Raw genomic sequence first — 144179 nt, forward strand, 5'->3', positions numbered from 1 at the left:
CCACCCTAGTTCTCCGATTAGTTTCACTGTCCCCCTGATGAATTCTACTGATATTTTACTGGTAGTATGCTTCGTTGTCATCTTCCCCTCGGCTAACAATGTACCAATCTGATGAAGGGTCTCGACCCGAAACGTTACCCATTCCTATTCTCCAGAGATGCTGCCTGTCCCGCTGTTACTCCAGCGTTTTCTCTATTTACCATTCTTAATTTCTTTGATCATGGTCTGCTTTTGATCTGTCGTTTTCATATCTCTTCCATTATTCCATATCTCTAGTCTCCCCTTCCCCTGACTTAGTCTGAAGAAGGGTCTCGACCCAAAACGTCACCCATTCCTACTCTCCGGAGATGTCTCCCGCTGAATTACACCAGCATTTTGTGTCTATTGTCGGTGTAAACCAACATCTGCAGTTCTTTCCTACACATTTCCCACGAGAGACTCCATCTGGAAATATTTTCTTGATTTCTCAACCCCGTGAACGAATGAAGCAAAGGAATGCTTTTAAGTGTTTAGGAAGCAACTGTAGATGCTGCTTTACACCGAAGATAGACACAAAATGCTGGAGTAACCCTGCAGGGCAGGCAGCATCTCTGGAGAGAAGGAATGGGTGACGTTTCGGGTCCAGCAACAGTACGTGAACACTTATACTGGAGTTTGCCAGGAAATTAATTCAGTTTGCAAATACCTATTTCACTTGCAAATGTTGTGACTTCATTCTGTGCCTCTTTCTTTCCTCGAACTTGCTTGGAAATTCTTCTATCCACACAAGTCTCCAAATATCTTTTCCAAAATGTCATTCTTGCTTTCAACATCTGAACCATGACTCGGTTTGCTAGTCAACAATGATATTACTCAGCCCATTGCCAAACCATATTCATGTGTGCACATTTATAAGTAGCGCCCATTGGGTAGTGATCAGGAATTTGAATTCTGTTCAATTTATCAGCTGCATTTAACCAGCAAATTTAAGTAGCAAATTTCTTGCTACTGCTAACCTAAGCAAAGTCAAGGTCAATATGTGAGCGGCACAACTGTGTGCCTTACAACATAGTCGAAAATAACATTCACTTGAACAACAATCAGTTAAAAAAAAAAACCCAGCGCAGATCTAAATACTGTATTTAGTTTGAGGCCAGTTTAAGAATAAGGGGTAGGCTATTTAGAACGGAGATGAGGAAGAACTTTTTCAGTCAGAGAGTGGTGAAGGTGTGGAATTCTCTGCCTCAGAAGGCAGTGGAGGCCAGTTCGTTGGATGCTTTCAAGAGAGAGCTGGATAGAGCTCTTAAGGATAGCGGAGTGAGGGGGTACGGGGAGAAGGCAGGAACGGGGTACTGATTGAGAGTGATCAGCCATGATCGCATTGAATGGCGGTGCTGGCTCGAAGGGCTGAATGGCCTACTCCTGCACCTATTGTCTATTGTCTATTGAAATATCTGTATAGGGTAAAGCAACGAAAGAGATGGTGGGATAGACTGAGATGTCATCAGTGTGCATATGAAAGTTGTGTGTTTGGATAGTGTTGTCAAGGAGCAGGGTAAAAACTACACTTAGGGGAACTTTAGCGGTTTCACTGATGGTGAAAGAAAAATTGGATTTTTCACTCGCATTTACGACTCATTTTTTTAAGAATGGAGTCACATATTAATTGGCCACAAAATTTACATGAAGTCAAGTCAGATAAATAAAAGTATGATATTTGCAATAGGTTGCTTCTGATTTAAAAAAAAAATTCAAACCCTGATAATCCTTGGCCCCTAAACCCCTTTTTAAAGCTGCCAATGAACACATAAGGTCTATCTCACCACTGCATCACTATACCATTAGAATTGTTTTTCAACATTCAGCACTGCATTAAAGACAACTGCCTCTGCCTAGATATTAAGAAACCATTGTTCGAACACAACAAAATATCAAACCTTTCTGCTTTGCCATCTGTTTCAATCAGAGCCACAGAAGGTTCACAACCTAGGTGTTACATTTGTCTCTGATACATTGTCTGTCTCTGCCGTCTCAACTAATATTCTATTGAAGCCCTTAACCATGGCTTTATTACCCCCAGATTATTTCAACAAAATTCTAGCCAATTCCCTTGCTCTATTCAGTTACCCAAAGCTCTGCCGCTAGTTAAGTAACACCTTTATTTTAAATGATTGCCCTTGTTTTCAAACCACTCCTTACTCTCCTACATTCTGTCAGATGTACCAATTCCAATTCTGGAATTTGCATTATTTCTAATTGCACCCCCATCAATTCCTGAACCTATCCCAATTCCCCAACACCCGCCTACATCAGAGGGTAATTTACAACAGCCAAATAACCAACATGTCTGAGATATGGGGGGCCGCTAAAGACCTTTAGAACGTCTATATGGTCCCAGGAGGGATGTCTAAATTCCACATCATTGAGGGCACCAAAAGTCAGGGTTGAACCTGGGTTTCTGGAGCTCTGGCACGGCAGCAGCCTGTTGCACAAGTATGTCACCTTGAACACTGCCCCTTAAATCTTTGAGTAGAAAGGACCTGCAGATGCTGGTATACACTGAAGATAGACACAAAGTGGGTGTTTGTGAAACTAAATTTGCCCATGAATGTTAATTCACCTTAATCATACTTATTAAGGTATTTGTAAGGTGGATTATCAAAGCTTGGTCAACAAAGTCGATTTAAGGGGTTAGACACAAAGTGCTGGAGTAACTCAGTGGGTCAGGCAGCCTCTCTGGAAAAAAAGGATGGGCGATGCTTCACTGAAAACGCCCCCCCCCCCCCCCGTCCCTTTTCTCCAGCCTTTTTCTTCCCTTTAAATCTACTTATTTGACCAAGCTTTGATAATCCACCTTACAAATACCATAAGTAATTAAGGTAGATTAACATTCATTGTTTCATCGCACTCCTATATGTTAAAGATGCCATATAAATAAATGTTGTTGTTATCTTCTTCTTGCGTTTGAGGCAGCAGAAATTATGTAACGCCCTCCAGGCACTGTAGCCAGTGCTGTTGTCAAGGGCCGTGAGGTTTACCCCTCCACCAGGGGGACGGAGGACAGTGCAGTCAAAAATGACGTGCTGCGCTGTTTGCTGATCTGCTCCACACATGCAGGCTGCTGATGAATGCAACCCCCAACGATGCATGTTGGCATTGAACCTACCAACCTCTGTGCGGAGCCGGCTCAGGGCGACCCACTCTTTGTGGGGCATGTCCGAGCCGGGTGGGGCTGTGGTGTTCGGTGCGACAGTAAATTGAGGAGGTCACGATTTCTGTTCCCAGCTGGTTCTCCATGCTCCAAGTATGTTGAAACCGGAGCCACAGAGGGTCGCTACATGACGGGAGAAAGGGTGACGAGATGACAGGCGTTGAGGTTCCAGTTGCTGTGAAACGTGGGCGAGGTGGTGCAAAGGATGTTTGGCGTCTGATGGGGCCTTGCACACCGGCCTGAGTGAAGAACTCTGCGAAGCTTGGCAGGTGCGATACCTGCGAGCACCGGCAGGAGATCCGTCGGATTAGGGCTTAGGCAGCCAGTGATGATCCGCATGGTGTCATTGATGGTGGCATTTAGCTTGCTGGTATGAGCGCTGCGGCACCATGCTGGGGCGGCGTACTCAGCGGCGCTGTAGACGAGTGCAAGAGCACTGGTTCGAAGAGTAGATGTCCTGGCACCCCATGACGATCCGGCCAACTTTAGCACGGAGAGCTTCAGGGTGTTGCTTGTAGGTCTAGTTTCACCCTGAGATATGTAGGAGATGGGTTGTAAGGTAGGGATGACCCATTGAGGGTGATGGTTAGCTGGCGTTGAGCTTCCTTGTTGCTCAGGTGAAAGGCCGTTGTGGTGGTTTTGCCATACTCAATTTTAGTCTCCAGGTCTTAAGGTAGCCCGCGACAAGTTCCATATCCGCCGAGAGCACATCCTCCACATTTGACCAACTCTTGTCCAAGTGCAGTAGGGCCAAGTCATCTGCGTATCCATGCTGGCGCAAGGTCGTGCGTGGTAGATCGCTGATATAGAGATTGAAGAGCATGGGGGCCAGTACCGAGCCTTGGGGGACACCATTTCTTAGGCATCGCAGTCGGCTTGATTGTCCGTCGCTGGTCTTGAGTACAAAACTGTGGTTGGCAAGGAATGACAGTCAGGGATGGTTTGGAGGAGATTCAAGATCAAGCCCTGGTGCCACACAGTATCATAAGCGCCGGTGAGGTCCACCAGTGTGATGCCCGCCTTGTGACCCTTTTCAAAACTGTCTTCGATGTCATTGGTGAGCCTGACTATTTGGTGGGTGGTGCAGCGTCCAGACCGAAATCCGGCTTGTTCAGCGGGTAGTTGAGGGTTAACGATTGGATCGAGCCGGGCCAGGAGAAGCTGTTCGAGGTTGTTGTTATTATTAATAGTGTTATAATCATTTGTATAATTAAACTCTGGTTTTAGTTCAACACTTTAACTGTGTGACCTCCTTGCTTCTGTTGGTAAGTTGATGAATGCATATTTTTGCTCTCATCCAATCCAATCTTTCTTTCCAACTCTATAACTGCACCACATTTGACTAATTCACACAATCTAATTCACCTAGATTTTCAGTTCTATTTTTTTATAAACTATAAACCTGTAATAGGAAAGGATTTGCAGTTATTTATAGTGCAAAAGATGTAGTCCAAACTGTGGATACATTTATAATACACTACAAAGGATTTTGAATAAGATTCAATGCAATATTTTTTGCAATTTAGATGGGTAACAAGTAAACAAAATAATTAAGCTCATTGGGTCTCTGACACTTTAAGAGGCCAAACTAGCACTGAGGCAGAGTGGCTTTTTTCTGTGTTAAGATTCCATGGCTACCTACATTGTACGGAATATGCTCCTTGGAAAGTAAAGCTGTCAAAGATATGCAATATCCAATACATTTGCAATTAACTGCAATTCACAAGGACTCCCAATATACATTTGGACATTACTTATTTTGATTTAATCATCTTCCTGCCATCGGGAAGAAGATGCAGGAGCCTGAAAACTGTAATGTCCAGGTTGAGGTACAGCTTCTTCCCTACAGCTGTTAGGCTTAAACACTGCAACCTCCAAATAAGCTCTGAACAACATTGACTTGGGGGCATTTGTCTTTTGGCACTATTATTGTTTTAATGCAAATACACACACACACACACACGTATGAACAGAACAATGAAATTCATACTTGCAGCAGCACCACATATCTAAATATAGTACTCTATAAACCATATGATAAATGAGAAAAAAAAGTTCAGTGTGTGTATATATATATCTCCATGGATTGTCACCTTGTCGTGGTGGAGAAGCTTGTGTGGAACTGAGATCCTGAGAGTGATGCCGTCTGGAGCTATGCTCCTGGTAGGGTCACCCATGGCAGTAAGGTCGAGGGGGAGGTCCCTGACAAAGAGCAATCCAACCAAGACCTCAACGGTGAAACAGGCGGAGGATAATGGCTGACTTTAGTGGAGCGTCACAACGGCTGGGAAGGCGGATGAAGGCTGCAGTGGGCAGGTGCTATAGACGGGAAGGTAGATGCTCCCGCCCCCACAAGTCTCGGGCAGATGAGGCTCATCAGCCTGGGAAGGCAGTCCATCTTGGAGAGGGAAAACTCTGATCTAAAACCTCCACTGCCTTGTGGCCATATCCAGTCATGGAAAAGGCTCCAGGAGTAAACCTCAAGAAAAATCCAGAGTCAGAGTCCCTAAGGCAGTTAGTTCGTCGTTGTCTACAACCTCGTTCTGGCAGCTTCTGCGACAGTGCTGGTGCTAAACTGCAATGGCTCTGCTGTTCCTTTGGATCGATCAGCGACGTGGAGAGGGGGGACGTGCTGCATGGGCAACAGCCTGTCCTTCATATGACATCACCCAGGCTTGCATCTGACCACACATCGACGCTGCTCTAGCCAAGGTTTGGAGCAAGCAGCCAACAACCTGGATGCATCACCCATGGTCAGCCATGACCAAGGCCTTAGCCTATATATATATATATATATATACACATACATACACTTTTTATTCTAATTTATTATACGGTTTACAGAGTACTATATTTAGCTATGTGGTGCTGCTGCAAGTTTGAATTTCATTGTTCTATCTAGGAAATATGACAATGAAACACTTGACTGTCCCTTTGAGTCAACAGCTCCCTTCTCTTCCTCTGCATGGCACTTCATCTGCAAAGCACTCCACCTAGTGACAATTTCAAAAACAGCAAGAATTTTGAAGTTAAATTCAAACATATACTGACCCTATAATTCTTAGCATAGCATTAGTTTGAAAAGATGTACTATTTGTATCATCGTTCCTGATTGATAACTAGCTGCTGTGCAAATAAATTTAAGATGGAGAAGATCTAGAAGTGGGGATTTTGGTTGCAGATAAGATAACAGATCAAAGCCATTATATTCACCTAAATTCGTCAGCGGGGAATTTAAAAGTCTGAATGGTCTCGACTTGAAACTTCGCCCATCCCTTCTCTCCAGAGATGCTGCCTGTCCCGCTGAGTTATTCCAGTGTCTTGTGTCAATCTTCAGTTTAAAAGAAGAGTCAGGTAACTTGATTGGAACATTCAAGATCATAAGGAGCTGTTGACAGGATGGATTCTGTAATTGTCATCCAGGATTAATTTGTTTATTTATTGCGCAACTGGTGTTTACTTTATCTTGCACATTGCTTTAAGCCAATGAATAAAATATTGTACCCCAAACTGAGATGTTAAATTTCTATTATTTAACATCTGGAGCAACGAGACCTTGCTGTCATTGTACATCAGTCACTGAAAGTAAGCATGCAGTACAGCAGGCAGTGAAGAAAGCAAATGGCATGTTGGCCTTCATAGCGAGAGGATTTAAGTATAGGAGCAAGAAGGTCCTACTGCAGTTGTACAGGGCCCTGGTGAGACTGCACCTGGAGTATCGTGCAGTTTTGGTCTCCTAGTTTGAGGAAGGACATTCTTGCTATTGTGTGAGTGCAGCTGGAGATGAGGGATTCCAAGTTAATTCCCGGGATGGCAGGACTGTCATATAATGAAAGAATGGATCAACTGGGCTTATATTCACTGGAATTTAGGATGAGAGGGGATCTTATAGAAACATGTAAAATTCTTAAGGGATTGGACAGGCTAGATGCAGGAAGAATTTTCCCGGTGTTGGGGCAGTCCAGAACCAGGGGGTCACAGTTTAAGAAAAAGGGATAGGCCATTTAGGACTGAGATGAGGAAAAACCTTTTCACCCAGAGAGTTGTGAATCTGTGGAATTATCTAGCACAGAAGGCAGTAGAGGCCAATTCACTGGATGTTTTCAAGAGTTAGATATAGCTCTTAGGGCTAATAGGATCAAGGGATATGGGGAGAAAGCAGGAACAAGGTACTGGTTTTGAATGATCAGCCATGATCACATTGTGTAGGAAAATAACTGCAGATGCTGGTACAAATCACATTGAATGACGGTGCTGGCTTGAAGGGCCTACTCCTGCACCTAGTTTCTATGTTTCTATTATGATCCATTTTATGTGATTGGAATTTTTTTTGAGCAATGTTAGATCAACGGTAGTCTGTGCTGTGGGCACACATCCATTCAAAATTTGATAACAACTTGTGGAAATTCAGGTGTGAATTGGATTCAAATTGTAGATCCGATTTCATAAGTAACAGGCAATTGTTTTTTTTTTGCACAACATTAACATTCCCTACCCTATTTACTTTTGAATCTTTTGACCATTTTGGGATAGCTAATGATATACCAGATGCTGATTTACTTGAATATAATTTGAATCGGCAATGGGAACGGAGATGAGGCATGAGACATTTGAATAATGAATTCAGAAATTGTAGGTTGGGAAGAAGTTACAGTGATCAAATTGAGGAAGGCCACGAGACAATTAAAACATAGTAATGATTCTTGAATTTGAGGCTTTAGGAACTAGAAACCATTACAAATCAAAAATAAAAGATATATTGAGCAAGGATGACTGTTGGAAAGACAGGGGCCACCAAGTTTGAGCTGTTACATGTATTGGAGTTTTGTCCATTTAGCTCTTTCAAAGACTTTCATTCCCATTATGCTTGGCTTCTCACCAACCAATGAAAATATCAGTCGCTGTACATAGTTCATTAATATCTTCATTTAGAGATCAGCAAAGATTTTATTAGAAAAGTTAATCCAGTGACCACCATGAAAAATGTGTTTGTTCCAAATAAATTACTGTGTTCTGGTGCTGAACAATGGATAGTTGAAGTAAAATTAACAAGGATATGGAAAGTCACCCATTCCCACTGCTGCATTAGTATCAAGTTCTAGCAAAGACAACTGCAATCATTTAGTTTTGTAGCCAACATTTCTTCAATTACAACATCTGTGTAAAAAAAATGATAGCACTATTATTCTTTAAACACTTGTGTTTTGACAAATAATTTCACACAAAAGTTATTATCTTTTCTTGAAGTTTGACTTTATTCGAGTTTTATTGTCCAGTTTCATCTAAACAATACACTTTCATTGATTGAAAGATTGAAAAGACAATATACTTTTTCTATTAAAATTATACCATAATTCATACTTAATTTCAAAAATCCTGAAGGCATTAAATATCTAGGAATGTAAATTTAAAGAATGTGCTTATACAGCAACATTGAAGTTTTATTGCACGTGCCAATGAGATTTAAAAATTTAAAACCATTATCATCTTCTGATCATAGGATCAAGTTCTGTATTATTTCAAGTATTCAATCCTTTGTGCTCAATCTGGAGTTTAAACTTTATTCAACTGGCAAAAGCCCAGACAGCATACAATTTAGCTAATGGAGAATTACCTTCTGATCCTTTCATATACAGCCCTGAAACATAAATTTGAAGTGAAATGTTTATACTGACCTTCTAATATAATTACGTTTGCACAATACTGGACATAGTCACAAAATCTATTTTCTGTTCTAATCTAATTAGCAAATGTTAACACTTGTTACAAAACATAAACACAGTACAAACATTAATAAGATGAATGTAGTAATGTATTGTGCTGTGTCAGTTGATGGACAGGTTTACATTAGTATGATAGTTATTTTAGAAATAGACTACATAAATGCAGACAGCACAAACTGTTGTCTCTTTAAAACCGCATTATTTGAAACAAATTTCAATCGGAATTAATTTAGATTAGTATTTTTAGATCATTAAATAAGCTTTCTGAAAAAAACTATGTAAAAGTACAAATGAGTTAAGACAAAAAACACAGTTTTTAAGTTCTGTCACATTGAACTCACTACAAACTGGATCGCTTGGTGTTTTTCTATAATTATCTTGTGCTTTTACAATCCTTTGTTGAAGTAAACATATTCCACTCCAGGACTGGTCTTTCGAACTTTACTCTGAATATCATGTTCAAGACGGCTCACAGACATGGAGCTATAAGAAATTAAATAAAATACATCACAGTTAAATATATATAATTCCCGTAAATTGTCTAACTATCAATGAAAATCCAGGTATGTAATTTTCTTTCAACATTATCGATCATCCTACTCCAATTCCATTCCTTCATTGTTCGGTTACTAGAACAACACACCCGATTCTTTTCTTATTTATCCAGCCATAATCAGGAAATCACCTGAAATGCTTTATACATCCCACCCCAACTGCACCTTCCATGCTACTATGCCAGTCTTATCTGAAGAAACTACCTTTGGGTTTTTTCCTTTCTTATTTACCTTCAGCATTTATCTTCAGCAATTTCAATTTTAAAAATCATGTCTACTTCCACTTGTATGAAGTACATGCTATTTTATGATCACCACCAACTATCTCAATATCTACACTATCTCCAATTATCAGACTGCTTGTCCAATAACTAACAGGCTTGTGTTTCCATGCTGTATTGCGATGACACTGGATAAGCAGAAATTTCTTCTCTCCAAACACTGACAAGACCAAATTCAATTTCTTTTGTCCTCATCACAAACTCCAATTTGTAACAGCTTTTATACCTCTCCATGGTAACTGAGAAACTGAAAACACAGTTTATAGACTTTGTGTTGAAAATGATCTTGGGATGACTTCACAATCACTTAATGATACCATCTCAAGATGCACATCCAGCCCCATATCATCCAATCTCACCCAACTTTCTCACTGAATCCCTCAGCCATAGTTTTGTTACTTCTGAAAATAATTATTCCAATGTACTGCTGGTAGGTCTTTCATCCCAGTCTTCATAAAGTTGAAAATATCCACAATTTTGCAGCTTGTAATCATGTATATATAGTCTTTTCGCTAACTGGACAGCAGGCAACAAAAAGCTTTTCACTGTACATGTGACAATAATGAACTAAAATATAAATGACCAAAGTTCCATTTCCATGATTCCTATAAATATTGGGTTATTTACGAGATTTATTATCATACAGCAGATTTCCCAACATTTGATTTTACAAATTCATAATTTTGATTTCCAAAATTCAGAATTTTACATCAAAATTCATAATATGGCGCGTAATGCAACTTTTCAGCAAAAAAAGTATGCACGCCAAATGCGCATACGCGTTGCACTACATTCATGTGTGAAAAACAACTATTATTTCCAACAGTCTGTAGTTCTAAGACTACAAGTACAATGTCAGGCCTATCATGAGTAGATTCTGCTATTTATAGAAAAGTTATTAAACAGAGATCATTTTTGCAATACAAAGAAAACATTGTTTTGTTTTATTTTTTCTATTTTGCTTTTTCCTTACACATCCCAATTTTCTTGGTATTGAATAAAACAACAATGGTCATAAAATGTATGACTAAGTTATGAAGAAAGAGTTGATATATGCGACTTGACTAAACATACGGAAGTACTTGTTGAAGTAAATTCGAACATTAATTGATAATCAGACCAAAAAGGTGGTAATTGGCTTTTCTGCTGTGTGTTATATATTTAACCCCGTCTTAATTAATTAATATAGTTATATAATCTTGCACTTACATTTAATATTTACTCATTACAGTTCCACTACTGATTTTCTGACACTCTTGGTTCCAGAGCTTTGCTGGTTTATCCAGCTGGCCAAGGAAGTCGGCTATGGGGATATATGTGCTGGCTCCAGCTGGGCTGGAATTCCAGAGCCCCGGCCGCAGGTTGCAAATTCAACCCAACTGAAGTCCTGATGAGGTCGAGATTGGCTGTTTTGCCCAGCCTTGGTGCCACATTTTCAGGGAGACTTCCAGGGCGGGGGGATTTCTCACGGAACCTCTAGCGACCGAATTGACAAGTTGCAATTACCGACTGTTTTGTGGAAAAATGTGACGCAAAATCGGAATGGCAGAAATGAAATAAGAAAGCGGAAACTTTCCGCCAAATTCAGAAGGGTTGGGAGGGGTGAAACAGGTAAACCACTGATTTTCCGGCACCCTTTGTTCGTGAGACTTTCTGTATTATCCGTTTGTCAGACCAACAGAGGTCACATAATAATCATCTATATATATTACTAAAACTTTCTGTTTGTTTGTTATTCTATGGGTTGATGTATGTTATTCTGACTGTATGTTATTCACCATAATTTTGTGCCCCTGAGACACGATAGTGCGACAAATTTAGGAAAACCTTAATCACCATTGTCCTGGGGACTCTTTCATCCAAGTTGCATTCAAATTGGACTTATACTTTTAAAGTTAGAGAAATTTTAAAGTTTAAAAATTCCCTTATAAAACCGATATCTTGCCATGTTCAGCATGTGACGTAACAATGGGACCCGCCTGAGTGACGGCCAATGGGGGGGGGGGGGGGGCTCACTTCCCACATGGCGAGAGCACCACCCATTTAAAAAATAAATTATATTACATTTTCCTTCCATCCAAATCGACGCCCAATTAGTCCAGGTCCCACGTGGGGGGAGCGCCGCCCATTTTTACAAAAAGGCCTTCGATCTAGCTCGACTGGTCCGGGTCCCACGTGGGGGGGAGGGGGGGAAGGTGCGCACAAACCCCGCTCTTCCCACTGAAATAAACTGCCTTCTCCTTCGTGCTGAATAAGGCGGCCGCTGCCGTTCGCCGTCGTTCCCCACCACTCGCCGCTGATCAGTGCTGCACGCACGGAGCACAGGTAAGTGGCTTTCTCCGCTAATTGGTCCACAGAGCGGTTGGGTTGCTGCGCCCGGCACGATCCTGGGAGAAACTCCCCACCGACCACCGGCTCCCACCCACAGCCACGGGGGATGCTCCCCGCCTGCCAACGGGTGCACGGATCGGTAGGGTTGCTGGACCCAGAATAGCCCCAGGGGAGTGGGGGGAAGGGGAGTAGGTGTGGCGGGGGGGTGGGGGGAGAGTGGAGGGGGAGTGGAAGGGGGAATGGAAGGGGGAGGAGAGTGGGGGGAGGGGGGAGTGGGGGGGGGGTAGTGGGGGTGGGAGTGGGGAGGGTGCTACACCGATGCAGGAGAGGCTTTGGGTCCATGGCTCGCTCTGGCTGCAGCGCTGGCGGCACAGGGCCGAGGTGAGTGGCACCCTCTCCCCTTCCCTGTCCCCCCTCTCCCGCCCACGGCCCCAGGAGACACTCCCTGCCCGGCAACGGGCTTCATCAGTTGGAGAGGGTTGCCAGGCCTGCAGGATCGTCAGTTGAGGGGGGTGGGGTGTTGCCCCAGGAGAGGCCTGCGGGAGAGATTTGGACCCAACGGGTCCACCTCAGTCTAGTTTATAATAATAATAATAATGTGGGTCATTGTCCCCGATCGACATGTTGATTTATCCAGACAACAAGAAGGGAGAAGAGGGGAGACGCGGGAGCATAGTCACTGGCACATAGCTTAACATGAAAGTGCACAGCAAACTGAGCTCAGCTCAGGGACTGTTTTGCTGTGCTCACTGTCTGTTCCTGAGCTGGGCCTACTCACTTGATCTCGAATCGAGCAACTCTCAGCCAATCAGATTTTCTTTTAATGTAAAAAAGGATTCCTCAGGTCGCAACAGATACATCCTCTTCCTAGTTCCTCAGCTTCGTACCGCCATGACAGCGTCAAACCATGAGTTAAGCTTCCGACCGTGCGCTGGTCGAATGACTGCATGCGGGTTGGGTGGCACGGCTGTGCATGTGCACTACCTATCGATTGGCTTCCGAGCCGCTCAGCTGTTCCAACAGGTAAAGGTGAGATTAAAATAAAGACGGGAAAGATGGGGGTGCTCACAAATACTGCAACTGTGAAGAATCGTTTCCGTATCGTAGTTTTGTCAGTGGTGTACCTGTACTGTGTAGCAAGATTGTAGGGAATTAATTGAATCATAATTAATCGTACAGAAATTCAGCCGGTGTGGCACCAAAGACCTTATCGTACCAGATTATTGAAGTTTTACTGCAGTAGAATCTTTGCGGCATTAATGGGAATGCGAGGAGAGAAAATTATGCCATTTGTGCAAATGAATGCATCACATTCGGCATGGACTTAGTGGGCTGAATAGCTTATTTCAGCACTGCATAACTAACTTTGGTTAACTATTCTTAATATTCTAAAGAATATGAAAATTGCAAAAAGATTTTAAGATGTAAAATCTTACCAAGCACGATAAACATGAACTGGTTTCTTACCTTTTCTGTGGAAACAATGCACAACAAAGAGGTGTTGCAAATACCAAGCTGTAATAAGAAAAATTACCAAAATTAAAGTGGATAAAAAAGCAACACATTTTCCAAGTAAACCTGTAGCGGCCAGCTTCTCGTCTATCAATTAGCTCCCAAGCTGCCACTTGCATAGACCGGATGAGCGATAAGCGCAATGACTCGAACAAATAATAACAGAGATCCTCCTCGACATTTGATAGTTAGTCTTCTTTATTTGAAGGTGCAATAAACACATTGGCATATCTCTTGTCATCGACTGGTTATTAATTGGCTAGGTAAAATTCCATATCTTACCACAGCCTATGCGATCGATACGAATTGCCAGATATAACTTTGTGGTTTGTATTAATCTTGGCTAATAAGTCTTTTGGCGGAGCCTCTGGCTGACCCTGTCAGCACCTCCTTGGCTCACACCCCTCTCTTCTCAGCATGTACCCAACTGCCCGTACTCTAGCTCCACACAGCCCCTACGTAAGCATTGCATTAACTTTATAGTGTCCAAACTACAGCAGGATACAAGGTAATGATATTAATAAGCAAAAATAACTAATAACTGCAAAATGGCTCCTACAAAATCTTTTGCACAATGTATCGGAAATATCCAAATATAAATGACAAAGGAGAGAAATTTAAAATTTGATTAAGAGTTTTGATCACAATACTTTAAAGCTTAAAAATATGTTTGAACCAATATTGTGTTCAATTATGGGTACTAATTTAGGAAGGATGCAGAAGTGCTTTATCAGAATTGCACCAGCGTGAGGAATTTCTGATGTATAGGACAGATTGAAGAAGCTAGTGGTCTCTTTACATCAGAGACGGTTAGGATAAAGATTTGAAAGAGGTATTCAAATTCATTAAATATTTTCGTAGGAACGGAGAGATAGTTTCCAGTGAGAGATGGGTTGGTATGCAGGACTGACTTAAGGTGATGAGCAAAGGAACCAGAAGCATAGTGAAGAAAAACCTTATGCAGTAAATTGGCTTTTGAACTTCATTAACTGAAAGGGCAATATAATTTGTTTCTGCAATAACGTGGAAAATTAAATTTTGATAAACACTTGAAGGTAAGAAAAACAATAAGGATATTGGAAAACAGTAGCCGAATTGGTTATTTCCAACAAAAGTGATTGTCCTTCTTTTACACTGCATTACTCCATAATATTATTATATTTTTGTTATAAAATCATGAAAGCTTGTTTTGTTTCTCTTATGCTATTCATAAGAAAACCACAGAAAAGGAAAGAAAATATGGCTTTGGAGCAATAATTAATTTACCAGACTGGTAACATATAGTTTAGGATTAAGCATACCACGGTTGGTATGGTATTCATAACTCTAGAGCTGTACAATATGCTCTACTCTTAAATGCCCTCTGAAATAGCCTAGCAAGCCATTCAACTGGACTGTCAAGTTCAAGAAAATGGATAACCACCACCTTCTCAAGGTCAATTAGAGATGACAACAAATACCAATGAAACACACATCCCCCCAAAATGGCTTATGCCTGGTATCACTACTGGCTATTCATCCATGTCACCATTTACCTGAGATGGATGGAAAGGGGCTATCTTGACAACTCTGCAGCTAGAGGAACTAAAGGCTGCAGCTTTGTCAGATGTATAAGTTGGCATTGATTTTTAATAACTTTTTTTGTCTCGGACATCTGGAGGCATAAATACTATTAAAATATCAAAAAAATAATACATTAAAAAATAAAAATAACATAAAACATACAAATTGAAACAATAGACTGAAGAAACTACAATGCCATAAAAAATAATAGGATCTCAGACATAGAATCCAAGAGGATTTGGCTGAGAAATCCAAGCAAACAAGGCAGTGGAGCAAACTGAAAGGTTCTTTTCAAACTGATGTAACACTGAACATTTTATTTCAAAGTTTTTTTATTTTTTAGGTTGGTAATGAATCCATGTAAAATGGAAACTTTCCATTAAAAAGTAATTTTAAAAACTAATCTTTACAACTACTACAGCCAAATATACCAAAATAGAGAGTTTAAATTTTTTTTCCACTTACCAGATTCCCACCAACCCCACTTGAATTGGTGCACTCATCCATGGGAATCGCTATAAAAATGGAAAGAACAACAATCTTGTAAATATCAGAGCTACCAAAGTATTTAACGACCTATAAAAGAACATGAACAAGGTTGCTAACTTCTGCCTGGTAGACATAGAATTGGACAGGAACAAACATTAAATTATTAACAATAAGATAATTTTTGAATGTACTGGTCAATTAAAACATTGTAAATATACCATTGCAGTCCAAGGTAAAACATTGTCTCTGAAATATTATTCAATCTTTTTCTGAATAATGTTTTCCTGTACCACTCTGAAGCTCGTTTCCTTCTTCAAGTAGTCTCTATTTCATTCAATTCCTTATCATTCGTAGTACATATGAAAATTTTAACACAAATGAGGCAGACTAATAAAATCTGTTTCAAATGATACATCGCGGAAATTATTTTTTTTACAAAAAAAAAATGGAATACAGTGACCTGGAATTTATCTTTGAGTAAATAAAATGCTGCTCATATGCAAGCCAAGGAAACCATGATCCTTTTGGCCTTGAATATCATCACTGCACAAACGTTCATCACCATCACGCTGGTAAAGCATATTTCTCTGCACTTTTTAGGAACAGTATTTATGTGCTTCTGACTCAATAACCTTTAATACAATGTCCCAACAATTTAAGTTTCCCCTGGTCATGGTTCCACTCACATTCAACAGACTGTTGCCAATTTATGAAGCCTTTAAATTTTTTAGTTCACTATGAAATATTTCATGCATTTTAAGAATCGTAGTTATACAACACGGAAAAAGGCCTTTCAGACCTACTTGTCCATATTGACCAGCTGCCTACCCGAGCGAGTCCCTTTTACCTGCAGTTGATCCATTTCCCTCTAATCCTTTTATATCCATGGAGCTGTCTCAATGTCTTCTACATGTTGTGATTTTACTTGGCTCTAGTAATAATAATATATTCCTTTATTCGTCCCACACTGGGGAAATTTACAGTGTTACAGCAGCAAAGTGGATAGCAAGAGAGCAAGAGACCATTCATTATAAATAAATAAAAGATACCTAAATTGTCATCAGTTTTCTGTGTGTTCTTAGCTGTTATTGTTGACTCGTCTGCTGGGAGCAGTGCTGGTTATGCAGTCTCACAGCAGCGGAAAGGAAGGACCTTCTCTATCTCTCCTTCATGCTCTTGGGGTGAAGGAGTCTGTCACTGAAGGAGCTACTCAGTGCAGTAACAGTGTCCTGCATGGGGTGGGAGTCGTTGTCTAGCAGCACTGTTAGCTTTGCCATCATCATCCTCTCTCCCACCACCTGCACTGAGCCGAGGGGGCAACCCAGGACAGAGCTGGCCTTCCTGACCAGCTCGTCGAGTCTCTTCCCTTCCAGCTCCAGCAGACCACTCCATAGAAAATGACCGATGCGATCTACCACTTCCTTTCACAGCTCGTTCCATATACTCACCGCCCTAGCTGGTAAAAAAGATGCCTTCAGGTCCTCACTAAATTTTTCCCCTCTCACCTTAAAACTATACCCTCTAGTATTAGACTCTTTTACCCTGGGGAAAAAAGGCTGCGACCATTAATCTTATGTATGCCCCTCATGATTTTATATTCCTCTCCATTACTGCTCTCCGATTCCTTCCGCAAAGCCAATTTATTTACCCAAATAGTTAACTTACCTCACCTGTGGCTGACAATGGTACAAATATTTCTGCCTGGCCCCCAGCAATCTCTTACCTAGATTCCCACATCCTGGGATCCCCTTGCTTATGCCCTAGAAATTATCCATCTTTATGAGCTTTAAGTCCGCCAATACTTCCTCTTTTGTAATGAGGATATGTTTCAAGATTATCCTCTGTAAATTCTCAGTTACCAGGTCTTTTTCCATGTGATTATTTAATTAATACTCGCACATAGATGACCCCATTGTTCTTTAAGCCTTAAAGAACAATGAGGTCATCTATGTGCGAGTATTAATTAAATGCTTAAAGTTTAAGGGAACACACTCCCTCCCTAGTTACCCTTTTGCTTTTAATGTATTTGCAGAATCACTTAGGATTCTCCTTCACCTTACTTGCCAAAGCTATCTCATGTCCTCTTTTTACCCTGTCAAATTCCCTCTTAAGTGTGTGGACTCGTACATCGTTTATACTCAAGGGATTTTCTTGCTCTCAGCACTCTATACCTGACATATGCCTCCTTTTTTCAGACTAGAGCATCAATACCCCTCATCAAGCAGGCCTTCCTAATCCTGCCAACCTTGCCCTTTACTCTGACAGGAATAGGCTGACCTCTCCCTAACACACGTTTAGAAGCCTCTCACTTGCCAGATATTCCTTTATCTGCAAACAGCCTCTCCCAATTAACCTTTGAATAAACAGTCCTCAGTGTATTGAATAAATAACTTTGTTGACGTTTCGTTCAAAGTAACGGCAAAATGAATATTGCTGAAAACTGTAGAATGATGAATAATTTAAGAGACAACCACAAAAAACTTACTTTTAAAAAGGCTTTCCTTTCCAATGCATTCATTATAAATGGAGGAATAGCTAAAAAAAAACAAAAAAACATTTTCTATGTTATTCACAATTGAAACAAAAAGAACATTACATTTTTGGAACAATAGAATAATCATATTTTGGATTTTAGGTCAATGAAATTGACTGCAAATAAAAATACAATTGAATTTACAACTAATATCTGGGCATGCTAAAAGTAAAAACACGATTTTGCAGAATTCTCCAGCCTTCAGTTTAAAACTTTATGAAACATGATGATATGGTCAAGAAAACATTTGTTTTCCAGTTTTCACTTGCCAGCTGGAGTCATTTGTAAACTTACTATCCAACCATCAAAATCACAAGCTCGCCAAACTATGATAAGATGGGTATTTTATTCATACTGTACTTCAAGATTGTGAATGGTAACATATCTAATCCTGACAATGAGTCAATTAAAAACATTGTGGGTTATGTCATTTTCTTCGTTGCCCTGCCCCCTCCAATCATCCTTCTGAGGCTGTTCAAGTGTGGTAAATTTCCTAAAAAATATGGTAATTTTGTCCTTTTATTCTTATCTGAATCTAATGTACGTCTTATCCCCTCTGTTTAAATAGTCTACGAGATTTGACTGCAGATCTAGTGGTCAATATAGTGCAATAGGAAAATAACTTTTCAGATTAGGGTTAAAGCTCAGGAAAGAAACACATGGTAGATGACGGGAGGAAAGCGAACAAGTATTTCTTGGTGGCTGAGCTATGGTTGACTCAATAGTCCCTATCAATGCTGATCCAATAACACTGGCGGCCTTTTTCAGACGTAAGTTTTGTGATGACCGATAAATTATCCTTTTCCTGCTTTTACTTTTTAACTGGTGGAGTTACAGTTTAACTTTCATTGGTATGCCAAGGGCATCCTTGCTGTCCCTCTAAAATTCCATAATTTATCAGATTGACATCTTGTAATGGATGAGTAGGCATCTCCTCCAGCTAAACACTGGAAGACCAAAGCCATTGTTTAATTACTTCACCACACGTTATTCCATAAAAAGCAAATTATTTTCTCTCCTTGGCAACTGTCCAGGCTGGACCAAATCACTTGCAAAGTTGCTGTCACATGACCCTGACATGAACTTCAGACCTCAAATCTGTGCCATGATGAACATATTTCCATTTCCATAATTGCTGAACTCTGCTTCTACTTCTTTCTCATTTGCTGTTAAAATCTCCATCCATGTTATTGGTTTCCCTCGATTTAACTACACTAATATATTCCAAATTGGCTTGCCATTTTCTCCCCTATGTACATTTGTGATTATTCAAAACTCTGTTCTTAATTCTGTATCAATTATTGTGAATCCATCACTGATGTGCATTGGCTCCTGATCAATGCCTTAATTTAAAATTCTCAACCACGTTTTCAATGCCTCATCCCCATTATTCTCACTCAATAATCTCCTTTAATCTTACTATGTGCTCCTCTAACACTGGTTTCAGATTAGGTTTATTATTGTCACATGTGCCAAGGTACAATGAAAAGCTGCTTTGCATGCTATCCAGAGATCAGAAATACCATACCTATGTATACAATCAATTCAAACTCAAGTATAATAGATGGAGCAAAGGGGCAGATACAAAATACAGAATATAGTTCTCAGCATTGTAGCTGATCAGTTCCTTGGACAAAGTCCAATGTCCTCAATGGAGTAGAGGTGAATTGAACAGTACCCTAGTTTATGGGTTTCACAAGTCGTCTGAATACTCAGCTTCAACTGCATAGCATAAACATGAGAATTCTCCTCCCAACATTTGCCTGTGCATCCACCCACCCTTTGCCCATCTATCTTCCTTCTTTAAAGATACATCCTTTGGCTCCAATTGTATAGTGTCCACATGATGTTTGATAATGCTCCAGTGATGTACCTTGTTATTTTGTTATTTTCTGAATGTATTACAAAAGTATTAGTACGTTATTTTATTGGTAAAGAACCTACTGCAATTTTTTTCTTTTCTTCTGCAAGATTAGGTTTCTAAAAACAAGATCAGTAGGGTATACCCATGGAAGCTACTCGAGTTTGAATGGCACCTTAAGCTTGACATCCTGAGTCACCACTCATTAGTTTTTTAAAAGCCATTAATAAATATTAAATCTGTGAAAAACTGTTAAAAATAACAGAAAACCAACATCTCTGAATGCAAAATATAGACACACAAACAAGAATAAAAAAAACTGTTAAAAAGCCGCTGCAGTCAAATTTGAAGTAAATCATCCAATTAGATTCCATATCGTGACATGATGCATATTTATCATCATGATGTTTACTCACAGTAAAAGTGAAGAATTTGTTTCAAATATGAAAGAATAACACTTTAGTCTCATATAAATGCACGTCCTTGTGATCACAACACAATGTATAAATAATCAACAGAAATAAAGAGCAAAAAATATGCTAACCAGAGTGACCCACGTAATGATATTGTTAAAACTATTTACTTGTAGTACTACTGACCCATTCCAGGAGCAGCCATGAGAATCCGAGAGATTATTACTTGTACGATAGCTTGTTGAGCAGCTTTTGTTGATTCTCCGAGTCGCTTGCCATTCTCATCTGTTATTGGGATTCCATGTTTCAATTCCCTTTGGAATAAAAAACAGATTATTGCTATTTCCAGAATGTTTAACAGATTTAATATTTGCTCATGGCTGTAAAAATACTACAATGAATTACAATCCAGGGAATTATGCTTTGGGTGCCTTTCTAAATTTTAAAAATAGCACTTTACTCCTTCCAAAAGCAGTATTTATTTTGTTTTACAGCCTGGTCAACAACCTTCCTGTCTTTTATGTTATTTTTAGCGTGTTTTAAAAAGTATGTGTTAATGTTCTCTGTTTTTTTTAAATGTGGGAGGTGGGGGAGGGGGTCGGGGGAAACTTACCTTGCCAGAGATGCGATTGTTTTCCGGATCGTATCTCCGTTCGCAGTGCGCCTAACATCATGGAGCTGGCGGCCTTGCTCGAGACTGACTGAGCCCCACCGCAGGGCCATGGACTTACCATCGGAGCCTGTGATCCCTTGCCTGGGACCGACCTTCCAACCGCAGCCTGCGGATTTCAACGTCGATGAGCTCGCAGTCTCGGATAGAGACTGATGTCTGGAGGCTCCAAAGTCGCAGGAGGTTCGACCCACCCCGATCCGGGGTCCAATCGCCAGGAGCGGGGGAGCTGAGATCCCCCTGATACAGGAGCTTAATCACCCCGACGCGGAGGGCTCAACCGCCGGTTGCGGTAGCCAAGATCACCCTGACAACGGAAGGTTTGGGTGCCCCGACCGCGGGAGAACAAAGAAGGGAAGAAGATTGAACTTTTTTTGCCTTCCATCACAGTGAGGAATGTGGGGGAGTCGCTGTGGTGGATGTTCATGTTAAAAAAATATTTGGGTGTCTTGTTGCTCTTTATTGGTATGACTGTATGGCAAATCAAATTCCTCGTATGTTTCAAAACATTCTTGGCTAATAAAGTACTATTATACTATTATGATTCAACCAGATTATTATTTATATTTATGAGCCTAAAATGCAAATATTATAATTTTTAGAAGAATGCTTTTACTGTGTTCTCTCAAGATATTACTTGTATCCTTTTTTACTGTAAACACCATAAACCTATATAAACTTCCATAACTTTCCCAAAAAAATATTGCTCATTACTATACTCACATCCTTGTTTCAGAAATACACCATGTTCAGTATGTGGCCAAGATAGGTTTTGGTATTGACCAATGCTAGATGGTGCTGAATAGTGCCTTTAGTAATTTAAGTCATATTCTTCTGAGAAACATTTTATTCATGTTGTAAGGTAAATAAAACTACACAATAGATATCATGCTTGTTTCTTTTAAAACGGAAAAGGGAAATGATAGGATTAAAATTGTCAGCACTCCATTCACATGGCAAATGATGGGAGATTTAAAAAGCGCAAACATTACTTAAAAATGTCTTTAATCAAAAGGTCTCTATGCACATGTTTCCTCCTAGTAAATAGATCCATTCTAAACAGAGGGGTGGTTTATTTACAAAATACAAATGCTGGTTTGAGAGTTTTTGTTGCATTTGGATTAATTTACAGTATCAAGGGTATCTTTGTTATTTCTAATCAAATTCTGTTTTTTCTTGTTTCTCCAATCATGAAATTTTATGGAAAAAGTCAACAGGACTGCTCCTATTATTCTGCTATATTCTTCTAAAGGCATAGAAATGCTCCACAATGATTTTATTGAAATGCAACATCTGTGCTAAATATCTCCCAGTGCAGCAAGACCAAGACTGAAAACCATAATGATGCGACCCATAGGATTAGTTTATTTTTTAAATGCGTGCTTGACAATTTTGAAAACCTTACCTCTGCCTCATTAAAGGAATATTTATACAGTTGGCAGCAGCTACTGCAGCAAATGGAACAAAGCGTCCTATTAGAGGTGTAACATGCTGCATAGAATAAAAGGATCTTTAATTATTTCCTTGACAAGAAATCTACAGAGGTAGTATCATTTCAAATCATTATTATTATTACTACATATAAATAAGTTACCAAATAACTAAATCATCAACTTCTGAATAATTTCCCATGCACATAGAAGTGTCTCACCAAACATAAAATATTAATTATTAAATAAATCAGATCCAGAGCCCTAAGCAATGTGGAGTCATTTCCTTTTTGTTTATTTTCATAAATGGTAGTGAACAACATTATTTATCTTGCTACACAGTGGAACACAAAATTCTAATGTCCAAATTGTACTGTTTTTTTGTATTTATTTAGGTTATCTTAAACTGTGAAATTACAATTGACTTTTGTAACCTGTCATTAATTTCAATAGACCCAGATCAGAAATACTTAAATTACATAATAGATTTAAAAAACAATTCAATGAGCTAAAGGTATTGAACAGATTTTACTTTAATTTTTTTTTTTCTTGAGGCTCATGTGTTTCAGATTTAAATATCCCATGAAAGCAGTTTTCTTCTATTATTCATTCCACGATGAACTTCATTAACAACATCGCATATATTTATTGATCAATCAAGAATTAGTCAAAATAGCAATGGCGCATTGCTTCTTTAAATTGTTGAAAACTGGAATTAGGCAATCTTTAAACTTCCCACAAGGCAGACTAGTGTGCAACTTGGAAGGTGACTTCCACTGCACTTACTCCCTCTTTCCATCTGGCTGGCAATAGGTTATGCTGATGAAGAGTTAATGCAGTGTATTTGTAATATGATATTATTGCAGCTACAGAATCCTGGTGGCGGAGCGAGTGAATGTTTAAGATGATGCTTTTAATATTTAGAGCAGAGGGATTATAAACCAATAAAGCAGACTGCTTTTATTAGATTGGTTCAGACTTCTACAGTGCTGTTGCAATGCCTCTAATCCAAGCAAGTGGAGAGTAATTCCATAATGCGTCAGAATTCCATCTGAAAAGGCTTTTGAGTCAGTCATCATACAGTAACCAGCCTTGAATATGCATTTGCAGCCATAACATTTATGTGGCTCATCCGGTTTTGTTTTGGTTGTAACCACAAAAATAGCAGAATTCAGCAATAGCAATGTCTTTGAAAGTTGTGAGGAGAACCTGGACTCCATTTTGGTGGATCTTAGCAGGTACTTGCATGTCACTTAATAATTCCAGCCGGCTTCTAAATTTTATAGCATGCAGGCACAAAATGATTTATTTTACGAGGTGTGAATGAATCTGAACAATGCAGGTCATTAATGAATCCCCTCTTCCTGGCTTGGATAAGATAGTAATGTTAAAGATAGTAGTTTTCAAGTTAAGTATTTATTGTCCTATGCACAAGTACAGTGAAGTACAGGCCCAACAAAATTATTACTTGCAGCAGCATCACAGGCACGGACTCAGACAACACACAAAAACATAAATTATCCAAGACAGTAAAAAGAAAAACGCTGTGCAAGAAAAAGACATTCGTGCAAAAACACAATGAGAAAATAAGTTCATGGCAGTATAAGAGTTTGCCTGGAGTGTTCATTGCTGAGGTTAGATTAGTACTGTGCAGGTCAGTTCAAGAACTTGCTGGTTGTAGGAAAGTAGCTAGTCCTGAACCAGGTGATGTGGGATTTCAGGCTTCTGAACCTCTTGCCCAACAGAGACAGTGAGGGCATGACACTGAATGCGAGCATCCTTGATGACAGACACCTCTTTCATAAGGCTGTACTTCATGCAGATGCTTTCATTGGTGGGGAAGGCGGTGTTGTTTCCTGCTGGAATTGCCGGACTACCTATGATGCAACCAGTATGGGCACTTCTTATAGTGTATCTGCAGAAGATTGTCAGAGCACTTAATATGCCAAATCTCTCTAAACTTCGAAGAAAGTAGTGGTATGTCGGCAAATATAGGATGGCATTGGTGCTGTGGCCTAGCCACAAAGTATAAGCATAAAGTGCGGGGGGAGGGGGCTAAACATACAGCACAGAGGTGCTCCTGTGCTGATGGTCAATGAGATGTTGTGACCAATCCGCATTGATTGAGGGCTATTGATGAGGAACATAGATCTAATTGCAAAAGGAGGTATAGACACCCAGGTTTTACGGCTTGGTGATGAGTTTGGAGGGAATTAATGTGTAGATCACCAAGCAATAATCGATGAACCGCAGCCTGATGTATGTGTTCACCTTACCTCTTGAAATTAGCTGATGGGGGAGGGGATGGTGAAGGGCAGAGGCCAAAATGGGTAGATTAGGTTTGCACTTTTGTGGAAGGAACCTATCCAAATTATTTTTCATATTGTTGGACACCTCCTACCGCCTGGTTAACAGAGCAACCAATTGTAGAATACACACCTTCACTACAACTGGGATGTTTTCAGTGCCCATTACTTTTGTTGCTTTTTGTACACTCAACTGTTTCGATATCTTTCTAGGGTGAATGAAATATACTGTCTGTTTCCTGTGACTGGAGAAGACTAAAATGGATCCACTTGTTATTTCAATCTAAAGATTGTTTCAAATGCTTCGACACTGTAAACTGCAGTCATGTCATTGAGAATGGAGATACACAGGAAGCTGACATCCTCTAATGGCTGTTTAATTAGATGGGACCGTTCACAAACCTCTGTGGCAAGCTTTCAGAAATGTAATCTGATCCGTTAATTTCTCCATAACTATACTGGCCATTGAAGTCAAATTCACAACTTTACAATTAGGACACTGTACTTCATATACTTCATTAGCTTCCCACTGGAGTGAAACTATTCTGCAGGACAAATGGGAAAATTTTCAACCGATGTCATTTCCAATCAAAATCACCCCAACTTCAGCCATCAAGTTCACAAGTGGGAGGCTTTTAAAATTGAGACAGTATAAGTTTTAAAGGTTCTTGTTAAAATGAAGGGCAAGGCTGGCAGGAGTAGGAAACCCTAGGTGACAAGAGGTATTGAAGTATGAACCAGTTAAAAGCAGCAGGGATGAAATCAATTCTTAAAGGAGTATAGGGGATGTAGTCTTATACCCAAGAAGGAAATCAGGAGGGCAAACAGGGAATATGAGAAAAGCACTTTAGCAGAGAAGGTTAAAGAGATGCCAGAGATTTAAAGTATATTAAGGGACAGGTTCAGATCAGGTTTCCTCAAAGACCAGAGTGGACATCTATGCATGGAGCCACAAGAGATGGGCGAGGTCCAAAATGAATATTTCTTCTGTTTTTACCTTGGAGAAAGACATGAAGCTTGTAAAATGGGGATATCTTGAGGATAGTCTGCATTACAGCAGAGGAGGTGGTGGAAGTCTTAAAATGTATGAAAGTAGATAAATCAACTTTCAGACAATCCAAGAACATTGAGGGAAGATAGAGGAGAAATGGCAGAAGCCCTGGCTGAGATATATGTGTCATTGTTAGCCGCAGAAAGACTATAAAAACAAATTTGGGAACTATAAACCAGTAAGCCAAAATCTGCACATGGATGAATTACTTATAGATTACCTATGGAAGGGTTCTCAGAACACTGAGCACTCTTTATGTGGCAACTCTTTGCATTCCTTGGATATGCAAAACAATAAAGCATTATTGTGAAATTAAAAGATTCATTCATTCAACGCTGTTCCCACAAAATCTTTCTAATCCTCGTTTAGAAACTTGGGCAGTCCCTCAGGATCAACTTCAGTCGTGTGTTTTGAGATTACTTAAATGTCCAATGCGTGAGCTGCAGATTTTGGCCCAGATGGGCCAGGTAGTGGATAAATTGGGAAATGCTGCACTCCTTTTACATTGAACCTCTGTGCTACTCCTGACACTTTGACTTGAGATTTTCAACATGATCCTGAATGTTCCTTCTCCGCATTGAGTTTCACGAGCCAGTGATTCCTGTGATTCTTAAGAATCAGGAATATTGCAATGTTTACAAATAGAATGAGAACTTTTTTGAATGGTTTTCCCCTGTCAACCTGGTAATCTCTTCACTCAGAATAGTGTTTCTGTTTCTGGTGTCTGATGCAAATGATGTTGCTTGTTAAACAAAACTGACTGAATGTTTATTATGGGTCAGTGGTGGAAAAGTTCACTGGGAGAGGATGCTGATGTTGCTCTGTATATCTTGCCATTGGATTCAAAAGATTGTGTAGAGGCATTGTTGACTTCTCTCTCGTACTTTGAGATGTCCACTGTAAGAACTCCCAAGTTTCAGAAACATATGGGAGAGCAAAGGCCACTGCTGCTTCGTAGACAATGAACTTTGTGTTGGGTTTGAAATCTAGCTTTGTTAAACACCTTTTTCTCAATTGACCTAGGCTGTGGTGGCGTACTGGAGGTCATCTTTCGAGTTAGTCTTTGAAGAGAAATCGTTTTTAAGATATAGAAAATAATCCTTACTTTTCAGAGTCTTAATACAGACCATTGTTATTGGAAGATGGTGTTGTACAGCAGAGGCAAGTTGTTAGAAGATCTTGAATCCATGAGTTAGGACCACAAGCCCAGTGTAAAATGTAAGGAGGACATCACCTCGTAAACTACCGATGTGCCAGTCTAAACAAGCATCCCCTACCACATCTATCGCAAATTCTACAGATCCACATTGCTCTCATCATTTGCCTCAGAATCCTGAGAGAAAAACTGTGGCATAGTCATCTACCAGTCTCTTTATTATATAGTGGGCTTCAATGGACAGGCTGCACCGATTGTATACCAAACATCAGAATCACAAAACTGACACACTGTTCTGATCTCTGCCATAGCAAATTATTAGCAGAGATTAGAGAGATAACATTTCAATCATCTCAAAGCCTCTTTGGAAAATTGTAACATTTCAGTGACTTGTGGGAATTCCTGGTCCATGACTGTTCAAACTGGAAAAGTAATATTCAGGAAGGCAGTGAGAACCTGAAGTCCTTTCACTGGACAAATATAAAAGTCCAGCAATGATAGTGGAAAGAATGCATAACATCACAAACTGTCTAGTACCCAGTCGGCCCATCATGCACCTCCTACCACAACTCTGACAGAATCTGTGGTTCCACTTTGCTCTTATCAGCTACTTTATTAAACTGTATTGGAAGCAAGTTATCCTTGATCCGTTAGGGACTCCTTCACAAAAGACGGTCAAGTGAACAAATTATTAGATTCATATTAGAAATCATATTAGATCTGATCAGCTAGCCACTGTTTTCATATCCTGAACAAGAGATCTATACCTATAAAATATGTTAACATTTTGAATATTAGTGTTAAATCTCTTAATTATTAACATAATATTTTCTTGATGATACCATAAATGATTATACAATTTAGGTCAAGTCATTTGTAGTTTCATCATCACAAAATGTAGCAGCTACAGCTTCAATATGCAATAATGGATAAGACATGCATGTATCCAAGTTAGTGATACCTTAGTTAGTGAATTAAGGCCAAGAGCTGTCACTACTGCACCTGTTGTAGCGGAGACATACGCTGTACCAAGCTGGCTGTAATTTAAACAAAAAATAAGATAAGAACTAACTTTAAATTAAAAAATGATAAAACATAAGTACTGTTAGCCATGATCAAAGCACAATTTTAACATTAGCAATGGTTTATTAATTCTGTTTCTTACATTAAAAATTAATAGAGGGATAGAGTCATACCGCACAGATACAGGCCCTTGTGTGCAACTCATCCATGCTGACCAAGATGCCCTATACAAGTTGGTCCCTTTTGCCCATATCCATCATAACCTTTCCTATCTATCTACCTGTCCAAATGTTTAAAAAAATCTTTTTATTGTACCAGCTTCAACTACTTCCTCCAGCAGTTTGTTCAAATTACATACCACCTTTTGTGAAAAGGTTGCCCTTCAGGTTCCTATTATATAAATCTTTCCCCTCTCATCTTAAACCTATGCCTTCGAGTTCTTGATATCCCTACCCTTGGAAAAATACACTGTCTATTCACCCTGTGTATTCCCCTCATGATTTTATGCACATCTATAAGAATATCCTCAGCCTAAGGTCTGTCTTACTAATCATGCCTTGTACAGTGTCATTCAATTCATTGATTATCGATGACAAACAGCAAAAAAGTGTGTTAAAAACATTCTAGCAACACCCTCTGCTTCCTACCATGAAGCTAATTTCATCCGGTTACCCTCTCCCTGGATCCCATGTGGTCTAACCTTCCAGAACAGCCTACTATGCAGACTCTTATCAATGACATTGCTGGAGTCCATATAGACAATTTCCCCAGCCCTGGACTCATTAACATTCTTGGTTGCTTCTTCAAAAACCTCATTCAAATTTGTGAGACACGATTTCCCACATGAAAAAGCATGCTGACTATCTCTAAACAAACCCTGATCTGTCCAAATGCATTTATAACCTTTCCCTCAGAATTCTCTCCGGTAACTTTACTACTGCAGATGTTTGGCTCATTGGTCCATAATTCCTAGATTTTTCCTTGCAGCCTTCGTAAATGGAGGAACAACATTAGACAACCTCCGATCATCCTGGACTTCATCTGTGTCTAATGATGATTCATACATCTCAACCAGGGTCACCTGAATTTCTTCTCTAGGTTGGCCAGTATCCTTGGTATCTGATCAGACCTGGGAGATTTATCATGTAGGAAGGAACTGCAGATGCTGGTTTAAACCAAAGATAGACACAAAATGCTGGAGCAACTCAGCGGGACAGGCAGCATCTCTGGAGAGAAGGAATGGGCGACATTTCGGGTCGAGACCCTTCTTCAGACTGATGTAATGGGAGAGGGAGATAAATAGATAAGGAAGTGTAAGGTGTGGAAATAGGACATATGGAATGGAGATTAAGGAAAATGTAGAATAGATCATTGTTAGATGGAAGTTAGCTGTTTTTTTATCAGTTCAAAGCAAACAAAGAAGGGAGAGAGATGGAGAGAGAGGGAAAGAAGGGGGAGGGATGGAGAGAGAGGGAAAGCAAGGGTCACTTGAAGTTAGAGAAGTCAATATTCATACCACTGGGGTGTAAGCTGCCCAAACAAAATGTATGGGGCTGTTCCTCCAATTTCCGCTGGGCCTCACTCTGACAATTTAGGAGGCCCAGGACAGAAAGGTCAGTGTGGGAATGGGAGGGGGAGTTAATGTGTTTAGCAACCGGGAGATCAAGCAGGTTAAGGCAGACTGAGCGGAGGTGTTCAGCAAAACAATCGCCAAGCCTGCGATTGGTTTCGCCAATATACAGGAGTCCACACCTGGAACAGCGAATACAGTAGATGAGGTTGGAGGAGGTGTAAGTGAATCTCTGCCTCACCTGAAAAGAATGTCGGGGTCCTTGGATGGAGCCAAAGGGGGAGGTACAGGGACAGGTGTTGCATCTCCTGTGGTTGCAGGGGAAAGTACCTGGGGAGGGTGTGGTTTGGGTGGGAAGGGACGAGTTGACCAGGGAGTTGCAGAGAAAACGGTCTCTGCGGAAAGCTGAAAGGGGTGGAGATGGAAAGATATGGCGAGTGGTGGGATCCCATTGGAGGTGGCAAAAATGTTGGAGGATTATGTACTGTATGCGATTATCTATCTTCACAAGTCTCAAGGTGTCCTGCAACTCCTCCATTTCAATCCAGACTTTTCTCAAGGCTTTAACTAAATTCCCTAGTCCTCACGTCTTTCTCTGCGGTTTAAAAGGAGAAATATTCAAGAGGACCGTGCCGATTTCCTGTGGCTCCATAGGTAAATGACTACTTTTATTTCTGATGGGTGTTATACAGTAAACCCTTATTTTAATGGATCCCTTTATAACAGATTTTGCTTATAGCAGACGGACCTGCCAACTCCACTCCAGCATCGCACCGCCTCCCTGGCCACTTACAGCTCTCGCTTTCCAATGCCACCCTGGTTCGCTCGGTGCACTTCTTCACCCACCGCATGGTGAGGAGGCTGATGAGGCTGTTGTTGCAGCTCATGTTATAGTAGCGGGCTGGAAAAAGCTTTGTGCCCAGGGGTTATAATATAGCCCCTGGGCACAAAGCTTTTTCCAGCCCGCTGCTACTGACAAGACACGCTTGGTCACCATGGAGCTCCCTCCCCTCTCGCCAGCTGCCGCTTCCTCTTGTTGGCTATCACTTTGTCTGCTTCCCACTGCCTCCTCCTCCTTCACCCATCACTCTGTCCACTGACCCTCTCCCCCCACCCACTCATCCACCACCACCACCTCCTCCTCCCCTGGAGTCACCGACATACTTCACCTTGCAACATGTCAGTGACTGCGGGGGAGAAAGAGGAGGAGATGCCGGTGGAACGGGGAGTGGACAAAACGACAGGAAGAAGCGGCAACTGGTGACAGGGGAGTGAGCCCCACGGTGATCAAGCATGTCTTGTTGTTGGCAGCGGCCTAAAGAATGAGCTGACGGCCAGGGGCTACAACATGAGCCGCAACAGCAGCTGCTACAACCGGATCTTGCAGTAACTGGTGAAGCAGCTGGTGAACTGGTGAAGGACTCGTTGGTGCAGACCAGTGGTATCACCGCCTATTGTTTAGGTGAAATGACACAAAGTGCAGAGTGCATCAGTCTGAAGCAGAGTCCCAACATCATATCATATCCATGTTCTCCAGAGATGCTGCCTGACCAGCTGAATTACTCAAGCACCTTGTGACCTTTTGTGTTTTAACCATCATCTACAGTTCTTTGTTTTAACTACATACAATGATGATACTTTACTTGGTTAAAGCAGACAATCGGCAATAACAGACCATTATAACGGTCTAATAATGGTCCAATATACCAAGGGTTTACTGTACTTACAAAATCTCTTTGTATTCTCCTTAATTTCAACTATCAGCTATCTCATGCCCCCTTTTCTCCCTTTTTAGGAATCAATCGCATTTCTCCAGGGATGCACTTGATCCCAGCTGCCAATGCCTGATCTGTGCCTTCTGCTTTTTCCTGTCCAGAGCCTCAACTTCTCCTTACAAATATGTGAAAGGCTTGTTTTTCTTTCCTTAAAAACTTTCCCCAGCCAAAGCAATTATTTGAAATATAGTTGTATATTGAAACTTATGACAATGTCTTAAGTAAATTTGAATGTAACTATCACTTACCTTCCAGTTATTGGTGCATCTCCACTTCTGTTGGTATAGTTCACTATAGCATTGAAGGACTGATTAATCCACTGCCAGAAAACAACTGCTGGAGTGGTCCTAAAATCAAATCAGTAGAAAATGTTTCATTACTATAGTTGGTAAATGTAACCACAACAGTTTCAAAAATTTATAATGCACGGATTTTTCAATATTACATAACATTACAGTATTTTCTGCACCATTCATGTTTAGTGAAGGTAAAGTATTGAAGCAAGCTTGGCTTACAAAGTGAATAGCCAAAGCCTTTAATTCTGAGAGTCATCGGGAACAAATACAAGAGAAATCAGATGGGATATTTTAAACTCTGAAAACTACAAGAGAGAAAACATGGTTATTTTGTAGCTTCCAGTTTAACTGTACCTAGGCTTCCACTGATGGTCTTCTGAGATGGTCCTCGCCTGTCTATTCTTACCTCCGTGGAGTTCTCCTACCATTATCCCTGGTCCACTGTAATCTCTTTGGCATGTGTATAGTCATTCCTGCCATTGCAAAGTTTCTTTATTATCATAGACAATAGACAATAGGTGCAGGAGGAGGCCATTCAGCCCTTCGAGCCAGCACCGCCATTCAATGTGATCATGGCTGATCATTCTCAATCAGTACCCCGTTCCTGCCTTCTCCCCATACCCCCTGACTCCGCTATCCTTAAGAGCTCTATCCAGCTCTCTCTTGAATGCATTCAGAGAATTGGCCTCCACTGCCTTCTGAGGCAGAGAATTCCACAAATTCACAACATTGGGAACATGTTTCCTGCCTCTAACGTGTCCAACCCCTTAATAATCTTATACGTTTCGATAAGATCTCCTCGCATCCTTCTAAATTCCAGTGTATACAAGCCTAGTCGCTCCAGTCTTTCAACATATGATAGTCCCGCCATTCCGGAACATCATGACATTGTATTGTCTAGTCTTACACCATAGACTCACAGTTTCAGGTGTTCTCCTAAACCTCCCTGGTCCTGCTTACCATTACAGTAGGACTTGCTTTGTCCTGCTTGTTTGGCCATTTCATTTAAAAGAAGGCAAAGGAAGCAAGGTAGGAAAAGGAATGTCAGAACCACAGATGCAAGATGGATGACGCAAAGTTCCAAATTTAGTTTTGAGCTAAAACATTAACTCTATTTGTATCACCCACAAATGTGGTCTGATCTGGATCTGCACTTTTGCACTCATGGTAGTCAGATTTCAGATTTCTCAAGTTGTTTTGCTACTGTCACTTAGCTCTACAATCAAATTTGCCCTCCGCTCAAAAGAACAGAGCAGGGAGAATGCAAAATCCAACAAAAAGCAGAGGAACACCCCTCGAGAAACATATACAGAAGAACCATGAGTGCAAAAAATTTTTTTTTTTAAACAATACAATGCCACACAAACTATTTCCAAATTAAGATGATCACAGGGATTACAATAGTATTTAGAATACTAACCCAAGGGTTCCGCAAGCCATGATTTTCCAGTAAAATATAGACTTTATCCAAAATTGCCAAGAAATGTAAAATTACATTTCTTTCCAAAAACCTTCATGTAATAATAATCCAAATTTACATCTTAATACACAAGTATTATCTAGTCTGTTCCTTCAATTAATTTTTTATTGCCACAATTTATAATTTTCCAAAATATTCTGGCTTATTTTAGGGAAAGGCATTGTCTAAAATCTCACCAACTGCTGCAAGAAATATTTCCAAATGGCATAGATTTTGAGGTTGTATTTGCATCCTTATGATTATTTGAACTATTTTATTTAGGAAAATATCTAATTGAATGCTACTAATAGGGGTTATGATATAAAGTCATAGAGTGATAGTGTTGAAACAGGCCTTTCAGCCTTACTTGCCCACACCAGCCAAAAATGTCCCAGCTACACTGGTCCCACTTGCCTGTGCTTGGTCCATATCCCTCTAAACCTGTCCTATCTATGTACCTGTCTAACTGTTTCTTAAACGATGGGATAGTCCCAGCCTCAACTACTTCCTCTGGCAGCTTGTTCCATACACCCACCACCCTTTGTGCGAAAAAGTTACCCCTCAGATTCCTATTAAATCTTTTCCCCTTCACCTCGATTCCCCTACTCTGGGCAAGAGACTCTGTGCATCTACCCGATCTATTCCTCTCATGATTTTGTACACCTCTATAAGATCTTACAAGATATAATGTGTGTTGTAAAGAAATCAGTTGAAAAACTGATTCAAGGTCCATCACGTTTTCACATACTGTCCCCAAAATCGTATTTTGTTAAAATAGCAAGACTATAGAGAAGTGCAACTTTCCTAGATGCAAACTGGTGAAATTAAGTAATAGTAGCAGCTGCGGGAAAACAAAACAAATCTCTTCAATGTAAAATGCCATTACTCACTTATAGAAGGTCATCATACATCCGGTAATTGTCATGTTCATTGGTACTTGAGCTGACATTCGGCCAATAAGAATCATCTTATCCCCTGTATCTGGATGAAATGCAGAATCGTAGATATACTTTGCTTTCCAAAGATCATCTTCTGTAAGCCCATCAGCTATGATACCTAGTCTGGGATATAACTCAATTAATATACCTAATAATCAATGAAATCTACTTAAAGAACCGAAAATAAAGTCTCAAAACATTAAAAACAAATAGCAAATTAACAAAATTACAACAACATGTTAACAAGATCCAGATGCCATATGAAGCATAGATTTTGTTTTGTTTCCAAGAGCGTAAATATAGTGACCATAGTTCAAATGTTTTAGTTAACTTTTGACATTTTTAGGTATCCTGAAGGTGCAATGTAATTCCAAGTTTATTTTACTTCACATGAACAATATTTTGAACAAATTACAAAGTTTGCTTATTTAATGCACCACAACTTAATATCAAAATAATGTTAAAAAATAGATTTTGCTGCAATTATATTTACAGATAATTTTCTTTATGATCCAAGACTTTAGATAGTTTTAGGTTACAACTTCCAAGGCATTGAGGTATTTATTATGTATTTATTATGGTTTCAAATTCAAAGTGTGATCAGGTTGATCGATAATAATGTTCCTGTGCAAAAAAATGTATTGTCTCCATTTCTATAAGGTGCTAAGGAAGAAAAGGCTCCTCAATGCCTTAAGGAAATGTTTTTTTTGTTTGTTTACTAAATTAACACCAGGCACAGGTGTTTTAAATCATGTGCTGCAAAACAGAGAAGCTGTGTTAGTCTACTTTCTCAGAGAAATTAGAGAATGAGAGATATCCAAAAATATGAAAAAAAATTGATGAAGGAGAAATTGTTTCTCTTTGCTTATTTCACAGACCACATTAAGTGGTTTGCTACATAATTTTTCTTTTGCTTTTGTATTATTCAGAATAACAGGCACTTCTTAAATCAATTTAAAATTCCTTAATCAACCTACTCCCGTCCAGCAGAAGGTACAGATGCTTGAAAGCACGCAGCACTAGATTCAGGAACAGCTTCTTCCCCTCTCTTATCAGGCTTCTGAACGATCCTTCTATAAACTAGGGTATTGTCTGATTCACCTCTACCCCGTTGTGAACATTGGACTTATGAAACTGATGCACTACAATGCTGAGAACTATATTCTGCACTCTGTATCCTCCCCATTGCTCAATCTATTCTACTTGAGTTTGACTTTATTGCATTTATGTATGGTATCTGATCTGTTTGCATAGCATGCAAAATAAAGCTTGTCACTGGACTCAGTACATGTGACAATAGTAAAAAGCTGGACTTTAAAAAAAACTCTGCCTGCAATAAAATTACACCCTAGTTTAATTTTTAAATAAATTTAAATCTATGTGGTAAAATTTTATCAGGAAAATATCAAGAAGCAGAAATAATCTGACACACATACCTATAGTCATGAATTATCTTTCTAGCATTCTCCAACTGGGTATTTGATAGAAGAATGTTCCTGGGGTCAGTAACCGTGAAGAAGTGCTTTGCTCTCCCAATAAAAGTACCCTGATTCCATCGTGGTTCTTTGATATCAATGTTTAATGACAGTTCTCCAGTCATTTTATAACCTTTACAAGGGAAACAACAAAGTTACCAACTGAATAATTAAATTTTCCTCAAACCAACCATAATTCAATTCAATGACAAACATATGAAAGAGCATTTTCATTGGAAGTTATTTACAACAGGTGATACGTGACAATTTATACTCAATTGCTGCTTCCCATTGTTAAATATTGTAATTATATAGTTAAATTAAAACCATTTTAATGCAGCTAAACTGTCAGGAATTTCCTCGCAGTGAGAAATGCTGTAGGTTATACATAATAACACATGGCAACATCACTCACAGTATTGGTTAAGGAAGAGTCTGAGGTTTAAGTACCTTTCAAACTTCTTAAACTTTTAAAATTTTAATACATGTCTGCCATTCAAACATTTAAAATTATTAAATTATCACATAATTGAAAAATTTGAATAGCTAATACAAATTCTTCAAAAGTATCAGCAACACGGTGGCACTCTAGGGCTTTACGTTGAAACTTACATATCAACTGAAACACACAAAGATACGATAGAACTTTATTTATCCCAGGAGGGAAATTGATCTGCCAAGTCATAAAAACACAAAAAACATGAATCATGAAATTAAAGTGACGAGTGGATGTGCAAAGATGGGGAGGGGGGGGGGGGGGTGGGGGGGGGAGTCAGTCTACCCCATGACAGAAGAGGGAGGAGATGTAGTTTGATAGTCACAGGGAAGAAGGATCCCCTACGGCGTTCTGTCCTGCATCTTGGTGAAACCAGTCTGTTGCTGAAGGTACTCACTCCTCAGGTTGACCAGTGTGTCATGGAGGGGTTGAGCTGCATTGCCCAGGATGCTCCGCAATTTGAGGAGCATCCTCCCCTCCAAGACCACCTCCCATGAATCCAACTCTGCCCATAGGATGGAGCCAGCCTTCCTGATGAGTTTGTTAATCCTATTGGCGTCCGCGGCCTTTGCCCTGCTGCCCCAGCACACGGCAGCGAAGAAGATGGCACAGGGTGCCACCGATTGGTCAAACATCTGCAGCATCTTACTGCAGACATTGAAGGAGCAGAGCCTTCTCAAAAAGTACAGCCGGCTCTGTCCCTTCTTGTACGGGGCCTCGGCATTCCTGGACCACTCCAGTTTACTGTCCAGGTACACTCCAAGGTATTTGTACTCCCTAGTAAACGGCACATCCACACCATTGATGGAGACAGGGGACATGGGTGTAACATCAAGATATTAAGGACAAATTTAATGTAGGTAGAAGGAAAATTTATGGCACAAATTATTAGAAAATATGTGTTGATCCTCTTCCATATTTTTTTTTCTTCTTAATCTTGACAGTAAGAAGGATATTCCAACCAAATAAATTATAAATAGAAAAACAGTTAATATTGAATGATGGTGAACTAGTCTCGTTGCATTGAAGAAGTAATTTAACATGGACAGCATCACACCTTGCAGCTGGTCTCAAAGCAACATTTGTGTGGCAACTCCCCAAACCAAATATTCTATCTGATTGTCAAGTTTTTGCTTCATTTTAGTAATGAATGTGATTGGATAAGACTGATTAAAACAATTCACTGCTCATTATTATACTGGATTTATATTCATGTCACTGAAAAGGTCACAAGGTATTGGCAGAGAAAGTCAAGCAGGGAGTCTGAACTATTCTCTGGAACAGAACTCTTCGTAACCAGGGTAGTTACTGTAATATCAGCAGCTTTCTATATGTTGCAACTGATTCACAATTAAAAGAAACATTTCAATTAGAAAAATTAAGATTGCACTAATAACGAACAATAATTGTGAAATTCCCTTTTAGGCGTGACTGAGGTTCATACATGTTGATGCTTAGCTGTCTGCTCAGGAGTAGTACTTGAAGTAGCGAGAACATAATTAAAATAACTATCTCTTACATAAAGTGTGCAATGCATTTTATTGACATTATGATCATATTAGATAGAGGGTGGAATACCAATTGCAAGACAACATCAAGTCAATTTGTTTTAAGAAAGGGACAAACCATCTGAAGCAATTGAGTTGCAAAGCCAGGCTGAAAATAACTTGGAGAGATAAGTATTTTCGCACTAACTATACCATCAGAAGAAACAGTTGACAACCATTTAACTTTCAGTAGAAATAAAATGCACTGTCAAAAGATTGCTGTTGAACTCAGAAGTCAATAATCAATATTATGAAAAATGTCAGAAGCAAAATATCACTCTATTTATCCCAGCAAGGTAAATGGCTGTCTACCTCAATACCCTGGCGTTAGGTTGAATTGTGCCCACTAACAAAAATGGGGATCATAATAATCATAATCACACTTTATTAGCCAAGTATGTTTTGCAACATATGAGGAATTTGGTTCACCATACAGTCATACCAATAAAAAACAACGAAACACACAAAATACATTTTAACATAACATCCACCACAGTAATTCATCCAAATTCCTCACTGTGATGGAAGGCAAAAAAAAAGTTCAATCTCTTCCCTTCTTTGTTCTCCCGCGGTCGGGGGCCTTGAGCCTTCCGTTGACGGGACGATCTTGGCTCCCATAGCCGGGCCCTCTGCGTCGGGGAGATCAAACTCCCTTATCGGGGGAATCTCAGCTCCCCGCGCTGGGCGATCGGACCCCGGGTCAGGGCTAGTCACATTCATCGCTTCAGTTTAAAACAGTAGGCAGTTTGTAGTGCCTTCTAATTTACATGTTTGGTGCATGCCTACCATTCTTACATAAGAACGAGTGGTTGTGTATTCCTCATAGAGAATGTCTGGTATCATTTAAAGCTAGGCTTTAAAGCATTGTGCCCATAGCAGGTAATTATTTTAAAAGTCAAGCATGGCTCGACCTGGAAAGTAATAAAGCAATATAAGAAAACATATGCCCCAAGGACTGCAGATGATGCTGGAGGTGGGAGAAAGGAAAAAGAGTGATTTGCTTAGTTTACCGAAAACCAAGGGACTCTTGAGACCATGTCCTAATAGAAGTCAGATGATTCCCCACCCCCTCCCCGAAAAAAATTGAATGCAGTACATAAGAACTTAAAGGTGAGGACAATATCAGTGAACGTCCTCAAATGCCATATCCCAACACAACCACACAACCACTATTAACTTTGGTCACTGCTGAAACATTTACATCATTACTCACTTCTCAATAATTTCCATGAGGACAAATATCTATATTTTGTGGGTTCACCTTACATTTAACACAAATGCAAGTCTTTACCACATTTCTTCATTGCGTTTAACATTCAATCTTGCCAAGCACATCGCGCAATACTCAACAAAATAATTCCATTCTCTTACAAAAGGCAGCTGCCTCTAATCGGCAAGGAATTGGCACAATCACATGATTTCAGCCAAGAAGGAGATACAACTGGACCTGCCTTTGCCCAGGTGTCATCAGAGGAACTGAAACGATCAGCAGAGCTAACCTCAAACCTATTTTTCTGTATGTATCACTTTGGCTGGGTCCACAATTTCTTCAAGTTGACAAGCAGCAGGTGCTGTAAATATGCCCTTCTTAATTTCCACCACCAACAAGCACTGGTGAGCTACCTCTTAGGGAGAGACAATGGCTTTATGAAGCTTGTGCTTTTTGTCCTCTCTAAGGATGGCAATATGGTTTCCATCGGTGTCATTTCACCATTACTTTGGTTGCTGACTACCAACTAGCCAACCTGAAATTCTTCTACCAATGCAGAGTTTTGCAGTCTAGACTTTCTAGGCCATAACTATTCAAAATCAACTTCCAAGGCACCTGCAAAATCCTCCACAGAAAGCCAGCTTTCCACCAAACATTCAACAATTGTTGAGGGAGGAACAGAGAAATAAATACACAAGACAGAGACCTGGGAATGCACAGGGCTAACAATCAATATTTCAAGGCAATAATTCATGACTTGATTTATATATTTAGTTTGGTATATTTATTTGGTGATGGCTTTTAACTTTCAACTCAGGTCAAGTGATGCGAAAATGGTGAGAAGGAACGTCATGGCGAATAGGGAACGGGGAATTAATATTCCTGCCCACACGACAAAATAATTGTTTCATGCCGCAGGTTGTTCAATATCTTGTACGGTAGCAATGTTTTTGTTATTTCCATTGTGCCTGTACAGGTCATGTTCAAATGGTGCCAAAACAAGAATTTTGGACAGCTCTTGGCATCCAGCATACTACCACTGAATGATAACTTTGTTGCTGCCAAAATAGCAGGCACTGGAATACATGATATACTGCTTACTCATACACAAACGGGATGCCAAGTGTGCTTTGTTTACTCTGAATCTTAAAAGTTGACATATGGCACACAAAAGGTAATGTGAATGGTGCTGACAGTTTTCTAGCTATGGATAAACTTTATAAAATGCATGTGCTCCCTTCACTCTCTGCTCTCTGGCAAGCAGGTTGTCTCCCTTATGCATCAATGGATGGCAAAACAGCTCTAGTCTAGAAGGAGCCCGTCACGCAAAAGTTCTTGGCTATGGTCATCTTGACGCCAACTGGCAGTACAGTCCTTGCTCTGGTTTGTGTATGGAGTTGGAATAAGTGGAAGATTTCAGTGAGGACATTCTTATGAATCTTTCGCTCTAAAGTTCATACATTAAACATTCCACTGTTCAATGGCAGTTCAGGGGTGAGAATTAATCTTTAAACACTCCGAGCAGATATGGCCTTTATGCTGATAATCCTGTGTCTGTCCTATATTCTATCCGCCTTTCCTGGTCTGCATATCTTCCGCACATTTACTAATCACACACTATTCCTAGGGAGTGCCTAACAATGTAACTTTGTTCAAGTACAGAATCCTTGAAGTCAGGAGATTGTCCTTCAGCATTGGTATATAGTAAACCCCTGTTATTATGGACCTCTAGGTGACAGATTTTGGTTATAGCGGACTGTCTCTTTAAAAACACATGCTGCTAGTTACACTATGCAGACCTCCCAACATTTGATTTTACAATTTCATAATTTTGATGTCCAAAATTCAGAATTTTACATCAAAATTCATAATATGGCACTTAATGCCACTGTTCAGCAAAAAAAAGTATGCACGCCAAATGCGCATACGCTACATTCATGTGTGAAAAACGACTATTATTTCCAACAGTCTGTAGTTCTTGGACTACATGTACAATGTCAGGCCTATCATGAGTATATTCTGCTATTTATAGAAAGGTTATTGAACAGAGATACTTTTTGCAACACAAAGAAAAAATTGATTTGTTTTGGTTTTTCTATTTTGCTTTTTCCGTACACATCCCAATTCTCTTGGTATTGAAAAAAAGAACAATGGTCATAAAATGTATGACTAAGTTATGAAGAAAGAGTTGATATATGCAACTCGACTAAGCATACGGAAGGATTTCATAGCGCGAGTCTGTGACCGTGCTAACAAGGATCGCAATACAACGCATCGATATTGACTATCCGAAAACAGTCGGTAATTTTGATCACTCGTTTGATCAGGCACAGCGTTTCTCAACCTTTTTACCCATGCAGAACCCATGAAATAATTTTCATATCTCAGGGAACCCCTACGTAAAAATTTGTCACGTACAGCTCCTGTCCACTGACCACTAAAGGCCGTTTCACACTGGGGCCATATAGACGTCGCTAAATATATTCCCTAATATTATTATACTTTTCAGGTATGTGAGTGAGGTAAAAAAAAGAGAGAAAAAGAGCCGAGCACTTTCGTGAGGAGTACAGCGGGGTCAAAAAATTGGAAATTGTTTGAAAATGTACACACAAAATTACCAGTTTCAAGCCTCTTTTAGTGCATTTCAAAGTAAAAACGGACATTACAAAATAATGTGAATATGTCATTGTATACTAATAACATCTTTATTATTTTAATTAATTTAGTTATATAATCTTGCACTTAAATTTAATATTTACTCATTACAGTTCCACCATTGATTTTCTGGCACTATTGGTTCCAGAGCTTTGCTGGTTTATCCAGCCGGCCAAGGAAGTCGGCTATGGGGATAGATGTGCTGGCTCTAGCTGGGCTGGAGTTCCAGAGCCCCGGCCGCAGGTTGCAAATTCTCCCACCGTTCAGCCATGGAAGATCCGATGAGGTCGAGATTAACTGCCTTGTCCAGCCTAGGTGCCACATTTTCGGGGAGACTTCCAGGGTGTGGGGATATCTCGCGGAACCCCTAGCGACCTCTATTGGCCGAATTGACAAATTGCAATTACCGACTGTTTTGCGGAAAAATGTGAGGCAAAATCGGAATGGCAGAAATGAAATAAGAAAGCGGAAACTTTCCTCCTAATTCGGAAGGGTTGGGAGGGGTGCACTATGGAGGCCATCGAAACTGACAAGGCATTGAAATTGACAAGGCATTAAAAATTGACAAGCAATTGCTTCGATCAGTACTTAATTCTTAAGCAATGTAACAAACAGCCTTTAGTATTTTTAGCTTGCAGTGACAAAAATAAATTTTTAGTTGTTAAGAACTTTGTACACTCAGAGTTAATAGATTCAAATGCTTGGGCGCTAAATTCTCGAATGACCTATCTTGGGCTCAGCATAGAGACCCAATCATGAAGAGGATACACCAATATTTATTTGAAGGAGAGTTGGTATATCTTTGAATACTCTAACAAACCTTCACACATGTACTGTATAAGGAATCCTGACTGGTTGCATCATGGCCTGTTATGGGAATTTGAACACAAGATGCCACAGAGAGTGGGCACAACCCTCCCCTCTATCGAATGCATCTATCCTCAAGGATCCTCACCATCCGGATCAACTCTATTCTCACTGCCAAAAACAGATGAATCAATAATAGTGGAATTGACCCAGAGTATGGATGAGAAAACAACACAAAATCATTTCAATAATTTCTTGTGAAACAAGCTTGGAACCATTTTGAAAGAAAATCCCAGAATGTGCATATTCCAATTTCTGAATACTTATCAAGTTTGTGACAAATAGTGAAAGTGATTATAATGTTGATGAGTAAACAAGCACCATACTCTCTGAAATAATCAGAGTCCACTGAGCATTTGAAAATGCTCCCCCCCCCCTCCATTTTTGAAGAGAGCTTTAGTTTTTCTTCCATTTGACAGTCACCAAAATAATTAGCATGGTGTTTGACAAGAGCAAATAATACATTTTGGTGCTACTTAACTAGCTGCAATTTTTCTCATAATCCCTGTGCAGGTGTTGGGATTAAATTATACCAGTAATCTATAACATTGGACTCTATGTAGTATAAGGAACAATAAAAATGTACTTATCTGATAATCAGCAAAAATCTTTTTTTTTCCATGTCAGAAATGAGAAAGAGGAAGTGAATTTTTAGATAATTATTTTTGCGACTGAGATTTAACAAATAAACACTATTTGCAGAAGTTTATGGATTTAGTTTTTCCTTGATTCCAAAAAAATCCTATTACATAAACCAGTTGAACTTTGCACAGCTGGCCAAAAACAAGCTTTTTTATTAAAGTTTACAGTAGCTACCTGCTGCTAATAAAGTAACAAGAAACCAAAGTGCATAAAGAAAATGTTTTATACAATCAGCGAGTTATAATAAAATCAGCACTATATGTGTAAATTTGAACATGAAAGAATGCAATTACTTCATTTTCCATTTCATTATACCATTTCTATGCTACCTGACCTGCCATGTTTTTCCTCGCTGTATTTGTTACCTGACCTACTGAATATTTTTGTTTTTACTTTCCAGTGCCTGCTTTTTTTTGGCTTTAATTAAATATCTAATTTATCTGCTATTAGTGACATTGGTTGAGGGAAAAAATGTCAACCTTAGCTTGAAGGAACTTAGCACAGCTTCAGAATGGACCCATGGAATCTGTTACATTACATCAAACAAACAGAGGGTGATTAATTCAGACTGTGGACGCCTCAGACTCTGCCGTGGGCGGCGTGCTCGAGCAGTTGCTTGATGGGTGCTGGCGGTCTCTAGTCTTTTTCAGCCGGCAACTCACCTCAGCAGAGAGGAATTAGTGCTTTCGACCGGGAGCTCCTCGCCTTAAACCTGGCAGTGGGACACTGAAATGGCCTCTACGCACCATTGGGAAGGTCGCCGCTGGCAATGGGCCATTGATAAAAAGGCTTATCTGCAACAGGTAGGTGGTTTCACTGAGAGGAACAGGTCGCAAGAGACTTTTACCAGCGTTTAGATTTAGATTTTTTAGATTTAGAGATACAGCGCAGAAACAGGCCCTTCGGCTCACCGGGTCCGTGCCGCCCAGCGATCCCCGCACATTAAAACTATCGTACACCCACTAGGGACAATTTTTACATTTGCCCAGCCAATTAACCTACAAACCTGTACGTCTTTGGAGTGTGGGAGGAAACCGAAGATCTCAGAGAAAACCCACGCAGGTCACGGGGAGAACGTACAAACTCCGTACAGTACAGCACCCGTAGTCAGGATCGAACCCGAGTCTCCGGTGCTGCATTCGCTGTAAGGCAGCAACTCTACCGCTGCGCCACCGTGGCGCGTTCATCCAACAGGCATCTTGCCCTCTACCTGGAAAGCCAATGCGTCGGGTCAGGATCCTTCTTCAAACTGATTCAGACAGTCAGCCTGAAGAAAGACCACGACCCGAAACTTCACCTATCCATGCGCTGATCCCCCAGCACTCTGTTTCTTATTCGGTAAACCAGCATCTCCATTTCCTCGAGTCCACTTGTCCTCTCCTTACTAACTAATATTTATCATGAAGATGCTGAGAAACTATATTCTGCTGTCTCATATCTTTCTCGTGGATCTGGTTTGGCCTGATCCATTCTAATTTAACTGAAACAACAGAGGCAGAGCGGCAGAGAGGCACAGCGGCAAATAAATTAACGTGGAATAATAAAATAACGTGACTTTACCTGAGCCCGTGCTCGCGGTCCGGTAACCCTGACAGTGAGTTTAAGAAATTCTCCCTTGAATTTTATTCAAAGGAACGCGGTGTCATTAATACATGGTCAAAACACAATTACATTTACTGAGGAATGTGGATCGATGTATTGATGACACATTGTATAACTGCTGGCTGTTAACAAGTGCTAACAGTGGCAGTTAACAAATCATTTTCGTCTGAGTTGAATAAAATGATAAACAACTCGAATCTTTCTGCAGTACTCATTAAACCCGAGCTGGAAATTGAAAACTAGGGGTACGCCTTCCCCCTTCATACCCCCGCATTTCCATCACTGGTTATGGAGTGGGAAGTTGTAGGAATGTGAGGAAAATACAATTGGTTAGGGTAGGATTTGTGTAAAAATTAGTTTTAAAAAGTTAGTGCTTGATGGTTAACAGACTCGGTGGGCCAAAAGGCCCATTTCCTTGTTATATCTCTGCATGACTCCAATAGATTTAGTTTTTTGAGAAGTAACTCTGAAAAAACACCCGAGAAAGTTTAGGTACTTCAGATATTAGTAATCCTACACTTTTCATTCCAAATATACCTTATATCTATTGATTAATCATGATTTAAAATATAATATTTAATGTCAATACATCAATATGGGGATCACTTCAAATGTAGATGGAGCCTGAATTCCAAAAAAGCACGATTCACGTAATTCAAATTCACAAATGGCGATTTTCTTTTTATCCATTTGTCTGCAGTGTCTCAATTTCAGTGATACGTAAAAGTCATTTCAAAGTAATTCCTTGCTTTTAGAGCGCCAGGCCATTAAAAAAATTAATTAATTTTATTTGTGCCAGACTGCAAGAACCTCATATTTAAATATTACATTTGAAATCAAAATATTAAGAATATATGATTAACAATTGTCAGTAAGAGATCTACAAATGCATGTTTGATATGTTTAAATGCTAAAAAGATTGACTTCACGGTGTGTGATGAAGAATACCTTCATCACACACTGCTCTATAATCCAACATGTCAGTATATGGCCTAAAGCAACATAATCTTTGACTGACATTCAGGATTCAGAGTCACCATTTGCATGGGGAGGGGAGGGTGCTGCACCAATGCAGGAGAGGTCTAGTACTTGGTCTAGGACTAACTAACTAGTACTTTAGTACTAACTAACTAGTACTTTAGTACTAACTAAATCTATTTGCATGGGGATATTGCGCATGGAAGTAATGGTCGATGCAAATTGGGACGGTTCATCTATTGACTCGGTAACTGCTGCAAATGTTTCCATTTACAATTGCCTTACTAAGAATGAAGACAAAATTAAAACTGAGATTGTCGCAATAATTCCACATTTTAGCTTTTGGGACACCTCAGCACTAATGCTCGAAATAAATACACTGTGGCAGTACCCGGGGATTAGGCTAGTCCCTGGATCATCCCCCTCGGCATGGGTTGGACAGGGCTGGGGAAGGGACTAGTGCTACGGGGTTTGCCTGAAGGGGCTAGAGAGATAACTCGTGCTTGAGACTGAAGAGAGTGTGGATGTTCTGTTGCTGGATTAAATTACTGTTAATACCTACCTGGCGTCTTGCCCGATTCCTACCGCGTCCAGACCCACTACACTGGTGACCCTCGACATTTCCTCGCAAGTCACGATGGACCAGAACGTTCCTCAACACGCACTACCTGGTCAACTGCCCCTGGACCCTGCTGGTCAACTACCCCTGGGCCCTGCCGGTCAGCCACCTCTGGACCCTGCAGGACCACACCCCTTGGACCCTGCCGACCGCACCGCTCTCCACACCGTGGTATTGAAGCTGCCTCCCCTTTGGATCAATGACCCTGATTTCTGGTTTGATCAGGCCGAGGCGCAGTTTGCACTGCGGGGCTTGACAGCTGACGCCACCAAGTACTTTTATGTTATCGGTGCCCTTGAGACCTTTCGTCTGCGCCTCCCCAGCGGCTAATAAGTATGAGGGCTCAAGGCCTTTCTCCTACGGAAGTTCAGCCTCAGCGAGGCCGAGCAGGCGACCCAAATCCTACGGATGACTGGCCTGGGTGAACGCCGCCCGTCGGTACTACTGGGCGATATGCTGGCCCTGATGGGCAACCACGAGCCCTCGTTCCTGGGAAACGCAGGGGCCGGCCAGATTTATCGCGTTTTTGCACTTCCCAGGGCTCGTTTCCTTGTGGTCACAGGGGCTGAGGTGAGCGTTCTTCAACGTGGCCCCCTCCTCGCCGCGGCAAACGGGACACCAATCCGCTCATATAGAGTGCGCAATCTCTCCTTCAACTTCGGCGATGGCTGCTTCTCCTGGCCATTCGTCATTGCGGATGTGTCCCAGCCGTTGCTGGGCGCGGACTTTCTACAGGCACATACCCTGCTCGTGGATTTCAAGCGGCAGCGATTGGTGCATTCCGTCACCTTGCAACCTGTTTCCCTCCGCGTGGGTGACCCGGTCATGCTGCCTGATGGGCCCCTCTCGTCTGTGGACGGTACGTTCTCACGCATTCTGGCCGAGTTCCCCGAAATCCTCGATTCCCAGTTCTGCTCCTCCACCCCGAAGCACGGGGTGGAGCATCACATTCCCACCATTGGCCCGCCCCTACACGCCCGGGCACGGAGCCTCCCACCGGACAAACATAGAAAATAGGTGCAGGAGTAGGCCATTCGGCCCTTCGAGCCTGCACCGCCATTCAATATGATCATGGCTGATCATCCAGCTCAGTAACCTGTACCTGCCTTCTCTCCATACCCCCTGATCCCTTTAGCCACAATGGCCACATCTAACTCCCTCTTAAATATAGCCAATGAACTGGCCTCAACTACCTTCTGTGGCAGAGAATTCCACAGACTCACCACTCTCTGTGTGAAGAAATGTTTTCTCATCTCGGTCCTAAAAGACTTCCCCCTTATCCTTAAGCTGTGACCCCTGGTTCTGGACTTCCCCAACATCGGGAACAATCTTCCCGCATCTAGCCTCTCCAACCCCGTAAGAATTTTATATGTTTCAATAAGATCCCCCCTCAGTCTTCTAAATTCCAGCGAGTATAGTCAAGTCAAGTCAAGTCAATTTATTTGTATAGCACATTTAAAAACAACCCACGTTGACCAAAGTGCTGCACATCTGACTAGGAAAAAAAAAGAAACATACAGTGGCAGGCAGCCAAACACAACGGCGCGGCCATCTTGAACAAAATGTTAATTCAATCACCCACAGTCCAACAACAAAAGCATTAAATAAGCATCAAAATTACACCCCCAAAAAACCCCCAAAAACACAGTCCAACAATAAAAGCACTAAACAGGCACCCAAATTACCCAACCCCAAAAACCCCCAAAAACACAGTCCAACAATAAAAGCATTAAATAGGCATTCAAATCACACAACCCCAAAACCCCAAAACCCCCAAAAACACAGTCCAACAATAAAAGCGCTAAACCGGCATTCAAATTACACAACCCCAAAAAAACCCCAAAAACACAGTCCAACAATAAAAGCATCAAACAGGCACTCAAACCACCCAACCCCAAAAACACACAAAAAAAGAAACATCCATCAAAGAAACATCCATCACAGTGAGTCTCCTCCAGTCCTCTCCTCACTGTGATGGAAGGCCACAATGTCTTTCCCTTCTCCCGCTGTCCTCGCCCGCAGTCAGGTTGTTGTGGTTGCAGGCCGCACCGGACGGTCCACAGCGGGCCAAGCCCAAGGTGCGTCGCGTCGCAGCCGCTCCCGCAGCCTCCGAAGACGGCCGGCTCCGCCGATGATAAGTCCGATCCGGGGCGGGCGAACACGCTGCTGCCGCTGTTGCTGCACGTCGGGGCGTTCGTGGCTCCCGACATTGAAGCCCCCGCCCAGCAGAGAAATATCCCGCGGCATATCTTAGGCCGCGCCGGACGGTGAAATGTCCGCGACCCAAGCCCCGCGATCCGGGGCGGGCGAACCCGCTGCCGCTGCCGGAGCTCCCGATGTCGGCATCCACGCGGCCCGAGCCTAAGGCGAGTCGCAGCCGCTCCCGCAGCCTCCGAAGACGGCCGGCTCCGGTGGTGGTAAGTCCGATCCGCGGGCTCTGCGAACCAGAGCCCTGGAGGCCGCCAGCTCCAGGAGTTGGGCCGATGGTAGGCCGCAGCAGGAACGGAGACAACACCCAGAAAACAAAGGTCGGGTCTCCGTTCGGAAGGGACACATATTTACAATGTTACAGTTTCCCCCTCCCCCCCACATACACACATAGTACACAAACACAAAAACACCACATCACAACTACAATTAAGACAAAAAAAACAACAAAAACACAAAAACAAATGGACCGCAGGTGAGCCGCAGCTGCTAGGGCAGTGCCGCCATTTTGTATAAGCCTAGTCTATCCAGTCTTTCTTCATATGGAAGTCCTGCCATCCCAGGGATCAATCTGGTGAACCTTCTCTGTACTCACTCTAAGGCTAGAATGTCTTTCCTCAGATTAGGAGACCAAATCTGTACACAATACTCCAGGTGCGGTCTCACCAAGGCCCTGTACAACTGCAGCAGAACCTCCCTGCTCCTATACTCAAATCCTCTTGCTATGAATGCTAACATACCATTTGCTTTCTTCACTGCCTGCTGCACCTGAACGCTTGCTTTCAATGACTGGTGCACCATGACACCCAGGTCACGTTGCATCTCCCCTTTTCCTAATTGGCCACCATTCAGGTAATACTCTGCTTTCCTGTTCTTGCCACCAAAGTGGATAACCTCACATTTATCCACATTATATTGCATCTGCCATACATTTGCCCACTCTCCCAATCTACTCTGCAAGTCACTCTGCAGCCTCCTAGCATCCTCCTCGCAGCTAACACTGCCACCCAGCTTTGTGTCATCCGCAAACTTAGAGATGTTGCATTCAATTCCCTCGTCCAAATCATTAATATATATTGTAAATAACTGGGGTCCCAACACTGAGCCTTGCGGTACCCCACTAGTCACTGTCTGCCATTCCGAAAAGGACCCGTTTATTCCTACTCTTTGCTTCCTGTCCACCAACCAATTCTCTATCCACCTCAACACTGAACCCCCAATACCGTGTGCTTTAAGTTTGTACCCCAATCTCCTATGTGGGACGTTGTCGAAGGCCTTCTGAAAGTCCAGATATAACACATCGACTGGTTCTCCCTTATCCACTCTACTAGTTATATCCTCGAAAAATTCTATAAGATTCGTCAGGCATGATTTGCCTTTCATAAATCCATGCTGACTTTGTCCGATGATTTCACCACTTTCCAAATGTGATGCTATCACATCTTTAATAACTGACTCTAGCATTTTCCCCACTACCGATGTTATCATATCATATATCTACAGCCGGAAACAGGCCTTTTCGGCCCTCCAAGTCCGTGCCGCCCAGTGATCCCCGTACATTAACACTATCCTACACCCACTAGGGACAATTTTTACATTTACCCAGCCAATTAACCTACATACCTGTACGTCTTTGGAGTGTGGGAGGAAACCGAAGATCTCGGAGAAAACCCACGCAGGTCACGGGGAGAACGTACAAACTCCTTACAGTGCGTTAGGCTAACTGGTCTATAATTCCCCGTTTTCTCTCTCCCTCCCTTTTTAAAAAGTGGGGTTACATTAGCTACCCTCCAATTCTCAGGAACTACTCCAGAATCTAAAGAGTTTTGAAACATTATCACTAATGCATCCACTATTTCTGAGGCTACTTCCTTAAGCACTCTGGGATGCAGCCTATCTGGCCCTGGGGATTTATCGGCCTTTAATCCATTTAATTTACCTAACACCACTTCCCGACTAACCTGGATTACCCTCAGTTCCTCCATCTCGTTAGACCCCCGGTCCCCTGCTATTTCCGGCAGATTGTTTATGTCTTCCCTAGTGAAGACAGAACCAAAGTAGTTGTTCAATTGGTCTGCCATCCCCTTGTTCCCTATGAACAATTCACCTGTTTCCGACTGCAAGGGACCTACATTTGTCTTTTCACATATCTCTTCACATATCTATCAAAGCTTCTGTAGTTAGTTTTTATGTTCCCTGACAGTTTTCTCTCATGACAGTTTTCCCTTTCCTAATTAAGCCCTTTGTCCTCCTCTGCTGGACTCTGAATTTCTCCCAGTCCTCTGGTATGATACTTTTTCTGGCTAATTTATATGCTTTATCTTTTGTTTTAATACTATCCTTGATTTCCCTTGTTAGCCACGGATGCACTACATTTTCCTGGTTTTGTTCTTTTGCCAAACTGGGATGAACAATTGTTGTAGTTCATCCATGCAATCTTTAAATGCCTTCCATTGCATGTCCACCGTCAACCCTTTAAGTATAAATTGCCAGTTCACGTCTTGGACAATTCACGTCTCATACCCTCAAAGTTACCTTTCTTTAAGTTCAGAACACTTGTTTCTGAATTGACTTTGTCACTCAACATCCTAATGAAGAACTCCACCATATTATGGTCACTTTTGCCCAAGGGGCCTCGCACAACAAAACTGCTAACTAACCCTTCCTCATTACTCAATACCCAGTCTAGAATGGCCTGCTCTCTCGTTGGTTCCTCGACATGTTGGTTTAGAAAACCATCTCGCAAACATTCCAAGAAATCCTCTTCCTCAGCACCCCTGCCGATTTGGTTCACCCAATCTATATGTAGATTGAAGTCACCCATTATAACTGCTGCACCTTTAGGGCACGCATTTCTAATTTCCTGTTTGATGCCACCCCCAACCTCACTACTGCTGTTAGGTGGCCTGCACACAACTCCCACTAGCGTTTTCTGCCCCTTAGTGTTTCGCAGCTCTACCCATATCGATTTCACATCCTCCGAGCTAATGTCCTTCCTTTCCACTGCTTTAATCTCCTCTCTAACCAGCAACGCTACCCCACCTCCTTTACCTTTCTGTCGACCCTGCCTGAATATAGAATATCCCTGGATGTTGAGCTCCCAGCCTTGGTCACCCTGGAGCCATGTCTCCGTAATCCTCCGTTATATCATAATCATTAATAACTATCTCCACATTTAATTCATCCACCTTATTACGTATACTCCTTGCATTGAGACACAAAGCCTTCAGGCTTGTTTTTATAACACTCTTGCCCCTTATATAATTATGTTGCAAAGTGGTCCTTTTTGATTTTTGCCCTGGATTTGTCTGCCTGCCACTTTTACTTTTCACCTTGTTACCTATTGTTTCTACCCTCATTTTATACCCCTCTGTCTCTCTGCTCTTGTTCCCATCCCCCTGCCATATTAGTTTAAATCCTCCCCGACAGCGCTAGCAAACACTCCCCCAAGGACATTGGTTCCATTCCAGCTCAGGTGCAGACCGTCCTGCTTGTAACGGTCCCACCTCCCCCAGAACTGGTTCCAATGTCCCAGAATTTCGAATCCCTCCCCCAAGCTCCGTCTCGCTCGGTAGGAGTTCTGCCCTATGGAGTCGCTGGGTATTGTGCGCCGTACAGACAGCCCGTGGGCGTCCCCGCTCCACAAGGTCCCCAAGGCAGACGGTGGCTGGCGCCCTTGCGGAGACTACTGTCGGCTTAACGATGCCACCATCGCGGACAGGCATTCAGGACATTAACGCACATCTGGCTGGGGCCACGGTGTTTTCCAAGGTCAATCTGGTGCGCGGCTACAATCAAATTCCCGTCCACCCAGACGACGGCCCCAAGACAGCCATCGTGACGCCATTTGACCTTTTCTAATTTCTCCGTATGTCGTTCGGACTTAAGAACGCGGCGCAAGCCTTTCAGCGGCTTATGGACTGCGTGTGCCGTGGCATTGACTTTGTTTATGTTTACCACGATGACATTTTGGTGGCAAGCCGCTCGAGACAGGAGCATGCTACCCATCTCCGCTAGCTATGCCAGCACCTCAGCAATCATGGGCTGGCCATCAACGTAGCCAAATGCCGTTTCGGGGTGATGTCTATCAACTTCCTCGAGGGGCGGACCTTCACCGCGTACACTGACCACAAGCCCCTCACCTTTGCGTTCGTCAAGGTGTCCGACCCGTGGTCAGATCGCCAGCAGCGGCAGTTGGTTTTCGTCTCGGAGTACACTACCTCCATCCATTTCATCGGGGGCAAAGACAACAGAGTGTCCGTCGCCTTGTCTCGACCCGCGGTCCACGCCGTCCTGCAAGTGGCCAATGGCATCGACCTCTCAGCCTTGGCGGCGGCCCAGCTGTCGGACAATGAGATGTCCGCCTATCGTACCGCCGTTTCGGGCCTGCGGTTGTAGGACGTTCCCTGTGGCACTGGGGTTGCAACGCTGCTGTGCGACATATCCACCGGGCAGCCGCGGTCCATCGTTACCGTTGCCTTGCGGCGCAGAGTGTTCACGGTGTTCCACGGGCTGGCCCACCCTTCCATTCGGGCGATGACGGCCCTCTTGGCTTCCCGTTTCGTGTGGAACGGGTTACGTAAACAGGTTGGGCATTGGGCGCGCACCTGCATCCCATGCCAAACTGCCAAAGTACAGCGGCATGTGCGAGAGCCGCTCCAGGAGTTCATCATCCCTTGCCAGCGGTTCGACCACATCCACGTGGACATTGTGGGGCCGCTGCCGCCTTCACGGGGTTTCACCCACCTCCTGACCGTGGTGGACCGTTTCACGCGGTGGCCGGAAGCAATTCCACTGTCAGACACATCTGCCGTTACTTGTGCCCGTGCCTTGGCGGCGCACTGGATTGCCAGATTTGGGGTGCTGCTCGACATTACGTCTGACCGGGGGCCGCAATTCACCTCCGAACCATGGTCGGCCATGGCTCACCTACTTGGGGTTAACCTGCACCGCACCACGGCGTACCATCCGCAGGCGAACGGCCTGGTGGAGTGCTTCCCCCGCCAGCTCAAGGCTGCTCTGAAGGCTCGGTTCGTTGACCCGGACTGGGTCGACGCGTTGCCTTGGGTTGTACTGGGCGTCCGCACTGCGCCCAAAGAGGACTTGGTCACCTCCTCAGCTGAATTGGTGTACGGCGCCCCGCTGACAGTGACCGGTGAGTTTATTCCATCAGCACAGGGTCAGGCGGAACTACCATCGGCCGCCCTGCAGCGCCTTCGGGAGACGGTGGGCAAGCTTGCACCGATGCCGACGTCTCACCACGTTTCGGCCGCACTTCCCTTCCGCTCTGCAGGACTGTCCATTTGTTTTCCAACGTCGGGATGCACAACGGACGCCCCTTCAGCGTCCGTATGAAGGACCATTCAGGGTGCTCGCGCGTGGCTCTGCCACTTTCGTTTTGGACATGGGGGGGTCGTCCTGAGACGGTCTCTATTGCGCAGCTGAAGCGGTTCTACTGGCGTGGCCTCGTCCTCGTGGTCGTCCTGCGTCCCGGCCCTTACCCCCAGCGTCCCAGCGGCCTCCTTTGCCTGGCATTGTGGTTCCGGTTCCTGAGACCGCCGTGGTGCGCACACGGGCTGGTCGTCTCATACGTCTCCCTGTCCGTTTCGTGCCTCCAGTTCTTGGGGGGGGGGGCCTGTGGCGGTACCCGGGGATTAGGCCACTCCCTGGATCATCCCCCTCGGCACGGGTTGTACAGGGCTGGGGAAGGGACTAGTGCTACGGGGTTTGTCTGAAGGGGCTAGAGAGATAACTCATGCTTAAGACTGAAGAGAGTGGGGATGTTCTGTTGCTGGATTAAATTGCTGTTAATACCTGGCATCCTGCCCGATTCCTACCGCGTCCAGACCCACTACAACACAAATTAAAACAATGAATCAAATATTAACAGACCAATTGTGAAGGTAGAAATAAGAAGATAGGGCAGATCGATGAGTGGCTTAGGAATTGGTGCAGGGGCAGGAATTCCGATTTTCAGACCAATGGGATCTCCTCGAAGGCAGAGGTGACCTGTAGAAAATGGACAGGTTGCATCGAAACTGGAAGGGGGCCTGTAACCTTGCAGGGAGGTCCGCTTTTGCGACACGGGAGGGTTTAAACTAGAGATTAAACTAGGGTTTAAACTTTCCCAATATTGACTGGGGCATGCTCAGTGCCAAAGGTTTGTCCGGGGCAGAATTTGTGAGGTGTATCCAAGAAGGTTTCTGAAAACAGTATGTGGATAGTCCAACTCAAGAAGGGAACCTATTGGACTTAGTGTTGGGAAATGAGCATTTCAGTGGAAGAGCATTTTGGGGATAGTGATCACAAATCCATTAATTTTAAGATAGTTTTGAATAGGGAGAAGATTGGTCCTTGAAGGAAGGTGCTTAACAAGAGTAAGGCAAACTATAATGTTACTTGGCAGAGCTTGGGAGGGCACACTGGGAGCAATTGCTATTGGGTAAATCCACATCTGACATGTAGGAGTTGTTTAAAAGTCATTTGATTGATGGTGAAGACCAGTCCAGTAAGGAGCAGGGATGTGGAGAGATGAAGAACAATGAATGAAAAAAATGCAAAAAAATAACGATGATAAAGGAAGTAAGCTGTTTGTGGGGTGAAAATGAGAAGCTAATGCGACTTGGGTGGTTGCAGGGAGACCTGATAGAAGTATATAAAATTATGAGAGGCCCAGATAGGGTAGACAGGCAGAATCTTCATCCCAGGATGGCAAAACCAAATTGAAGAGGGCATACCTTTAAGGAGAGAGGGGCAAAGTTTGAAAGGAAATGTTTTATGTTCACAGAGGGTGGTGAGCGCTTGGTGGTGATGGTGGTTGAAGCAGACACGTTAGTGGCGTTTAAAAAACTATTGGATGGCCATACAGATATGCAGGACATGGAGGGATATGGATTGTGTTCAGGTAGATAGCATCATGTGCCTGACAAACATTTGTAAGATTTGAGAAGTTTTCCCTCATTTGGAAAGCAACACCAAACCAAAGAGCTGCAGTTTGGACATTTTAAATGGGAGACTGGGGCTGATAGCGGAGAAAGGCTGCGGTCAGATTACCAAAGGATGTCACAATCCGTGGGTCCTAAAATGGCCGCAGGACCTCGTGACCAGCCACAAAAAGTAAAAACCTTACAACCCAGTCTTTAGGTTTCTGCAAAGCCACGGCCAGAACAATGGATGGGTATTGGCCATGCAGAAGCTTGCGAAACCAGGTCGAAGTCCAGACACTGGGGCGCTGACATCAGCATACTCACAATGCCCCAAGCCGACCTAAACAGTTCATCTCGTTAAGGGGGCACAATAGCCCATAGAAAACTACCTGGTAGGTGATGGGAAACCAGTTAAACCCATCACCTCGCAACGAAATACCAATTAACACCGTCTGGCCATCCCCGGTATCCCCGGACATAAGCGCAGATCAGAAAAGAACTCATACATATCTTTTTGAACAAAGAGATTCCAAGATCTGGCGGGAGATAGGACGGGTCAGAAATAGTATAACTGGCCACTACTTTTGGGTTTAAAAAACTCAAGTCAAGAAGCGCGGAGAAAACCGGGTTCCAAGAAACGGACGCAAGAAGGAAGTCAAACGAATGCAGGAGGAAGAAACGACAGGCAAGAAGAACGGATGCAAGAGAGAGGAACAGGCACGCAACTCGAGGAGAAATACTGAAAAACGAACAGCCAGTAACCCCAGTAATAGCCCCATGGTGAGCTTGCACCCCGATCTTGCATATCCTGGACATAGTTTAGTGTAGAGGGGAGGGTGGTTTGAATAAACGTTGGGTGTGTAAAGAAATATGTGTTGGTCAATGTTGCGATGTGTCGTACGTTTCCCATCTTACAGTCGTGTATATGTCTTGTAGAACTGTGTGTTTAAGAATTCATCGAAAAAGGTATTCGTGTATATGTCTTGTAGAACTGTGTGTTTAAGAATTCAGCGAAAAAGGTATTCGTGTATATGTCTTGTAGAACTGTGCGTTTTGTGATTCATAAGTCAAAGGTATTCATGTGATTCAATATGTGTTTAATAGATATGTCATATAGCAATGTATAAATATTCATGGACAATAGTCCCAAGCGCTAAATAAAAGCCTTTTCATTTAAACCCTGGTTTTCAAATCTGGTCTGGTGGAATTTTTCTGCACTATAAAAGCTCCTGCATCTAAGTCCAGTGTCTAGAACCGTAGGGGGTGAGTGGGTCGAACCACTCTCGGGGAACCAGTGTGCACGGCCTGGTCAAGGGATCAGCGCAAGGCACGGGGACCTTAGGTCGGGCGAAAGCTCGGCGCAGAAACCCCTTACAGATAATGGCGACCACGAAGGGACACTGGCAGCAGGATGATAGTGTGCCGGAAAAAGATTTGAAAATTAGGGACGTAATGGACGAGCGCATTGCGGACTATGTGTTTAGCAAGGTGAATATCACCAAACAATGGATGTGTGTTTTATTAGATGACAAGCGCCCACTGGATGCAGCGATCCGGTGGACGGCCAGTAAAGCCCACAAGAAAGCTGTGGAAAAGGCGGTCTGGCTGACCTGCTATAAAAGGCAGGTCCAGCTTTTGGACCGCGTGGTTGTGGCACAGGCAGCCCAGATCAGGGACCTTCAGGAGGAGGTAGAGGAGAAGGCTGCGGGTGGGAACCAGTTGATCGAGGCTCTGGACTCTTTAAACAAGGAGCGCCGGGTCGTGACCAACCGCCACGAACACAGGGTAGAGCTGATGGAGTGTCAGATCACTGAGGCTATGCTCAGTGAGGGCAGGCTCCGGGAGCAGTGCGCTTCTCTGAGCCACCAGCTGGAGACCCAGGAAGAGAACCTCAAGGGGGTTAGGGCAGCCTACAAAATGGTTTTAGAGGACAGGGCGGAAGGGGCTGACCACGGGGCCTGCCTGCAGGAGATAGAGGGTCTGCGGAGTGCTTTAAATAAAGCAAGCTGGCTGGTTTGTTTGATGAACCCCCCCCCGCGGGCCAGTCACTAGCGGGTGCGAAGGTCCCGGTCCAGGTCCCCAGAAAGACCGTGGTGGCTTCAGCCCCCAAACTCCGCGACCCCCCAGCTACGAGGCATCCTGGGAAAGGGGTAGTGTAGGGGAGAGATAGAGAGAGGAACTCCCGGTAGAGGACTCGGCACCGGCGCCCATGTGCCCGGCCCTGGAAACCAGACGGGGACCCACCATGCAGAATGGGGACGCCGGACCCATTCAGAGCGAGATCGTGGTGCCCCACAACTCCCAGCAGTTAAGAGCTATGATCGGGCATGTAACAAAATTGTCCGGATCAGGGGACTCTTCGCTGCATTTCAGGGAGATAGAACAAACCGCCGCAATCAACGGTTGCGACGAGGGAGAACGGGCAAAATTGTTGTTGTTCTCCCTGGACAGCTCGATCCTCCAATGCCTCTCAGATGAGAGTAAAAGAGGGACCAGGACCTACGATCTCCTGCGGGACGAAGTCCTGGAAGTCTTGGGGGTGGGCGATGAGGGTCCATTTGCCCGATTAGGGAAGACCCTCAAGATGGAGGGAGAACCCCCAAGGGTTTTTGCAGCGCGACTGTGGACAGTATACCAGAGCAGTTGCCCGCACGTCCCCACGCGGGATGACCTGGTCGGGAATGGGAGAGCCCAGTGGCTCCGATGCTTGGTGTCAAACAGCCTGGTAGCCGTCAGGGAGCAGGCGAAAGCCTGGTTTGATCCCACAAATAGCACGGAGGAGGCAGTTTTAGACCGTCTCACGGTAGGGTACAGAAACACCCGGAGTACGACCACCCGGCTAGTAAAAGGGAAGGTGCACGTAGCAGAGGCTACTGCACCGGCCCAAAAGGGGTGGCGACAGGAGGGTAACCCTACCACACAGTCCAAGTGTTTTAAGTGCGGTAAGGTGGGGCACTGGCGGAAAGATTGCAGGGTCCACATCAAGGAAGATAGGGTTGGCACCACCCAGCGCGCCGATGTCCCAGTTAAGCCCGAGATCATCGAAACGATGATCGAGGTGATGCGGTCCCTCATGACAGCGCAGGGGAAGGTGGCAGTTGCTACCGGCTCCCCGGGTACGGGGAGGACACTGGACATTCCCCAATGACATCAGCCCGCACAGCCCGCCTATCTGTGTCCTCTCCGCTACGATGCGTGGAAGAGGCCGCTTGTGGAGATGGTACTGGAGAGGCAAAGGGGCAATTATCTGTTAGACACGGGGGCTTCATGCACCGTGGTCCACACAGAGGAACCCTTTGACTCTCCCCTGTCCACAGGGGTCCCTTTCGCACTGGCGGGGTTCACGGGGAAGGAACAGGCTGGCGCACGTTCCATCCCGCTGTCCGTTCATTTGGGGACACTCCATACCACATGGGACAGTATCCTAATGAAGTGGACAGAAGGGGGTGGGAAGGGGATCATTGGATCCGATTTTTTAGTAAGCCATGGGATCCTCATGGACTTACGGAACCACTGCCTTTGGGTGGACAAGGGCGGTAAGGGTGAGATAATGGTGATTAGGGGAAAGGAGGGGAAAGGGACTCTGTGCACCATGAAGCCGCCCGAGGGTTACGATCTCGAGTGCATGGTGGCGGAGGTCCCGGCCGAACTACAAGAGTGTGTGTGGAGCAACCTGAACGCGTTTGCGACCCACATACACGATTGTGGTAGGGTAGTGGGGTTCGAGGTCAGCATAGACGGGGACCCCATGATCAGACCCCAGAGGCAGTACAATTTCCCCAAGGAGGCAGAACCCGATTTGGAGATAGCCATATCTTCACTGGTGCAGCAGGGCGTGCTGAGGCCGATAGCCACACACGTGAACTCTCCATTGTGGCCGGTTAGGAAACCGGATAACTCATGGAGGGCCACGGTGGACTACCGGGTCCTCAACAGTAATATCCCCGCCTGCGCACCCACGGTGGCAGCAATTGCCGACCTCATCGGAAGTATCCCAGCATCCGCGACCACGTTCACGGTGCTGGATATTTCAAATGGGTTTTGGTCCATTCCGCTGCGGCGGGAGGACCAGTACAAGTTTGCCTTTACTTTTAAAGGGCAACAGTATACCTGGAACTGCTTACCACAGGGTTTCCACAACAGCCCCAGCATTTTTCACCAGTGTATGACGGATAGCCTGAGGGAGTTTAGCCAGCGCCACCAGGTCGTGCAGTATGTGGACGACCTCCTTTTGTTCACAGACACAAGGGAGGAGCACGGTCCACTGCTGACCGAGTTGCTAGAGCTGCTGGCTAGAAAGGGTTTTAAAATAAATCCGAAAAGGGCACGGATCGGTCTGCCAGAAGTAAAATTCTTGGGTCTGACCATCCGCGCTGGGGAAAGGGCCATAGATCAGGCTAGGAGGGAGTCAGTGCAGGAGTTGCCGATTCCCTATACAATAACGGGTGTGAGGTCTTTCCTGGGACTGACCGGGTATTGCAGAGACTTCATCGAGGACTACGCGGCCACCGCAGCCCCGCTACTCCGACTCCTACACAAGGGAGTGGAGTGGGCTTGGGATGAGGGTTGCCAGGCCGCGTTCGAGAAGTTGAAAGGGGATCTGCAAACCGCACCAGCCTTAGGAGCCATAGATGGGGAGAAAGGGTTTTCTCTGGAGGTGGCAGCCAGTGGGGACAGCCTGAGTGCCGTGCTTTTGCAGGAACGGCACGGTAGGCTGCGACCAGTGATGTACTCCTCCAGAGTGCTCACCGATGTGGAGAGGAGTTTCTCCAATTGCGAGAGGCACCTTTTAGCCACGCATTGGGCTGTGAAGAGGGCTTTAATCTTCACTGGTACCTCTCCAATCACTCTCCTCACCCATCACACACCCACCCAGATGCTTCTGGATGGAAGGATCAAGGATGGGACTGTCAGCAGCGCCCGCATCGCGCGCATCGCGCGCTGGACCCTCCTCCTTTCACAGATGAATCTAAAGATTGAAGGTCTGTGCGAGCCAAAGCTCGCGGCAAATTTAATATATCCCGGAACGGCCCATCGGTGTTCCGTGGAGGGGGTCTGGGACGTCGACATAGGTCTACGGGCTGGGATCCATCCCACAAGCCGGGAGATCTATGTGGACGGCTCCAGTACGGTGTCAGCTGGCGAACGACTCACGGGATGTGGAGTTTATGACCCCAAGGCAGGCATTGCCTTGGCAATTAAGCTCCCCAGTCTCATGAGCGCGCTGCAGGCCGAGCTGTCCGCAATGGCGTACGTTATCACCCACCCAGAGAGGTTCCCAACCCCGTACACGATCTGCTCGGACAGTATGTTCACCTGCAATTCGTGTACGGAGTACCTGGCCATCTGGTCCCGTCGCGGATACACTTCCTCAGACGGGAGGCCTTTAACCGTTAAACCCCTGCTAGAGCAGATTTTGGCCGCAGTAGGGGAGAAAGGGGAGGTTTTTATCCATAAGGTGAAGGCTCATTCCGCTACAGAGCCCCCATGGGAGGGCAACAATCAGGCGGACGCCCTGGCCTAAGGAGGGCGCCCACAGTGGCATTTTTTGGGACCCCTATGGGCACAGGCAGATAGCAGCGATCCAGGGTAACGAGGGTAACGTCGGGACCCCAAAGGTCACATTGCCTCTGGACCTGAGGACCGTCCAAGCTCAGGATCCTGTTTTAAAAGCCGTCCTCAGCGCAGTTAGCGAGTGCGAGCAGGTAGGGGGTCTCTACGGTAAGGCGACCCTCTCCGTAAAAGAAGGCATGCTCGTCCATGCCGAACAGTGGGTTGTGCCACAGCAGCACAGGAGGGAGTTCCTCCAGCTGGCACATGAGGGTCCAGGGGCAGGGCACCCCGGACCGGAGGTTACGTGGCAGCGGGTAGAGCAGGCGGGATGGTGGCCGGGGCTTAGGGACGAGGTCCGTGAGCTCTGTGCCAGCTGCCTCGTCTGTGCTGCCAATAACCCAGACCCCCAGAAAAGGAAATCGCCCATGGGACACGTCAGGAGGGTGGAGGGACCATGGCAGTCGATCCAGATCGACTACATCGGGCCCTTGCCCACCACCCAAGGAGGCTATAAGTACTGCCTCGTCCTCATTGACGTGTTCACAAAGTGGGTGGAGGCTTTCCCCTGCAAGGCAGCTACGGCACTGGGTACTGCTAAGATCCTGGTCCGGGAGGTGTTCACACGGTGGGGGCTCCCTCGTTTCGTGGAGTCCGACCAAGGGAGTCATTTCACCGGGCAGGTAATGCAGAACACCCTCATGCTCCTGGGCATTGAGGGGAAGTGGCAAGTAGCCCACAATCCCCAGTCATCAGGGATTGTGGAGCGCATGAACAGGACCCTGAAAGAAAGGCTGAGGAAGGAGGCTACGGGCTCGCCCCAAAAATGGGCGGAGGTCCTGCCCCTAGTCCTCATGGGGATCAGGGCCAGCCAGTCAAAAAGCACGGGATATTCCCCGTACGAGCTGATGACTGGCAGGGTTATGCGCACTCCCACCCATGTTCTGGCCCCGGTGCTCACGGAGGGTCAGCTCGAAGAGGTTAAGAGGGACAGGTTTGTCCAGAACCTCTTCGAGCATCTAAAGCAGGTCCACGGGCAGGCGGCTGGGAACATGGGAAGGCAGCACCTGGGTAACAAGCTGTTGCTGGAGCCGCACAAGCTGCAGGAGTGGGAGGTAGGAGAACTAGTAATGGTTCGGAACTACGCTAGGGTAGGTAGTTTCGAACCACTCTACACGGGGCCCTACAGCATTGTAGATAAAGCCAGCCCCATGGTCTACGCCGTGAAGATGCCCCGGCGGATTAAGTGGTTCCATGTCAATCAATGTAAATTGTACAGGCCGGGGGCACAGGGGTCAACCACAGGGGCCAGCCCTGTGAGTGGGGACTCAGAGCCAAGAATGAGGCAGGCCACGCAGACAGGTAACGTTGCCTGCGTGAGGGGGGAGGACATTCTCCAGGAATGGAGAGTCTCGCGTTTTGGGTGGGATTCGGATGAGGAAGAGCCTGATCAGCTCGACCAGGGGCTGGATCCCATTACGGAGGAAGAGGAGTCGGAGGGGGATGACAGTAACGTCCCCGACTCAAGCACCAGGAAGGCGGGGGTAGCGAGCGAAGGCTCACCACCTGTAGATACAGGCAGAGTGAGGCCGGATGCCGCCGGTATACCCAGCACCAAGGGGGCAGAGCTGGATGAGGCGGGGCCAGGGTCGGCAGCTGCGGGGGGTACCCGAGCTGCGGCACGGCAGGAACCGGTCCTCAGCCAGGCTGTCCAGGGGGCAGTGTCTAAGGTGATCCTCCGTAGGTCCAGCAGGAAACCCCAACGTAGAAAGTTTTGGCCAGAGGTCAATCACGCCCCGAGGTACGGGAGCCAAGTAAGGAGGAGGGAGCTTACGTCTCGGAGGGGGCCTAGCCCCCGCCAGGCAGCGACAGGCTGCGGAGGATCAAAGGTGGGAGACAGCGTGGTGCAGCCGCAGGAGACGACCCGCTGCAGCCCTGACAGGGATTAGCTGAGCCGCCCTGGGAAGGCGGCGCTGTATTATATTTTAGGTAATATAGATAAGGATAGGTATATAGATAAGGATAAGTATTTTAGATAAGTTTAAGTATTTTAGATAAGTTTTGTGGGGATAGTTTAGTTGTAAATAAAGTTGATGCGTCCAGGATGTGTGGGTGTGGGGTGCAGGCTGGGGGTCAAGAGACCCGCCCGCAGAGGCGTTAACAAAGCCAAGCGCTCCCCAAGAGGCTGGCTATACCATTCTTCTTTATCTGTTTTCTGGAGTGGAAGGAGGCACTCGTATGGTGGATCGTTGCCACGGCGATCGGATGTGGGTGGGCCTATCGGGGCCGCACCAAGGACATCATCGTCTACGGCTGCTCCGGGGACACGGCTCCCATCGCGACCGATGGGACTGGAAGGAGAGAAGCGGAGGAGACCGCAGTTCACTTCCATGAAGGCCGGTGGCCGGGGTGGCTGGGATCGAACTCTTCAGAGTATTCCAGCTCCCCAGGTTTTGCTTATCGGGACACTTCATTATTGTGCCCGAGAGTCAAGATCATCGCCCAAAAGATCAGCGCCACCGTTGGCAAAAGGATCTGCCTGGTATGCACGGGGAAGGTCCCCGCGAGCAGGCGGTGGTGGCTGAGGAAAACGAGCAGGACAATGGCCAACTCCACTGTTGAGTGGGAGAGACTTGACAACGACACTCACAGGACTATTTCTGGGACTAAAGAACAGTTGAGTGTGTGTTGGGACAAATGGTGGGAACCGGATGAGGGGATTTATATGTGTATGTGGGGTTTGAGGTATCGCTGCCCCACGGGCAACAGCATACTTTTCCAGAGACAGTGGCAGGATGACGGTAAGGGGATGAGGTGGGATGTTAGCTCGCGGGCTTGTGGGGTCCCCCTTTCCCCGATCCCGGTAAACGCCACTGAACTCATCACACGACCACGCATAACACCTCCCACAGTTCCACTGGCAGTAGCACAGGAGGGTGAGTGCCCAAAAACCACTAAGGGGCCCGGGAATGGCCTGGTACTGATACCGACTGACCAGGTATTGTACCAGGGGGTGCACTACGCGGTAGCCTCGGCGATCTTAAACCTCACCGAGGTGCGGTTACCGGGGTGGTGCCCCAGGGAAACTGAAAGACTGTACCAGGTGCTACTGACCAACATGTTCCGGCAATTTTACGAGTTCGACCTTGCCAGTGTGGACAAGGAGAGCTTGTGTAGCCAAGAGCCGGAGGACTGGGGTCAGACGGGGAGGCATAGGAGGGGTGTAGTAAATGATGTATTTACAGGCTTTAACACCGGGACATCTGTGGTCAACGCTCTAGATACCATGGAGCTGCAGACCCAGATTAACAGGTTAAAGGCACAGTTAAAAGGCATCCTCACGGATGAGAACAAGGTCGTCGGGTCCGAGCTGCATGAGGACCAGGCAATGACACTACACCTGCGCGAGATAATTGCCGAGCTGGAAAGGCATGCCGGCACGGTGAACGCACTGATTAGGGAAGATCGGAACGCGTCCGATCAGGCAGCGCAAAATGAGGTGTGCATACTGTACGGGGCATGGTTGCTGGGCGAGGGCCGCAGCAACCTCGAGGACCTAAAGGGAGGATTGGTCCCGTCCTGGATCAGTAACAAACACCTACAGGCGCTGCTACCCTTTCAGAATGCGCTCACCCCGTGCCAGCTCAGGTTAGCGTCGGAGGCATACCCTGTTCCCGTAGATTGTGGCCAGTCAAACCACACAGTCATGGGAATAGTGGTGCGGATGCCAGTGTTGGGCAAGACGACAAGGCCCGCACCAGTGTACAGGGTGGAGAACATTGGAGTCATTCAGGGGGGAGCCCATATTCGCTATGCAGCGGTCCCATCGCACGTCATCCGCTGGGAGCAGTCGATGACGGGTACTGACCTCTCGGGGTGTCGGAGCCAGGGAGCACATATCATATTGTGTCCTCAGCACTTGAATGCCTTTTCGGAACAGCAATGCGGGTTCAGGACTGCTGGCGCGAAGCCTATGAATTGTACCACGGAGGCAATGGCACAGAGCCATGTGCCCCCACAGGTGGCATACATAGGGGGTGGTACCTATTGTGTTACCACTGCAGCGCAGTAATATCGACACGGACAGCACGGTTCGTGTCCGGTAAGAGACAGCAGCTTCTGTTTTAAACCCAGGGCAGAGGTTCAAGTGGCACAGCAGCGAATTGTCCCCATTCCTGAACCCTCCACGGTTCACCTAACTGTACAGGAAAACTTCACCGACCTGCAGCGATTTGTAGCGCATTTCGGGTATGCCATTCCCCCTCTCCCCGAACATCTCACAACCCTGTTAAAGGCAGTCGCCGTGTCGCAAAGACACTTTTACACCCTGGAGCAAAAGACCGTAGAGATAGGGTCCGAAATATTAGACATCGTGATCCCACCATGGTGGGACCTGTTCACCAATATCGAGGTCCCGTCTTGGGTTAGGATAGCGTCACACGCATTAGTTGTGATACAAGCAGGGATAGTATTATATTTATTATGTGTAAAATGTAAAAGAGGGCAGCACCTCAATAACCGAGTACATCAAGGGGAATGGAGAGACCGTTACGTGCGGGTGGGCGAGCAGGACCCAGCCGCAAGCTGCTAGGAGGACGTGCCCCCTCCGCACCGAGTAGACTGTGTTTTTATATTGTCCTCTTCGAATTTGTATAAACTGTGTTTTTGTATTTTCCTCTTCGAATTTGTACCAAGAGTGATTGTGAAGGAATGTACAAAATGTATCGTTTTGCTGTTGTGTTGTTTTCATGTCCTATATTAAAGCTGACACCAGTAGGAGGATGGCGGAGGCATCGGCCTGGGATGAGGTGTAGGTGTATATGTCTGACATGAAAATGTACATACTTGTAATATAGTTTTGCCCGGGACACGGGCAGTAAAGGTCAGCCTAAAAGATGGGGACTGTACGTTCGCAATGAAACACTAGTTTAGTTAAAACCTCAGGGGTCTGGATATGGAGAATCGGGAAAACATTGCTCAACCACATTATTTAATTGATTCGATAAGCTGGGGTTATGCAAATCAACAGGAGGGACTGTAAGATTTGAGAAGTTTTCCCTCATTTGGAAAGCAACACCAAACCAAAGAGCTGCAGTTTGTACATTTTAAACGGGAGACTGGGGCTGATAGCGGAGAAAGGCTGCGGTCAGATTACCAAAGGATGTCACAATCCGTGGGTCCTAAAATGGCCGCAGGACCTCATGACCAGCCACAAAAAGTAAAAACCTTACAACCCAGTCTTTAGGTTTCTGCAAAGCCACGGCCAGAACAATGGATGGGTATTGGCCATGCAGAAGCTTACGAAACCAGGTCGAAGTCCAGACACTGGGGCGCTGACATCAGCATACTCACAATGCCCCAAGCCGACCTAAACAGTTCATCTCATTAAGGGGGCACAATAGCCCATAGAAAACTACCTGGTAGGTGATGGGAAACCAGTTAAACCCATCACCTCGCAACGAAATACCAATTAACACCGTCTGGCCATCCCCGGTATCCCCGGACATAAGCGCAGATCAGAAAAGAACTCATACATAACTTTTTGAACAAAGAGATTCCAAGATCTGGCGGGAGATAGGACGGGTCAGAAATAGTATAACTGGCCACTACTTTTGGGTTTAAAAAACTCAAGTCAAGAAGCGCGGAGAAAACCGGGTTCCAAGAAACGGACGCAAGAAGGAAGTCAAACGAATGCAGGAGGAAGAAACGACAGGCAAGAAGAACGGATGCAAGAGAGAGGAACAGGCACGCAACTCGAGGAGAAATACTGAAAAACGAACAGCCAGTAACCCCAGTAATAGCCCCATGGTGAGCTTGCACCCCGATCTTGCATATCCTGGACATAGTTTAGTGTAGAGGGGAGGGTGGTTTGAATAAACGTTGGGTGTGTAAAGAAATATGTGTTGGTCAATGTTGCGATGTGTCGTACGTTCCCCATCTTACAGTCGTGTATATGTCTTGTAGAACTGTGTGTTTAAGAATTCATCGAAAAAGGTATTCGTGTATATGTCTTGTAGAACTGTGTGTTTAAGAATTCAGCGAAAAAGGTATTCGTGTATATGTCTTGTAGAACTGTGCGTTTTGTGATTCATAAGTCAAAGGTATTCATGTGATTCAATATGTGTTTAATAGATATGTCATATAGCAATGTATAAATATTCATGGACAATAGTCCCAAGCGCTAAATAAAAGCCTTTTCATTTAAACCCTGGTTTTCAAATCTGGTCTGGTGGAATTTTTCTGCACTATAAAAGCTCCTGCATCTAAGTCCAGTGTCTAGAACCATAGGGGGTGAGTGGGTCGAACCACTCTCGGGGAACCAGTGTGCACGGCCTGGTCAAGGGATCAGAGCAAGGCACGGGGACCTTAGGTCGGGCGAAAGCTCGGCGCAGAAACCCCTTACACATTCTGGGATGAAGGGCTTATTTTTTTTGCTATATTTTACAAACCCCTCCTCACTAGCCTGGATGTTTTTGTATGAAAAACTGCAATAATCCAGCAATGTGCTGAGTTTTTAAAAAAAACCCATAGCAACAGAAATATTAACTTCTGGAGATTGAAAAATTTGTAATTGAAAAGAAGACCATGAAAATCAACCAGATGCAAGATAAATAAGTGTGGAACTCAGTGCTGGAAAACAGAGATAATAATGTTAGTAGAGCAGCTGACAGCCTGTAGCAATAAAACGCTTAAAGATTTCACAGGTGATTTCTGTTTCAATGCAGTTTGGGATAAATGGTAAACAAATGCTGCATCCTCTTTTGCAACATTAGCAATAAAACCAATGTTTATTCCATCCTTTCTAGACTTTACTTCTTCAGTTTTGACATTGACAGCATTAACACATAAAATACACTGATGCAAAACTCTACAAGTTTAGTAAACATAACTAATTTGCCCGTGAGAACGTGGTGTTGAACGAGATTTTTTCTTCCGAAAAAAAATCTCAGACATGATTGGGTTCATGTATGATGAGCGTGTGATGGCTCTGGGCCTGTAATCGCTGGAGTTTAGAAGGATGAGGGGGGGACCTCATTCAAACTTACAGAACAGTAAAAGGCGTGGAGAGAGTGGATGTTTCCACTAGTGGCAAAGTCTAGGACCAGAGGGCACAGCCTCAAAATAAAAGGGTGTACCTTTAGAAAGGAGATGAAGAGGACTTTCGTTAGGCACGGGGTGATGGACCTGTGGAATTCATTGCCAGACGGCTGTGTAGGCCAAGGCATTGGTTATTTAAAGCAGAGCTCGACAGGTTCTTGATTAGTAAGGGTGTCAAAGGTTACGACGAGAAGGCAAGAGAATTGGGTTGGGTGGGAAAGATAGAACAGCCATGATAGATAGAACTCGATGGGCTGAGTGGCCTAATTCTGCTCCTGTGACCTATGAACTTATGAAGATGGGGAAATGTCTTTGACAATGGTGACTGCTTTCCTGCGGCAGCATGAAGTGTAGATGGAGTCATTGGTGGGGAATCTGGTCTGCATGATAGAGTGGGCTGTATCCACAACTCTTGGCAATTTCTTGCAGTCTTGGGCCGAGCTGTTCCCAAACCAAACTGTGATACATCCTGACAATATGCTTTCTATGGTGCATCTGTAGATGTTTATAAAGATGATTGGAGGCACGCTGGATCCGACTTCATCAAGGAGCTTCTTTCTATAAGAGTTAATAGCACAGTTGGTGGGTAGGCAAGTGGCAAATGCAGGTAGCTCACTGCCACCAGGAAATTATTGGCCTATATACCCAGCTCAAGGAACCACACTATTGAAAGAATGTGAAAGTTCCATGGGCGCAGAAAAGATTAACTAGTACCAGGAATTAATAACTTCAGTCATGTGAAATTGTCCACTTTAGAACTGAAATGACTGAGCGGAAATTTGTTAAAAGTGTTCATTTTTTAAAATTTATACAAAATAAACCAAAAGAAAAATCAATGGAAGAGCCAAGCACCCAAATATTACAGGATATGATAAATAGCAAAAGAACCAAAGGAACAAATCTTTACGCTCTGAGTCTTTATGACTTAGAATGCAATGCCGACAACATTAGAACAATGAGATATAATTGTGGTTTTCAAAAGGAAACTGGGTAAGTTTCCCTCTATATCAAATTACTTAACGAGGTAATTAACTTTCCTAAAATAATGAATTTTCCTCAATACTGGAGGATATCATGAAGAGATCTGTAGAGAGACTGGATAGAACATGAATAATGGGATAAAAGTATTTCCATGCCCTGTGTTCTTGAATCTCAAGGTAGTGTGTGGGAATTTGTCACCTGCTTTTTATGGGCTTTTTAACCTGTATTTATTAAATTCAATGAGCACACGTGCATAATTTATGTTTCATAATTACTGGGACAGCAGTGGAGAGAGGGGTGCTGGCCATCCCTTTGTAAAAATAGTTTATTCTAGATGTAAACATTATAGTCCATTCCTCTTAACACAAACTTACTTCATTCAGACTACTTCTTGACCAATAATTTTTCACTTTACAGCCATTGGTATTTTCTATTCAACCACCAAAACAATATTGAATTGGTTACAAATAGTCCAAGAACATAAGAAACAAGAGGTCAATTGGCTCAATGAGCCTATTCCACCATTCAATAATATCACAGATAATCCAACCTGGCCTCAACATTTCCTTTCTGCCAATACTTCTTCAGTCCCTTGAAGTTCAAATGTCTGTCATCCTTCACCTTGAATATTTAATTATTCCGCCTCCATAGTTCTGGCGTAGAAAATTCCAAAATGTCAATATCTTTAGAGAAGAGATTCCTCTACATTTGTCCTTCCATTAGCGCTAGGGTACTGTCTAATTACCACCATCACATTGCGAACATTGGACTTTATCTCTGGAACTGGTGCACTGTATCTTTCCCGTTGGTTTACGCATTGCACTCGAGTTTGGCTTGATTGTACTTATGTTTTATATTATCCGACTTGATTGGATAGCATGCAAAACAAAGCTTTGCACCGTATCTCAGTACACGTGACAAAAATAAAACCAAACTTAAATGGATGATGCCTTATCCTGAAACTATGTCCTATGGTTCAATCTACTTTACTTCTAGGTATTCTCTCTGTATCCATCTTACTTGTTTCAGTAAGAGCACCTCTCAACCTTGTATACGTCAATGTATATAGTCCCACCCTGCTCAACTGCTAACCATATAACTCTATCATCCCAATAATCAACCAAGTGAAACTTCTCTGCACTGCTTCCAATAAAGTATATTACATTTTAAAAAGCAGACCAAAACAATCTACTGTACTGTTCACTTTGCCATGATTTAATTAGTCTTCCTTATTACTTGCTGTACCTGCATGCCAGCACTGTGCTTCATGCACTAGGTTTCCTAATTGCATTCATGTAGAACACTTTACGATCTTCATTTTTTTGTCATTCTTCCTTCCAAAGTGGAAGGAATGTGGAATGTGGATTTTCCCACATCATATTCCATCTGCAAATTCTCACCCCCACACTTAACCGAAGTAAAGATAGACACAAAATGCTGGAGTACCTCAGCGAGAAAGGCAGCATCTCTGGAGAGAAGGAATGGGTGACGTTTTGGGTCGAGACCCTTCTTCAGACTATTTCAACCAGCCAATTTCCCTCTACTAACACTCTCCTCTGCAGCGGAGTTGGTCCTCACCCGTATCAACTTCTCCTTCAACTCCTCCCATTTCCAGTCTGAAAAAGGGTCTCCACCTAAATAATGGATCTCAGCACTTTCCCAAAGAGAGATGTCAGGCTAATTGTTCTGTTCTCTGACGTTCTTATAGTAATGTTACATTACAATTTGCTAATCTTTCCGGATCCCTCCAGAATCTAAGGACTGTTGGTAGATTACAACTGTTGCATTCAGCCACAGCCTTCATGTCCTGAGGGTCCAAATCCCGGAGACTCCAGAACACAAAGTACTGGAGTAACCCGGTTTTAGTTTGTAAACAAACACAATTTAATAATAAACATGTGGAACAACGCAAGCTAAGATAATACGAGTTACTTGTTAATGTTTAATATGGCATTGACCATGGATGAGACAAATACGAATAGTCAGTAATTTACTCGACAGCGTACAATATATACCTACAGGGTGTTCGGAAACCCTTTTTATCTTCAACTATAAACAAAAATACATTTAGAATACAATCTGTACGACCGGAGGTAAACTCTGGAAATAAAGTCAACAAAATTAAACCAATTATTGGAAACACAGTTTGCTGGATTCATTTCATTTTCATGTAAAATGCTTTCCCGATAGATTACGAACTTCCGGGCTTCATTTTCTCCAAATTTGATGCAATTCAAGAAATCGTTGCATCAGAAACGCTGAAGCCTGTGCATTATTATATCGTGGTTGGAGCTCCAATGGGCTAAAATATGTAGTCAGCAAAAATTTCTGCGACACGTAAGCAACGTGCACGCGATTTCAAATCGACAATACAAAGTTAAATTGCCTGTGCGGTTTCTGCGACAATGCACCCAATCAAAACCGGTTATTGTGGGAAAAATCTAACTGCAAAGGAAAAAAAAGGACCGAAACCATCGGTTTAATCTTTACTGTAAAACACACACACACACACACACACACACACACACACACACACACACACACACACGAGAGGCATATATTCTGCGGCAATTGCAAGTGAACAATCAACTACAAGTGAGCGGGAGACCCTTACAACGGGGAGGCCGGCCGGCTCCTGTGATTTACTGGGGGCTCAGCTCTCACGGTGGTTACCGAGACAGCCTCTCTTGCTAAGATGAATGCACTGTGAATGAGAATACAAGCTGCTGCTAGCGACCCCGGATCACCCTCCAACGCTGACGGGGATGAGAGGGAGCGGGATCCCCGCGGTGTGGGCTGCCCCTGCCGCTGCCGCTTCGACTTCGCCCCGGCTCAGCTCGTTTAGAGCTCCACGGGGAAATCCATCCATCCTATCCCGGCGTCACCCGCCCGCTCTTCACGACGGGGAATGTAACCCGTACTGCAACAGGGACGTTGACTCACCGGTTAGTTGTTACTGCTGCTGCTGCTACTGCTTACTGCTTGCTGCTTGCTGCTGCTGCTGCTGCTGTCACCACCGCCGCCGTCAGTCAGTCCCCGCACGCCGCCGGCGCTGCAGCTTCGGTGAGGAGCTTCACCCGGAAGTGCTGTTGACAGCGCGCGAGCCAAACTGAACGGACACGTGCATGAGGGGGCGCGTGGTGGGGGATGGTGATGCGAGGATGCGAGGACGCTCCGGCACGGGGGAGGGGGGCGCGCTCGTCTCAGCGCACGTGACCCAGGCGGCAGCGGCGGCCCCCGGAGCGGACGGAGCTTACAGCGCGCGAGCCCAACTGAACGGACACGTGCATGTGGGTGGGGGCTGGTGGTGATGCGAGTTTTGCCGGGGTCTCCGCCCGCCACCTAACCCGCGCACGGGAGGATGCGGAGAGAAGGGGGCGCGCGCCCCGCGTCCCAGCGGCAGGCAGCGCTCGTCACCCAGGCGGCGGCTGCCCCCGGAGCCGAGAGCGCTGACAAGAGCAGGACGACAGGAGACGAAAGAAAGGACTGCGGATGCAGGGAACCCGAGGGCGAAGAGGTCCGAGCTCTGGACCAGCGTCATTATTTCAGAAAAACAAGGAGCCAGAGGTCGTCTGGCCCTTCCAAATCTGCCCCGCCATTCACTACTCAAATCAATTCTCTGCCTCAGAAGGCAGTGGAGGTCAATTCTCTGAATGTATTCAAGAGAGAGCAAGATAGAGCTTTTAAGGATAGCGGAGTCAGGGGGTATGGGGAGAAGGCAGTATCGGGGTACTGATTGAGAATGATCAGCCATGATAACATTGAATGGTGGTGCTGGCTCGAAGGGCCTCCTGCACCTATTGTCTATTGTCCATCATGGCTCATCTTCTGCCTGCACTGCCCACATCAACGATTGACCCTTCTGGACAGAGCAACGATTCACCGCTCTCAGAACGAAGAAATCAATCCTGACTTTGCCACAATGTCCTTTATTCTGGGTATGTGATCCCTGGTTTCACTGTCCTTAGTGAAGCATCCTGCTCACCATTTATACCATGGAGCCCTGTCATCATGTCTGAAGAAGGGTCTCGACCCGAAGTGTCACCCATTCCTTCTCTTCAGAGATGCTACCTTTCCCGCTGAGTTACTCCAGCATTTTGTGTCTATCGTTGGTTTAAACCAGCATCTGCAATTCCTTCATACACAGCCCGTCATAATGTTGAATGGCGAAGTAAAATCAGCCAGCACAGTAGCGGAGCGGTGGAGCGGTGGAGCGGCTGCCTCACAGCGCCAGGGACCTGTGTTTGATCCAGACCTTGAATGCTTGCTGTTTGTGTGGGGTTTGCCTGTTTTCCCGTGACCACGTGGGTTTCCTACTACATCCCAAAGACGTGTTGGTTTGTAGATTAATTGGCCTTTGTAAATTGCCTCCTAGTGTGCAGGCAGCGAATGAGTAAGTGGGATAACATGGAACTAGTGTGAACTGGTGATCAATAATCGGCATGGACTCGATGTGCCAAAGGGCTTGTTTCCATGCTGTGTCTCTAAACTAAATCATCTAGAGTAGAAGAAGCTTGTATTCTCATTCACAGTGCATTCATCTTAGCAAGAGAGGCTGTCTCGGCCATCAAACCATTCCAAGTGAATCTTTGCTGCACTCCCTCTATGTCAAGTACAGGCGGAACAGTACAGTAATGGAAATTCATCCTTACAGAATTAACATATCATTGTCCAGAAATTTGAGGTGGAATAAAATTTGTGCTTGCAGAATTTATGCGAGAAAAGTAAATAAACACCAAATCATTTTTTCAGCTCGTGTTTCCTAATGCATGCGTAGATAACATAGCTATGCGTTACCAGAAATTGTGACATGGATAGTTTTCTGGGAACGCTAATGCTGGGAAGAGGAGGCTGGGGTCATTTGTATGTTCTTTTATGGGTAAGGAGATAAAACTATAATAATAATAATCTAACTGGGCTCACCAAGACATTATAAGATACTTCTACTCTACTCAAATTCTCTTCTAATTTCATAAAATCATACATCCTAAAGTGTGTGGCTTTTCACTTTTGATTATTAGTTCCTCGTGCACATTTCTGAGTAAATTGAATTTTTTTTTTGACCGCTATGACGAGTATGAACACTGGTACAACTGTACACAACCACTCCACATCCCCATAAATTGCTTCACAGTCAATTAATTAGGTTTGAAGTCCAGCTGCTACATAAGCAAGGGAGCAGACAATTTGCTGAGCAAGGTCCCTCAAAACAGCAAACAAGATAAATAATCATTTATTTTTGTTTAATTATCAATGATATTTTCCACACTGCATGGATCATACATATAGATCATATAGAAAGGCATGCCGTAAATCCAGAACATTGGGAAAATGAAGGACTAACATTCAGACTGTAATGGGTTGTGATGCTCATTAAAACAATCAGGTGGACTTTGTCTACATTGTAAAATTGAGATTTATGGCCCCTGACTGCCAATAACCAACCAACTATTGTATAGATTTGGAAATGCAATTGCCTTTGGTTTTTGGTTACCTTCAATGTAATGTGATTTTAGATTTAAAGATACAGCGCGGAAACAGGCCCTTCGGCCCACCGAGTCCGCGCCGCCCAGCGATCCCCGCACATTAACACTATCCTACACACACTAGGGACAATTTTTTTAAAATTTACATTTTACCCAGTCAATTAACATACATACCTGCACGTCTTTGGAGTGTGGGAGGAAACCGAAGATCTCGGAGAAAACGCACGCAGGTCACGGGGAGAACGTACAAACTCCGTACAGACGACGCCCGTAGTCAGGATCGAATCCGAGTCTCAGGCGCTGCATTCGCTGTAAGGCAGCAACTCTACCGCTGCGCCACCGTGATGCCAGAATTAAAGAAATAAAACATATAAATTGAACATTTTGAATGACCAAGCATAGATTTTTCTATGAGATGCAGTGGGGAAATAGTGAAGGCTCTGTTTTTTTTATTATTAGTGCAGAGGATTTGGAGATGCTTAGTGTTATTTTTTTTAATGATAAATGATTAGATGGTTTATTCACAGCTGGTGAGCCTAACATTGGGAGGAGAGGAAGTATTAGAAAAATCTCTGAGCGGAGCAAAGGGTAGTAACCATAGGGTGCAAACCCCAAACCGATAAGGGAACTCAGTGAGTCAAGCAGCATCTGTGGAGGGAAATGGACAGACATTGTTTTGGGTTGGGACTCTTCTTCATCTGTCTGAACAAGGATCACGACAGGGCAAAGTAGCTCATAGCCCAATCAACTTTGCAAAGTCCTATTCACATATCTGGGGACCTGCATATGGGAGAGTTCTCCCTTAAAGTAATCAAGCAATAACCTAAATTAGGCATATCTTTCAGACAATGTACCAGATTTTTCCCTTACGTTTGCTGGGTACACCCTATCCCTTCAATATTAAATCTATGCCTGTGAATTCTTATGTCATTAGGCAATAAAACATCCTCTTGATAATTATCTGCTGTCCTCTTCAACAGATGATTCAGTGCCCTTTTATGTTGAACAATAGTTGAAAGAAGCACCAAAAATAGTAAAGGTGCAGAATGAATCCTCGATGGGGGGACTTCCATGATTACCACTTATTGATGGCTCAGTGGCACCACTTCCTGTGGACATATATACTTCATTGGGATTGCAGCAGGTAGTGGCTGAACCAAAATGAGCCATAACCCAGCATGGCACACTCATTTATGTACCTGTGGCAGATGCACTGTTACATTAACATTGGCAAAAATGACCACTGCAAGACAAAGTCCTTTCTTCACACTGAGGACACCCTCCATTGTATTGCTAAATTGTATTGACTCGGAGTAGATCTCTGGCGGCTCCAAATTCGGATCTGAAAGGTACGGTCAATAATCAGCAGCAGCAGACATGCACACCGCTACCTCATGGCCTGGCATCCCTCTCGCATGACAAACAAGTCAAGGGATTAACCACCCAGGTCATAATGGAAGAGCACCAGGCTTATCTAAAAATGAAATGCCAAACTTTGAAGGTGAAACAAAAGACTACATGAATGTTAAACAACAAAACCTGCATGCAAGAGTTAAGTGATCTCACAACCAAACAGGTCTGAAGAAGGGTCTTGACTCGAAGCGTCATCTATTCTTTTTCTCCAGAAATGCTGTTTGACTCGCTAAATTACTCCAGTTTTTTGAGTCTATCTGCAGTTTAAACCAGCATCTTCAGTTCCTTCCTACAGATGAGATGAAAGCTCTGCAGTGCTATTTAACGGACAATTAAACAGTTGATGCGAAGAGTAAGCTCCAAGAATATGCTATCCACCTCTTATGGACTCATTGATTATCAGTTTTGTTTTTCTGACTTTCACTCTGGTGAACAGATCTGCAGGTGTGCTGAGATTCTGGAGGAAAAGAGAGGTCTGGTGACTTTCAGCTACTAAAACGCCATTGGCTATTGCTATGGGTCTTGCCTAAGAAGCACTTGTTTTCTGTTAATTTTGGAGCATTTTAAACACAGTGGGCTAAATGTCTATCACTCTGCGTGATATTACGGCTCTAGAAACATCTGATAGCACATGTTGTCAAAGAGGACATTCCAATGGAATTCTACCAGTTTATATCGGCAATTAGTATTCTGGTAAGGAATTCAGTCAAATAACTTGTTTGGGCTGACGGTTAGATTGGATGAACAAAAGATCAACAGTGTAGATTGAGTTTATTGAATGGCAATAGGATAAATTTTGGATTTACATCAATTTAAATGAGCTTAGCCATTCTCCATTCAGTAAAGAAGGCTAAGGAAGATAATGCAATCATATAAAGAAGGAAGGCTAATTAATAAAGTGGATATAGTTCACGGACAAAGAGAAAATTATACCAAACCATAAAACAAGTATGCAGCCAATAATTTGGGTCCAAATTTTCTGTGGATGAACTTTGAGTATTTGGAAATATGCTCATATCTAATCTGATTAAAGCAATAAAAATAACATTTTAAAAAAGAGATCAGCTTTTTTCTTGGATCGTTCTAAATGAATCATCTTATTAAAGGGATATTAGGGTGGGGGCAGGACAAAGCCTGACAAGTGATAAGTGGATGCAGTTGAAAGGGGGTGATTGACCAATGGAATAAGTGACAAGGTGAAAAGAGGACAAAAGGGTGTCAGATAAGGAGAGGAAGTTGAAATGTAAAGCTGGAGGAAAGGATATATGTGGAAGTGGAAAGGGAGGAGGAAAAGAGGGGGAATTAGAGGGAAATGGAAGACTTGGGGATAGACGGTAAGTGTGGGAAGTAAAGGAAGGGAGCAGATGACTCGTAGGAGGTGGGAGATGAGGGAGAAATGTGTGTTAACTGGGATGGGAAGGGTCATGGGATAGACTGGGCAGGGGCCAATACCTGAAATCACAGAAACTGGGGGAGAAGGGGTATGGGCGTTGGGGGAACTAATCGACTAAATTGTTATTTCCTAATATCTTACATATCCATTAAAGTAACCTAATTATATAATTTATTATTTGCAAGTACTGGATATTTTTAGTAGATTGAGCATATTCCTTTGATATGTAAATATATTGATTAGATTGTAAGTTTATAAATTGTTATTCATTTTCACCTTGTATTGCCTTCTGGGTTGCTATGACAGTATACACCAAAAACGTGCAGAATTTAATGAATTCTAAATGTCCAATAAATAAAAGGTTATCATCTTTTCCTTTTATTCTGCCACCTTCTCCCTAGTATTGCTATGTGTGATTTTTGTTTTTGTTTTTATTTTAATTCTTTCATTAATTAAATCAATGTTCAATTAAAGCAATTAATTGTGATTATTAAAAAATCTTAAGTCTGTTAGATGCAAAAAATGTTAGTCAAACAGAATAACAATAATTACACACTCAATTTTATATTGGGACATAAATTTTATTTAATTCAACTCAAGTCGAGTTTATTATTGTCTACACAAATATGGTGACATACAGGTACAATGAAATCATTGGATTGCCCTGTTATCTTATTCATATAAAATGACTTATTTAAAATATAACCTATTTTAATAAAATGCATTATGGTTAAAGTGCACATATTCACACTTAAAATGAAGTTTCAGTAAAATCAAATTAATAAATCATGGCATACATATATGCAGATATGCCCTTTCTGTCCTGTCATTGATAGCACAAATCTGAGTGAAGAAATCACGTTTAAAAAGGCTGCAGGCTCTGCTGACAACATCAAAAACTATTATTTTTTTCTGGCCATTGTGCATGCTGTCCTTTCCAGAATACTAATATTCGAACATCGGATATGGAGGGCCTAGAGTGAGAATACATTTGAAGATTCAATTGTAATTTTCAAAGGTTCAGGAAAATTGCTTCTTACAGGGAAGGTCAATAACATCCACATCAACTTAAAATGAATCTTTGTCCTGAATTGGCAATACCTTACTAAGTCGCACAATGTTGCCTCCAAACTTGCAAATAACGAATGAGAAATAGGTTAAAAGATGCATCAGTTGAAAATCTAGCAAAATCCAGGTTTCAGACCCCCAAAGCACAAAAATATTCTTCAGATTGTTGTTGAAATGCAATTTTTAATTCTCATTTCAAGTACAGTGTTTAGTCGATGAACAAGCGAGCTTCGCTTCCTAGGGCTTTGATTGACTGTGTCAAAAGGATTGAAGGTCACTGTCACTGTCAAACTAATAGATTTAATAAAAAAATCAGAATGGATCAATGCATGTACGTGGCAGATTTATCATAGACAATAGACAATAGGTGCAGGAGTAGGCCATTCAGCCCTTCGAGCCAGCACCGCCATTCAATGCGATCATGGCTGATCACTCTCAATCAGTACCCCGTTCCTGCCTTCTCCCCATACCCCCTCACTCCGCTATCCTTAAGAGCTCTATCCAGCTCTCTCTTGAAAGCATCCAACGAACTGGCCTCCACTGCCTTCTGAGGCAGAGAATTCCACACCTTTACCACTCTCTGACTGAAAAAGTTCTTCCTCATCTCCGTTCTAAATGGCCTACCCCTTATTCTTAAACTGTGGCCCCTTGTTCTGGACTCCCCCAACATTGGGAACATGTTTCCTGCCTCTAATGTGTCCAATCCCCTAATTATCTTATATGTTTCAATAAGATCCCCCCTCATCCTTCTAAATTCCAGTGTGGAGGTGGAGCTCTTTTGCAAAACTACTAATTTTCACCATTCAAGTCAAGTCAAGTCAAGTCAATTTTATTTGTATAGCACATTTAAAAACAACCCACGTGGACCAAAGTGCTGTACATCTGATTAGGTTCCAATGGGGAAAAAAAAGAAACATACAGTAGCACGCAAACAGTTCACAGCGCCTCCTCAATGAGCCTCAAACGCTAGGGAGTAGAAATAGGTTTTGAGCCTGGACTTAAAGGAGTCGATGGAGGGGGCAGTTCTGATGGGGAGAGGGATGCTGTTCCACAGTCTAGGAGCTGCAACCGCAAAAGCGCGGTCACCCCTGAGTTTAAGCCTAGACCGCGGGATAGTGAGTAGCCCCAAGTCGGCCGACCTGAGGGACCTGGAGTTAGAGAGGGGGGTTAGAAGATTTTTGATGTAGGGGGGGGGAGTGTCCATTTAGGGCTTTATACGTGAATAGGAGGAGCTTGAAGTTGATTCTGTACCGTACAGGGAGCCAGTGGAGAGAGGCCAGAATCGGGGTGATGTGGTCCCTTTTACGGGTACCCGTCAGGAGTCTCACTGCGGCGTTTTGGACCAGTTGCAGGCGGGACAGGGAAGATTGGCTGATCCCAGTGTATAGGGAGTTGCAGTAGTCTAGGCGGGAGGAAATGAAAGCGTGAATGATTTATTCTGTGTCGTCGAATTGGAGGAAAGGTTTGATTTTAGCTATGGTTCGAAGTTGGAAGAAGCTGGCTTTTACCACAGCGTTGACTTGCTTATCAAATTTTAATGCAGAGTCAAATATCATGCCGAGGTTTTTGACATGCGGTTTGACTAGGCAGGATAGACTTCCAAGACTGCCTGTTATCAATTTGATGGAGTCGGGGGGGGCCGAATAGGATGACCTCAGACTTGCTCTCATTTAATTGGAGGAAGTTCTGTGCCATCCAACATTTTATGTCCTCAAGGCAGTGTGAGAGGCTGTTTAAATTTGACTGGTTGTTGGGTTTCAGGGGGAGGTAAAGCTGAGTGTCATCGGCATAGCAGTGGAAAGAAATGCCGTGCCTTTGAATGATTTGGCCAAGGGGGAGCATGTATAGAGAGAAGAGAATGGGGCCCAGGATGGAGCCTTGTGGAACTCCGCAGGAGAGGCTAGCTGGAGCAGAGGAATAACTGCCTATGTTGATGGCGAAACTCCTATCTTTGAGGTATGAAGCGAACCAGCTCAGGGCAGTGCCATCAATGCCAACCGCGTACCGGAGACGGTCAATAAGGATGGTGTGGTCCACTGTATCGAACGCTGCGCTGAGGTCGAGAAGGAGCAGGATTGCACAGTCGCCGGTGTCGATGGCGAGAAGCAGGTCGTTGTGTACCTTCAACAAGGCAGATTCTGTGCTGTGGTGGGCTCTGAAACCTGACTGGAAACTTTCCAGGATGGTGTTTTATCATATCATCATATATATACAGCCGGAAACAGGCCTTTTCGGCCCTCCAAGTCCGTGCCGCCCAGCGATCCCCGCACATTAACACTATCCTACACCCACTAGGGACAATTTTTTACATTTACCCAGCCAATTAACCTACATACCTGTACGTCTTTGGAGTGTGGGAGGAAACCGAAGATCTCGGAGAAAACCCACGCAGGTCACGGGGAGAACGTACAAACTCCTTACAGTGCAGCACCCGTAGTCAGGATTGAACCTGAGTCTCCGGCGCTGCATTCGCTGTAAAGCAGCAACTCTACCGCTGCGCTACCGTGCTGGTGCAGGTAGGGCACTAATTGGTTTAGAATTGCCTTTTCAAGGACTTTTGACAGGAATGGCAGTTTGGAAATGGGTCTGTAGTTGCTAGGCAAGGTGGGGTCTAGGTTAGGTTTTTTCAGTAGGGGCTGGACCACCGCGTGCTTGAAACTGGTTGGAACAGTGCCAGTGGCCAGAGAACTGTTGATAATAGAGAGGATGCTGGGACCGGCTATTGCAATGACATCCTTCAGAAGGGCAGTGGGGGCAGGATCAAGGGGGCAGGTTGCAGGTTTCATAGCGGAGACAAGCTTTGCAAGGGAGGATAGAGTGACGGGTTGGAAGCAGTCCAATTTAGACGAACAGACTAGTGAGACAGCTAGGTCACGGGTGGGAGGGGAAATGTTCATTCTAATGCTCTCAACTTTGTTGGTGAAAAATTTAGCGAATTCTTCGCACTTAGCAGGGGACCCAACTAAGCTGGTACTGGGGGCGGGACATATGACAGAGGTAATTGTTCTAAAAAGGACCTTGGAGTTATGAGAGTTTTTGGAAATAAGGTCGGAGAAGTATTGTGCTCTAGCAGACTTTACTGCTTCCTGGTATTTGAGAAGATTGTTTCTCAGAATTTCGAAGGAAATTTGAAGCTTGTCACATTTCCACCTCCTTTCTGATTTTCTGCACTCCCTTCTTAGGGCTTTGGTGGAGTCATTGAGCCACGGCCGACCTTTGGGCTTAGGCTTTTTCATTTTAAGGGGAGCGATAGAATCCAGGATGGAAGAGCAAGTGATATTAAATAAAGAGGCGAGATCCTCAGTGCTGAGATGGGGGGGAGAGGCCTCAATAGTGCAGATGTTGGGGGCAGCTGTGAGAGCCTCGGAGAATTTACTGGTAGTCAATGAATTTATGTCGCGGGAGTAGCGAACAGGGAGATGAGATTTTGCGGGAGATAAAGGCAGAGATGCGTCAAAAATGATAGCGCTGTGGTCCGATAGTTTCAGTAGTTTCAATGTTGTTGATTGGGAATCCGGACAGTGAACATTTTGTTTGAGTTGTGTAATCCTTTTCCTCATGCTTTCTTTTCATTTTAGGTGCAAATTCTGTTGGTGGCTCTGTACTGTTCTGGAAGTTAACATTGCAATGTTTACCTTTTTGGTGCTCTTAAATCTGGCATGTGCATTTACAGGACAAAAGATGTATCAACTCTGCAGGAAAAAAAACCTGCAGATTCTGGTTTCAATCCTGAGATGCTGCGTGATCCGCTGAGTTATCCAGCATTTTGTGTCTATCTTCGATTTAAACCAGCATCTGCAGTTTTTTTTCCTACACATCTTGCCGCTGCACTGCGAATTCTCCTCAAGGTATGTCTACTTTGAAGAATTTCTCCTCCTCTCTTTGACGAGAGTTTAGCAACATGCTCTCTCCCTGCTCCCCCTCTGTGATTCCTCCTGCCCATCAGTTTGAAGAAGGGTCTCGACCCGAAACGTCACCCTTTCCTTCTCTACCCGAGATGCTGCCTGACCCGCTGAGTTGCTCCAGTATTTTGTGTCTATCAACTCTGCAGTATTTGCAATTTAGTTTCGTTTTTATCTTCCTTACTTCTTCAGCTAACTCTTCATTTTCTTCCATTTGTTTGCAGATTCTAGCTTCACTATTATTTGTACATTTTCTCTTTAGCACACCAAAGACCAGCCCAACCCATGGCCAATTGAAATGGTCAGCGGTCTATACATGCATTTTGAAAGCCACCTGTACCATTTTAAAAGAGATGATAAATTCTGCATGGTTACAATTTATTGCTTGCATGAAATTTTAATACAACAAAAAGGAAAATTATTTTCCCAAGTAACCATTCAGGGTGCATTTTATATTTTTATTGGTTAAAAGCAGCAAATCCAAGCCTTATTTTTTAATTATTGATTTTTATGATTTCATTCTGTTACCAGGGCAAATTCCCTTCAACTATGAAATGTTGGCCGAACCCTGTCCTTGCTGAATACTCTATGGCTTTCAGAAACAAATCGGGATTTATTGCTTTAGGGTGACACTTCTCCAAATTCTCATTGTAGGAGCCATTTACGCTTAAATTAGTTACTGGCATTATATTATGGTCATGTTTAATATTTCTAGTTTTTGTCTTTTTTGTATGCTTGTGGGTGTGATTTGATATGTAATGAGGAGTGTCTACATCTGAGGAGGCTAGCGTAGCCACAAAGATTGGCGGTCAGTTTAATCTCGGAGGATGGAGAGAAAACAGTTTTTACCACGACCACATGTTAACGACCACATGGTAACGACTGTGTTGTTTGAAGAAGAAACAGTTGATAAGAATGAAAAGTTATGAATTACTCTTTTGATTTGTGCTACTTTAATAAAGACCAATTAATCAAGAAACAGCGTTTGGAAGATTCGTTTTTGCTATCTTAAGAGTGCGCAAGCTATATCTCCACCCCATCCCCGAGCAGTAATGGCTATCAAAGTTGGACTTTGAGAAAGTATAGAAACTGCCATTACACTCATGAATGCTTTATCTAGTTCCATCAGTTGGACACTACAATTCATTGAGGTTGTTTTTCTTGGCAGATTCAAATAAGTCCATCACTTATATTTTCCCAAGTTGATTTTAGCAATATGAAGTAAAATGACTGTCTGAACTTTGACTACATTCCAAATGCATCTCAATGCATTCGTCCATGATTGTAGATTTTCCATGACTCATCAGGAAGGCTGGCTCCGTGCTGGGGGTGGAGTTGGATTCTTGGGTGGTGGTCTTGGAGGGGAGGATGCTCCTCAAACTGTGGAGCATCCTGGACAATACAGCTCACCCCCTCCATGACATACTGGTCAACCTGAGGAGTATCTTCATCAACAGACTGGTTCTGTCAAGATGCAGGACAGAACGCCACAGATAATCCTTCTTCCCTGTCAAACTATCAAACTTTACAACTCCTCCCCCTTCTGTCGTGTAGTAGACTGAGACTGATACCCCCCCCCCCCTCCCCCCTTGCCACCTCCTCAATCTTTGCACATCCCCAAAGTCTTACCACTCATCACTTTATTGTCATGTTTCATGTATTTTGTGTTATTTATGACTGTTGGTAAATTAATTTCCCTCCCGGGATAAGTAAAGTTCTATCGTATCATATCGTAAAACATTTTGGTTTCTTAATTCTACTCTCTATGTTCCAGGCTATGCACAGTTGTTTTGCCTTGGAATTTCTTACAAACTCTTTGTTCTTATTTTTATGGACTTTCCCCCTTCCTTTTTCATTCAGTAATCCAATATCCTTCGTCTGTATGAATTAGTGACTTTCAATGAGGAACTCGGTCTGTAAATGATAGATTAAGGTTAAATTGCACATTAAAGGTTGCTCACTGATGCTTCATGCAGACTTCTATTTTTTGAATACATGTCTATCTTTTGCTTGAACTGTTAAGCCAAATATCTACCATAAATTGGGTATTTCTTGGTGAATATATAGATATACTCAGCTGCAAACCACCATTCGTCATTACTCAGTATTGGGGATGTTGGCAAGCTATTCTTCAAATAATATAGCTCCCCTCAGTTACTACACTGACCTCTGCTGGAATGTTGCAGAATGAGTGCCAGATGCTTCAGTTATCCCAGTTACGGGACCTCGTGTGGCTTAAATGTGAAAGACAAACTAAATAGTTAAAATTCGCTCTGCATTAAAAATTCATTCCGTGATGACTTGATGTTTTCTTGATTAGATGATTAAGGCTTTTTGTATAATTAGTCAGCTGCTGATTATTTGTACCATGATAGCGATTATGGTCTCACTTTTGTAAGAAAATAACTGCAGATGCTGGCACAAATCGAAGGTATTTATTTCACAAAATGCTGGAGTAACTCAGCAGGTCAGGCAGCATCTCAGGAGAGAAGGAATGGGTGACGTTTCGGGTCGAGAACCTTCTTCAGACTTTTAATCACTTTTAATCACACCGAGTTAAAAAAAATGATAGAGCAATACATAATGCGATGAAATGAAATTAAATTTACTGATTTGCATGGTTGATCATTTTAATGCCTCAAAAACATTTCTGCATATTCAAAGCATTTTAAGCTCCTTCACGAGAATAATTTATTCTTCCTCTTTGACTGGGTAACTTGCTTATATTTTTAACTGGTTTTAACTGATTATTTTTCCAAAATGCTTTTATACAGTGTCATGTTTAGAGCAAAAGAAAGAACACTTCCTGACTGTATCGAAGGTTTGTTTTCAGTGAGGGAGAGCAGGTATCCACTCAGGGGAAATTATATATTTGAAAAAAAGAGGGTAAGGACAAATGTGAAAAATAGATGTGTGACTGTTAAAGGGGTCAATTTATGGAATAGTTGCAACAATTAATTAAAAGAGTAGTAATATGTGTAAATTCAAGAAAATGTTCAAAAAATATTATATTTGAAAGATACAAAATATGTGATCAGCACTGAGAAATGACTGACATGACAGAAATGACAGTTCTTGACTATATTTGTGTTTCTTTCTATGTTTTGTTTATCTACTTCTGACTTATGATGTTGTGCTTTTTAAAATTATATTTTGTTAAGTATTAAGGGTAAGCACAATAAGCTTTTGGCATCTGCCTACACCTTTTCTTTTGGTCAGAAAATATTATGTGTGATTATATTGTTTTATTTTTGATACAATGATTTCGCACTATTTAACTTTCACAACTGTATGGTCAATCTGTTGTATTGTATTGACCGGAAAATAAATAAATAGATAAATAAATAAATAAATTGGGAGAAATGGAAATATAGCAGTAAATCACATATACTGTCTATACAGGAAGGATCTTGGTTTCATTGTTAAAACTTATTCAGGTAACATTTTATTCATTTTAAAATCAATTTCCCTAGATACAATTGTTTGTTTATGTGAAAGGAAATGTTTGATGCACAATTTGTGGCTGGTTAGGATAGAGTTCATTAACAATGCAGGATAGAATTCATTAACAATGCAAACACTAATTGAGCATACTGACAGAGGAATGCCGAACAAGGGATTGGAAGGAAGGAAATTCAGACATCATGACAGTCCTTACAGAGAAGCATCCAGCTAAATGTAATTGGTTGCATATGGAGCCACAAATAGATTCCAATAGGCAAAAATAGAAAAGCTGCGTTGATTTCTGAATGGAAAAAGCATGGGTGAAAAGATGGGTGAAAATTAGATGAAACTTTAAATCTACCCATTTGACCATGACTATTGCAGTGAGAGCTTCAAATACTGGATTGGGCTCACTGGAAAAAAAGGACAGATGGGAAGTTTCAAACGAATGGATGTGCTTTCCTGTGTGCCATTCTTATATTGCTCTAGAAACAATGTTAAGCAGGAACATTATTTAAGAAGACAAATGCTTCCTATATATTCTCCATAAGAAGGAAGGAGAGGTCAGGAATGGAAAATAATTCTCTCCAAAAGTAAACGTTGAACAAATACTGACACATATATTCTGAATTAGTCAGATATCTATTGTTATTATTGTTCCCTGAGCTGGAGTGAAATTATATTTGCCCAAGAGCCCTTTTCTGCTGATGGCTGCTGTAATGTTTCAATTAGTTAGTCTTGATAATCTTGAAAATTTATGAGAGTCAAAAGTAACTGAACATGATCTACTCAAGGTAGGTGTCTGAAAAGAGATAGATCCTTTAATGGTACCAATTCATACCTGGAACTGATTTGTGGCTACTGTTACCCCCACTTACATTTAAAAACTGGAAAGCAGAGCACGAGTTAATACAAAATATTTTTGTCACATTTTGAGATTGATCTTCAAGACATATGATTAGTCCTACTGGTCACATTTTATCTTCAGAGAAAGTATTTGGTATGGGTAAATCTAAAGCAAGAAACCTTTGATGCATAATTTGTGGCTGCTTAGAATACAGTTCATTAACAATGCAGGATAGAGTTCATTAACAATGCAAACACTAATTGAGCATACTGACAGAGGAATGTCGAACAAGGGATTGGAAGCAGAGTTTTAGCACACCGCTGAGGGATCATGTAACAAGAATAGACGGTGGAAACACAAGAGATAGCAGATGCTGGATCTTGAGCGATAAACAGAGTGTTGGGGGATCTCAGCTGGCCAGGTAGCATCCATGGAGAGAAATGGACAGATGTCTGGAACATGATTGATGGACTAGAGGGGGCTCCCAGCTATCTCGCCTCCACTCGTCCAGTCTGAAGAAGGGTCCCAGCATGAAACATCACAAATGTTTCCCGACCTTCTGAGTTCCTCCAGCACTTTGTTTTGTGCTAAAGAATAGACAATGCTTGCTTGTAATAAGGTCATAAGGAACAGTAGAAGAATTAGGCCATTTGGCCCATCAGGTCTACTCCGCCATTCAATCATGGCTGATCTATCTATCCCTCCTCACCCCATTCTCCTGACTCCTCCCATAACTTCTGACACCTGTACTAATCAAGAATCTATCTCTGCCTTAAAAATATCCACTGACTTCTGTGGCAAAGAATTCCACAGATTCACCACCCTTTGACTAAAGAATTTTCTCCTCATCTTTCTAAAAGAACATCCTTTAATTCTGAGGCTATGGCCTCTAGTTCTAGACTCTCCCACTAATGGAAACATCCTCTCCACATCCACTCTATCCAAGCCTTTCACTATTCTGTATGTTTTATTGACGTCCCCCCTCATTCTTCTAAATTCCAGCAAGTACAGGCCCAGTGCCGACAAACGTTCATCATAGGTTAACCTACTAATTCCTGGGATCATTCTTGTAAACCTCCTCTGGACCCTCTCCAGAGCCAGCATATCCTTTCTCAGATACGGTGCCCAAAATTGTTCACAAAATTCCAAATACGGCCTTACCAGTGCCTTATAGAGCCTCAACATTACATCCCTGTTTTTGTATAACACCCCTCTTGAAATAAATGGTAGTATTGAGTTTGCTTTCTTTACTAGTGATTTGACTTGCAGATTAACTTTTTGGAATCCTGCACCAGCATTCCCAAGTCCCTTTGCACCTCCGATTTCTGCATTCTCACCCCATTTAGAAAATAGTCTAAGTCTTTATTCCTACTACCAATATGCACGACTCCACACTTTGCTACACTATATTCCATCTGTCACTTCTCTGCCCACTCTCCCAACCTGACCAAGACCTTCTGCAGAGTCCCTGTTTTCTCAGCACTACAGCCCCTCCACCTATTTTCGTATCATCCGCAAACGTTGCCACAAAGCCTTCAATCCCCTCATCCAAATCATCAATATTCAAGCGGCCCCAGCACCGACCCTTGCGGAATTCCACTAGTCATTGGCAGCCAACCAGAAAAAGCCCTCTTTATTGCCACTCTTTGTCTTCTGCCATCCAGCTAACCTGCTATCCATGTTAGTATTTGCCCTTTGATATCGCGGGCTCTCATCTTCCTAAGCAGCCTAACGTGTGGCACCTTATCAAAGGCTTTCAGAAAATCTAAGTAAATAACATCTACTGCCTCTCTCCTTTGTCTATCATGCTATTTACTTCTTCAGCGAAATCCAGCAAATTAGTAAAGCAAGACCTCCCCTTCACAAAGCTATGCTGACTTTGGCCTATTTTATCGTGAACTTCTAAGTACACCGTAACCTCATCCTTTATAATGGACTCTAAAATCTTACCAACCACCGAAGTCAGACTAACTGGCCTATAGATCCCACTATTCTGCCTTGCTCCCTTTTTGTGTAGTGGGGTAATATTGGCAATTTTCCAATCATCTGGGACCACTCCTGACTCTAGTGATTCCTGAAATGTCACTATGAATGCTTCCACAATCTCTAAGGCCACCTCTTTCAGAACCCAAGGGTACAGTCTATCCAGCCCTTTCAGCTTCCCAAGCAGAGGGAGGAGCCAGTGCTGCCGTCGCAGCTGCGGCTTGCCTGCAGTCCGTCTGTCTTTTGTGTTTTTTGTTGGTTTTGTATGAATTGTAGTTTTAATATGGTGTAGTGTTTGTATGTTATGTATGTGTGGGTGGGGGTGGGGGTGGGGGGGGACAGGAACTGTAAAATTCTCTCCCGAACGGAGACGCGACCTTTGTTTCTGTGTCGTGTCTCCGTTCCCGCTGCGGCCTACCATCGGCCATGCACCTGGGACCACCTGGGGCTCTGGTTTGCAGAGCCCGCGGCCCGGACTCACCACCTGCGGCGCTGGCTGCTTGCGGATGCTGCGGGAGCGGCTGCGACTCATCCCTGGATGGGGGCCGACATCGGGAGCAGCGGCAGCGGCAGAGGCAGCGTGTTCGCCCGTCCCGAATCGCGGGGCTTGGGTCGGCCCGCCGTGGACCTTTCACCGTCCGGCGCGGCCTGGAATAGGCCGCGGGATTTTCACCGCCCAGCGGGGGCTTCAATGTCGGGAGCCCCGACCGCCCCGACGTGGCAACGACAACAGCCTGACCGCGGGAGAAGACGGCAGGGGAAGAGAAAAGACATTGTGGCCTTCCATCACAGTGAGGAGGGACTGGAGGAGACTCACTGTGATGGATGTTTCTTTTTGTTTGGTGTTAGTTTGTGATTGTATGTGTTATTGCATTTTTATTGATTATTCTTATTGGTCTTATTGTTCAACTGCGGGTAATGTTTCATTTCACTACACATTTATGTGTATGTGACAAATAAACGACTATTGACTATTGACTATTGACCTTCTTCCTAGTAATAGCCACTCCACTAACTTCCACCCCTGACTCTCTTGAATTTCTGGCACATTGCTGGTGTCTTCCACTGTGAAGAAGTTATTCAACTCCTCTGCCATTTCTTTATTCCCCATTATCATTTTTCCTGCATCATTTTCCAGCGGGCCAATGTCCACTTTTGCCTCTTTCTTGCTCTTTATATAGCTGAAGAAACTCTTGCTATCCTCTTTTATATTATTGGCAAGCTTACCTTCGTATTTCATCTTTTCTCCCCGTATTTTATTTTTAGTTCCCCTCTGTTGTTCTTTAAAAGCTTCTCAATCCTCTGGCTTCCCACTAATCTTTGCTATGTTATACGCCTTCTCTTTTAGTTTTCTACTGTCCTTGACTTCCCTTGTCAGCCACGGTCGCCTCTTTCTCCCCCTAGAATCTTTCTTCCTCTTTGGAATGAAAAGATCCTGCATCTTCCGGATTATTCCCAGAAATTCCTGCCATTGCTGTTCCACTGTAATCCCCGTGCCTCTGTAGTCCCAGCTGCACAACCGACACATCCAATTTCATCTTCTCCCTCTCAAATTGCAGATTTAAATTAATCATGTTGTGCTCGCTACCCCCTAATGGTTCCTTTACCTTGAGTTCTCTTAGCAAAGTTGGTTCATTACATAATCATTGGCTATTTAGTAAACACAGAATTAAATTGAGACTAATAGATGTTAGAAATAATAAATGCAATTACTTGCATTTAGCACAATAAAATCCCATCTACCTAAACTTGTATTTTTTGTTGTTGTAATAATCCATGGGATTTTATTGTGCTAAATGCAAGTAATTACATTTATAATTTGGTGGATTTGTTAGAATTGTTAAGGCATTGCCATAGTGACCTGTCTGCCCTTGGTCTTCTCCACTGACAGTGAGGCCAAACCAAAACAAGAAGAACTGCATCCCATATTCCACCTAGTTAGTCTACAACTATGAATACTGAATTTTCCAATTTCAATTCACTTGCATTGTGTGTTCTTTTCACTCCTATTTCACTCAGGTTTTCTCAGCTGCTTCTTTCCAACACCCCACACCCCTTCCTTCTATCAGCCCCAAGTTACCTAGTTTATTTCCCTTCCCCGCCTGGTTCTCTTTGCCAATCACCCATGCACTTAGCCCCTGGGTCCCCTAACCTCTTTTGCGTTGGTTCTATCTGTCACCATCTTTCCTTTTATCACCTTCTATACTCAACACTTTACAAAATCTGCAGCCCTTTCTTATCTCTGCTTATACATTTCAGTCTTTTCCTCTACCTCCACCCTCCCCATCCCCGTCTGTTTCCATCTGCTCATCTTACTCCTTCTCATCTGGACCCACCTTCACAGCCTGAAGAAGAGACCTGACCTGAGATGTTGTCAGTAGCCATGTAGCTTCCAGCTCCGTTTCCAGACCACCCAGTTTGGATCCAACCAGGATCTAAGGTATCTACACTCTATTCTCCTCGTCACAACAGTTCACCCTCCATGCACTATGCTCTACACACTCAGCCATACTGATACCGCCTGACCCGTGCTCGGTCAATTCCATAACTCTGGGCCTCACGGACCCAGAGAATGAAGTGGACCTCAACTCCTGCATCCTCCACTGGATCTGCATCTTCAACCAGTGCTTTTTCACTTACCAGCTGTCCACTAAGGATCACAAGCTTGCTCATCTTCAGACCAGGACCCCACCGATGCCATGACACCCAATCTTGCTCCCAACCACCTTCAGGTCAGAGACCCCACCGTTGGATGGCACTACATTCCCGGCAGTCAGCAGGATGGGCCATTGCCATCAGATCAAGCAGGGCCCTTGATACCAATGAATACAGCATCCCCAGCCACCCCTAGGCCTGGGACACTGACGATGTCAGCCCTCACCTGTTATTATCAAGTCACTGATTGTGCTAGATCGTACAGCTCTCTCCCAGCCACTCGCAGGCTGGAGAATCGTTGGTGCCAACAACAAAAGCATCTCCGGCTGCCCACAGGTGCTACTGGTTGACTACTGGTTCCTACTGCTCCACCTTCTTGCTCCAAGTTGTGGTCCTTTACATCAACACCACGGGGTTTTGCCCTTTCCCCAATGCTTACCACGCCACTTCCCCAACTTCTCACACCTACACCATCCTTCATACCCCTTTCTCCTCTGAGCGCTTATCCTCCTTCCATGGTACCTCCACTGAGCTCCTTTCACTCTGCTCTCCTCAGACAAAGTGTCTGACCACAGCACCTAACCCTGTTGGGGGTTTTCTTTTCTTCCGTCACCTCTGTCTCCCTGCCTATTTCTCTGGCAAGGAGTCTTTGACCCCAGTGCCAAATCTTCAACATTCTTTCTCATCCTCTCCTTGCTGGCCTGCTATCCTCTCTGGACCTTTTCATTTCCATTTGCTGCCACAACTCCTCCACTCCCCTGACCCATTCCAATCTCACAGTCTCCAAAGGCACAGCACTCCCCTCACTCACTTACAAGCTAAATATTGTCACCAAACCTGTTGACAAGGGAGGTACCATTGTCATCTAGCAGGATGATCTCTTCCGTCCTGAGGCCATGTATCAGCTCTTAGACACCTCCTCATTACCTATACCTTGTCCATCGCACCACGGACAAACACCATGACACTGTTTCCTAAACTGTCTCCTATCTCATTGTGCCGATGATCTTCCCTCCAGGTAGTTCCCTAACCTCACGCTGCCCATTTCTATCTTCTTCCCAAAATTTATGCGCAGGACTGCCCTGGTAGACCTATTGATTCTGCCTGCTCCTCCTGGCCCATCGTGTAGCTTACTTTTTTTGATTTGAAGAAAGGTCCCAACCCAAGACATCGTCTGCCTCTTTCCTCCACAGATGCGACTTGTAATGTTCCTCCAACACTTTCTGCTTATGCTCATGGTTCCACCTATTGCCCGCCAACTCTTGTCTCATCCCACCCTCCCCCAACCCCACATATTTATACTGGCTATCTCCCCTGTGTACTTTCAGTCCAGTTGCAGGATCTCGAGAAGATGTAAATTGCCCTTTAGTGGTAGTTCTTGGGGTGCTGGATGCATGGAAGAAAGAAAGAACATATCAAGCATATTCTGCAAGATGCAGATGAGGTGTAAATGGTTGAAACATTATTAACTTTTTTTTTCTTCATGAGTTCAGAAACCTGTAGAGTGCCCAAAAATAAGATGTAATTTTTCAAGATTCATTTGAACTGTCAAAGACACTAAACACACAGGACTGAATGTGAAAGGTTTCATGAGAAGAGGAATGAATGCTGTGCATGGGTGAGAATGTTATTATTGATTGGGTTTCTGGATAGTGAATGATAGAGTTGCAATCAATCAAGCAGCATCTATTGAATCAACCAACAACAATTGAAAAGCATTCATCATTTTGATAATTTGCACGGGCTATTGAACTTTTTATGACATCCAGGTCCTCAGAGTTCATTTCCCAGCACTGACACTTAAAGAAAAACGCTCTCAATGCCATCTGAATTCATCTGAGTACCGGTTGGCTGCAATCTGCAAAATACTGGGAAAATGATGCACAACACAATTCAACACAGAAACTCAAAATATTTCTTCATGAGTCAAACCAAACACTGACAAAATGAGTACAGGTAGTTCTGCTATAACGTGTGCTTCCATAACACTAATTAGATATAATATTGCCGATGAATTAGGAAATATATTTTTTGTATTACATGGACTGAATTGGTTATAACACAATTTTAATCGGTAGCTAAAGAACTACTTAAAAGTTACTTTAGATACAGACAAGCATAAAAAGAATGCCAATTTTGGAAAAAAATTAATCTAGGGAAAAAACAGTTTCCACATAAACCCCTTGCAGTAATCAGATGCCAATGACTCATAAGTCACAGGTTACCAGCTTCACTGCAGGTGGTCATTGAAACTGGCAATCGCTTCTGTTGACACTGGTACAATGAAATTTTATGAAACAATACAATATACAACTTTTAGTATTTTTAACTTGCAGTAATAAAATAAAGTCATAGGTATTAAAAGACTTTTTCCTGCAGGAAAACAGGATTTTTTAAAAAACTCAACTATCGCATTATAGCGAATTACGGCATCCAAAATCTATATTAGTTTTCCGTGATATGGCATCAATAATTCTCACTAGAATATAGACAATTACATGATGGATGATAAATATGGCAAAATGTATTCAAAGATCAACAAAATATCAGTGATTTACAGCAGTTTCTACCACATAGTGAACAACAATGACTCACCGACAGAATTTTTTAAGAGGTAATAAAAGGATTGTGAGAATTATCTGAATTATCTTCAAACTATTCCCACTGAAATCAGAGGACTGAGCTATTTCGTATATGACACGAATACACTGATGCAGTAATTGAAATGTCTCTAATACTTTAAAATAAAGACATTAACGACATTGTAGAATGACTGCTTTAAGGATGCTATTCAGCTTGAGTCTTCCATTATTTTGATTGCAGGTTTGGGCTTTATTCCTTGAAGCGCACGATGATGTACAAAGTTTTTTACCTAGAATATAGGTTTAAGGTGAGAGGAAAATGATATAATAGGAATCTGAGGGGAAACGTTTTCACACAGAGGGCGATAGGTATATGGAACGAGCTGCCAGAGGAGGTTGTTGAGGCAGTTAATATAACAAAATTTAAAAGACATGTGGGCAGGTACATGAATAGGAAAGGTTTATAAGACTATGGCCCAAACATGAGCAGGTGGGACTAGTGTACATGGAGCATCTTGGTCAGCATGGGTAAGTTAGGCCAAAGACCCTGTTGGCTCTACGACTTTATGACTCTCTATGAGTTACTCAAGAACCTGAAGAGTTACGTTTTCTTGTACTGACATGTTTGAAGTTGAGAAGCAAAACAATATTTCAAAAACGATCACCACATTTAAAAAAATAAATTCTTACATTGGAAAATAAATGTTTAGTTTATTATTGTCACGTGTAACGAGGTACAGTGAAAAGCTTTATGTTGTGTGCTACCTAGCCAACAAAAAGGCTACACATGATTACAATCAAACCGTCCACAGATAAATAAGGATTTTAAAGAGTGGAGCGATTGTAATGTATGATAAAATAAAGCTGTGGTGATGGAATATTTTATATACTCATTTGATACACAAGAAGTCGTTGTTGGAAGTAAAATTGTGGAGTCTGGAAATCAGAATATAAGAAAAAAAACATCTGTTTTTTTCCATATGTTTAAATTACTTGCAGGTGTTTTGAAGTGTTCACACCCATTTCTAACAATTCACCCATTTTGTACCCTTAGGGAAACTGGATTTTGCACTTCTGTTAACATTTATTCTAACATGGGTGTAATTTCTCCATTGCAGGCTGCACTCGCGATGATATAATCAACATGTGCAATCAGCATTTTTGATTTACAAATAGAAATTGGATCCAAACTATGAAAACCTGTGACATTCCTTGTGCACTAACAGACAATCAAAAAGTTCCTCCTGCAGAAATTAACGAACAACATCTGAATTAAAGGATTTTCAATGAAAGAACACAAAGTGCTGGAGTCACTTAGCGGGTCAGGCAGCATCCCTGAAGGAAATGGAGAGGTGATGTTTCACCGGGACTTTTCTTCAGACTCTTTTCCAATGGACCGTTATTCTTGCCTTTATTGATTCCCCTACTTATCTTTGAAGGCAGCCAACACTGATGACGAATGCTGCATCTGCAAACTTCATAACTCTGGGAGGGTAGGGGTGGGGGGCTTATTACCAAACGCAGCTGTTTAACCCTTCCTCTGCCCTGAATTCCCAACCCCTCATTCACTCCTGCTTTCCCTTGGTTTCCTCTCTCCACCTCTGTTTGCTCCGTATGCGTATTCTTTACCACCACCCTATTTTCCGTTATCTCTATTGCTATAACACACAAACGTATCTAACACTGTTAACTCATTTCCCAGTGGCACATGAGCTCAGCAAGCAACTGCTCTCTCCGAACGCTCAAGTTAGTCTCTCAGATTTTTAAAGAGAAAGTTAAAAATGAGATGTAAGTTTTCAGGCTTTATTTAAATGGTGAAGTAGGCGAAAGATACAGATGCAGGAAAGTTTTGTGGAAAAGGAAGGGATGTTGTGCATGATTAAGAATGTCATCATTGATTGTGATTTTTGGTGAGTGAATGATAGGTCACAGTGAACTCCACTACAATTTGCACGATTCTATTGATTGCAAGACAATAAGAACAGAAACAGCTGCTGCCTTCTTATCATCAAAAATGGCATTGCAGATTTACAGATTTGTTTTCTGTGAGATTTGAAATTAAGCCAAGCCTTTATGTTAACACACAAAGCACCAGCAGCTAAGTACCATCTGACTCATTAAAACCGCAACACCCATGAAGGCTGGAACATCATGATTAGACACTTCTTAACCCTCCCTTCCATTTCCTCCCAACCTTGCCTTAGCTTATCCTCTTGTGAGACAGAACAAAAATGTCACAAAAAAATACCCTTGAGTATTTCCCCTCTGACCATCTTCTTCACACAACTGAAAGCAGTCGAGGTTAAACAAAATATTATTTATAATAAAATGTACCTTCTATGTAATGTTCCACTTAAGAAATTAGTGTATGAAACTAAAGTTCATGGGATTAAAATAAGGTACTGGCATGGAGAGATAACTGGTTGACAGACTGGAAGCAAATAATAGGAATAACTGGGTATCTTTCTTGGTGGCTGGCTGTATTAGGTCTGCAGCTAGTCAGAATTTATACTCCTATTTTAGATGAATTAAATAAATGTAACATAAATGTGGTGTATTTACCATTTTGAGTTTTGTGTTTTGGCACCTGAGCCTTGCCGTAGTTCCGGGTATAAAGCATTGTGGGATACCTGATTACACTCTCTGGTGGTGTTGAAGTAAAGCAGCCATATGTTGTATGCTAACCTGTCTCACTTAACAGAGTAGCCACTTGCTTCTCCACTGCAATGTCGTTAGCCTAAAAAAAACTGCTCTAAACGTTCCACATACGCCGACCAAGACTCTGTCTTCGGGGCGAACTCCCCTATGGAACCTATGATAGGCATTTTCTGCTTGTTTTATCCTCGTCGCCAACTTTAACTGTGGTGTATTATGATAAGAATCGACGAGTGAGACAGGTTAGCATACAACATATGGCTGCTTTACTTCAACACCACCAGAGAGTGTAATCAGGTATCCCACAATGCTTTATACCCGGAACTACGGCAAGGCTCAGCTGCCAAAACACAAAACTCAAAATGGTAAATACACCACATTACCCCCTTTTTAAAATGAAGATAATCTTAAATAACTGAAATTAGCAAGTGCCTTATTACTAACAATAACCATTCCCAAAATTACTACTATGCAAAGTTACTTGTTATCACTAGAGACCCTCTTGTAGTTTTAACAAGTCTCAGTCCATCTGTGTGTTCATATTAATGAAAACAACTTAAACAACTAAACAGTCCTTCATGCCGAACATTTCCCCTTTTAAAAAAAAAAATGAAGCTTAAGGGACATAGCGGTCTGGAGGCTTCCTGACCCTTGATGATCGGCGTGGACTCAGCGGCGCAGCAGCTGCAGCTGTACGGTCCACAGTCCCTGGCTCGCTGCATGATGACATGTCCTCCGGCTGTGCGGGTTGGCTCGGTGCAGAAGTGTCAGTGGTTGAGTTTTCAGTGTCCTGATCCAGTCCATCTCCCATGACTCTGAATCTCAGCTGATCTCCATGTCTCCTGTAGGTGATGTCGGTGTCTCCTCCTTGTACTTTGTAAGACACTGGTCCTGTTTGATCCACTATGACTCCAGGAATCCATTTGCGTCCTCCCCCAGCCGTATTGTATAAATACACTGGGTCATCCACTGAGAAACACCTGTCTGCTGCACGGAGGTCATGGTGAAACTTCTGCTTGTACTGTTTTTTACGAACAGCGGCTGCTGTGTCCGGACGGATGAAATCCAGACGGGTGCGCACGTGTCTGTTCAGAAACAGGTCAGCAGGTGACTGACCAGTAGTGCAGTTTGGTGTGGTGCGATACTGCATCAAAAAGATGGAGACCCTGTCCTCCACATCCATTGCGGTGTGTGTCAGCTTTTTCATTCCACCCTTGAATGACTGAACGTACCGTTCTGCCAGGCCATTCGAGGCAGGGTGACCAGGAGCACTTGTAGAATGAAGGATTCCATTCTGCTGCATGAAGTTTTTAAACTCCTCTGACGTGAACTGCGTTCCATTATCCGTGACAATGTGCTCCGGCAATCCATAAGCTGCGAACAGTCTTCTCAGTCGTGTGATAGTGGCTTGTGATGTGATGCTAGACATTTTAAACACCTCCAACCACTTGGAGTAAGCATCCACCACCAACATGAAAGTGTGTCCCAAAAATGGACCAGCAAAGTCTATGTGTAGTCTTTTCCAGCTCTGGCCAGGAAATTCCCATGGATGCAAAGGCACCTGACGAGGCATCCTTTGCTCCAATTGACATGACTCACATGCTCTGCAAACTTGCTCCACCTCTGCATCAACTTTAGGCCACCATACGTACTTGCGTGTTAGTGCTTTCATTTTCACAATTCCTGGATGGCCAGAATGCAGCTCCTTTAAAACAGTTTTTCTCAACTTTTCAGGAATCACCACTCTGGTGCCCCACAGGACACATCCTCGCTCTATTGAAAGTTCACATCTACGCGTGTGGAAAGCTTTCAGAGTCTCATCCACTTCAGCAGGCCAGCCATCCATGACAAATTTCAGCACCTTTGACAACACGTTGTCTGTGCGTGTTGCACGTGCCACTTGGTCTGCGTTCAGTGGAGCCTGCTCAAGATGTTCAGTTAACAGTGTGTATACGCTGTCAGTGATGGCTGTGGTCCCTGCGTCGTTTGTGTCAGGCAGCGGAACTCTTGAGAGGCCATCTGCATTACCATGTTTCCCTGAGGCACAGTACTCAATGTGATAATCATAGGCAGAGAGAATTATTGCCCATCTTTGGATTCGAGCTGCAGCCATGGTAGGCAGGCTTTTGTGTTCTCCAAACAGTGTGAGCAGGGGTTTGTGATCAGTCACAAGTTTGAATTTCCTCCCCCACAGGTATTGGTGAAACATCTTTACACCAAAAATGAGCGCCAGTCCCTCTTTCTCAATCTGAGAATATTTCTTCTCAGCAGGGGATAATGTGCGTGATGAGAAGGCAATGGGGCGCTCCTCCACTGTAGGCATTTTGTGTTGTATGACAGCTCCAATGCCATACGCTGAGGAGTCACAGGCCAGAGTGAGAGGAAGCTTTTGGTCATAGTGCACCAGGATCTTGTCACTTGTGAGCAGCGATTTGCACTTGTCAAAAGCTTTCTGCTCTCGACTTTTCCACTCCCACGACACCTGGTCTTTCAGCAACCTGTACAGGGAAGCAAGCACGGTGCTTTGGTTGGGCATGAACCGTCCATAATAATTCACTAGTCCCAAGAAAGCTCTCAGCTCTTTCACACAGGTGGGGGCTGGTGCATCCTTTATTGCTCTGACTTTCTCCGGTGACGGCTGAATGCCCTGGCTGTTTAACACATGACCCAAGTATTCGATTTGTTTCTTTCCAAACTCACACTTTGCGTCCCTGACTCTCAGTCCGCTCTCCTGCAGTCTCTGTAGCACTTTATGCAGGTTTTGCAGATGCTCTCGTTCAGTTTTTCCTGTGATGAGGAGATCATCCAGATACACCACTACATTCAGATCTTTCATGAGGTTCTCCATGATTCTTTGGAAGATGGAGGGTGCTGCGCTCACACCAAAAGCCAGTCTGTTATAGACAAATAAGCCTCGGTGTGTGTTAATGGTCAACAGTTTTTTTGATTCTTCCTCCAGAAGTACCTGCTGGTACGCTGAGGCGAGGTCAATCTTTGAAAACACCTTTCCTCCACTGAGGGTTGCCATCAGCTCCTCTATCCGTGGCAATGGATAAGTCTCTGTAGTGGCAGCTTGGTTTACAGTGAGTTTGTAATCTCCACACAGACGGATGGTATGGTCCTTTTTTTCAACCGGAACAATGGGTGCTGCCCATTCACTATGTTTGACTGGAGTAATTATATTGGCCTTTTCCAGTCGGTCCAATTCAGCCTCCACTCGTGCTTTCATGGCAAATGGCAGTGGACGGCTTTTGCAAAACTTTGGGCGGGCCTCTGGTTCCACCAGAATTGTTGCTTTGACATCACGCAGAGTGCCAAGTTCATCTTTAAACACTTCAGCGTGTAACTCCAGTACATCCTGTATTGATGTCAGGTGAGGCATCTCCTTAATATGCTTTATGTCTTCCTGATAAGACTTGTCACTGGCATGTTTAATTTCTTTCCAGTTTAAGGTGAGCTTTTTTAACCAGTTCCTTCCACACAAAGCTGGTCCTGCTCCCTTTACCACAATCATTGGTAGCTGCTCACTCTGACTCTCATATTTGACAGTGGCTTCAAACTGTCCCAACACAGGAATAACCTCCCCTGTGTATGTCTTCAGTGTGACTTCAGCAAGCCCTAGTGGTTGCTTTAAAAAGGTGGTCTGGAACAACTCCTCTGAGATAATGCTCACGGCAGCTCCGGTGTCAATTTCTAGTTTGACTTCTTTGCCATTAACGACAAAACATGCCCGGTATGCTTGTTTACAGTTGTTGCCATTTACTAATGAAAACATTGGCAACACTATTTCCTCTGCCTCCACATACTTTGTGTTTTTATCAGTCTGTCGTTTATATCTGCTCTGTGTCGGTGCCGCCGCCACTTTTCCTCTGCATGCCCTTTTAATATGCCCGGTTTTACCACAGTTGTAACACTTTGCATCTTTAAAGCGACACACCTGTGGGCTGTAATGTGGTGTATTTACCATTTACACACTGTTAACTGAACATCTTGAGCAGGCTCCACTGAACGCAGACCAAGTGGCACGTGCAACACGCACAGACAACGTGTTGTCAAAGGTGCTGAAATTTGTCATGGATGGCTGGCCTGCTGAAGTGGATGAGACTCTGAAAGCTTTCCACACGCGTAGATGTGAACTTTCAATAGAGCGAGGATGTGTCCTGTGGGGCACCAGAGTGGTGATTCCTGAAAAGTTGAGAAAAACTGTTTTAAAGGAGCTGCATTCTGGCCATCCAGGAATTGTGAAAATGAAAGCACTAACACGCAAGTACGTATGGTGGCCTAAAGTTGATGCAGAGGTGGAGCAAGTTTGCAGAGCATGTGAGTCATGTCAATTGGAGCAAAGGATGCCTCGTCAGGTGCCTTTGCATCCATGGGAATTTCCTGGCCAGAGCTGGAAAAGACTACACATAGACTTTGCTGGTCCATTTTTGGGACACACTTTCATGTTGGTGGTGGATGCTTACTCCAAGTGGTTGGAGGTGTTTAAAATGTCTAGCATCACATCACAAGCCACTATCACACGACTGAGAAGACTGTTCGCAGCTTATGGATTGCCGGAGCACATTGTCACGGATAATGGAACGCAGTTCACGTCAGAGTAGTTTAAAAACTTCATGCAGCAGAATGGAATCCTTCATTCTACAAGTGCTCCTGGTCACCCTGCCTCGAATGGCCTGGCAGAACGGTACGTTCAGTCATTCAAGGGTGGAATGAAAAAGCTGACACACACCGCAATGGATGTGGAGGACAGGGTCTCCATCTTTTTGATGCAGTATCGCACCACACCAAACTGCACTACTGGTCAGTCACCTGCTGACCTGTTTCTGAACAGACACGTGCGCACCCGTCTGGATTTCATCCGTCCGGACACAGCAGCCGCTGTTCGTAAAAAACAGTACAAGCAGAAGTTTCACCATGACCTCCGTGCAGCAGACAGGTGTTTCTCAGTGGATGACCCAGTGTATTTATACAATACGGCTGGGGGAGGACGCAAATGGATTCCTGGAGTCATAGTGGATCAAACAGGACCGGTGTCTTACAAAGTACAAGGAGGAGACACCGACATCACCTACAGGAGACATGGAGATCAGCTGAGATTCAGAGTCATGGGAGATGGACTGGATCAGGACACTGAAAACTCAACCACTGACACTTCTGCACCGAGCCAACCCGCACAGCCGGAGGACATGTCATCATGCAGCGAGCCAGGGACTGTGGACCGTACAGCTGCAGCTGCTGCGCCGCTGAGTCCACGCCGATCATCAAGGGTCAGGAAGCTTCCAGACCGCTATGTCCCTTAAGCTTCATTTTTTTTTTTAAAAGGGGAAATGTTCGGCATGAAGGACTGTTTAGTTTAAGTTGTTTTCATTAATATGAACACACAGATGGACTGAGACTTGTTAAAACTACAAGAGGGTCTCTAGTGATAACAAGTAACTTTGCATAGTAGTAATTTTGGGAATGGTTATTGTTAGTAATAAGGCACTTGCTAATTTCAGTTATTTAAGATTACCTTCATTTTAAAAAGGGGGTAATGTGGTGTATTTACCATTTTGAGTTTTGTGTTTTGGCAGCTGAGCCTTGCCGTAGTTCCGGGTATAAAGCATTGTGGGATACCTGATTACACTCTCTGGTGGTGTTGAAGTAAAGCAGCCATATGTTGTATGCTAACCTGTCTCACTCGTCGATTCTTATCATAATACACCACAATATATTATACAATATAACATAAAAAGTTGGAGTAACTCAGCAAGACCGGCAGCATCTCTGGAGAGAAGGAATAGGTGACGTTTCGGGTCGATATCCTTCTTCAGTCTCCAATCTCCAGAGAAGCTGCCTGTCCCACTGAGTTACTCGAGCTTTTGGTGTCTATCTTCAGTTTAACCCAGCATCCACAGTTCCTCCCTATACAATATAACATATAGTCTACAATATTAAACTGGATTAGAGTGTAAGCCATAAGGAGGGTGCAGAAAAGCTCCAGTGTAGTTTGGCCAAGTTGAGAGAGCAAATCCATGACAGATTAGTGTAGTGCAAATAAATGTAAGGGCATCACTTTGGCAGGAAAACCAGGAAATACGATTACTATCTAAATGGCGGTAGATTGGAAAAATGCAAAAGGATCAGAGTGTCTATCTTCACAAGTTATTGCAAGTAAGTATACAGATGCAGTGAATGGTTACATAAGGCAAATATTATGTTGGCCTCTATGGAGGGAGGATTTGAAAATAGAAACAATTGGGAATTGTGTACAATTTTGGTCTCCTTACCTGAAGAAGGAAGTTCTTTCTATGGAAGCAGCGCAGCAGAGATTAACCAGACTGATTCCTGGGAAGGAGATTGGGTTGATGAGACATATATTTTATTTGAGTTGAAAAGAATGAGGGAAGATTGCAGCAAAACTCATAAAATTCTGGCAGGAGTGAACTGACTAAATGCAGGAAGGATGTCCCCGATGGTATGGGAGTCAAGGACCAGGGATCACTGTCTAAGGATAAGGGATGGACAATGAAGGATTGAAATGAGGAAGAGTTTCTTGACCCTGAGAATGGTGAATCTGTGGAATTATCTACTCAGATGTCAATTCATTTGTTCCAAGTGAACCAAGTCATTATTCAAGATGGACAGATGTTCTTAAGGTTGCTGGGACCAAGGGGTAAGGGGAGGAAGCAGAAACAGAGTATTGAATATGGATGATTAGGAGTAATTGTTTTGAATGCCAAAGCAGACTTGAAGATTCAAATGGGCCACTCCCACTCACTCTTTTTAATGTTTGTATGGTGCAATGTTTGCCATAGTCCAGAACAGACGAGCTTCAATTGTGAGCATTTAGAGAGAACGTTCACACTAGCCACCGAAATCACCCTAGAGGTTCACTACTCTGAATAAAGAGCCGTTTTATATCTGGTCTACTCCTTTTACAGGCTCATGTTTATTTTTCCCATACTGTTAAAGTTGAATTATTAATAGCTGAAATCCATTTTAAAGTAATTCGCAGACCTCTAAAATGTTGAAGGCTATGCTGCTCTGAAGAAAATGATTAGGGGTCTTGACTCTAATGGAGTAGCGCACCATTTGCCAAAATACAATTTCTATAATAATAATAAAGATAGTTAAAGTCATGCATAATATTCTTCCAAACTGAACCTCGTCCATCATCTGCGGCATTATCTACCTTATCATCTTGATTAAATCAAGTCCACAGCATCAATCAAAGAATAGCAGAAAATGTTCCTCAATGACCTGATCAATATTTTCCATCAACAGATAGCAGTAAAATAGACACTTCAGTTTGTGGATCATTAATATTTCCGCACATAACAATGGGATCCACATTTCAAAATTTAGTGGAATAATCCAGAGACTGCGAAGATAATAGACGATAAATCTGATTTTTTTTTTAACGTTAATGGTCTGGATGATGTAGAGAATTGTCAGCATTTTACCAGCATAATTGGGATTTTCATGTAAACAAATAAGTCCCAAAGTTGCAGTCTATTGTTTGCAGTTGTAATTTCATATGTGATCTAATGCTGAGATCCTGAAGGAATCCTGCAAGAAAGCCCAAAGCTACTATAAAACACCATCACTTGGCCACGGGATCTTCCATCGCCTGGCGGGGACTTCAATATCAGGAGCCTCAATCGCCTTGACCAGCAGTTTGACTGCCTGACCGCGGGAGAAGAAGCAAGGAAGAGATACGTTTTTTTTACCTTCCATCACAGTGAGGATGTGCCTGGAGGAGAGTCACAGTGATGGATGTTTATGAAGTTTATGAAGCTTTTATGAATAAGTTTATTGGCCAAGTATATACATACAAGGAATGTGCCTTGGTGCTCTGCTCACAGGTAACAACACGAACCTACAGTAAACAATTTAGATTAAAGCATAAAACATTAAAATGTTAAGAATACCACATTACAGTTTAAACATGTGAGTGAAATAAACCAAAGCAAAAAGAGACTACAGACTTTTGGTTATTGAGTAGAGCTACTACTCACGGAAAAAAGTAGTTTTTCTGTCTGGCTGTGGCGGCTTTGACAGTCCGGAGTCGCCTTCCACTTCAAAGAGTTTGTGGTCAGGGTGAGAGATTATCTTGCCCGCTTGCTTCCTAGCCCTTGCAGTGTACAGTTCGTCAATGGGGGGAAGGTTGCAGCCAACAACCTTCTCAGCTGATCGAATGGTTCGTTGCAGCCTTCAGATGTCGTGCTTGGTGGCTGAGCCGAACCAGACCATGATGGAGAAGGTGAGGACAGACTCTACGATGGCAGTATAGAATTGGACCATCATTGCCTGAGGTAGATTGTGTTTTCTCCGCTGCCGCAGGAAGTACATCCTTCGTTGGGTCTTTTTGACTGTGGGCTCGATGGTGGCCCCCCATTTAAGGTCCTTGATGATAGTTCCAAGGAACTTAAATGACTCCAGAGATGTGACTGTGGTGTTGTTGATAGTGAGTGGGGGGAGGGGAGTTAAATTTATGTAATCGTGTGTTTTGTTTGCTTTTTATTTTTATGACTGTATGGTAACGACATTTCATTCACATTTTTTTTGAATGACAAATAAATTAAATTCAATTCACTTACAATGGGGAATCTGCATGAACACCTTCATGGACTTCCACTCTATTGATTTCAATGGAAGACGAGTTGTCCTCAAGGAAGTTTGTGCAGGTCTACAGCACGTAATTACAAATGTAATTAAAAAAATAAATTTCTTAATATTTCTCATACTTTATTATGTTTCAATTTTCTTGACCGTTTCAAATGTTCACATCATGCAGGATTTGGCTTACCACCCATGATATTCCCCATGACCGCACTAGCTTTCTGCGGTCCTACCGATCTGATCACAGCCATCCTGCTGTAGCTGTCACACATGTGAATCCCACCCTGGACATCCCTGATGGCATGTAAAGTTTGCACTGTCAATGGCCTTTAAACTGCTTTTCAATGCCAATGATCAACAACAGTTTAAACTGATGTCCTTGAAATATGTTCTCCATTTGGTTTTCTGAAGCTCAGAGGATAACGCTTGCTCTGAATGTTCGGGACTCAGGCATGGGGATGGTGTGGCCTGTCCATTAAAGCTGCATGTGTATGTTCAGTGTCTCACTGCTGGAGAAGTTGCCCTGAGAGAGGACTGACATTGCTTTGTCTCTCCTACCAATGAATATCCTACTAGAGGCAGCATTGGTACTATCTCTCTAGAGCTTGAGATTCCTACAATAGGTTGCTTATGTTTCCAATGCACAGATGATGGTAAGGATCACTCCTGATTGGTTGGCTATGAACTTGGTTCTGTGGTAACGGCTCTTCTTCCTGCAGGATGAAAACGACCCAGTTGGTCCAAGTACATGCCATGGTCCACTAACTAAATTGCACACTATGGGGTGACCACTGCCTTCCAACATTAAGCTGTGGTGGGAGCAGGGCTGAAGATTTGCCCAAGATGTTGGGAAATAGTCAAGTGGAGGCACGGTAGCGCAGCGGTAGAGTTGCTGCTTTACAGCGAATGCAGCGCCGGAGACTCAGGTTCGATCCTGACTACGGGTGCTGCACTGTAAGGAGTTTTACGTTCTCCCCGTGACCTGCGTGGGTTTTCTCCGAGATCTTCGGTTTCCTCCCACACTCCAAAGACGTACAGGTATGTAGGTTAATTGGCTGGGTAAATGTAAAAAAAAAATTTTTTTTTAAATTAAAAAAAAAAATTGTCCCTAGTGGATGTAGGATAGTGTTAATGTATGGGGATCATTGGGCGGCACAGACTTGGAGGGCCGAAAAAGGCCTGTTTCCGGCTGTATATATATGATATGATATGATATGATATGGAGGTTTGCAGGTATACGCAGTATAGCTGCTGGAATTGAAGGAAAGGGTTTTTTTTTTCATGAATCAAAAATACTTCTTCAAATATTAAAATAATATATACAATACAATAAAACCAAAACCGAACCCACCACCATAATCCAAGACAAACAATAAACTATTATATAACTACCTTACAATCCTTGTCAAGGATGCATTCAACCTCCCGCGGTACCCAGCGGTCCCGGAAGTCCCCCAGGGTACTCGTGGACAGAGCATAGTCCCTCTCTAACACTACCCGGGTGCAGACATAACCCCGGAAAAGGAGCAGGCAGCTGGCTCGGGCAGAGCCCTCTTCCGCCTGGCGCCGTGACTCGTGAATGGCCAGCTTGGCCAGGCCCAGGAGCAACCCAAGCAGGACAAGGAAAGGGTTATTAGTGGTTAGGCAATGGCCCAGAGAGAGTAAAATGCAGGATTCAGGGTGCAGGAAAGGGCATCAACCCAAGAAAGTGAGCAGATGGTAGCTGGAGAATGAAGAGAAAAGCCATTTGCAAAGGAAAAGAGAATGGGTTAATGTGCTAGTAAAGCTGCAGCAAGTAAGAATTTAAGTGTCCCACCCCCAGTGCATGACAATTAAGCATCCTGGAGCCTTCACAGGACCTCAGAGAAAGTAGTTGATCAAGGGAGAAAAAGTTGAGGGAGAGGGGAAAATGACAAAGGCAGAAATTATTAGTTTTTAATTGTAATCTCTGTATTATGGAAGACAGAATTTTAAATGTTAATAATCTGTCAATACTGTTGACAAACACTTAGATTGTATTTCAAGAAGCAAGGAGGGAAATGTGTAAGATTGACAACACTCTGAGGGATTAGAACTGAGCCACTCATGAAACCAAAACCAACATATGCTAATGCTGCTTGTAGCTGTTATTAAAGCTGACTGCTATATTTAGAAGTCATTGACTGCAATGTAATTCTAAATCCAATGAAAACAGAATGCAATCTAAGCTTTACAGACAACAATGACAGTGCATAGGTTACCCTATGGATTCCAGTTTTATAATTGCGTGGAAGTGGCAGCACTGGGTTATACAGTAAACCCTCATTTTAACCTACCTCTTTATAATGGATTTTAGTTATAACGGACTGACCCTGGCCACTTGCAGCGCCGACTGCCTGCATGCTGCTGTTGGCTCGTGCTGCCTCCCTGGCCCCCGGCCCGCACTACCCCCAGTTAGTCTGACATCAGTGGTGGGGAAGATGCTGGAGTCAATTATAAAAGACGAAATTACTGAGCATTTGGATAGCGGTAACAGGATCATTCCGAGTCAGCATGGATTTACGAAGGGGAAATCATGCTTGACAAATCTACTGGAATTTTTTGAGGATGTAACTAGGAAAATTGTCAGGGGAGAGTCGGTGGATGTGGTGTACCTCGACTTTCAGAAAGCCTTCGACAAGGTCCCACATAGGAGATTAGTGGGCAAAATTAGAGCACATGGTATTGGGGGTAGGGTACTGACATGGATAGAAAATTGGTTGACAGACAGAAAGCAAAGAGTGGGGATAAATGGGTCCCTTTCGGAATGGCAGGCAGTGACCAGTGGGGTGCCGCAAGGTTCGGTGCTGGGACCCCAGCTATTTACGATACACATTAATGACTTAGATGAAGGGATTAAAAGTACCATTAGCAAATTTGAAGATGATACTAAGCTGGGGGGTAGTGTGAATTGAGGAAGATGCAATAAGGCTGCAGGGTGACTTGGACAGGTTGTGTGAGTGGGCGGATACATGGCAGATGCAGTTTAATGTAGATAAGTGTGAGGTTATTCACTTTGGAAGTAAGAATAGAAAGGCAGATTATTATCTGAATGGTGTCAAGTTAGGAAGAGGGGATGTTCAACGAGATCTGGGTGTCCTAGTGCATCAGTCACTGAAAGGAAGCATGCAGGTACAGCAGGCAGTGAAGAAAGCCAATGGAATGTTGGCCTTCATAACAAGAGGAGTTGAGTATAGGAGCAAAGAGGTCCTTCTACAGTTGTACCAGGCCCTGGTGAGACCGCACCTGGAGTACTGTGTGCAGTTTTGGTCTCCAAATTTGAGGAAGGATATTCTTGCTATTGAGGGCGTGCAGCATAGGTTCACTAGGTTAATTCCCGGAATGGCGGGACTGTCGTATGTTGAAAGGCTGGAGCAATTAGGCTTGTATACACTGGAATTTAGAAGGATGAGGGGGAATCTTATTGAAACATATAAGATAATTAGGGGATTGGACACATTAGAGGCAGGAAACATGTTCCCAATGTTGGGGGAGTCCAGAACAAGGGGCCACAGTTTAAGAATAAGGGGTAGGCCATTTAGAACGGAGATGAGGAAGAACTTTTTCAGTCAGAGAGTGGTGAAGGTGTGGAATTCTCTGCCTCAGAAGGCAGTGGAGGCCAGTTCGTTGGATGCTTTCAAGAGAGAGCTGGATAGAGGTCTTAAGGATAGCGGAGTGAGGGGGTATGGGGAGAAGGCAGGAACGGGGTACTGATTGAGAGTGATCAGCCATGATCGCATTGAATGGCGGTGCTGGCTCGAAGGGCTGAATGGCCTACTCCTGCACCTATTGTCTTTTGTCTATTGTCTATTGTTGCTGGCTGCCTGCTGCCCCTTACTCGGGATGCCAGTGTGCCGCATCCATTGACTCCGTTCATCCTCGCCTCTACCCCAGCCGCCAGCAGGCCCCGGCCGTCAACTCACATGGATTCCAGGCTCAGTTCCAAACCGAGAGTCTGAGGTTTTGACCCGAATCGTTACATATCCATGTTCCCCAAAGATGCTGCCTGGCCTGCTGAGTTACTCCAGCACTTAGTGTCCTTTTGTGTATTAACCAGCAACTGCAATTGTTTGTTTCTACTACTTATACAATGATAATACCTTACTTGGTTATATCGGATAGTAGTCAGCCATTCCCCCCCCCCAACCCCCCCACATGGTCCATTATAACCAGGGTGTACTGCACTTGTAACAATAAATGCTGCAGATGCTGAAAGTCTAAAATTTAAAAAAAGAATATGCTGGAAATATTCAGCAGGTTTGGCTGAATCTGGGAAGAGAAACAATTAACACTTCAGGTCAAAGAGCTTTTGTCAGAACCTTTGTCTACAACCTGAAATGTTAACTCTGTTTCTCTTCTTTTGGACACAGCCTCATCTGTAGATTATATTAGTGATTGGTGATCGAAGGTAGACACAAAATGCTGGAGTAATTCAGCGGGTCAGGCAGCATCTCGGGGGAGAGGAATGGGTGACGTTTCGAGTCGAGACCCTTTTTCAGACTGAAGAAGGGTCTCGACCCGAAACGTCACCCATTCCTTCTCTCCCGAGATGCTGCCTGACCCGCTGAGTTACTCCAACATTTTGTGTCTACCTTCGATTTCAACCAGCATTTGCATATTTTTTCCCGAGTGATTGGTGAATTCACTTTGTTCTTTATTCAGATAATGCAATACTCCCTACAGGGAAACTTAAATGTTGTTTCCATTTTAGAGCTGCAATGAAATTATATGATTCAAACTCCCTTTGTATAGTTGCATAGTGATGATCAGGAAAATATTCCTATGGATGGAGCTTCACTTCAGGCAACATAAGAAAAATAAATAAGAGTAGGCCACTGAGCCTCTTGAGCCCACTCTGCCTTTCAATATTATGTCTGATTGTTTAATGGTGCCATGTTCTTGCACTAAACCATATCTCTTGATTCCTTTAATATTTCACATATTTTGACAACAGTCTTAAATATAATCAGTGACTGAGCCTCCATAACTGTTCGAGTGGGCAAATTCCAAAGATTCACCATTCTCTGGTTGAAAAGAGATTCTTCTCATCTCTATCCTGAATATCTGACCCTTTGAGATTGTGTCCTGCACACACTGGCCAGGGGAAGTCTTGCATCCACAATGCCAAGCCTCATATAAATTATATATAGTTCAATGAGATCACCTCTTCTTCTTATTTACCCAAGAGAGTACATGTCTAGAATACTTAATGTCTCCTCAGATGATGAAGGCACCATCCTAGTAATCACTGGTAAACTTTCACTATATCCTCTCCAGCTCAAGTCTATCTTTTCATTGATGCAAAATCAGATCTAATTCCAGATGCAGTCTTTATTTGCACTGTATATCAGTGGAGCAAAATGTCTCTTGCCTTCGACACAAATCCTCTTGCAATAAGGATTAAGGTTCTCTTTACTTCAATTAACTTGACAAACATAAGTATTAACTTTTAGTGTTGTGTTTACAATTATGCCCAGGTTCCCATGAATATCAACATTTTTTCAGTCACTCATCACTTAAGAAATGCTCTGTTTAAAAAAAAATTCAATCGAAATGGATGCTCACATTTTTCCACAGTACATTCCATTTGCCTATTGACTTAGTCTATCTCTTATCCCATGAAACCTGTCACCACTCTCTAACCAACACCCAATCCCCCAGCCCCCGGACTCCTGGTGAGCAGGCCCAACTCACCCGTCACGGTCAGATGACGGAGGAGGACTCACTCCACAAGGCGCGGAGCAAGTCGCTTTTTTGTCCCCTGACATCTCACATCTCGGCAGCCCCTCCACGCAGGGTCCCCCTTTGTTCTCGACAGCCCCCAAGATGAAAATGTCAAATACTAGAGGGCATAAGTTTAAGATGAGAGGAAGAACATTTAAAGGAGTTTTACGAGGGAGATTTTTCTATACAGGGAATGCCAGGAGCATGTTGCCAGGGGAAGTGCTGGAAGCAGATACAATGGCAATATTTACGAGGTATGCAGACAGACATGAACAGACAGGGAATGGAGAGATATAAACCATGTGGAGGCAGATGTACAGTTTAAATTGGCATCATGGTTGGCACAGACATTATGAGGGGGAAGGGCCTCTTTCTGTCCTATACTCTATGTAATCGAAAAATTGAGAGGAGAATAACAACACCAGTGTAGTTTATTTATAGAAAATTAAAAGGAATATTTTGAATGTAAAGGATAACAAAAAATATTATTTTGAGAATATTCTTTATGAAACATTAAAATAACAATCTTTATCGGCTTTTCTCTAAATTTGCTGTGAATGCTTAGCTTAGTTTTAGTTTAATTTAGTTTATTGTCACATGTACCGAGGTACAGAGAAGAGCTGTTTTGTTATGTGCTGACCAGTCAGCTGAGTGATGACATACAGTATGATTACAATTAAGCTATCCATAATGTACAGATATAGGATAATTTGTTGCAATGGAAATTGCCCAAGCACCTTCATTTTTCAAAATTGTAACTTAGTTTATTTTTAGTTTAGTTTAGAGATAGAGCGCGGAATCAGGCTCTTTGGCCCACCAAGTCTGCGCCGACCAGCGATCCCCACACATTAACACTATCCTACACACACTAGGGACAATTTACACATACACCAAGCCAATCAACCTACAAATCTGTATGTCTTTGGAGTGTGGGAGGAAACCGAAGATCTCGGAGAAAACCCACATGGTCATGGGGAGAACGTTCAAACTCTGTACAGATAGCACCTGTAGTCGGGATCGAACTCGGGTCTCCGGCGCTGCATGCGCTGTAAGGCAGCAACTTTACTGCTGTGCTACCGTGCCGCAGGAGTTTATCTCTCCTGTTGTCATTCAAGTGAACATATACTGGTCACGATTAATGTTCTTTGCACAGTGGGTACGCAAAGCTTTGCAGAGCATTAAATAATGCCAAGGAAAAGTTAATCTTAACCTGAACATCTAGTTTTTTCAAACATAAATATGAATAAAGCTCAGTAGTCCATTTATTATAGAATTCAATAATTATGAACAATTTAATTTTCAACAATAGCTTAACACATATTTGAGTCAATTTACTTTTCCCTCTCAAATATTTGAATTTGAATTTGAATTTGAATACGCTTCCTGCACAGATTTTAATGTTTAGCACCTGGCTCTATTTGCACCTTCTCCTTTTAGCCTGTGGTATGAAAATGGTGAGGCTGGTAATGTTGAGGGAACAACATCTGTTGCAAGAGTCAATTGCTTTCAGTGGCTTAGTGCCAAAACCTTCAACTCAATTACATCCACTACTGATTTGACCCAATAGCACTATTTCCCAATATCATTCTCAATTTGTGGCTGTAATCTACAAAAAAAAATTAGATCAGCTAACCTAATAATGGTAAATCTAAACATGCACACTTCACAAACAGTATTGGTGATGATGTCGACTAACATATGATATCACCATCAATATCAACATTGAAACTTATGATGTAAAGTAGATCAGCCGAAAATGCTGGTGATTTGAAGTTACATTATTTCTCTCCACTTGTCTTGGTGCCACTGCAGTGCTGCACAAACACATACCCTGTCTACATCTCAAAAAGATTCATAGTACTGTGTTGGAGAATAATTTCCACTGATATTCGCAATGCAAATTTGTTGTCTCAGCAGGCAGACTGGGACTGGGAGATCAGATTAACCAAGTGCAAGTACAGCAAATTCAGTTGCAAAAGATGGCTGCAGTAGAAAGTTAAGTAAGGCTTTCTATTTGATTTCATTAAGTTAGTTTAAATGCTTTAATTGATTTTAAGCATCAAAAACATTAAATAACATTCAATTTAGATAGTAGATTTGGCAGATGAGGAGCCTGGGAATGGGACCTTACTGGCACTGAGAGTTGTTTTGTCAGCACAGTGGGCACACGCTGGGAGAGGCCCTGAACTGTCCTTGGCCTTAGCAATGAACTAGTAATTAATTGCAGTAGAGGACTGCACACCATTCTTCATGGTTGAAGAATCAGCAGATTCAGGATGTGGGTGACTGGTCATTTCAGGACTTAATATCCCACAACGCCTGTTCCACAATGATACCAATGCTTCGTTATATTTTAACGAGAGAAAACTGAGCAGGTATGACATCAGACCATAATTTTAAACACAAACAAGCAAACGTTTCAAGGTTGGCTGTTCTGCCTCTTTCCTCAGTTATTCCAGTGCTCTCATCTTATCCTCCACCTCCTGTCAACCAATTTTACTGAAAGACAGCTGCTCAGTGCCTTTTGCACCTGCTCATGACTTTCCCTATCTTTCCATAGACTTGTATCCTATCTTCCAGCACAGTGAAAGTCCTGTGCTCATTTTCAGATGCTTCCACAGAATTCCTCCACAGTATCTGAAATCTCTTCCAGCCTTATTTTCACAATGGCATCCTTCAGTCCCTTGACAGTGGCTCTTTGTGTGCCTACTTACTCACCACTCCTTCACCGGAGTCTGGAGAAGCGTCTCGACCTGAAACGTCACCCATTCCTTCAATCCAGAGATGCTGCCTAACCTGCTGAGTTACTCCAGCATTTTGTGATACCTTCGATTTGTACCAGCATCTGCAGTTATTTTCCTACACCACTCCTTCATTGTCTCTATTCTAATCTTTGAAACTTATCCTCTTAAATCCTTTTCTTTTCATACTTCTGACTAGATTTTAACAATCATACTGAAAAACCTAATGCAAAAAATTAAACTGCATGGACTGAAAATATGAAATAAGAAATAATATTGGTAATGCTCAGCAGGTCAGGCTGCCTTTCTAGAGAAATAAATTCAATGTTTCATCTGAACGTGATTCTGATCTACTGAGTGTATCCAGTATTCTCTTTTTTGTACTAAAACCTCACATTTTATTCAGTCATTAGTCATACAGCGTGGAAACATGCCCTTCAGCCCAACTTGCCCACACCAATCAACATGTCCCATCTACACTAGTCCCACCTGCCTGCATGTGGTCCATGTCCCTCTAAACCGGTCCTATCCATGTACCTGTTTAATTGTTTCTTAAACGTTGCGATAGTCCCTGCTTCAACTACCTCCTCTGGCAGCTTGTTCCTGAAACCCAACACCCTTTGTGTACTATCGCAATATTTAAGAAGCTTTTGGATAGGTACATGGATAGGATAGGTTTAGATGGATATGAGCCAAATGCAGGCAGGTGGGAGTAGTGTAGATGGGGCATGTTGGTTGGCGTGGGCAAGTTGGGCTGAAGGACCTGCTTCCACGCTGTATGACTCAATGACTCTAAGACGTGTTTTCCATAAAATTAACTTCAGTTTTCTCGGGGCATTTAATTTTGGGCATCAAATGCCAGTCTTGCCACTTATGCAAACATTAAGCACCAATGCCAAACTCATTTAAATGCAAAAAATACACAGCTGCTGCATTTTTCATGGCCATATTATCAATCCCATTTCCAGTAATATTCTGTACATATTAAAAGATTGTTGAGAGGAAAAAGATAACCTCCAAACTTAAAGGGCAAGGAAATTTGCTAAGTTTTCTCTTGGAAACTGGTAGAATTAATAGAATTAATTTAAAAAATGTTTTAAAAAAGGAAAAAAAAAAAGTCTTTGTTTTACTTAATATGAGTTAGTATTATTTTCTGAAGAGAGATGTTGATTGAACTAAAAGATACATGGACCCACGAGTCCACGCCCACCATTGATCACCCGTTCACACTTTGGCATCCACACGAGGGACAGTTTACAGAGGCCAATTAATCTACAAACACACACGTCTTTTGCATTGGGAGAAAACCGGAGCACTCTGAGGAAATCCATGCGGCCGTGCAAACTCCACATTCGCAGCAATCGAAGTCAGGATCGAACGGAGACTCTGGCGCTGCGAGGCAGGTTCTTTAAAAAGATCAATCCTTTTGGTCCAAAATAAAACAGAACTTTGTAGTGAAGTACCATAACCATGTTCATTTTGCCACGTCCGTTTATGTTACCATTATCAGTGTTTGTTGGCGGATATCGTTCATTTCGAAAGCCTTTAACTAGAATCAGGTAAATGAGCTGTGTCATCAGCGTTTAAAATCTGTCAAATGAGCCGAGAATTTTGGCAGCTAATTTCCAGCCCCCTGGAAATCACAAGTTTAATCATAAGGTTTAATCATAAAATTGTCAATATATATGCGTTACGTCCTTATAGCTTTATAAATAATATAGGGCTGAACGCATTGTGGCGCGTTTTTCAAATATTACTTTAAGGCGAATGGGTCTTGCATTTCTATTATTGTATTCGTGTAGTCCTGTGTTAACTTTGCTTTTAAAAAAAAAATAATAATAATAGCGAGTAACGCTCTACAAAACAGCATTGTAAAATAATTAAATAACTTTATTTAACATACCAAATAAAATGAAAGCTGTTATTACAATGCACAGGACGGTCCGGGCTGTCTCGCATCTTTTACTGCAAACGGAATGGAATATAAACAGCTCTGTCTCCACCAGCCCCTGGAATGGGACAGATAATTCGAGCAGAATTTCCTTAAAGGAAGGTGTATATGGTGTTCATAAAAAAAGAACATGACAAATATATTTCATTAATCAGAAATGCATGACAATTGTGTATAGTAGAAACACTTGGCCAGTTCGCGTGAAACATATAAGATTCCAAATCAGAACTGTTCGTGAAAGGACAGCTCTTTAATTACAGGGGTTGCTTGCAGAACGAACTGAACGCGAAAGACGCATGAAGTTCAGAAGGGTACTTTGTTTCTCATTTTACAGATGTCGCCTGACCTGCTGGTTTTATTAAAGGTGGCTCGAAATTGATACACTGTTGCAGGGCCGACGGCATATATTAAACATGGTACGAAGAATCCACCCGAAAGCTATTTCTAGCAAAATTGAAAACATGCTCTCCAGCTGCAGATAACCAATATAGAAACATTTCATGTTATATTTGTCATTTCCTCTCATCACCGTTTGTTTGAGCCAAATAAATCGAATTCTCCGAACTTTGCTAAGACTTTGCGATCGTCGAGGTCTACCACCCATACGGCTCGGAGTATTTGCTAAAATTGCAAAGCCGATGCCCTGCTGATGACCGACGGGGTCAGTTTACTGAACCTCCTGCAACCTCTTACAGCCAACAAACATCAGTCAATGGCCATCTGCGGCTCCCAATAGGAATGCCACTCGCGCCTCCCAGAAAGTTGTCCATAAACCGCTTGATGGCGCAAGAAGATCACGTCCAGTAATCCGAGGTTTAGGATAATTCATTAACGACGGAACTCGAGAAAGAGATAAGAGGTCGCAAGCGCTACTACGAGTCGCTACATTTTGTGAATGACGACACATGCACCAAAGCCGCAGATTTAAATGCGATGAGGATTTTTGGTGTCAAAGTAGCTGGCTGCCTAGTGCTTCTCGACGTAATTGCAGAATGTTATTGGGAGCTGAATTGTTGGCGACATGGACGTGAAAATCGCGACGACCGTGTGTTTTCGCTTTAAAACGAGTTGGTAACGTTCGTAATACTTGGTCGACAACGACCCTCTCATAAAGACAAGGCAGAGAAGAGTGCTGGGTCGTTTCTCAATAGGTTGAAGTGCATCGCTTCGAAAATTTCCTTCCTTTGCAAACACAGCCGAGGAAAACATCTGCGGGTGGATCAAACGCACATTGTACCGTTCAAAGGCGCGCTGTCCGGATGGTGAGATGAGAGGACCAGACCGTGGGATTAACCGAAGCCTGGCATTCCCCACAAACTACTTCTGTTGAGAACACTTGCGGCATAAACTTGCCGAAGATAGGGGAATGGTAGACATAGAGTGAGTATTCTATTGAAACACAGTGCAAGCAGCTTAATTGTAGAACAATATTTTCAGATCGTTGGAATTCTCTTCCACATAAGATCGTTGACATGAAATATTAACCCTTGCTTTCCCTTCTACACAGACGCTGTCCGACCTCCTGTGTGTTCAGGGCATTCATTGTCTGTTTTTATCTCATTATAGCAGTTGCTGACTGTAAACTTGACCTAGCAGCGCTCACAGCTGTATTGCGACTCGAAGCGGATTATACTATGATCCGGTCGAAATTCATGCCATTTTGTGGTTATTTGCCGGCTACATTTTATTTTTTGATCCCTTTAAGTTTCTAAGGAAAGTGGAGTGAATGGCAGGACGCGGGGTTTGTGGACTTTTCACGCTGGAGACGAGGCGAGGGAAATCTAGACTGGATAAGTTCCGAGAGAAAATCTCGTACAGTCGCTGTAAATTAGATTTACACGCTCGGTGGGATACAAGAGAAGAGACATAAACATGGACGGTCACACGGGAGCAGTGTGATCGTCTGTCTATACAATGTATGCGCGCTTTATTTTCTGCAGTGTTTTGTACTATTGCACTGGGGAACTGTACAATATTCACAGTTACTTTCCCCCCAGGACGCTAACCAGGGAAGAAATATTCCTCTGCGACACCATTCTGGATATTAAGACAAAACGAAACCCGGATAAAATACGTTGACTGAGTGTGGACCAAGCAACCGTGGGGATGGTGTGAAGAAGGTAGGTCTTTGTGTTGGAAGTGTGAAAGGACATATTCGCCGTGGTCGCACTTTTGTCAGGTTGGTTGCTGGAACCAGGCACAGTGTGGAGTCGAGGGGGGATAAATGAGGGACCTCCCCTCTCTGGAGCTATGAGGCTGAACACGACCACCATGGACGAGGGCGTGAAAGACGCCGAGAAGGACTCCTCGTTCCGTGTGTTCACGGGCTGTTTCCTCTCCTTGCTGATACTCTCCACGCTGCTGGGGAACACTCTGGTCTGCGTGGCCGTCATCAGGTATCGCCACCTCCGATCGAAAGTCACCAATTTCTTCGTGATCTCATTGGCCGTGTCCGACCTGTTGGTTGCCGTTTTGGTGATGCCATGGAAGGCAGTGAGCGAGATCGCGGGGTTTTGGCCCTTTGGTTCATTCTGCAACATCTGGGTGGCCTTTGATATAATGTGCTCCACGGCATCTATTCTCAACCTGTGCATCATTAGCGTGGACAGATACTGGGCTATCTCAAGCCCTTTCCGCTACGAGCGCAAAATGACACCTAACGTGGCTTTTGTGATGATCAGTGTGGCTTGGACCCTCTCGGTCCTCATCTCCTTTATACCAGTACAATTGAATTGGCACAAGGCTAAACCCACCACCGTATGGGACTACAACAGTTCCCACCATCCAGGGGACAACTGTGACTCCAGCCTGAACAGGACCTATGCCATCTCTTCGTCCCTGATCAGTTTTTACATCCCAGTGGCCATCATGATCGTCACCTACACCAGGATCTACCGGATCGCCCAGAAACAGATCCGGCGCATCTCTGCGCTGGAGAGGGCAGCCTTGCACGCCAAGAACTGCCAGAGCAACAGGAGTAGCGGCAGCAACGCGGACATGCAGCAGCCAGAGAGCTCCTTCAAGATGTCCTTCAAGCGAGAGACCAAAGTTCTCAAGACCCTGTCGGTCATCATGGGGGTGTTCGTGTGCTGCTGGCTGCCATTCTTTATCCTCAATTGCATCGTGCCCTTTTGTGAGACACAAGCCCATCCCAACAGCACGGCAGCGCCCTTGCCCTGCGTCAGTGGCAGCACTTTCGATGTGTTTGTCTGGTTCGGCTGGGCCAACTCCTCCCTCAACCCCATCATCTACGCCTTCAACGCGGACTTCCGCAAGGCTTTCTCCAACCTGTTGGGCTGCGACACCTTCTGTAACAGCGACACGGTGGAGACGGTCACCATCCACAATGGTGTCTCCGCCTACAACCCCGGAGGCTCCCTGGAGAAAGTGGAGAACTGCGTCTACCTGATTCCCCATTCGGTGCCGTGCCCTCAGGAGAACCCAGCGGATCCCAACCGCTGCATCAAGCTTTCCCCAGTCTCCCAACACGGGGCCGTCAGCCTCCTGTCCATCAATGGGGACTGTGAGACTGACGTGTCGCTGGAAAAAATCATCCCCATCACCCAAAACGGCCAACACACCTGACGGTTTGTGGACTAAGACCAGAAATGTGTGCTTTTTAATTCAAGAAGCAAAATACATGCGAGCTGGTATCAAACTTAATAAACGTGGCTCACGGCACCCATAAATTTCAATGCACTGCTTATTGTAGCTACTTGAAACAAGTTATATTTAACAGGATCGTCGTCCCCCCCCACCCCACCCCAGATTCAGTGATGAGGATTGAACGAAATTAGATGTGGCAATTGTCTTCTGAATACCATTTCTTCTCAACAGACGATTATCCTTTAGAGCAATTGGCCATTGAGGGGTTGAGATGACTTATTTAGTGCTGTGGTCACAACACGCCAGCCACATGTTACAGTGCTGTCCAGTACGTTTGAATAGAGTTCAGGCGATGCCACTCACTGTGGAGTAGGGCTTGTCTGTGGGCACAGATAGGATTATAAACAACTGAAGCCTTTAACTGGGTTTCTGTTAAGGTCCTATGCCCTTGATGAGACAAAGTTTCCACACTTGTTATTTCCTTTATATTCAGACGTACATGCAATCAGACCACTTTAATTGGAAGATTAATGATACATAAACATAAATCAGAGATACAATTTAGTTAACAAAATCCAACTTTTATACTTAAGATTGAGATATGTTTATTATTTGGTTTAGCTGGCTTCTCCCTCACACTTTACTGATAACAGAATATCTCGTCGTACAGAAAAGACATTCAAATAGTACTGGTACTATGACGTTGATGCGAGAAAGGCTTACGATGGTACTTATTTCCAAAGTTTTAAAACACTGTTTTCAAAATGTAAGTATTTATTAACCGATAGAACGTTGTTGTACAACTCATGATGGTAAATGTGAGGACATAGCTAGTGTATAGATTTCCCACCCGCAAAAAAAATCCCTTACTTCTGACTTATCAAGGCACGGCTGGATTGTGTTGTCAGACTGTAAAGACCATTCCCCCCGTTTGTTGAGAAGTAAACTAACCACATCTTTATGTGACGTGGACTTTGTGCTCATTCCTATATCAAGATGTTGTCACACCAGTTCCAAGCATCTATTTGATATCTGGTGATCGTTTATATATATATATGGTATATGGTATATATTATCAAAATGCTTTTAGTTGCCCTTCAGTCTATTTTCTCAATCATCGCCCTTTCCAAAATTAATATCTCTACCTCTCGCCTTTGTTTCCTGTATTACTATATCGAGGCAAACAAATAATATACTACGTGGAAATTGTTAATTGTGTGCTGTTTAGTAGGGTACTGTGCACACGTATGGAAGCTTGGAACTGCATCATGTATGATTTATTTGCTTACCTCAAAACTAGCTCTTTAAACAAAAGGTTACTCCGTGCCTGTGTCATGCTAACCTGAATTTGCAATCGCCAAGCACCCTGTTAATCCAAGAAACATAGATTAGAAGCTCAAAAGCCAAACGCACGACAAATTCATGTTTTCTGATTATCGAGACTATTTCACGAGAGGGCTGAGCAATTCAGATAATGAAAGCGAATGTACAACAGAATGTGGTGCAATGTTCAATTCGACAACTGACAGCGATACCGATCGTGTGTACTGTTAAAAGGAGAATGTCTTGGAATTTGTTCCTACTTAAGCACGGTGGAATTATTGGTGCTGGAAATGTATAAGCTTTTGTGGCTATTGCTGAAAGATACAGTCCTGTTGTATAGGTCTGACACGTTAGCATTTTAATACTCATTGCCAGTAAACAAAAAATACTTTAAAACATCTGGTGTATGTAATGGGTATCTGTCATTGAAATAAGCAGAAATTATTTTCCTACCACTTAACTCTAGCTTCTCTACAGGTGGCAGCTAAGCTTTGGAAAATTAACTCCACAGACTCCACCAGATACATACATTATCAACACTGAGCTACTCAATGCTACAGTTTTTCGCCATCAGTCTACAAATAATTTACTAGACAGGTTGTCAAAATTAACTGCAGTATTACAAAAAACCCAGCCGAGTCATCATTGTAAAATTGACTTAATTCATGATTTATGTTACCTCTACCAAAACATTTACTTGAATGTTCCAAAAACTTGTGTAAATACTTCCGAAATGTCACCAGAAAGATTATAACGTGTATAAATATTTTTGAAGGAAATTTGGCCATCCATGCAATTTTACACCTCATCTTGAGATTATGTTGGCATTTGTGAGGCAGACCTGCCTGCGTGCGATAACCACCTATGTCGTGTTTGCGCAGAAATCAACCAGAACCAGAACCACTGTATCCAAGGAGAACATGAGGCTCCCGTTCATACTTTTCTCACCTGACGTTCATAAACATTCCCATTCCAGTTGAGCAAAAACAAAACGCCGCAGTTGCTGCTAGCTTGAAACAGAATGAATATCTCAGGCTGATGATCGTTTGGTAGAGTTGTAGATTTAACCACCTTGAAGTAAGTGAAGAGGCAGGTAAAATTGATGGTAATGCAATAGAGGTGGTGCAGAAAGAGCATAGTAAAATCGGTGTTAGCATGCTATCAGCAATGGGGAAATGACTCTAAGAATGATGGTGCAATCAAAACTTAGTGCCCTGTCATAAATTTAAAAAAAAGTCCAGAGGAAGTGCTTGTGGCAGAGCAGAACCACTGTCAGCAAGATGGTCTGACAAAATGGGAGCACAGATCATGATTTGAAATCTTTTTGCAAGGTGTGAGCTTGGAAGGTTGTGAAATGCATAACCCAAAACACAAAGAGGAAGTGCTGATTCTCACACTCAGGCTGAAGTAATTTATTTCCCACTGCACTTTTTGTTCTGTTCTCACCAGTCCAACCATAACATTGTCATTGAAGATAGGCACAACATGCTGAAGTAACTCAGTGGGTCAGGCAGTATCTCTGGAGAAAAGGAATAGAAAAAGGATCTATTCCTTTTCTCTAGAGATGCTGCCTGACCCACTGAGTTACTCCAGCATTATGTATCTATCTTCGGTGTAAACCACCATCTACAGTTTCTTTGTACATATAACATTGTCATTAACAGGCTGTAAAGGGAAGTGATCTTGCTTTTTACACTAACCGCTACCTTGAATACATACTCTTTGATCCCCCCCCCCTTTAATCAGATCACAATGCTGCCAACAAGCAATCGACAAACATTTTCCTGCCTTTAACCTTATATTTTGGAAATATCTTGCTTATAACATCCAATCTTATAATCTTTCAATCACCCACAACTTTCCTCTTGAACCTTCTCAAGATCCACAAACAGAAATACTCTTATACTGTAAATTCACCATTTCACCAATCTCATGTCATATGAAACTTATTTCAGCTAACAGTATCTATTTATTTCTCCTCTTTAGTTTAGTTTAGAGGTACAGTGCAGGAACAGGCACTTTGGCCCACCGAGTCCGCGCCGACCAGCGATCCCTGTACACTACCACTATCCTACAAACTACGGACAATTTACAAATTTTACTGAAACCAAATTAACCTACTAACCTGTATGTCTTTGGAGTGTGGGATGAAACCGGAGCACCTGGGGAAAACCAACCCGGTCACAGCGAGAACGTACGAACTCCGTACAGACAGCACCTGTAGATAGGATCGAACCCGGGTCTCTGGTGTGGTAAGGCAGCTGTGCCACCATGCAGCCCTTCTTGCCTGTCACCTCTGTTCAAGAACCCACTACCATACTCACTGGGTGTTGAAACATATCCCATTTTTTCATTCTGTTTTCCCTTCACCTTGGTGTTCAGTCGCCATAGATTGCATCCCATACTTTTGCATTTTCAACCAGTCTGCACTCACCTCCTAATTATCTCCTTTGACACCACACGTGTCCTCCAAATAAAAAGTGTTGCTCCAGCACCCTATATGGATCTCTAGCTTTCTCTTTTTACAGAATATATGGAACTGATATTGGTGATGTACTCAGCCACCCCATAGCTACACATCCATGCAGTCCAAGTCCTGTGATTACTTGCCCCATTTCCCCAATTTTTCCTTTGCATTAAACATATTCCAATGATACCATTTGTAACATTTTTGCTTCCCATACATTTATCTTTTGCCTCAGTCAATGACTTTCTTTAACTCTCACTTGACAGTGTGCATCTCATTCCACTCTGCTCTCCCCTTCTCCCCAGTATCCTAGAGGAGTTGCTTGCTATTATCTTTCACCCCGGCAGCTTGGTGTTCCATTGGTGTTCCATAGATAATCATTTCTACCATCTTCATCATGATGCTTTCATCGACTGCAGCTTCCCCTCCCTTACCTCATTTTTTAACATTCCACGTGATCTGTGACACCTCAGTCCATCCCCTCAACATTTTTCCAGTCACCCTAGCACCTTTCCATGGAGGCCAAGGAAATCCAAAACTTATTTTCCAAAACTGCTTTTTTTCTCTTTCTCACCACAAAGGATTCCACACACTCAATCCAGGCAAAACAGAAATTGGCTTGAATTTCCTCAAGCTTGGAATACTTGATTCACTACTTACAGTATAGTTTCTTCTTCTGTTTTCAGATTGGTTTACTGATTTCTCACTACTTTGGTGTCCAGTACATAAAACCTCAAGTCACTTGCCATTTTAATTTTTCATTGCATTCTTACTTTGATCTTTCACTACTCACCATTCTACATTTAACCCAACGCAATTCAAGTTTAAGGACCATCATTTAATTAGACCCTACTACGAAATTTCCTCATTGCATTCTTTAACTTCAGTTCACAACTATGTTCTTTAACTTCAGTTCACAACAAGCACAACTATGACACCAGTTCTCTTCTGGACCTATTTTTATTTCTTTACCTATAACAATGCCACCATATGTGTACGCTTCACTCCTTTAAACATTACTACCCTCCACTCTATCAAAGATCTACTCCTTTGTTCTTTATGTCCTGTATCCATTTTCCATGAATATTTCCACGAATTCCACGAATTCCACGAATTCTGTCTCTTTTTCACCTGCTCTGGTGTTTCCAACATTTTCTGTTTTTATTTCTCTCCAGTAGAGGTCACTGTAGGGCAATTGTGAAGGGGGACAACCAAGACAAATACATTTTCTTTCCACTCCAGGGCTGCTGAGACCTGTTTTAGTGCCCAGCTGTTATGCTGACTGAGATAAGCTAATTTAACACAGCCTGGGAATCAAAGCTGTGATCTTCTGGTTTGCTTGGTCTAGTGCTGCACCAGGTGGTGCATTTACTCGCTGGGTCAGCACCAGAGCTGAATGCACAGATTATTTCTATTTTTAGTCTATTGCTATGGTATTTTGGGTGCTTTTTGTTTATACATTGACTGTTGTAGACATTATCGGATGGGATGGTTGATGGCCCAATTGTGCAAAGGAGGTTAACTAAACTACTTACACAGCTCACAAATTATCCTTGGGTTAATGATTACACTTCTATGGATAAATACTTTCATTTAGTAATTCCTCCACTTGGACATGACCGGATTGAATGGTCAACTGTATATATAACCCGAAAGACAAAAAAAGGATGAAATTAACTGTAATTATTTTTATTTAGTGTGATTATGGAATTTACACCTCACTCTTTTGAAACAGTCATATATATAAGATTTCCTGTCTCACTATAGTTGATTTAAATTAGCAGTGCATCCTTTTGTTCCGTTCACACTGTCAGTCCAGGAGCTGCCATGTTGGACAGGTCTTGTGAAGAATGGCTAGAACTCCCGCTGCTTGCAACTGAAAGATAATTTGCATGTAAATTAGAATTCCGTAATTTGCTGTCAAGGTATAAGTAGGCAGACCAATCACCACAGACGTAGAGAAATTGTTCACATTTTGAAAAGCAGCACATTCTTGCACATCTTGAAAACCTGCAATGGAGTTCCTGCATGATATCTACCATCATTCTGCCATTACCATTTAATGCATGATATTTACCATCTAGATTTAGATTTTTTTAGATTTAGAGATACAGCGCAGAAACAGGCCCTTCGGCCCACCAGGTCCGTGCCGCCCAGCGATCCCCGCACACTAACACTATCCTACACCCACTAGGGACAATTTTTACATTTGCCCAGCCAATTAACCTACATACCTGTACGTCTACCATTAACTAAGATTATGGTCTTCAAACTGACTGAGGTCCCCATGATAAGAATGGCTACAAAGTCACCATGATAAAAATGACCAGTAGCAAGAGTGTACCATCTGTTTCCTGCCCTTCATAACAAGTAGTTTATAATTGATCCTGATAACTCAGTAGAATATAGGATATCATAATTCTATATGAGTTTTCACTCATATACTCTAATATGTAATTGTGTACCATGGGGTGCTGGGGATGGTCAGTCTTTGAGTATAGTTAAAAGTGAGATCAAGAGGTTTTGGACACTAAGTGAACCAGAATATAAGATAATTGGGAAGCACAGGATCAGCCACGAACTTATTAACTGGGGAGTAGATTCAAAGGGCAGAGTGGCCTATTCCTGTTTCCGTTTCTCGGGTTCTTGTTTCATCTTATCAACTTCTAGCTCTGTCAAAGTGCTGCCCCACAAATAGACAGCGTGATTTAGAAGGAGACTCACTCAATACATGCGGAGGTAAGGGAGCAATGTTATTTTCATTAGGAATCATTCAATTTTAACCGTGACGAAAAATAATGTAATCAAAAATTTGAAATACAAATGGTTGAGTGGACAATATGAAAGAATTGTGTTGATCGCTGAGAACAAGCATTTTGGGCTAATGACAGATCTACTGATATTAATTCAGCTTTAGAACATCACCGAGCTCAATACCCCTCCAAGCCAATTTCCATTAGTATTTACTGTGTAAATGGTAATATTTCCCAAACCACAACATTTAGGAAGTAAAATATAATGATAATAATGACTAGCAGTAATTTTTGAGAATGGTTTGGCAGTGAGCTGAATAACTCTGAGACATCATCACTTTTTCTCTGTCCATTTCTACGTTTTCAAAATTACATTAAATAATATCAGTTGGAGCTTGGGTGTATTTCTGAGCATAGCGTTACTGAAACAAACGAAGATATTAAATCAACCTTCACCAGAGAAACGGCAATGTGCTTTTATTTATGTCTCAAAAACCTGCCCAATCATTCAGGAATTAAAAAAAATTGGGGGAAAAAAATGAAAACAAAATAACCCTTAAGTAATTATAATGATTTGCAACAATTTGATGTAAAAATAATCAGCGATTGCTAAGGGAGTGTTATAGGAAAATTGGTTATAGTTTGAATTTGGGAGCAGCGCTGTTGGCCAGGACTTACCGGCGGTTATTTCAACACCTCATTTCTGACGTATAAAGGCAGGCGCCGGTAAGACAGACGTTAGTTGGAGTTCATGTACGAGAGGGCTTCACTGACGGGCTGAGTGGCGATCAGCACCAGGAAGGGAGGGAGGGAGGGAGGGAGGGAGGGAGGGAGGGAGGGGGAGAGAGAGAGAGAGACTACCAACACAAGTATTGTTTTGTCCTCTCTTACCAATAAAAGTGCTTTGCATCTAAACAGACAAGTGAGCCTTTTTCTGTTCTACAAGTCACATCCTTGAACCTGTTCCCTTACAACAGGGAGTGAAACAAATATATTTTTAATGTGTTTGTGTTATGTTGATTGAACAGTGTTAAAAGATTAAGAGCTCACATATTAACAATGAGAGACTGAGAGTGGAAAAATATAGAAGTAGCAATGAACAAGATTTAATTAAGCTAAATTACGAAAGACATGGATTTACAGAAATATCTCATACACATGCAAGACACAGTTTTGTAATATACTAGACCAAGTGGACCCATTGGGGCCAAACCTCTCCTGCATTGGTGCAGCACCCTCTCCTCCCCCCTCCCCTCTCCCCTCCCCTCCCCTCCCCCCCTCTCCCTCCCTCCCCCTCCCTCCCCCTCCCTCCCTCTCCCTCCCCCTCCCTCCCCCTCCCTCCCCCTCCCTCCTCCCTCCCCATTTCCCTCCCCATTCCTCTCCCCCCTTCCCCTCCCCCTTCCCCTCCCCTCCTTCCCCTCCACCACAATCCATCCCCCTCAATCCCCCTAATGCTCCCTCCTCCCCCCCCCTCCCTCCCTGGAAGTTACTGCCCATGACAAAATCCTTTTTTCCCCCATCAAAATAAGGGAACCAAAGAACAGAAAATGTTACAAAGAAAAAAAAGAAAACTGTTTTAAAAATACATGCGAGATCCATCAGCATTTAAAAAAAAAGGGTAAACTCCCAATATTTCAGATTCAAAGCATTCAACACTTTTACACTCCCATATTTATTTTCCTTTGCTGGCTGACTTTTAATATTTCTAGAACGTTCAATATGTACCATGTATATTACCATATACCAATTTAATTATTATGGCGAATCCGATGCAATTATGACAATTCTTTTCCATAATGAACTGTTAATTGATATTATCTTTCAGTATTATTTTCAAACTTATCATTTCTATAGTTAGGGAACGAACAATGCCTGCCGTTTGTTAGACTTGCACTTGCTGATTTAATTTATGTGACCATTCACACTGCAAGTTGCTGTAAATTACAAGTCGCAAAGATGTGGTTCTTACTGGGGTTTTGTAAACAGGGAAAGCAACTGTGCATCTCCTTAACCAAACCAAATAGATCAAAGAACACTAGGGCTTAATCTAGAAAGTGTGATTTAGAATAATGAATTGAATGTAGAATGAAAGCAAAATTGTGAGAAGAAAAGAAGACTAGGTTAAGGGAGAGAGAAACTGAACATCTTGTGCAGCAATTCTGGACATTTTTCGTTTAATTGAGAAGACACTTTGTCTGAAGTAATTTCAGAGTTATTAGCCTCATCCTTGATTTTTAAAAATCTCATAAAGAGAATAAAAGTGAATTAATTAGTATTGAAAAATTATTATTGTTAGATGTAATTGACTTTTAAAAGTAGTTGATTAAAAGAACATGTAAAACAGCGGCACAGTGGTGCAGCAGGCACCAGAGACCCGGGATCGATCCTGACTATGGGTGGTGTCTGTATAGAGTTTGTACGTTCTCCCCTTGACCATGTGGGTTTTCTCCGGGTGCTCCAGTTTCCTCCCAGATTCGGTTTGTAGGCTAATTGGCTTTTGTAAATTGTTTTTAGTGTCGGATAGAACTAGTGTACGGATGATCGCTGGTCGGCATGGACTCGGTGGGACGAAAGGCCTGTTTCCACGCTGTATCTTTAAAATAAACCAAACTGGATAGAGCTTCTTCACCTCACCTATTGCTCAAGTTTGAAAATCAGAAAATATAGTCAGATGGAACCAGAACAATAAAGTAACCATTGTTTTTTTTACAATAGTTTCAATATTCATCAGTTCCTAGATTGTTGGGTTGTCACCTGACCCAAAAAGTTATTTCTCAGAGCACATCATTGCCTCCAGATAATGTTTTGTTAAATTTCTCCTGCCCCAAATCAGCCATTGCCAGAAGGAAGTATTTTACAGTTTCTCCTTTCGTGCTGCAATCAATTAAAATAATAATTGGATTTGCAGCACTATTTTCAAATTCTGAAATTATAATTATAATCTAGAGTGCAAGGTTACTAGGATTTCATCTCATGTGAATCACAATACTTCACCAAAGTGATGAAATGTGCATATATGTTAATGGTAATGGAAGGGCTGTAAGTTAATATTATGTCTCAGTGCTTCAATATTAAATAGAAATGATCACGAACACTGTTGGGAATGCATTGGTGCTCAGTAATGTGATCAACAAAAGAGCTGTGTGAATAGCAAAATATATTTATTTTGTAAGAATGGATATGAATGACTCAAAAAAAATGTTCTCCATGATTAACAACTTTTTCCAACATCTCTCTCCTACATCTTTAATTCACATATTTTAAACAAAATGGAAAATAACCTATGCGCTCCGTGATTTCTATCCACACGACTTTTATTTCAGTGTGCTTGCAAATCTTGAGTTTGAGTTTGCCATTTCAAAGACTAAAAATGGAGGCACAAAGACCCTTGACCCTGTAATATCAATTTGATTATTACAGTTGGCCAGGATAATTGTTTTACTACCAGATTGGCAGCATATATTAAATCAACTAAAGTTTTGAATGAACTCTGTTAATTTCCAATATAAAAGTTATCGCCTGAATATTTATTTTATTGTCTAGGGGTTGTGAAATGTTTAAGTGGTGACGCACTAAGGAAAATATTGGGAAGTGCTGCTCTATTAACATTGAATATCATTCTGCTTTCTCCCAAGTCTACCAGCCAAGAACTCCCAAAACTCCACATACTACCCTTTCTAACACATTAAGCCATCTTTAAAATAATACTTCCTGTGATTTCTCATTTACCTTCTGCATTGTCACCTCTAATAATGTGCAAAAAGGTCATTCCCCCCTTTGTCGTTAACATTGAGATCTGCCTCTACAGTTTTCCTTGCTTCCCCAGAACACTTAGCCTAATTTCATCCACGTTTTCCCTGACATAGATTTGAATTTGCATCTTTCTCCAGACTTGATCCGATCTTGTTTAATGGCCTCTCTGAACTCATCCTCTCTAATGGAGAATCCAAACAGGGTAATCATGTAGAACTGTAGATGCTGGTTTATACTAAAGATAGACACAAAGTGTTGCAGTAACTTAGCAGGTCAGACAGCATCTCTGGAGATAAAGAATAGATGACATTTTTGGTCAGGACCCTTCTTCAGACCTACACAGAGGAGGGGCAGTGAGAGAGGGTCTTGCAGAACTCCTCTCCTGTCAGAGATAGGAAGAGAACATCTTCAAAGTTCTTCACACAGAGAGTGGTGAATCTGTGGAATTCTCTGCCACAGAGGGTAGTTGAGGCCAGTTCATTGGCTATATTTAAGAGGGAGTTAGATGTGGCCCTTGTGGCTAAAGGGATCAGGGGGTATGGAGGGAAGGCAGGTACAGGATACTGAGTTGGATGATCAGCCATGATCATATTGAATGGCGGTGCAGGCTCGAAGGGCTGAATGGCCTACTCCTCCACCTATTTTCTATGTTTCTTTGTTTCTATACCTTGAGACATAAACCAGCATCTGCAGTTCTTTGTTTCAACATTTTGGCTTATCCCACTGTGAAATCTCAGTGGGATAAGCCAAAATGTTGAAACAAAGAACTGCAGATGCTGGTTTATGCCAAAGATGGACACAAAGTGCTGGAGTTACTCAGCGGGTGAGGCAGCAGCTCTGGAGAAAAAGAATAGGTGACTTTTTTGGGTCGAGACCCTTCTCCATACCAAACATTGTGTAATTGGGTAATTATTTAAAGAACACCTGCATTCAGTCTGCATGGGCAACTGTGTGTCATCTGTTTCCTGCCATTTTAATTCCCCATCCCACTCCTGTTCTGATCTATCAGTCAGTGGGCCCCTGTACCGTTACAGTTAGCCCCAACACAAGCTTGCAGAGCAGTAGCTCATTTTCCCTCTGGGTAAATTTCCACTTTCTGGACTCAATACTAAATTTTACTACTTCAGATAACCTGATTTCCGAGTGTATCAGTCATCCAGCTCTAATATTTGCTCAGCTTGTTTTTTCCTTTCTCCTTTCTTTCTCTCTCTGGGAGTGGCAGATGTGCCTAGGCTGACCTGCTGGGTATGTCGTCTGGCTCCTCATTTTACAATTGCCACGTTCTTTTGTTTAGATTCTTTTGTCTTTTCTACTCTCATTTGCTCATTTAGCAGATAACCTTGTTGAGATCTTATCCCGGTTGTTACCCTGGTTTTGCCCCATCCGACACAACTCCCTCCTCCACCCTCCCTGTCGCTTTACAAACTCCTTTTGTCTCGTTTTCAGCCTGACAAAAAATCTCCCATCTGAAATTTAGTTTAGTTTAGTTTAGAGATACAACGTGGAATCAGGCCCTTCGGTCCACCGAGTCCATGCCGACCAGCGATCACCCATACACTAGTACTGTCTTACACACACTAGGGACAATTTACAATTATACCAAGCCAATTAACCCACAAACGTCTACATCTTTGGAGTGTGAGTGGAAACAGGAGGTCCTGGAGGAAACCCACACAGGTCACGGGGAAAATGTACAAACTCTGTACAGTGAGCACCCATAGTCAAGATCAAAACCCAGGTCTCTGATGCTGTTAGGTAGCAACTCAACTGCTGTGCTATCACGCCGTTCAATGTTGACTATGTTTCTTTTTCCACAAATGCCGCCCGAAATGCTAAATATTTCCAGCATTTTGTGTTTTTCCTTTTGATGTCCAGTACCTGCAGATTTTCTGACTGTCAAAGTCCTCCCTTTCTGCTACTGCGTAGCTATTTCTTTGTTCTCTGAGACTTCCTAATATTTTTCATCTACAAGCTGCCTCTCGATAACATCATTTGAAAACAGAGCATCAGTCTCCTTTTCTTCTTAGTCTATTAGAATTATAAATGACTTGCCTTCTTCTCAGTCCTTTGGTACTGAGATGGCTGATGAGGCTATGTGATCTGCAGACTATGCCACAGGTGGGTGTAGACTGTGATTAACAGAAGGATTGTGTGGGTTGTTTGGGAGGATCTGTGATCCTTCTGCCATCTTCACTTGTCCTCTACATGTTCCCACAAAGAGACTTCAGTTGTTCAATGTCTTTCTGAATGCTCCAGCTCCAAATTCATACACCGCAGGGAATCCAATTAGTCGACGTGAATGTTACAGTTTTTATAGAACGTTTTATGAACTTGCTTGAAGCACATCTGCTGCGCTGCTAGAAACCTCTCACCATGTTGGAGCTCGGAATAAGGTCTGATGTTTAGGCATGTGAACAATGCACTCATCCTGTGGTGAAAACTGAATGTAGGTTGTCAGTGTTAAGGATGTTGGCTTGGGAAGGATACCAATGTTGATTTATTTGCTCTGCCAAATAGATTTGGAGGAACCTGGTGCAGACCAAATGGATAGGCAATTAAAGTGCTTAATGATGCTTTCAGTGGATAATACATATCTCTGAGACATACAGGGAGATGGGACCATCAATATCTGGTCAATCAAAACTTTTGTGCTAGTTTCTTATGTTAAAACTTTTAAAAACTTGTGCTGGTGCAGTGGAGGAGTTGTGTCTTTTTTCATCAAATATGCCTTCACTGCGATCTGGCTTCGGTGTGGGAAGTGATCTACATTGTACTGTTCCCACAGACGTAAATGTTGTCCAGACCATATTTAGCTAGTTAGTATATTTTGGCATATGTCCCTCATGTGGTTTCAATACTTTTATAACTAATCTCCAACCCTTTTCTTGCAAGAGTTATTACTCTAAACTTCTAAAAAACATTATAAATCCAGGAATATACAGGCTTTGCACAAGGTTGGTCCTACTCATTAGCCATGTGCTCAGAGTCATGGAGTCATAGAGCATTGGAAAGGGGCCATCAGCCGACCATTTCCATGCCAACCAGTGGACACCCGTCCATATTAATCCCATTTTCCAGCACTTGGCTCATAGCCTTTAATGTCAAGGCAACTGAAATGCCTGTCTAAACACCTCTAAACTACTGTTACTCAGTTTCTGCCACTCTCTCTGGTAGTGCATCCAGGTATTGTCTATTCTCTGGTATGAAAAATACCCTTTCAGATCTATCCTAGTTTTTTGGTATCTCCTTATCCTAAATGTATGATGTCCAGTTTTATCTACCTTTGATATTGGAATTAGTTTCTTGCAGTCGACCCCATCTACACCCCGAATAATTTTATATGCCAAGATCGTGTCTCCTCTGTACCTCTCCCACTTCAGGAAAAACAGACCTTGCTTCTCCCATTTCTCCTCATAACTAAGAAGCTTCATACCAGGTAACATCCTGTGAATCTTCTTTGCACCCTTCTTATAGCATCTTGACCATAACTGTATGTGGCACCCCAGCTGAGGTTTAGTTTAGAGATACAGCGCAGAAACAGGTCCTTTGGCCCACCGGGTCTGCTCTGACCAGCGATCCCCACGCATTAACACTATTCTACACCCCACTAGGGCCATTTTTTACATTTACCGAACCAATTAACCTACCAACCTGTATGTCTTTGAAGGAAACCGAAGATCTCAGAGAAAACCCGCGCAGATCACGGGGAGAACGTACAAACTCTGTACAGACAGCACCCGTAGTCAGGATTGAACCCAGGTCACCGGCGCTGCATTCGCTATGAGGCAGCACGATCAGCACGATCTTCAAGGATCTTTAGACTTACACACCAATGTCTCTCTGTTCCTCAATACTCCCCGATATCTTACCATTCATGGTATATGTCTTTGCTTCATTAAAAGTGCCGAAATACACATATATCAAGATTAATCTTCAACAGTAAGTCAATATAATTCTGTAGACTAAGGCTTGCCTCCACACTGTCAACTACTCCATCAGCCTTTGGTTCATCTGTGAACATATTAAGCCACCTTGCTGAGCTACCCATGATTTACAATTTTAAAATTATTTCACTTTGCTCATAATTTTTCTACCTTGAGGCTTCCTTTTATGATTCAGTGCCTTGACTATAAACCTTTGGTCCCCTTTAAACACCATCTGTCCAGTTCCCTGAGAAAATGTTCACACAAGCTGTATGATACCATGCTTTTTTTGTGATTGTTTGCTGACTCACTGCATGAGATTACGATTTGAGTCTAATACTTGGTGAGCCGGTTACTAAAGCCAATGTTCAACACGATGACACATATTGCAAAGAAATATAAGGGAAGATTTTCTCTGAAATAATGCAATGAAATCATAAACCTATTTAAATGGGAAGGATTTCTAATTATGTTTCATTCATTATACTGAAGTAATCCTGACTCTTAGTTCTTGTTGGAAGCATAATACTTAGGATCTTTTATGTTAGAAATTTAGAATGCTGTAATTTTATAGTTCTGATGTGAAGAAGATGATTGAAAGGATGGCCTTTTGTGATCATTAATTTTCATTATGAATTCTTCTCACTCATGTGATCAATTCATTAAGTTTTGTAGGAAAACAATCCTGCAAAAGAAAAAGAATGCTTTGCTTGCAAAATTAAAAAGAAAAGGCTATTTGGAATACGGTACACTCCATCATTTCAGACCAACAAATGGATAGCATAGTCACTTAGGTGCCAGTATAATATCCATACGATTGAAGACCGATGAACTGAAAACCCCATAAATGCTCTTCTAAAATCTCATCCTGTTAAGTTTCCAAATTGTTCTATTGTTGATGCCCGCTGAAGGGCTTTTGCCTTTTGAATTCTACTTTCACCTCCTAGCCTATTTCAAGCAGCAAGCTCACTGGCATGCAGGCGTGCTTCCGATAATCAAATTTTCTTCAATTAAAAAAACCCCTTTATTCATTCAAAAATATCCAAAAGAAAACAATGCAAAGCTTTTCATATATTATTAGTGTTGGTTCACATATTCATTGTTGCTGAGTACATAGTAGTGTTAGCATATCTGTTTTGTACAAAGCACCATTGCCACTAATTTAAGTTTGAGTTTGAGTTTGAGTTTAGTTTATTGTACGATGAAAAGCATTTGTTGCATGCTAACCAATTAGCGGAAAGGCAATACATGATTACAATCGAGCCCTCCACAACGTTCAGGTACACGATAAAGGGAATGATGTGAATAATGTTTAGTGCAAGATAAAATCCAGTAAAGGTCGATCAAAGATAGCCTTAAGGGGTAGATAAGAGCTCTCTAGTTGTTGGTAGGATGGTTCAGTTGCCTGATAACAGCTGGGAAGAAACTGTCCCTGAATCTGGAGGTGTGTGTTTTTGTGGCCCTTGTGGCCCCTTTGAGGGATAACTATTTCTGTTGTTTGACTGGTGCCCCCAGCAAACTTGGCCCTTTAGTGTCCAGTAGTAGACAGAGCCTTGACTACAGTCCTTCTCTACAGAGCCTTTGCTTTGGCTGAAATGGTTGAGATCTCATGCTGCGGTGATTAAGAGGAAGGATAGACATTTTCCTCACTTGTCCCATCCATCCATTCCCCAGTTTATATTCAGATTATTTGCCATGCAAGGCTGTGACATCACTGCAATGGGATCATTTGTTATTTTGGAGATCTGATGTGCAATATTCCTGGCACAAATAGTGCACATTGGATAGTAAAAGACAGGCATACTCGAGGAATATTTTGAGCTAACTTTGCTTTGCTAACTTGCATATGGTAATATCACACCACAGGTCACTAGGAGCTAAGAAAAGCAAGTCTGGTTGACAAATCCATGCAGTGATTTCTGAAGAAGACTTTCAGTGCAGAGAGATACATATGGTGGAAAGGGAACAGCATATCTTTGCATTTGATGTATTTTGTAGCATTTCAGATAAATCTAATACATTTTTTTGATAGGTTCTTCAGTGGACATTAACCTATTTTGATTTGCTCCTGTTATACACTTCAATGTCATCACTGGATTCAACTTCCATAATACTAATCTTATCAGACTCTGCCCTCTAACATTTTCAATCTTCAGTCTATCCAAAATATCGTTAACTGTATCACTTTTTATACTCATTCACCCAACAACCCCTCAAACAGAAATTGCAGAAGCCGGAAATCTAAAACAAAAAGAAAATGATGGAAATATTCTGATTCATTAGAAATGTCCTGATTTAAATTCATTCAATTGAATCACTAATCTGATTCTCTCTTCACAAACATGTCGCCAATTAAATGTAGCTTATGATAAAATACACCAGTGATTGCCCAATACTGTAACTATATTTTGTTATCACAATCAGTCATCACAATCAGTGGAAACAACTCAAAGATTCATCAGTCAGTCTGAAAGATCAGTCTGAAGAAGGGTCTTGACCCGAAACGTCACCCATTCCTTCTCTCCAGAGATGCTGCCTGTCCCACTGAGTTATTCCAGCATTTTGTGTCTACCTTCAAAGATTCATTACATAGTTTCAAACAAGACTTATAAGTCCATTAATTTTCTTATATGTACTTATCTCTTTTATTCCTTCAAATTCCTGCCGTAATCCACAATCACCTTATCCACGATTCTCAATTAACATTGTCAATAAATGGTTTTCCAATGTACCAGACTGTCCCTGGTACACATTGTTTCAAGGATCGTGGGTTGTTCACCGGGCTGTAAAGCTGTCTCAACTATACTCCCATTATCTAGATGTCCAAATGTCAATGTGACCCTACTTCACACAGTCCCACTTCATGCTGGAGGCTACTGTGTCCAATTATTCTACTTAACTCTTTCTTTCTCTCTCTCATGGCTGTCTACAGATGCTACCTATAGCAGTCAGTGCTGTGTGTTTACAGTATTTTTTATTCCACTCACACATTAAATTGCTTTCCTCACTGACCCATTCTGGGAAGGTGACAAATTTAACTGGGCACGGCCTGATCAAGAAGCAATTTTTTTCCTGCCTTTGAAGTACTGAATTTCATCCTGGTGGTGCTGAAAGGAAGTGCTTCATGACCAACATTCCCAGTCAGTAAAATGGCACTTCTCATTTAGAAGTGAACTGTAAATGAACTGTAAGTGAAGAAAGCTAATGGCATGTTGGCCTTTATGACAAGAGGAGTTGAGTATAGGAGCAAAGAGGTTCTTCTGCAGTTGTACAGGGCCCTAGTGAGACCGCACCTGGAGTACTGTGTGCAGTTTTGGTCTCCAAATTTGAGGAAGGATATTCTTGCTATTGAGGCTATAGGTTCACTAGGTTAATTCCCGGAATGGTGGGACTGTCTTATGTTGAAGGACTGGAGTGACCAGGCTTGTATACGCTGGAATTTAGAAGGATGAGAGGGGATCTTAATGAAACATATAAGATTATTAAGGGATTGGACACATTAGAGGCAGGAAACATCTTCCCAATGTTGGGGAAGTCCAGAACCAGGGGCCACAGTTTAAGAATAAGGGGTAGGCCATTTACAATGGAGATGAGGAAAAACTTTTTCACTCAGAGAGTTGCAAATCTGTGGAATTCTCTGCCTCAGAAGGCAGTGGAGGCAAATTCTCTGGATGTTAACAAGAGGGAGCTAGATGGAGCTCCTAAAGATAGTGGAGTCAGGGGGTACTGGGAGAAGGCAGGAACGGGGTACTGATTGTGAATGATCAGCCAAGATCACATTGATTGGCAGTGCTGGCTTGAAGGGCCAAATGGCCTACTCCTGCACCTATTGTCTATTGTCTATTGTAAATGAAAACAAAAATGAAGTAAGAGCAAAGAAATAGAATGAGATGGTGTGGATATGGTTAAGGAGCTAGATTTACATAGAAACATAGAAAAATAGAAAATCGGTGCAGGAGGAGGCCATTAGGACCTTCGAGCCAGTGATCATGGCTGATCATCCACAATCAGTAACCTATGCCTGAGTTCTCCCCATATCCCTTGATTCCACTAGCCCCTAGAGCTCTATCTAACTCTCTTTTAAATTCATCCAGTGAATTGGCCTCCACTGCCTTCTGTGGCAGAGAATTCCACAAATTCACCACGCTCTGGGTGAAAAAGCTTCATGTCACCTCAGTTTTAAATTGCCACCCCTTTATTCTTAGACTGTGGCCCCTGGTTCTGGACTCCCCTTACATTGGGAACATTTTTCCTGCATCTAGCTTGTCCAGTCCTTTCATAATTTTATACATCTCTATAAGATCCCCTCTCATCCTTCTAAACTCCAGTGAATACAAGCCCAGTCTTTCCAATCTTTCCTCATAGGACAGTCCCTCCATCCCAGGGATTAACCTCGTGAACCTATGCTGCACTGCCTCAATAGCAAGGACGTCCTTCCTCAAATTAGGAGACCAAAACTGCACACAATACTCCAGAGCAGGGCCCTATACAACTGCAGAAGGACCTCTTTGCTCCTATACTCAAATCCTCTCGTTATGAAGGCCAACATGCCATTAGCTATCGTCACTGCCTACTTTCAGTGACTGGTGAACAAGGACACCAAGGTCTCGTTGCACTTCCCCTTTACCTAATCTGACACCATTGAGATAATAATCTACCTCCTTGTTTTTGCCACCAAAGTGGATAACCTCACATTTAAGTAACATTATACTTCATCTGCCATGTATCTGCCCACTCACTCAACTTGTCCAAGTCACCCTTCAACCTCCTAACATCCTCTTCGCAGTTCACACTGCCACCCAGCTTTGTGTCATCTGCAAACTTGTTCATGTTACTTCTAATTCCATCATCCAAATCATTAATATATATTGTAAATAGTTGCGGCCCCAGCACCGAGCCTTGTGGCACTCCCCTCACCACTGCCTGCCATTCTGAAAAGGACCCGTTTATTCCTACTCTTTGCTTCCTGTCTGCCAACCAATTCTCTTTCCATGTCAATACCCTACCCCCAATACCATGTGCTCTAATTTTGCTCACCAACCGCCCGTGTGGGACCTTATCAAAGGCTTTCTGAAAGTCTAGATACACTACAGCCACTGGCTCTTCTTCATCCATTTTACTTGTCACATCCTCAAAAAATTCCAGAAGATTAGTCAAGCAGGATTTCCCCTTCATAAATCCATGCTGACTTGGACCAATCCTTTTACTGCTATCCAAATGCGCCGTTATTACCTCTTTAATAATTGACTCCAGCATCTTCCCCACCACAGATGTCAGGCGAACTGGTTTATAATTCCCCGTTTTCTCTCCCGCTCCTTTCTTGAAAAGTGGGATAACATTAACTACCCTCCAATCCACAGGAACTGATCCTGAATCTATTGAACATTGGAAAATGATCACCAATGCGACAACGATTTCTAGAGCCACCTCCTTGAGATCCTGGGATGCAGACCATCAGGTCCTGGGGTTTATCAGCCTTCAGGCCCATCAATCTACCCAATACTATTTCTCGCCTAATGCAATTTTCTTTCAGTTCCTCTGTCCTCTAGTACACCTGGGAGATTGTTTGTGTCTTCCTTAGTGAAGACAGATCCAAAGTACCTGTTCAGCTCTTCCGCCATTTCCTTGTTACCCATAATAATTTCACCTGTTTCTGCCTTCAAGGGACCCACATTTGTCTTTACTAATCTTTTTCTCTTAACATACCTAAAGAAGCTTTTACTGTCCTTCTTTATATTCTTGGCCAGCTTCCCCTCGTACTTCATCTTTTCAGCCTGATTTGCCCTTTTTGTTACCTTCTGTTGTCCTTTGAAAGTTGCCCAATCCTCTGGCTTCCCGCTACTCTTTGCTATGTTTTACATCTTTTCTTTTAGTTTTATTCCATCCCTAACCATTCGACCTTGGCCAGCTCCTCTCTCATGCCTTCATAATCCCCGTTGTTCAACTGCAACACTGACATTCCTGGTTTAACCTTATCCCTCTCAAATTGCAGATTAAAACTAATCATATTCGGGTCACTACCTCCAAGCAGTTCCTTTACCCTGAGTTCCCTTATTAAATCTGGTTCATTGGACAACACTAATTCCAGAATTGCCTTCTCTCTGGTAGCTCTAGTACAAGCTGCTCTAAGAATCCATCTCGGAGGCACTCTTTCATAACTCCCTTTTTTGCAGTCCAGAACCAACCTGATTTTCCCAGTCTACCTGCATATTGAAATCCCCCATAACCATGGAGGCATTACCTTTGTTTAAAACGGATTTAATTTTAAAATGACTGTAGTACTTAATATTTAGAGATACAGCATGGAAACAGGTCCTTCGGCATACCGAGTCCATGCTGACCATTGATAACCTATCTGTTCTATCTGTTTAGTACTGCACTGTCAATTTCTCAATAAATAAATGCATGTTTAACATGCAAACTGGACAGTCTCTGAACCTTTCAGCATTTAGGACAGCAAAGGATCCAGTATATTCTTCTGCCGCCCTCCTAACTTGCATTTTTAGGCTATTTTATTAGCCAATCTCAGTTGAAAGTAGCAGGTTTTCTTTTAGTTGGCATGGTGTTAGAAATAAAGTGCAAGAACAGGAACATGGAAGTATCAAAGGTTGATTCTTCAGTACAGCCCCCGAGGGAGGCTGTCCTGCCTGAGCAACTTTAAATCAGACCCTGTCAGTTAGATTTGGTAATTCTAAGGTCCCGTGGTGCTAGTTAAAGAAGAACATTCACATGAAGTCATGGCCAACATTATTCCTCAGGCAGAACAATCTTTTTAAAACTTGCATTGCTGGTTTTATGCCAACATTGTGACTCACTGGCAGAAGTCAATAGTTTATATCTGATTGCAAACTGATTCATATCTTATTTTTGACTGACTAACATCGAACCACCACTCTCAAACACGATAAGTTACAGTTCAATCTATAAGCCATTGAATGGTATTTGATTCATTTCCAATTTATTCAAAATCTTGTTCTTGGCCACAGTACTGGTAGCTTGCACATTGTGCATGATGCAATATTGGTTTTTCAAATTGCACTTTACATCAGTATCAATTTAGAGGTATTTCATATCTTTAAATTGTGATTTTCTATTAATATTTTTTATAGATATACAAAAATATATGCTGAACATGAATGTTGCTCAGGTATAATGCAAATATTGTTCCTGAGGTCTGACAGAAATCTTTTGCAGTTTTTCCATGATGTGTGTGAGAAAGATACAAGTCCCATCTGTTTGTCAACATGAAAAGGCCAACGAATATCATAGACCCAGATTGCATTAACAGTTGGCATTAATGCTGACAGCTGGTCGCAATACAAAAAATTATGAAGACAGAATAAAACCCTCATTTGCAAATAAATCACGTATTACTTATTGCAATAAATACTAGCTAATGCACAATTTAATCAAATATTTCAGAGGGTGGCTATTGTGATAGATAGCTGAGTTTATAAAAGAAGACCATTGTTTTGTAATCACTCTCGAATATGCATCATTCTTCATGTCATTCTCACAATATGCATGTTCCTTTAAATATCCATATAAACCCACATGCTTAAGTATACATTTAATTTAATTTATTTAGTTTTTTTGCACTTACTGAGTTGAAGAAAGTCTTTGCACTAAATGTCAAAATGAAGAATCCTAAAGAAAGTTATTTTACATACACATTATATCTATGTGCATTAGATGTTTCTGCTGAAACCAAGTTAAAAAAACAAACATCTGTTGAAATCTAGTTTCAGAACTTGCATAGTTATTTCGCAAAGGGAGTCTTTCTTTACTTTAGTTTTGCATTCCACTGGGAGCTTTCTGTTGTTGGTATACGTTATACTGATGGGCTCTTCACTTGTTCAGGCAGTACTGTTAAAATGAAATGATCATTTATTGATTGATCCTACAAATACAGATAAACTAGTCCTCCTGAGCATATTTTGGAAGGCATGGATCAAATCTGTCAGGTAATATTCACTTTGAATTTGGATAATCTATTTAATATTCCCTTTTTAATGTCATTGAATTGTTTCTGCCAATGTTGATGGCATATCCCACTGCTACGTTTCAAGCAAATGCTAAAACAAAAAATTATTTATTATCGCCTTCATTTCTCTATTCCTACCTGTGATTCTATTTGAATTGTCTTCAAGTGGCCCAATTTCTATTCCAATATTCATCTTTTATTTATGTGACAGTAAAAAGTTTTAATTTCCTATTCTATGCTTTTAATTTAGTTTAGTTTAGAGATACGGCATGGAAACAGACCCTTTGGCCCATCAGGTCTACTACACCAACCGTTAATCACCCGTTCACACTAGTGCTATGCTATCCCGCTTTTTAAGGCTTTCCCTATACACCAAGGGCATTTTACAGAGATCAATTAATCTACAAACTCGTACGTCTTGGGATGTAGGAAGAAATCGGAGCACCTGGAGGAAACCCCCGTGGTCACAGGGAGATTGTACAAATACCACACAGACAGGACCCGAGGTCAGGGTCGCAGCATGGTCTCTGACACTGTGAGGCAGCAGATCTAGCAGCAGCACCACTCAGCTGCCCACCTCAGGGGAGGAGTAGAGAAAGAGAGAGGGAGTAGGAGGGATATTGCTTGAAAGTGGAGAATTCAATGTTCATACCTTTAGGTTGCAAGTTACCCATGTGAGGTGCTGTTCTTCCACAGTTTGCCTGTGGCCTTACGTTGGACGGAGAGGTTGATATGGGAATGGGATGAGGACTTGAAATAGTTAGCAACTGGGAGCTCCAGCAAGTTTTGGTAGACAGAGCACGTCTGGAGAAGGGTGACAACTCACAACCCTCTGCATTCCTCCAGCACTTTGTGCTTTGCTCAGTATTCCAGCATCTGCAATTTCTTGTATCCTCATTGTAAGATAATTGTGGTCATTTTTACCCAGGTGATTTCCTACTTCTTTTTTTCTATCCTTATTGAATCCCTACTGTTGGATTCAGTGATCATTCTTTCGTGTCAGGTATCTCAACAAATCTTATTAGAAAGCAGTCTTGTGCAAACTCTTTTTTTTATCTCATCTGGCCAATTAATTATGTATCATTGGAATCTCCCATAATTCAAGTTCTACATGTTTTATCATATAACCATTCAGCACAGAAACAGGCCCTTCTGCCCACTGTGTCATCAACTGTCCCCAGAACCTACCACTCACCTACACACTAAGGAAATTTTATTTCAATCTAGCAATCCACACGTCTTTGGGATATGAGGAAAAAGCAGAGCACCTGGATGAAACCCATATGGTCACAGGGAGAATATGTAAACTCCGTACTGTTAGTTCATGAGGGTTAGGATAGAAATCAGGTCATGTGAACTGACCTGCTAGCTGTATCACTGTGTTGTTTAACACTACCTTGTTTGCATTGTTTATCCTCTACCTACTCCCAAGCTCTTTTCACTCCCCATGTTAGTGTGATTGAAGCCATTTTCACCTTCATTCCTAATTCATGGTTATTTCTGTGGTCTCGTCTCAGTAATCTCAATCATAGATATCAATTGCTTCCTTTGAACTACATGCAGAGCATGCTTTGCTGTCGGGCTAATTCAACTCATTTATAATAGCCTCCCCTCCCATTTAATCTTCAACCACCTTTCAATATTTGTATTCTAATATTCTATTTATTACCTGGTGATTTATGATCCACATGCATACCAGAGGTCTCTTCAGCAAGATGATCAAGATCATTAAGACTTGATCCAGCCTTTATTTAGTTTAGAGATACAGTCCGGAAACAGGCCCTTTGCCCACCGGGTCCGTGCCGACCAGCGATCCCTGCATATTAACACTATCCTACACCCACAGTGACATTTACAAAGTATTAGATTGACACTTGAACAGGCAGGAATGGTGGGATATGGAACTTGTTCAAGCAGATAAAATTAGTTTAGACTGGCATCATGGTTGGTGCAGACATCATGGGCTGAAGGGCCTGTTCCTGTGCTCTATTGTTCTATGTTTATGTTTAAATTTTAGAGTTATTTTGTAGAACGTGTATATTAATAATTGGCAGAAAGTTTCTTCGAAAGACTATCTCTGCCATTTTCTTCCTCCCAGATACAACTCTTGTTAGAAACATGCAAGTGTAAAGGAATTTAAAGGGTAGTGGTTACTGAGGGCACAGAGGGAGGAAGAACATCTATCTTCTTGACTTAGGTGAGTGGGAACACTCAAAGTGCCAATGAGACGAATGATCCCCCAACTGGATGGGTTTCCACTCGCACTTTGTGTTTTACAGTGAAAAGTGTTGATTGTGTGCTATCCAGTCAAATCATACTATACATGGTGGTGCAAAGAGAGCAGAATATAGTGTTACAGCTTTACAGCATTACAGTTACAGAGAAAAAACCCAAGGTCCATAATGAGGTAGGTTGGAAGATTGGGGCTACATCTAGATTGGGGCTATACCGCTTTTGGGAAGACTGTTCTGTTGTCTGATAATAGCGGGGAAGACGCTGTTCCTGAATCTGGTGGCACGTGCTTTTAAGCTTTTGTGCTTGCCAGGAGAGGGAAGAAAAAGGGATGGCTAGGGTGATTTTCCAAGGCAGTCGATGGAGTTGATGATGGAGAGGCTGGTCTGTGCGGTGGACTTGCCTACATCCACAACTCTCTGCGATCTCTTGCGATCTTGGGCAGAGCTATTGCCTGATCAATCTATAATACATCCTGATGCTTTCTGTGGTGCATCTGTAGAAATTGGTCAGTCGTTGGAAACATGCTGAACTTCCTTAGTCTTTTGAGGAAGTAGAGCAGTTGGCATTTGTATATTTTTTCTGGATGTCTTATAGACAATAGACAATAGACAATAGACAATAGGTGCAGGAGTATGCCATTCAGCCCTTCGAGCCAGCACCGCCATTCAATGCGATCATGGCTGATCAC

At 42.9% G+C, this 144179-nt stretch overlaps 2 protein-coding genes across 2 annotated transcripts; one reads left to right on the top strand and one right to left on the bottom strand.

Moving 5' to 3' along the window:
- Positions 1-8460: 8460 nt before the first annotated feature.
- On the bottom strand, positions 8461-72147 carry LOC144600142 (sideroflexin-1). Its single transcript, XM_078411593.1, has 11 exons — positions 71922-72147; positions 35561-35732; positions 34077-34247; positions 31680-31778; positions 28025-28100; positions 22526-22611; positions 20637-20764; positions 18129-18178; positions 15620-15669; positions 13547-13594; positions 8461-9396 (listed from the first exon to the last, which is right to left on the bottom strand). Exons 2-11 carry the CDS (start codon positions 35722-35724, stop codon positions 9300-9302), a joined length of 969 nt encoding a protein of 322 aa, XP_078267719.1. The 5' UTR covers positions 35725-35732; positions 71922-72147; the 3' UTR covers positions 8461-9299.
- Positions 72148-116353: 44206 nt separating this feature from the next.
- On the top strand, positions 116354-120819 carry drd1a (dopamine receptor D1a). Its single transcript, XM_078411594.1, has 2 exons — positions 116354-116827; positions 117445-120819. Exon 2 carries the CDS (start codon positions 117698-117700, stop codon positions 119030-119032), a length of 1335 nt encoding a protein of 444 aa, XP_078267720.1. The 5' UTR covers positions 116354-116827; positions 117445-117697; the 3' UTR covers positions 119033-120819.
- The last annotated feature ends 23360 nt before the right edge of the window (positions 120820-144179 follow it).

Source organism: Rhinoraja longicauda, chromosome 14, assembly GCF_053455715.1.
Source record: "Rhinoraja longicauda isolate Sanriku21f chromosome 14, sRhiLon1.1, whole genome shotgun sequence".
Lineage (NCBI taxonomy): Eukaryota > Metazoa > Chordata > Chondrichthyes > Rajiformes > Arhynchobatidae > Rhinoraja > Rhinoraja longicauda.

What these genes read in the sequence shown, in the direction of transcription:
- LOC144600142 (XM_078411593.1), bottom strand. Translation starts at nt 35,724, where the DNA reads ATGACTGGAGAACTGTCATTAAACATTGATATCAAAGAACCACGATGG. An exon ending in TGTATGATGACCTTCTATAA is followed by an intron (nt 31,779 to 34,076) that starts GTGAGTAATGGC and finishes ATTTGATTTTAG; the next exon opens with GACCACTCCAGCAGTTGTTT. An exon ending in CATGGCTGCTCCTGGAATGG is followed by an intron (nt 18,179 to 20,636) that starts GTCAGTAGTACT and finishes GTTTTTTTTTAG; the next exon opens with CTATTCCTCCATTTATAATG.
- drd1a (XM_078411594.1), top strand. Translation starts at nt 117,698, where the DNA reads ATGAGGCTGAACACGACCACCATGGACGAGGGCGTGAAAGACGCCGAG.